The sequence below is a fragment of the Eretmochelys imbricata genome, chromosome 4 (assembly GCF_965152235.1).
Source record: "Eretmochelys imbricata isolate rEreImb1 chromosome 4, rEreImb1.hap1, whole genome shotgun sequence".
NCBI lineage: Eukaryota > Metazoa > Chordata > Testudines > Cheloniidae > Eretmochelys > Eretmochelys imbricata.
The window spans coordinates 78,327,057-78,471,235 of NC_135575.1; the positions used below are offsets into that span (position 1 = coordinate 78,327,057).

The window sequence follows — 144,179 nt, forward strand, 5'->3', positions numbered from 1 at the left end:
ATCATCACCCTAACCTCTTCCACTTACTGCTACTACAACAACAAAATATCAAGCCTGTGGCAATTGAATAAATGATTCCCTAATGAGCCTTCATGGGAAAAAATGACAATGTGCCTATTGTGAGAATTTCAGTAATGGCACAGCTACTACAATATTTCCAGAGTAACTACATCAATCTTAAACAGATTCACAGCTCAGATTATATTCACTAGGGTGGTTTGTATTTGCATGGCATATAAAATTTCCAGTATACAAACATGAAGCTAAAAAGATATAGTATTTTATTTTAGGTTTTGCTTCCAATACTGCACACAGAGGCAGTTAAAATGTTTATCTACTCTCAGTGCAAACTAATGATAAAAGGGCAATAGTGCAGAACATTTTGCACTAGTCTATAGACACAGCAGTAATGAAAACATTGCTAAAGCAGTAAAGTTTCTCAACTCCTGATGAGACTCAGGAGAGATTTGTTAACAGATGTTTCCCTGAGCAAATATATACTTTGCCTACTCTGATTATGATGATCGTGAGAATTAATTAATTGATTCAGCACTCAGCACTTCAATGGTCACATAAAAAACAAGTTCTTGCAACAGATAAATTCTGAGGTTTTCCTTTACAAACAACAGCTAACGTAACAAATTTATGGCCTTGACTCCTTTATGGTGAAGTTGTATTACAGCATCCCTGTGCTAAATGACAAAATTAAAGTTGTCTTCAGTCAAACTGATCAATGAAAGTCATTTTTTTTCTCTTACTTAAAGCTGCCACCTTGCAGTGACCAGTGGCTACTATAAGATGACCTGATCACACATTTACGTCTCATTGAAAATGTCAGCTGCTGCGCCTATGCTGATTTAGCAATATTTAACAAAGTACTGAGACAAGTTTCCTTTGACAGGCTAAGCATCAAACATCATTTCTGTTAGATAATTTACTCCTTCAGATTCTTGTTTCAATGTTAAAAGCGTCGCTGAAGCATTTTTTTTTTTTTAGAAAGGAGTAGATAGGAGGTACTAAATTCATCCCTGGAGCAATCAGAGCTACAACTATTTACACCAGAGCTGTGTTGGCCCAGGAGAGTAGAGAAAGTAGTTTAAGAAGTTGGGAGCTGAAACAGGGCACAATTTCAAGATTGGATAGATTTTTTAAACATAATACCCACATTTTTTTCTGTCAAATTTGTTCAGGATTCTTGAAATCCAGGACTGTGCCACTTGTAGGTAATGTTCCTAACATACCACTAAGAGTATTCACAAAGCATACAGTGTACATGTAGTACTAGTGAAGTACAGCCACTTCTCATATGGATGGCTGTAACCAGCTAGTACACAGCACACTGCACGAACACCGAGGAGAGAAAGCTTTGGCCATTAATTTTGGAGAATCATGGGATCTTTAGAGTTAGATTATGCCTCTCTGCACAAGGCTAGAAAGGAGGGGGGATGGAGGTGCACCAACTGAAGCATATGTAAGGAAAGACTGTGCCTCTTCTGGGCACTGGGGACTGGAGTGCACGTGCTACCCCCCCTTTGAAAATGAGCACTCTTCTAGCAATTCTCTGCTAGTGCTGTCTTGAGTGGAGAGCAGGAGACAGGACTTCGGACTAAGGCTTGCATCACCTATATTTGATCTCTTTCCAATTTCAAGTGCTCCAACTGATACTAACCAGCATACATATACCTTTAAGCACCTTGATAAGGGCAGCCAGATTATATCTGCTACCTGCTTAATTGTACTAGGTGAGAGGAGGCTTTCTTCCTGGCTTACTCATACAGGCAGTCACGATTTATTCCTTAATGTTGAAGCACAGCAAGCAAGTTCTTTTATGCTACCCCTTGTGCAAGGAACACCCTTCCAGACCCAATCCATATTTTTAAAAAAGCCACCACGTACTTCTTTTCATTTAAATCGCTCTGAACAACCAAAATAACTTAACTGAGGCTCCAATCCTGCGGGGACTGTTTTCCTCGATATTTTGAAATCACATTACTTGTTTAGAGTACTACCTACCGCAATCTAAATACATAGTAACAGCAAGAGCAACTATGTCCTTATCCCCACCTAACTTTAGTTTATTTTGATTATGAAATAATCATTCCTCTTTTCCACAGTTCAATTCAAGCCAGCCTTTGCTTCCTAACACAGACAGTACTGAGACAAAGGAATCACTGAACTTCTAAGGAAAAAAAAATCTGTAGTTCTGGGCTGATTTTCCTTTTGCATCATCATATCCAGCTTGCTTGCTAATTAGAATTCAACATCAGCTGGAAAGAAACCCTTTAAAATCAGAATTATTTGTGTATTACTTGATACTGTGAAAGAAATCCAGTAAAACTTTATTGCTCATAATGATTTCCTTTAGTGTTTCTTAAAGTAGCATAGAAATATTGATGCAATTATTCTGTTTAAGGTTTTTCATACATATACAGGATCTATAATAGAGTGTTTTAGTATGCTGGCTTTTCAGGTCTAATGAGCAGAGTCCAAATCCTCACGTGTTTAGTGGTCAGATTTAATGACCTTTTTAAACAATTACATGCTTTGTCATGAATGGCAATTTTTCCTTGAAGAGGCTCAATACGGAAATAACTAGGGGGTTGTGAGGCAGATGAGAGGAGCAGTAGCAAAGTTGTGTGAACTAGAATCTTACAAAGAAATGACCCCATACCAAGCTTGGCTCAAATCATTGCTAGGAATCCCTCCGAAGTAAGGGGTTTTTTTAAAAGTATATTAGCAATAGATAGTTTGGACCTGATTCTCCTACACGAGGATAAATCAAGAGCAACCTCGCTGAAGGCAATAGAGCAGCACCTGTCTGGAACTGTCATGAGATGGGAAGCATACTTTGTTTTTGATTTTACTGTGTTGACAATAGTAAGTTATCCCCTTTAGCTTGTAATCACAACATTAGACAAGTAGCAAATCTTTTAACTAGAAAACTCCAGTAACATTCTTTATAACTATTGTATTGATGCTCCGCATCAGAGAACTTGAACATCTGAGCTTATTCTGGGAGTTTAATACACACACAAAAAGAGACAGTCACATTGCCTACTTCATACCCATAAATCACAATGTGCCATCTTGTCTTGCAGTCCTTGCCTTCTCAATGGGTAAAAACTGCTAGCATCATTAACTCACTTTATATTATGCTATTTCTCTTTCTGCCCAGACTGTCACCTTCTTGTTTTCTCCAGCTTTTTCCTGTTTGACAGATGCACTTGCAGAAATCTCTGTATTTAGCTTGCTCAGACTCTGCTATAATTCCAACTTCCTCCTGAGAGCGCTGCTGTATCATGAGCCTGTTTTCTATATTCAGGAGGAGAGCCACTGTATATTTTCAAGCACCACAAAAACAGAAAATTATGTGCTACAGATACATTCTTTACTGTTAAAATCAACACACTCTGGGGTGAGTTATCTTTGATTCACAAAGACAACTGGTTTCTGAGTGAAATGCCTACAATGCATACTATAACTAGGGGTATACACAACTCAGTGCCTACCTGATTTTTGAAGAGAACACATTTGATTTGTATTAAGCCCTTCACACTGTCAGTCTTTACATAGCAGTCACACATTTCATGTATTTGTGGCTTCTGAGGAGTCAGGAAGCTTTGTATTCTATGATTTTTGAGACCATGGGCTTGGTTTTCAGAGCTGCTGAGCAGACATACCTCAAATTGAAGTGGGAACCACACATGCTCAGCACCACTGAAAAATCCCTTTGCTCTTCATAGAACAGTCAACATTGTACAAAATGAAAATTGTTGACTAGGCATTTAACAAGCACTTTTTAAAAAAAAAAAAAATAATAATGTTGTGTCCATATTTTAAAAGGGTAAATGGGATGACCTGCGTAACTATACTCCAGGTAGCTTGATATTGATCCTGGGCAAAATCATTGAACTGGTGATACAGGACTTATTCAGTTACTAAATTTAGCAAAATTAATGCTAATAAACATTTTATAAAAAATGATCTTGTTCAGTTGTGTTTTTTTTTTTTTTTAAAGTTACACATTTGGTTTCAGAGTCATGTTAACTATGTTGACATAATATACTTAAATCACATGACATTTTGATTAAAATCTTAGTGTACATTTAAAAAAAACAATATAGTGCATATTAAATTATTAGAAACTTTGTAGTTGAGAGATTTCAAATAGTAATTGTAAAAGGCAAATTATCAAATTGGGGTGTTTCTAGTGGTTTCCCATAGGGATCTGCTCTTGGTCCACTGCTATTCAATGTCTTGAGCAACAAGCTGGAAAAAATATCGGATCATTGCAGGTAAAGTTTGCAGATGATACAAAAATTGATAGAGTGGCAAACAGTGACGGCGACAGGTCAGTTATATAGCATGATCTGAATCACTTGGTAAGCTGGTCTCAGTCACACAACATGCATTTTAATAGAGCCAACTGCAAGGTTGTACATCTCAGAACAATTAATTTAGTTCATATTTACAGGATGGGGACCTGTATCCAAAAAGCAGTGATTTTGAAGAGGAGTTGCTAGACGTGTAGGATAATCAACTTAATATTAGTTGCCAGTGTCATGCTGTGGCTAAGATGGCTAATGTGACCTTTGGAGACATAAACCTGAGAATATTGAGTAGAAGTACAGAAGTGAAACTACCTCTGTATATGGTATTGGTGAGACCCTTGTGGGAATACTATGTCCAGTTCTGGTGTCCTTACTTCAAAGAGGATGTTCTGAGCTCTTTTCATTCTTTCAAGAGAGCCACACAAATGCTCTGGGGTCTGAAAAAACCTGATTAATGGTGAGACACTTAAGAAGCTCACACTATTCAGCTTCTCAAAGGAAAGATTAAGATGTGACTAGATTATGATTTAAGAATAGCTGCATGGGAGAAGATGACAGTAGAGAGCTCTCTAATTTAGCAAAGAGCTAACAAGATCCATTGCCCGGAAGTTGAAGAGAGACAAAAATCAAACTAAACCAAGGATAATTAACCACTGAAACAACTTACCAAAGAAAGAAGTGAGGTATTCACCATCACTTGAAGTCCTTAAATAAACTTTGGTAGTCTTCTTAAAATGATATGCTTTAACTTAACTAGAAGTTATGCAGTTGATGGAGGCTCTCTTTCCCATCTGGGCTGAAAATACAAACCGGATTACTGAAAAGATTGTAGAGGAGCAACTTTGGCTCCATTTAGAGATCTCAAATTTTCTTAATCACTTTCAATCAGTCTTTCAGAATGGGTAAATCATGGAGACTACATTCGTTTTGTTAGTTAATGATGGGGAGGATGACAGAAGTCAATGCTTCTACTTTTAGATCTATCACCATCCATCATACGGTTGGCAACAAAGGGTTGCTGAGACTCCTGTGGACTTCATCTAGGGTGGATGAGCTCTTCAGTGTTTCTATTCTTTCCTTTTGTGCCATTCCACCTGACCTGATTAGCCTACATGTGAGGCAGCTACTGGACAAAGTGAGATTTCTTGGGCTGTGGTTTAGTCCATTTTGAGGATAAGAGAAAGCCTTAAAACACTTTCATTTCAAGTTAATTAAAGATTGTAAAATACTCAAATATTATGGTAATGGGGGGATGTCATTGGGTCTACTCACCCCAGCAACACCTCCTGCTGGCTGTCCTGGGGATTAGCTCTGCCAGCTTGGGCTCTCCCTCCGTTGTGGTCTTCTCCAGTCTCGTCTCGCTCTACTGCCTCACTCGCTCCTAGGTCTGCAGCTTCCTCTCTGTGGCTTAGCCCACCAGCCAGGTCACAAAGTCCTCCCCTTTCAGGGAATTCACAGTCTTTCCAGACCTGCTATCTGACTGGTGCCTCCAACACTCTTGCCACTTCCCACTGGCTGGTAGGGAAACCCAGGCCTGCCTTCTACAGTGGGTTCCAACCCAGGGACCCTATAACAAGAGGTCACAGTCCCTGTACAGTCCTACCTCTTGCAGCTCTTTCCCTAGGCTTTCCTCCTCTCTGTGTTTGCTAGCCTCCAACTCCCTCCACTCAGGAAGTGATTACAACCTACTTCCCTGCAGTCTTTCCCAAAAGCAGCCCCTCTCTACTGCCAGCTACCTAGATTAATACAGGCCCTGCTTGCAGCCTAATTAGCTGATTGCGGGGCTAGTGTGGGGTGTCCATCCCATCACAGGGGCATATAAAAATATATGATTAAATTTAATCAATCTTTGAAAGTACAGATTTTTTATTTTCCCACTGCCAGCAGGGACTTTGAAGTTGATCTGGCTCAAGCTAGATTCAGGGGATAGTGAGGTGACACAGATTGGCTAAGAAAGTATCTAAAGCAGTAATTCTGCATCTGAGAGTCATGGATCATCGGTGGATAATACGTCCTTAGAGCTTCCAGTTGGTCTGTGGAACATCTGCAGTGATTTTTCCTGATAGTTGTACCCTAGGTCACGTCACTTTTAGGGTTTCCAGAGGCTTTTTTGAACAAATAACTCCCCTCAAAAGCAAGAAACCTTCTTACCCCATTATCCCTCAATACCCAAAACAAGCACTTTTCTTGTATCCTGTGTGGCTGCTGCTTCTCTTTTGTCATTAATGTTTGTTATAAATGCAACAGTGTTCAAACATACTGGATATACAAATTGGAAAGGGTGGCAAACCCACAGGAAAACAGATCCAAATAACAAAGTGACTCAGAGATAGCTGCAGGCAATGAGATTACATTTTCCCCAAACTGAATTGTGTTTTGTTAATATCTGTTCACGTTTGTAATCTATCGAGGACCCTTGGAATTACTTCTGTGTAACATCTGCCAATTTAATTAATGTGCTCCTTAATCCCTCTTCCAGATCATTAATGAAGATGTTAAATAAAACCAATCCTAACACTAGTCCCCATGGTATCTCAGACACCTCCCTCCCAACTCAATTTATCACAACCCTTTGTTTTTTGGATTGCTTGGAAGATACAGCTGATACAAAATGAGGCTGCCCACCTGCTTAGCTGTGTTAACCACAGGGAGCATATTACACCAATTATTTAAAAACTTCACTGCCTTTTTATTTGCTTCTGGCAGCAATTCTGAGTGTTGATGACATTGATCTATAAAGTTGGCCTGGCCACCTGAGAGACTGCAACTGTTTCAACAATTAAGATCAGTGTAGATACTCTTGCTAGCAATCCACAGAGCCAGATTCTCAGCTGCTGTAAATCAGCATCCTTCCACTCTCTTCCTTGGAGAGGCACAGATTTACACCAGTTGGCAATCTGGCCCATAGAGCTGAACTTCTGGAAGATGAAGGTAGGTGGCTCGTAGTGGAGAGCAACAGATGTGGAATTTACATTTCTCACTGGTCAAAACCAAGATATGTTAATTTCATGGGTGTAGTTTCAAATCTATCTATTCTCATGGCTTTCTGTTAGGAGGGAGGAGGGGCTGACTGGTTTTATATGGTTTATTGTGCATCTGAGATCATTGCTAACATTGGTTAATAAACTGGTAGAAAATTTGAGGTAGAAACAGACCATCAATACACAGAATTCTGAGTATCCCTAGAAATACAACAGAGCCAGTTTAACACAAGCCAGATACCAGACAAGTTCTTACGTGTGGCAAAAACTCATTTATCAGAATCTGACAGAAGCATGGAATGTAGAGAAGTATAGCACACATGCTTTGTGAAAACGTACTAGTCTCAGCTGATAAAACAGTAGTGGATACAACAATTAGAACACTATACTAAAAGTATACATCAGGATAATACATAGGGGCTAGTAGAGGCAAAGAGCAAGATTTCAGCACTTGAGTATTAGCATGGGTTTATTCATCATTAGCAAATGGTCATTGGTAACGTAGATCTAAGTTTTCAAAAGTGAATTTTAATTTTCAGTGCCCAACTTGACACCTCAGAGGAGCCCAATTTTCAGTGGGGAAGGTGCTTGGCACTTTTTGAAACTCAGACTACTTTATGGTGTCTTATATTGGGTACCAGAAGTCACTACTCACTTTTGAAAGTTTTGGCTGGAATCATTAAGCGAGATAATATTCTAATGGTCATGAAAAAAGTGCTTTCATAAAGGACACCTGGTACAGAATTGTGCCAGAGAAGAGACAGAAATCTTTAACTAGTTTAGTATGAATATACAGCTTTCAAAATAATAAGCCAGATCCACCAATATTCTCTGTCTGTTTTGCACAACTCTTATAATCTGGGTTTACAACTGCTCTGCATCACCCTAGTGCAGGGGTTCCCAAACTTGGTTCGCGACTTATTCAGGGTACCCTGGCGGGCCGCGAGACACCTGAGCATTTGCAGGTACAGCCGCTCGCAGCTTCCAGTGGCCGCGGTTCGCGGTTCCCAGCCAATGGGAGCTGCGAGCGGCCGTACCTACGGATGCTCAGGTAACCAAAGCATCTCACGGCCTGCCAGGGGCTTACCCTGAACAAGCTGCAAACCAAGTTTGGAAACCCCTGCCCTAGAGGCACAAGACAACCAGAACATATTGATAACTCTAACTCATTCTTTTAAGATGTTCTATGCCACAAATAGCCAACACAAAAGCCTAAAGAACAATTACATACTCAGTAAGTATCAAGAGCACCTTAGAAAAATGTATACATTATTTTCTTTTATTTTGAGGGCAAAGTCTATTTACCTTCAGTTGAGTCATATTCAAGTTAGCTTGGATTGAGTCATCTATAGATATCGCAAGTGAAACAGAAATTATCAGACATTTAGTTAATCAGAGATCAGAGACTCCCTGGTGTATAAATCTCTCTCCCGGTTACAGGGTTGGCACTTCCAGTGTGCCCCCTTATGGCCAGGGGTGGACTCTGTAGCAGTCCTGCCTCAGTTTCCCCTCTTAGACTTAACCCTTCAGCCATTCCATTAACAAGAAGTCCATCCCTTCCAGTCCTTACAAATCCAAAAACAAGCACAAGACACAGAGTCTTTGCCCCAGTCTCAAACTGGGCCCAGCCCCTTCTTACCAAGGGCTTTGTCGTCCCTTCTCCAATTCACGCACTCTTCTGCCCAGTCACTGGGCTCCACTTTCAACCTTCCCAGGCTCCTCTTCCTCTCTCCCCGGCTCCTCTGGGTTGCTCCCCGCTCCTTCCCAAGCCTGGAATCTTCCATGAGCCACTAGCTCCTCGCTTCCTTCTCCAGCCAGCACTCTATTTCTGGACTTCCTTCCTCTTATGGCCAACTCTGCACTGGTGTAGTAGGGCAGGAGCTAATAGACCAGTGCTCACTGGCCTGAGGCCTCTGGCCCTTAAAAGGGGCAGGCCACCCTATTACATTCCCTAATATCCTTCTATAGCGCAGCCCTAGGCCTCCTCTCTGGTCTTTCCTGGCTTCTTGCAATGGGCCCTTCCTAGGCTTCTTCACTAGCTCCCTCTCAGAGAAAACCACCGTTGGTCCTTCTGCAGTTTCTGGAAAGCATCCAAACACAGTGCCAGTCCTTGTGCCAGCTCCCCTTCCTACTAACAGCAGCCTGCCTCTCAGTCACTTGCTCTCTCAGTCACACAATCCAAGCAGGGAGGGAGATGGGTCATGGGTCAGGGCTGGGCCTAGGACCCTTAGAAAAACATGCTCAACCTGTGACAATCCACAATATATACCAGTACAAAATGTAAAGATTTTACAAATCACACAAGGGGAGCATGGGGCACAATACACAGAGTCAAAAATATATAAAGTTAAAAGGACAAGCACAGCAAACTGTTCAAGCTGTAAATATATTCTCAAGGAAAACAAAATAAAAACAAAACAAAAAACATACAAAAGTGCCCAAACGTGAATATGCCTAACCCAAGTAATCATGTGATCCTATTACTGTAACCCTCATCCCATCTCCACGGCTGACAACCCCAAACATTCAAAAATCACGAGATTGGCCCAGAAACCATGATATATATAAATATATATATATTTTAAAAAAAGACATCACAGGGTGTTTTGGCAGCTGCCATTTGATTTTTGAACTCCCCATTTGCCCATCCCCAACGGATGTGACATTTAGTGTCTCCCACTCTCCCAAATGTATAGAGCAAGGTGATTTTGGTCCCCAAATCTGCAGGAGCTCTCCCTGCCTGCCTGAGCCTGCCAGATGGTAAGGAGCTCCAAGCTCCTCCACAAACCCCCAAATTCTAATTAATTAATTTTTCCCCTCAGCCCTCCAATTAATAATTTACCCTCCAGTCCCCACTTTAATTAAGCACCCCTCAGACCCAAAATCTGCACTTCCCCTAGCCTCACCTCTGCTCTCTTACTCCCCCAGGCCTCGGGGCGGAAACTCCTGGGGTTCTTCACTCCCCTCTTCTCCTCTCCATGCCGGTTGTTGCCAGGACAGACAGAGCACAGGGGAAGAAGCAGAGGAGCCATCTTAGTGCTTTTAGAGGGGAATGGAGAGGAACAAATAGTAGATTGATCTATTGTTCACATGAGGGGAATGCAGAGGAGGGAGCAGAGCCACTCAGAGTCGCTAGATTCTTTCTGCTTCCTCCTAACCACCACCATGAGAATGGTGTGGGCTTCTCCCTTCTCCTAACCCAAAACTTCCTTTGGCTCCTGAGGTGATGGGGAAAGCTCAGCCTGCCTGCTGCAGCAGCCCTGATTGGCTGCTATGCCCCAGGTGTGAACAGGTATGGAAGGCAGCCAATCAGAAGGATCTTTTCCCCCCAGGCAGGGTTGAAACTTCTAGTGTCACTGTGAGACTGGCTCCAACTGGCTCCACATGATGTCATTGTGAGACTGGCCAAATTCAGCAACACTGTATCCCATCCCTCATATCTGTCATCCTTGATTGCTGTGTCAAGTACAAAATGTTTTTTGCTTGGGTGGTTGCGCTCTCGCAGCTTGGGGCAGCAAATTTTTTGCTTTGGGCGGCAAAAAACCTAGAGCTGGCCCTGTGTCTTCCTATGGCTTCTTTGAGTGACCATCACACTTCTGGGCACTGTAAAATAATGAAGGATCTGAAAAAAAGAAAACCAAAATTAAACTGATGAAAGGAAATTCCATCATTGCTTCATCTACTGAATTCAAGTTCTGCTACCATGCTCTTGTATAACTTGCTTATGGAGGTGAAAGTGAAAGTAATAAATAAATAACAACATTTACCTATGGAAGGCAGCCAGTTCTGTTTAATTTACAGACAGTGTATAAGGAGCTATGAATCATGTCAGAGATTTAAAAGGATTACTGACAGAGAAGAGTGCAACCTTTCTTCTGATACAACAGCTGCACTGAGAAATTTCCATAATAATAGTTGCTTTTAATTACATAAAGAATTGCAAAGCCCTTTTAGCTTCATATCAATAATGCAGCTTTGATTCTAAAGTTGCTAAAGAGATAATCCTGGGCCCTTTTGTCAAGGCCATCTTGTGAATAGCATTATTTAAATCCTAATGTCTTAAATCTCTTGAAATGGAAAAAGAAATAGTAGGTTCCCCTCCCCCCCATGTGGAGGGCATAATTATAAATAAGGGCTAGGAGGTATATTTCTTGTATATGAGATCTCCAAGAAATACTATGGATACCTAAATAAATACAATAAAAATAAAAAACCAAAGACACTCCATAGGTACCAAGTTTAATCTAAACCACCTATTCCAAATCCTCTGACAAGAAATATGTGCATGTCTAAAATTGCCGCAATTTGTTAATAAAAATGAGTGGTGGTTTTTTTAGGGAGGTCTTTTGTTTGTTTGTTTGGGGTTTTTTTGTTTTTGTTTTTAGTAATTTGAGATCCAAAAAGTCAGTGAAAAACCTGCTTGCTTATCTTCCATTCTTCTAGCTCCTCTCTGTGTTTGAACAGTGGCCTCTGACTGCCTATTACCTTATTCATTCCTCATTTTCTGGGCAGATCACTAGTTCGTGAAGATAATTAGGGACCCCTGCTATTCCATCTAAGCCTTGAATCTTGAGGCTAATTAAAATGGAGTGCTGTACACATGCAGGCAGCTGATAAAGGCTTGTAGCGAGAACCAGAGTATTCTGGTAACAGAGAGGGAAAAAGAAGGTGTATATGCTAACCAGAAATTGCTATGGACCTCATGGGCAGCGGGTATAATAGGCCAAGGGAGACGCTTGGGCTGTGGTGGCTCCGCCTCTTCTCCTCCCTGCTCCTCCCCTTCCCCAGGTTCCCCACCGGCTACCGCTGCTTCTCTCTCATCCACTCTCCAGAGGTTCCTGCCGCCCCTTGCTAGGGGAGGGACACACATAGTGAGCGCGAGGGACCAGGGGAGGGGCCTGGGCATGGGCGTGGGGCAGAGCATGTGGGGAGTGTGAGTGGGGCCATGGGCAGAAAAGGCGGGATGGGGAGCTAGCCTCCCCCAAGGGAAGCTTCACTCAGCACCCTTGATGGACCTCCATGTTTATATTTTGCAATACAATCCCCAGTTGAATATCAATAAAGCTCTGTTATTAAAGTTTGTTGGATCTTATGATATATGAGATATGTGTGCTGTTACTTTAAATATATGCTTTTCCCCATGGTTTTTCTGGTGAGTCTGAAAGCTCCACCTTTCTACTCCAAGTCGAAACAGCAGATTCTTCATCCAAAGTTCTTCTTCTCCCATCCTTTTGTATTTTCTCTAGAGGATGTTAACCCTCTGATATAGAACATTCAATATAAGTGAACCCAACTCAGAACAGCACTATCATTCACCTGGAATGGTTTGAATATTATGCAAGTATGCTGCATAGAGTGGTTGCTCCCTGTTTCCGCATCTCTCCAGCTAGCAAAGACTCATTTTTCTATATACTGTCTCTTTCAGCATGCAGATAGCCTGGAGGAGCTGCTTGTTTCTTAAATGGCTTAATATTTTATCCTCTGAATTAAATTATTCCTTTGTTGATTTTATGTGATGGGCTTTTTTCCAAACACAGGGTATAACTCTTAGTTAATTTGGGTGGCACTATTGTATGTCAACAAATCAGGGATGCAGCCAGCACTGGATTGGGCCTCAGGATGCAGCAGAAAGTCAGGACGCTACTCACAAAGCTATTCTGTGTGCTTTGTCCATATGTATCCTGTGGACCCTCAGTTTCAATAATTCTGTTGATTGCACCCCAAGGCACTTGCTCATCACTGTTAGCTTTCCTTCTCCAAATGAATTTACATTGTGACCCTGAATTAGACTATGGCACTGTGAACAATAGGTGGAGGGATCTGTGCTAATGGGCCTGTGGTGAGTCAGATCCCCATCCCAGTCAGAAAGGAGTTAATGAGCTCCTCTGGGCACAGTGAGCACCAACCTCCAGGCAGCTGTGAGGCCTGTCAAGTCTGGAGGAGGCCAGGCCCTTAAAAGGGAGGATCCCTGCTCAATTGTGGGTGGTACTCTAAAGGAGCAGGACTATAACTCAGAGCTTCCGGGCCTCTAGAACATGAGACTGTAGATTAGGGAAATGGCTGAAGGGCTTTGGCCCTCTCAGAAAGGAGAAGAGCTCGTATTCCCCTCACCCCCGCCCCCCTTTAGCTTCTGAAGTCCAAGGACTCTGCTTTTTTGTGGGCCATGTGTAAGGGAACAGATGCCCTGACCATCACAGCTGGAGGTCTGTGCCCTTTGAGACTGGAGCAGTGCCCACCCTCTCCCCAAAGGTGTGTTAGAGAGGTATAGCCTACTACAGGATCCAAGTATCTAAATGCAGGATTGGGAATTTATTTGGGAGGGGAACACGGGGCCTTTGTCACTATTTTTTTTTTAATCTTATCTATGTTTGTTCTGAATTTCAAATTATTTTATTTCTAAATCTAATTCAGCTCATGACCACCCATTTTAAAAATTCATTTATAATATTAGAACAAAAGAAACAGTCCTTTGAGGCCTAACACATTTCCAAGAATAATTTTGGAAGCACACATGATCTTGTCTAATATGACGATGCAATTTAAGAAGATCTCTGTCCCCATAAATGAACATTTTAGGACATTCCTCAGGGAATTGATTATGTGTTGAGATATTTCCTTTCTTCGGCTCTGCTTTCTAATCCTAGGGAAACTACCTTTAGAATAACATATGGTACGATTCCATTTATAATGAGCTGAGATGCTTGGATCCAGTCAAAGATTAAGAATTAGGAATATTAATATATATCTATTAAAATTTTGTCCAGAAACAGCATTTGTTGTTCTTACCTGACAATTCTCCCAGATTGATTCTCATGCTGCTCTTTCTAATCAGAAAATGTAACAGTTTAGGAGTACTCCTTAATAAAAGTAAAATATGATTTTAAAAAGACAAAAGTTACCACAGAAGCAACTGAAACAATCAGAAAAGGCTGGGAGGGTGGAAGGGGAATACTTTCTTTTGATCTCAGGATTACAACCCTGTGTTGAAAGAAAATTAATATCCAAATGCCTCTAGCAACAAGTGGTAGTGCTGTACAATGTTTATTTTTAGAATTTCCCAGGTAATATAGGAACACTCATTTTGTTTATACTAGAGAAATAACACATTATGTAGTCTGGATAAAAGTGGGATTAACCAGGTCAACTGACCTATTCCAATAAAGCTCCTGGAAGGCCCCGGCGCCAGACCATTTAACTACTGAAAGAGCTATATTGAGAATTACAACCCTGGTATAGAGAGACTCTTCAAGTGTGGTTTAAATAGGGAAGTGTCAATATCCTGATTCAAATAAAATTAAGTTGACATAAGATTTGATCATATTTATGAAAGGTGGCTTATGAGGCCCTTACTTATACCCAAGCAAGTTTTAAGTTTATATCTGAACGAGCAAGTCTTGTCAATTATCAGTTTCAAACAAGATGGATACAGATATTCTGTCTGAGTGTTTTCCTAATGAAATCTAAAATGGTAAGGATACAATCAAGCCAGGTTTCAGATCTAATATCTAAAAAGCACTCAGTCTCTTGGGGTTCACACATAACCAAAGTGTGCCAGACTGAATGAACATCAGTTCAGATATCCTAGTTCAGCAAGGGGACAAAGGAGGTTTACATAGCACAGAGGTCCTTTAGGAAATAAGTACGATTCTCAGTGTTTGAAAGATAATTCACTGCTAATTATGCCAGTTTTATATGCTAAGGTTACCATACTGAGAACTAACTTGTGAAACAAGAATTGATAAGGATTGCCAGGAATGTTTATTGATTTAGTAAAGAAAAGACAGAAGCTGAGGTAGAAACATGACTTATACCTATAAATATGATTAACCCTTTACTTAATATAATAAATTAACATTCCATTACTGACATGTCAATATTTAGGGGTCTGAACAATGTACTCACTACTGGTGAATAAGAAGATCTTTCCATGCAAGTGCGGTAGCTCTATCCCTGCAAAATTTCTGCAAAATTTAAGATTACACTTTTTAAAAAAAGTCCCTGGTTCTCATAATTGGCTCATCCATTGGGCCCTACCAAATTCACGGCCATGAAAAACGCATCACGGACTGTGAAATCTGGTGTCCCCCGATGAAATCTGGTCTTTTGTGTCCTTTTACCCTATACTATACCAATTTCCCAGGCAAGACCAGCATTTCTCAAATTGGGGGTCCTGACCCAAAAAGGAGTTGCAGGGTGGGTCGCAAGGTTATTTTAGGGGGATCGTGGTATTGCCACCCTTACTTCTGCACTGCTACCTTCAGAGTTGGGCGGCCAGAGAGCGGCGGCTGCTGACTGAGGGCCCAGCTCTTCAGGCAGTAGTGCAGAAGTACAGTGGCAATACCATAACATGCCATCCTTATTTCTGCATTGCTGCTGGCAGCGACTTTGCCTTCAGAGCTGAACTCCCGGCCAGCAGTCACCACTCTCCAGCTGCCCTGCTTTGAAGGTAGCACCGTCACCAGCAAAGTGCAGAAGTAAGGGTAACAGTACCACAACCCGACCCCTCCAATAACCTTGTAACCCCCAAAAAACTCCTTTTTGGGTCAGAACTCCTACAATTACAACACTGTGAAATTTCTAATTTAAATAGCTGAAATCATGGAATTTGATTTTTTAAATCCTATGGCCATGAAATGGACAGTGAATTTGGTAGGGCCGTACTCATCCGCATCTCTTCTTCTCCTGCATTTCTTCCTAAAATCGTATATGTCACTATAAAAGACAATACACACAATTTTTATAAATAAATCTTTTCAAAGTGCTTTAGTGGACACATTAGATTTTGGTGTTATTTAACATGTAAAGTTTGATATGTTGCAATCAACCTTTTTTAAAAGATGGAAGAATATAGTTAGTAAGAATTTTTTTAAAACTTTCATTTTTAAGCATAAAAATAATTTGAATAATATTTGCTCGGAGGGTTCAAAAAACTAAAAATTCTTCTGTACTATAATAAATGTGTTCAGAAAATATTTTGGTTAAAAACATTTTTTTAGTGCAGCTATCAGGGGTATGAAGACAGAGTCTGTCATAAAACTGGAGCTGCAATATGAACAATGGAGCCGTTACTGAGTGGTTCCATAATCAGGGTAATTTTTGGTCACCTGTAATTCAGCAACAGTTTGACCAGTTTTCTATATATATAAAGAAACAGTAGGTGCCTTTCTGTAATTAATCTAGTGCTAAAAATTAAAAGAAAAACAGCACCATTGCTATATAAACCATACTGCCCTGTACAGTTGTGATTAGAATCTTGAGCTGCTGGCTTCAAAACAAGACATTAAGATATGAGCTATTGTTTATTATTTCTTTTACCATAGTGCCCATGAATACCAGCCGTGGACCAGGATCCCATTGTGCTATCATCATCAGGGACGTAACTTCCTTGCAGTTCAAGCACCATCCAGTTTGATCTTTATCTGTATATCTATCATTGGCAATCTTATTGTGTCACCAAACCTGTGTGATCGCCGACCATTTGGGGACATTCCTTCGTAAATGCTCTTTCATAATTAGTTGGTCTTCCATCCTAATAATATATTCAAACCAAGAAAGCCACTGAAACCAAACCACTGCTGATGGAGGTTGCTGGTGAGTTCATCTACAAATATCCTCATTGCTGATATTATCCTGGTACTTAATATGAAGAAGCTGATGAAGATGACAAGCATTGAAAAGGTCAGTCCAGTGCTTTTTAGCCTTCCTCAGTGTCCACATTTTACTGCCATACAATAGAGCTGTTGTAACTGTAATCTAGCTTTGTAGTAAGCTTGATGTCCTGATGCATTCACAGAGCCTGCTGAAGGGCCCAGAACATGGTTCTGGCTGCTGCTAAAACAGCGTCCACATCTTTTGAATATTGTGCTAGGCACTGTGCAAATGAGGTATCCTATCAGTTATAGCAGGACCAAAAGTAGGTTTTGTTAAAACTCTTTGAATGAAACCCTGGCTTCACTGAATTCAATAACAAAACTCATATAGACTTCAATGGAGCCAGGATTTCACCCTAGATATTTAGTAATAATATCAAACCCTTACATATACTGTTTTACTTCTTCAAAGAACTGTACAAACATAAACTAATTAATACTCTTTAAGGAAGGTAAACAAATATTATCCCCATGTTACACATGGGGACTTCAACAGGGAAAAGATTTTACGTAAAGAGCAATAATGACTTGACAAGGCCACACAAGGAATCACTAGCAGCTGGGATTAGTCCTGCACTGCATCTCAAGTGTTATATTGTTAATCATGAGCCCATAGCTCAAGGAGGTGGTTATGACAACCACAAAATAGGAATAACTTTGTATTACATAACTGAATGCATATTTATGTTGTATGGGTTTCCCTGTGGGCCCTTGATCAGGGTGGATATATAAACCATGACTTTTAAAATTAAAAAAGAAAGCTCTTGTCTTTACTATATCAATTAGAATCCTAAAATTATGTTAATCTGGGCCCAGATATTCAACAGGTGTAAATCATAGAATATCAGGGTTGGAAGGGACCTCAGGAGGTCATCTAGTCCAACCCCCTGCTCAAAGCAGGACCAATTCCCAATTTTTGCCCCAAATCCCTAAATGGCCCCCTCAAGGATTGAGCTCACAACCCTGGGTTTAGCAGGCCAGTGCTCAAACCACTGAGCTATCCCTCCCCCCCAAATTGTGATAACTCCAGTGACTTTAGATTATTGCTGTTGTTTATAATCCATTGATGCAAATGAGTTTTATTACTATCAGTGTAAAGTCATATTGAATATCAGATGATGATATCATGTCAGTTACAGTTACGTTTTGTCTTGACTGCAACATTTAAAAAATACAGACTAGCCCACACTCAACTTGAAAATCACAACAGAGTTAAACTCTCTATTTCAGCCATAAAGATTTTACTGTAGTTTACTAGGAACCTCCTATCTCCACTTTTTAAAAAATTTATTTTACAATAACAACTGTATTAGCCTTCAACAACAGAGTAAGTCAGAATAGTATAGTTTCTGTAATAGAATTAAAATGGCTTTCCATGAACACGGGTTCATACCATACATGCTGTCATTTATATTATGGGCTAATAACCAAAGAGTGATTTAACTTTGCATCTCTGTGGACTGTACATAACCTTCAGCCAAGCAGGGCAGGTTCATGGCTCCATGAGCAGGGTAAACTGCTTTAACACCACAACTTTGGATTAATTGCATTAACAGACTTCATTTAGAAGGATTTGGGAATGTTTTTACAAGGTTTAGAAAGGATTTCAGTAGGATTACATGGTATGAAATGTTGTGTGTGTTTCACCCCTCTCATAAGCTCCCTAGGCAACCATGTAATGGATCATGTCAGCCTTGCTTATGCATTCTTATCCAACATTTTTTTTTCACCCACATGAATGCCTGGTTTCACTATATACTTTCACCATCCCAGAAGAAAAAAGTTATGGCCATATGAAGGATCTCACTGTTAAAATTGCCTTTATGACTGTTAGGTTTGGAAAAGTCAGTTCTGTGTGTGTTGTTTTCAGAGAAATAGAAGAGATTATAAATTATTTTTAAATTATATTAATTTAGATTTGTTTGTTTCAACACATGTCCCTTTGCTTCTCACTACTTCTTTTTAAACTTTTGATAAATTGTACTTTTTATGGATTTTTAATTGTTTTGTTCTTAGGACATTGATGAACTCGAGAGATTCAAAGTAAGACAGTGGAAATTATTCCAAGGTTAGAGGAATTATCTGGCTTTATTCTCCACTGTTACATGAGTTTTATGCCCGTGCTACATCAACATAAAACTTGTACAACAGAGTGGAGAATCAGGCCTCATATATAAATCTTGGGAAACAGACAACAAAAAGGGATACATACATTTTCTATATAAGCCTGGGAAACATGATTTTAAAAAAGAAAAATTGTGTTTTTTTCCCCAGTGAGCTCATAAATGGGATAACATACTCAAGGTTTGTTTTCAAAAACCACATGTATGCAATTGTGTGTACAAAAATGTTTGTGCAGTGTATGCCTAATTTCTGCATGCAATTATTACAAATGCCTACACAAATTAGGTAAGTGCATCCAATTTCCTGTTAGATACATAAATGAGTATTTGCACAGTTGCACAATTTTCACACACAGTTACAATAATTGTGTGGAATTGTATGCACATTTGTGGAATTCCTCACTTGCAGATTTAAAAAAGTAAGTCCTAAATGTTTGCTGAAATAGTAAATATTTAGATTTGCCACCAGTTTCCACATCTGTTATCACAGTACCTCTGAATGATGTGGTCCTGCTGATATAAGAGCAGAAAGGAAGGATAGCGTTATGTGAAATGGCCAAACAATTAAACTTGTTATTTAAATTCTGCAAGTAGACTTACCCTTGGGAAGGGCTTTTTCTTTTTTCCACTGGATTTTGCAGAGCCAAAATACAGTGCCCTGTCTCTATTCACAACAATATTCTACATTTTAACAATGGACCACAGAAAAAGTTGTCAAAGATGTTTTATTTGTATGTTGTTCAACTGTGTTCTGATAATACTAACAATCTGGGGAAAAAAATACCCCCCTCTGTAGCCCAAGTAAATGGCAAGTACATGGTTAACACTTGAGGACCACAATTCTGAATTTCCTAATGTTCAAAAGTATTGCAGTTATCACAGCAGCTAGGATGATTCTACTTCTCACCCTGTAAAACACAATTTTACATGTTTGATCTTCACTACACCTCCAACGTAATTAAAAAACTGTATGACTAGTATTTTTGCTCAGCTGCTGTTTATAAAACTGCTGTCATTGATGGACTTGTACTTTTCACCGTGGAACAAAAACACAGAGATTTACAAAGTTCAATATTTAGCATTTGTTTTAAACCCAGCGTCTGTTGCAGTGCTTTTTATTACATCCCTTTCATTTAAGGTATTTGTATCCGTAAATGTTTCTCTTAATGAGAACAAACTCCAGACTGTTTACAAAGTATCACCAAATAATATAATACTCACTAATAATGGTTTGGATACATCTAGAGTTCAGTTAGAAAGGGAATTAAAGTATATGTGAAGGGAGGGTCACTACAGATCACCTTGTTAAAATAAAATTAATTAGTGTATGTGAGAAGAGTAAGAAAGTAAAGATATCCTTATTAAATGGTTTTTATTGAAGCCCTGGGTACACCTACTTCCCCTGTAATTGGATGTGACAGTTAAAACCTGATCTGTTGTAACATGTCACAACAGGATAGTTAGTGCCATTTATAAAATGTCCAATTATAAACTATTTTTTCAGGGTGGGGGGAATTACATTTTGATTAGCAAGTAAATGGGAGCTGCTGGTCTCAATACTTTTTAAGATGCTTAAATATGAATTTAGGAGCCTAACTTTTTTTTTTGGTAAATCTTGGCTGGAGCCCCAAAGTAGGGTGCAGGGAAAGCAGAGGTGGGGGGGTGGGGGTGGGAGGGAGGAAGGGGCCTGAGATTCACACATTGAACATTGGTGGTTGCTTCCTCTGGCTAGTGAGTTTAATTCTTTGGCCAATAATTGTCAGTTCGTCAAGCCTTGTTTTTCAATTAGTAATTAATCTCAATAACTTCTGAATTAGCATGTTTATTAAACAACCAACTATAGATGTACATAGCTATGCATACCACATCATACACTTTTTAATTTTCTGGGCAACATGTTGTATGATTTATTTATAGGGGATATTTTTTATATTTAGTTGGGCTTTGTATAATATCTGACTATGATATAATGCTGCCTACAATGGCTACATAACTTTGAAGTAAAAGAAAACAGACAGCATAACAAAGTTATCCATATGCTATCTTTTCTGACCTGCTTCTTTTGGAAAGTACTGTACTTAGCAATTTATTCAAGCATCCTTAGAAAATTATAGGTATATGCATGGGTGTGGAGAGGGTCAGCAAGTCTCCTAAGGTATGCACAAATGCATGAGCAGTGTTGCCTCGTGTTTAGCATAGAGGACTAGAAATCAGAATTCTTTAGTTCTGTTCCCAGTTCTTGTGCCAGGTCACATACAGTCCAAATCATGTTAATAGTTTCTAAAGTATATTTTCCCTTAGTGATTATTAAAACATATGTGGGATGCTCCTGAGATTGCCAGGGATTTTTTTTTTTAAAATACACATTTAAAGTTTGCCTGTCAACACTCTTGATTTGGCTATGAAATTCGCTTTTCCATGCAGGTGTCTCATCTTCTTTTCAGAGGTCCCGGAGATTGTGTGGATAAATATGTGCAATAGCAGTGCTTATGTAACCATTCAGGGATTTGTGTGATAATATCCGGGAATCATTATTTAGGATACACCATTACAATGAAAATAGGAAAGAATTCATGAGAGAGCCACAGGATTGGGGGGAGAGGGGGAAGAAATGATGTGTTAGGTCAGTAGCTCCAGTCCTTTTTTCTGGAAGCTTTCATTGTGACAGATCAGCAAATGGCTGAATGAATGTGCCTTCCTCACCATGTCCCACTACAGTTTCCACCTTTTCTCATACTGATGGGGGCCAAGACCCAAAAGCTGGATGCTGGCTGACATGGAGTTCTGGTGATGGGAGATTCAGATCCTGCATTTTGGTTTGTACCTTTACAGAGACAGGGAGCATTTAAGACATTTGGACGCTGGCCTAGATTCCAGCTGGGGCTGAGGGTGTGCAGACTGGGTTAGGCGCAGGTTTGGGGTTGAAGCCTATTAGGCCCCTTCATGGGTGATAGGGATGGAGGGATAGGGATCCCATTTGGTCCCTGTGCTCAGATCCAGGGTAGGAAGCCATTTTTGACCATTGCACAAAGATTAGGGTTGCCAGGTGTCCGGTTTTAGACTGGCATGCCCATTCAAAAAGGGACCCTGGTGGCTCCAATCAGCACCACTGACCGGGCGGTTAAAAGTCCGGTCAGCGGTGCAGCAGGGTGAAAGAAGGCTCCCTGCCTGCCATTGCTCCACGTGGCTCCCGGAAGCAGCAGCATGTCGCCCCTCCAGCTCCTATGCATAGTAGTAACCAAAGGGCTCTGCACGCTGCCGCTCCCCAAGCACCGGCTCTGCAGTTCCCATTGGCTGGGAACCATGGCCAATGGGAGCTGCGGGGGTGGTGTCTGTGGATGGGGCAGCACGCAGAGCCACCTGACTATGCCTTCACGTAGGAGCCAGAAGGGGACATGTCGCTGCTTCCAGTAATCGCCACCTGTAGCCTGCACCCCTGATCCCCTCCCCATGCCCAACCCGCGCTACCCCAGCTCTGATCCCCCTCCCACCCTCTGAGCCCCTCAGTCCCAGCCAGGAGCATCCTTCTGAACCCCAAACCGCTCATCCTCAGCCCCACCCCAGAGTGTGCACACCCAGCTGGAGCCCTCACCCCCCTGCCCCAGACCTGATCCCCCTCCTGCCATCTGAACCCCTCAGCTCTAGACTGGAGCCCCCTCATCCCCAGCCCCACCCCAGAACCCACATCCCCAGCTGGAGCCCTCACCCCCCTGCACCCCAACCCCCTCCTACACCCAAACGCCTCATCCTCAGCTCCACCCTAGAGTCCACACCCCAAGCTAGAGCCCTCACCTACCCTAGCACCCCAATACCCTGCCCCATGAAAATCAGTATTGGGTTTACCATGGTGCCAGAAGGGGCCACGGCCAGCCCAATCCCCCGGCAGGAAAGCTGCCCCTGCCCCTGTGCCGCCCCCTGCCCCTCGTTCCCACCCCTGCTCTCCAAGCCTGGGGAGGAGGTGGAGCAGTGGGGAAGGGGCATGTGATGGGGAAGAGAGGGGGGAAGCAGGGACAGGGGGGAAGCTGGAGCCCAGCATGTAGCATCCCCTTGGCAGAAGCTGGGGCTCCCGTTAAGCAGGCCCATCGAACCCTCACTCTGACAAGCCCCACCTCCCCTGCATCTGTACCACCCCGATGAGCCCCCCCAGACACTCTCTCCACTGAGCCCCAACCACCTACACCCCACCACCCAAATGAACCCCACCTCCCCTGCACTGTCCTAGACCCCTCCTGCTGAGCCCAAAACACCTTCACCTGGATCCCTTGCAGAGTCCCATTGCCCCTGCACCTGAAACCTCTGCAATGAGCTTCTGTGCATCCAGATCTCCCACTGAGCCACCTGCATCCAGATTGCCCCACAGAGAACTCTCTTACCCCGACCTGGATCCCCCCACACTAAGTCCCTCTGTACTTGGATCTTGCTGCCAGCCTGAACCTGCTCACCCACACCTGGTGCACCTGGCACAGGGGGACAGGGCCCCAGGGTGTTTCTGGGGCAGGCCTGGCCCTTGCACTGTGTCAGGGGCAGGTGTAGCCTCACTGCCAAATCCCTGTCCCAGGGTGGGGTGGGGGGAGGCTGCAGGGTAATCTCCCACCTCCATGCAACCAGTAGCCTGTGCTCCCCACTGCTATGTTGCAGCCTCCACATTTATTTATTGACAAATAAAATTTGCAGAATTTTAAAATATTGTGCACAGAATTTTTAATTTTTTGGTGCAGAGCCCCCCTCAGGAATATGGGGTGCTGCGCGGCTGTGATGGTGGGACTGTGAGGAAGGTGGTGGGCGGTGGGGGGGGATCTATGGGTGGGGGTGCTAGGCGAGCGGTGTGGTGTGCAGGGTGCTGTGCAGTTGTGGTGGGAGGCCAGTGTCGGGGAGGTCTCTGGGAGGGGTGTGGGCTGGGCATAGAGCTCTGTGGTGGAAGTCTCTGTGCCAGGGGGCGCTGGGCATAAGGATGGGGCACTGGGCGGGGGAGCAGTGTGGGTGCTTGCCCGTCCTCAAGGGGAAGGGGCCTGCTGGCAGCACAGGGATGGGCAGGCCAGTGGGTGTCTGGCAGCTGCTGGTTTGTAAACAGTGCCCTCCTGCTGGGCTGCCCACAGCAGGGCTGTTCCTGCCATGCCCTTGCCTCTTTGCCCCCCAGCCCGCACTCCACGCTGGAGACTGACCATCCTACCCCTTGGGGGCCCACAGATATGTTTAATGCTAGGTCCACAAAAAGTTAACCCTGCCCTGATGAAAATGAGTGAGGGGCAGGGAGGGGTGAGAGCAGGTGGGGGGGGGGGCATGGAGTGAGCAGGGGGTGGCGACTCGGAGGAGGGGCGGGGCAAGGGTGTTTGGCCTGGGGCAAGTAGAAAGTTGGGAAATTCCCTAACAGAGATAGGGGATGCGGCTGCGTGTGTCCCATCTAGAGGGATCAGGCGGGCGTCCAGCTTGGCCCCACCCCAGTTCTAGGCCGCGGCCCCCCCCCTCCTCCTCCTCCTCCTGCAGGGCGCTGCGGAGACAGGGGCGGGGCAGCCACTGAGCGGGAGATTTGAGCGGCTCCGGGATGGTGGAAGGTCCTGGCTGCGCCCTGCACGGGGAGAGGATCCGGGCCCGGGTGCGCCGGGGCCAAGCAGTGCGGGGCGTGCGGGGCAGCGCGCTGCTGCCAGCCCGGCCTGCGGCCCTGGGCCCCGCCGCCTGCACCGGGGTGAGCAGCGGCTGTGGCGGGAGCAGCTCGGGCGGCGTGCGCCAGACGGTAACAGCTGCCCCAGAGGGGGGGGGGGGCGCGGCACAGCACAGCTGCTCGGCCCCCCAGGAGGGAGGCGGCAGCCACACGCCAGGTTGCAAAGGGGGCTGGTGGGGGCGACCCCCGGCTGAACCCCGCATTGTGGGAGCAACTAAAAGGGGGAGCAACGCGATGTTTATAGACGCGGGGGGAGCTCCTGCCAATCCCTCTGGCCCCCTATGTAAATAAAGTACAGCGGGAGAGGCTGTCCCTTGCTGCACTTGTGCGTGGCTCTGGCGCTTTTCAGTGTCCTCATTGACTTCCTTTGACTCTTTCAAGGGCCGAGCCCAAGCGCTGGGCATTTTACGACACCAAACATACACAACCTTACACAAGTTTGTGAATGTTTTCATGGAATGCTGAGCCTTGTTCCAAGGTCTCAGGACGTGCTGCTCCCTGGCACTTGAGGAGAATCTATGGTGCTTATGCAAGAAAGCCTGATTTCATCCCCCAAGTGTAAATCTTCTCTATGGCTCCTCCAAACAGGCATTGTTTTAATAGCGCCCTCCATCTGTCTTTGGGCACAGAAAAGAAAAAGCATTGCAGCATTGTAATCTTTCAAGTAGGCTGATACAAGGACTAATGCTTTCACTGCTTCCCCACTAAATACAGTCAGGGTAAAAAGAAAAGGAGTACTTGTGGCACCTTAGAGACTAACCAATTTATTTGAGCATAAGCTTTCGTGAGCTACAGCTCACTTCATTGGATGCATACTGTGGAAAATACAGAAGATGTTTTTATACACGCAGACCATGAAAAAAATGGGTATTTATCGCCTCAAAAGGTTTTTTCTCCCCCCACCCCACTCTCCTGCTGGTAATAGCTTATCTAAAGTGATCACTCTCCTTATTAGTCTCTAAGGTGCCACAAGTACTCCTTTTCTTTTTGCGAATACAGACTAACATGGCTGTTACTCTGAAACTAGTCAGGGTAAAGTTTTCAAAAGTACATGTTCATTTTCAAAAGAGATTTAGGCACTTAAAGGGCCAGATTCTTAAAAGAATTTGGGCACCTGAAGATGCAGAGAGGTATCTAGTAGGGTTTTTAAAAGTGTCTGTACCCCTGATGGACCATTAAAATTATTTCAGTGGGAATTTGTACATTCCTAGGTGTTTTTTGAAAATTCCACTGGGTGCCTATCTGCATCTTTAGGTACCTAAATACTTTTCAAAATCTTGCCCTATGTGCCTAAATCCTTTAAAAATGAAGGTCAGGCTCCTAAGCCACTTAGTCACTTTTGAAAACTTTACCTTCTCTGTTTAATGCTAGGAAACCAGATTAAGTGGACTTAATTTTAAATAAATGTTGAGAAGGCATTTGTTGCAATACTGTGCTGTATCTGATATAAAGGTTTTACACCAATACAAGTGATGCAGATGACATTCCTTTTAAGCTTTGAAAGAATGCAAGAGAGCTTTACTAGATTTGTAAAAATTCTCTTATAGTTTTGGGGATGATAAAATGTGCCTGACTGATCTGAACTTCAAGCAAGATCATTAGTGTAGCTGACATATTTGCTTCTGCAAAAATCATTGCAGAGTTAACTACAGCAGAGGTTTCTGGCAGTTGTTTGAGATTTTTCACTTTTTTTTTTTTTAAATCAGTGTACCATAATATATTCTTGTCATCGATATAATAAATCAGCTACAGCAAATCTGATGAATTTGAAGAGAGAGAGCAGGAGAAACATGAACCCGTGTAGGAAATAATGAAGGAAATCTTTTCAAGTCACTTTTTTGTCTAATCAAAAAGATGGCAATTGTTTTAATATCATTTGCGTTCAGGAAACCTACAAGGAAAATTGTAGAAGTTGTTGCTGACCATTGGTTGCTTTTTAATTATATAGGGTTCAGAAGTGTACAATAAAAAGCCTAAAAGGAGAATGATACGCATTAGCCCACAGAAAAGGAATTTTTACTTAGTTTTTTAAAAAACACATTAACTAGACAAATATATATATACATACTCGTTCATTAGTCTGTTCGTTTATAAGCCGACCCCCCACGATAGTTAGGTAAAAATAGCAAAAACTGTATGACCCTTTCACAAGCCGACCCTATATTTCAGGGGTTGGCAAACTTTGGCTCCTGGCCCGTTAGGGTAAGTTACTGGTGGGTCGGGACATTATGAAGTGGTGCACTTCCCACAGTTCCCATTGGCTGGGAATGGTGAACCGCGGCCACAGGGAGCGGAGGGGCTCCATGCCTGAAGACGCTCCAGGTAAACAAAATGACAGTGTATTAGATATTAGTTTAAAATGATTAAATTTTGGTGTAGATCTGTTTATAAGCCAACCCCTGCTCTTTGATGCATCATTTTTTACCAAAAATATTCGGCTTATGAATGAGCATATACGGTATTTAACCAAATAAAGAATGGGGTATCTGCTTTCCACGTACTCAGTATGTAATATCTCTGCTAATTTTTACCCATTTTTGTTGCCAATATAAAACTATTCAATGGCATACAAGTTGTGGGGTGTTTGGGATCTTTTGGAGAAAACCCCACAAGTTGTATGCTGTTGAATCTTTTTATAGAAAAAGATGTTAAAATATACATGAGCAGGTCTGGTTACTGAGATGTGAAGATTCAGTACTCCATTCCTGATTGCTGAGTTGGCTTTTTTTTTGTCAGTTTCTGCACAAGTGTGGGAAACTTGGTGCTTCCCTTATGTTCTGAGCAATGGTAAAGTCACAGAAGGATTTTTTTCATATGTTTGATATGTAAGCCTACACACAGATTAATGTTCTGTATTAAGGTTCCACAGCAGTGCTCTTGCCCACAACTTTAAAAAGAATGTAGTGCAGGAGATCATGTAATCAATTAATTCTGATAACCTTCTGGTTTCAGGACTTAAATAGTATTTTCACTTTTTCAATAAATTATGCTCTCATGAGTTTAGCAAAGGGGAAAAATAGTAACAGTTATATTCTCAGCTGGTGAAATTCATCTCAGGGTGAATTTTCTGTCTGGGCAGAGGACCATCACAAGGTCTGTTCTCCACTTAGTCCTTGTGATGGTCCTCTGCTTCATGGCCCATGCAAGGACTTAAGTGGGGCATAAAGGGCCTCTGCTTTGGGAAGAATGGAAGGCCTTATCTAAACACAGAAGTTGAAATAGTTTAATTTAAATCCTTTAAAAAACCCATTTAATTGAACCTCTTTTGTGAGTGGAAACTCTTGTTCTGGTTAAACTGATTGCTAATTGACTTAAGATAAACTATAATGAACTTTGCATATCTCTAAATAAGTGTCTATACAGGGATTTGCATAGGCTTAAATATATTGTTTTAAAAATTACACCTTGAGACTGATTCAACAGTCTCATAGGCAAAGGCTCATACATTTTCTTTTTTACTTTTCCCTTTGTCAACAGGCAAAGTGATATTGAATACAATAAACAATGGGCTATCCAACTTATTTTGATTGAATAGGTACTTTTATAATTATCGTTAGGAATACTAAGTTAAAGTTATTTATTTCACAAAGCTATTTAAAAAGAAAACATAGAGTGAGAAATAACAGTCTTGGTCCTGTTAATAACTCATAATTTTGACACTTCTGTACATATCTCAAAAATAGAGAAATGATTTTAAAATAGTATGGCAAATGAATTGACTAAAAATGTCAGCATGGAATTGCTTTAACAGAATAGTTTTTTTGTTAATAAGGAGCAATTGTACCAGACTGACAAAATAGCTGGTCATCTAAGGCAGCAAAATGTAGGTCTAATTGTGTATTCTTTATACAGACTTGAAGTTTTGCCTCAGACCTGCGTCATAACTGTTCACTTGGGCTTCTGTCTGTTAGGAGTGGAAAAATGTTAATTTTCTCATAGTAGCACTGGCTTTAGAGATTTTGCAACAATGATGATAGAAGACCTGGATACTTGTGAATTACAAATATGGCTTTGAAACTAGTCTGATTATGGTAATGCTTGATCCATACACCAAAACATAAACTCTGGAATGCTGTCACTAAAAAGTAGTTCCCTGGGCCAAATTAATCGTTAGTGTAAGTACTTATGACTCCATTTGAATAAATGGAGTAACAGCCATGTTAATTTTTTACTCAGATCTTTAAAATGATCCATTCCCTTCATTCCTTCACCAGTGTCCCCTTCCCAACACCCTTTTTTCTTAGCTGTTGAAAACCTGATCTTTGAAAAGAAACGTACTCCTGTGGGGCTATATGCAGATTTTTGCTGGACAACAAGAAGTCTCATCTAGTACACAGAACATATATCAGCACTGTCAGTGGCTCCAGTCAGAGGCATTTTGAAAAGGTTTTTGCATTTAAAATACCAAAAAATGGTATCACACACTTTCTCCAACAAAATACCCTTCTCAGAACTCCTGAATGGTATTGGTGATCTGGCAGGACACTCTGTAAGTGTCTGTTAGAGATTTAAGGTGACATCTGTCAAATTATGTTTTTATACAAATAATGAATTACTTATCTTTTTTCTAGGATAATATTTTCTGGAAACCAACAGGTCAGAGTAAAATGGGCCAGTGTTTGATGGCCTTGGTTACACTGAATAGCAGCTTACTTTGCAAGTAGTTCCACTGATTTCAGTTGGATGGTTGGAGGAATAAGGTTGTACTCAGTATGATTAAGGGTGGCAGATTTTGTCTGTATAGTTGGGTGTTAACTGATGACTGCAAAATTTTGATATTGACTTTAGGACTGTTTCTTTCCTAAACATGTTTTGTGTGTGTGTATGTGTGAATTTATTTTCAGAATGCTGTGACTGGGAATAAAACCTCCTGTCAGGATTTCCTGAGATTGCTGAAAGGATGTGTGTACACTGGTGTAGAAACTCTGGGGAAGGAGCTTTTTATGTATTTTGGACAGAAAGCATTGAGGTAAGAGAAATTACAGTATTCCCTCTATCTGTATTCTCTAACCATGTACGTTTTCAGGGGTTTTTTTCTCAGTACTATCATTTTCAATTATGTGAAAGTTAATTAGTATTGTAGAGAAACTTCTCTACGCAGTTTGTATCTAGGTGCTGGATATACTAGACAGTGTGATTCTGCTTTTCCGTCGTGAAAGGAGGTGATAATGATAACATCACAACCTACTGCTTTATTCTCCTGAAAGCAGAGGGTAAGTGCCACTTTATTTCATGAATTGTGTTAGGTATTTCTTAAATAAAATATTCTTAATGAAACTGCAGTTTGTTGTAGGCAGAGCGGTAGCAGTGCCTAGAGTTACAGCTGCCTAACACTTTCATTATTAGCCCCATTTTCAGTTGCTTATAACACCCAAACTTTAACTGTTTGGGCTGCAATTGTGCATTCTAGGTGTCTGTCTCAGGCTGATGTTTTTCTGGAAAGTTTAAGTGAAAACAATTCAGTCATTTCTGAGAATGAGGTTAGGGAGAAATAGGTAGCTTCACTAATGTTAAAGACACTTTTTTAAAGAGCTCTAACATTTCCTTGTTGTGGTGTTAGGACTTGAACTTTGGCAGGGGAGGTCTTGTGGTCAGAAAAGTGTCTTGCTGTTCTCATAAAAATCCATCCTGATTTGGCTGAGTTATACTGCTCTAAAAAAATGACCATTTGTAGACCCTCAGTTGAGCTTGTTAGAGGCTTGCTGATAAAATCTTAGAACATTCCATGTGCAGTGCTGATGCTCTGCCGCACAGAGCTCTCTTCAAGCCAATTGTACTGAGCAGGCCCCACGCCTTCTACATGGTAGGCTCAGAGCTAGAACTGTGGATGGGAACAGGCATTCAATAACAATGCCACTGTTCAGTCTAGGGGAAATTACTAGAAGGAGATCATTAGCTCTAGGCTCAGCTCTTCCGCTGACTGGAATGTTTAATTCTGTGCACTTCACAACCCTTATTACTGAGCCAGACCTCAGGCAGGCAAGTATTGTTTCCTAATTTTATAAATGAAGGAACTGAGAGGTTGTACAAGGTCACTTCTGGCAGTGCTAGGAATAGAACCCAGGGCTCATCCACTTAGCCATACTTTCTTTAAGAATGAATGCATCAAATATATGTGCCTGCCTGTGATATCTAAGCATTAGACCATACTCCCTGCCAGCCACAAGACTGGAATTAGGATTTCCGATTCATAAGAAAATAAGAACGACCATATTGCTTCATCTACCCAATATCCTGTCTTCCAGCAGTGGCCAATGCCAGGTGCCTCAGAGGGAATGAACAGAACAGGTAATCATCAAATGATCCATTCCCTGTCACCCATTCCCAGCTTCTGGCAAACAGAGGCTCGAGACACCATCCCTGCCTATCCTGGCTATTAGCCATTGATGGTTGGACCTATCCTCCATGAACTTACCTAGTTTTCTTTTTTTTAACCCTATTATAGTCTTGGCCTTTACAACATCCTCTGGCAAGGAGTTTCACAGGTTGACTGTGCGTTGTGTGAAGAAATACTTCCTTTTGTTTGTTTTAAACCTGCTGCCTATTAATATCATTTCTCCACACCAGTCATGATTTGATTGATCTCTATCATATCTCTCCTTCGTCATTTCTTTTCTAAGCTGAAAAGTCCCAGTTTTATTAATCTCTCCTTGTACAGAAGCCATTCCATACCCCTAATCATTTTTGTTGCCCTCTTCTGAACCTTTTCCAATTCCAGTATATCTTTTTTGAGATGGGGCGACCACATCTGCATACAGTATTCAAGATGTGGGCATACCATGGATTTATGTAGAGGCAATATGATATTTTCTATTTTATTATCCATCTCTTTCTTAATGATTACCAACATTCTGTTAGCTTTTTGAACTGCTATGCACATTGAGTGGATGCTTTCAAAGAACTATCCCCAATGACTCCAATATCTATTCCTTGAGAGTTGTAACAGCTAATTTAGTCCCCATCAATTTATATGTATAGTTGGGATTATGTTTTCCAATGTGCATTATTTTGCATTTATCAACATTGAATTTCTTCTGCCATTTTGTTGTCCAGTCATCCAGTTTTGTGAGATCCTTTTGTAGCTCTTTGCAGTCTGCTTGGGACTTAACTATCTTGAGTAGTTTTGTATCATGTGCAAATTTTGCCACCTCCACTGTTTACCCCTTTTTCCAGATAATCTATGAATATGTTGAATAGGACTGGTCCCAGTACAGACCCCTGGGAGACACCACTATTTACCTCTCTCCATTCTGAAAACTGACCATTTATTCCTATTCTCTGTTCCCTATGTTTAACCAGTTACCAGTCCATGAGAGGACCTTTGCTTTTATCCCATGACAGCTTAGCTTGCTTAAGAGTCTTTGGTGAGAGACCTTGTCAAAGGCTTTCTGATAATCTAAGTACGCTATATCCAATGGACATTGTCCACATGCTTGTTGACTCCCTCAAAGAATTCTAGTAGATTGGTGAGGCATGATTTCCTTTTACAAAAACCATGTTGACTCTTCCCCAACAAATTATGTTCATGTATGTGTCTGACAATTTTGTTCTTTGCTATAGTTTCAACTAGTTTGCGCGGTACTGAAGGCAGGCTTACCAGCCTGTAATTGCTGGGATCACCTCTGGAGCCCTTTTTAAAAATTGCTGTCACATTAGCTATCCAACACTTCTAGTCATTGGCAAAGCATGTCACATTCCCTTCTAGTGGCTGGCCCACATACAAGGGAACAGCATACTGTTGCTCCAACTTCTCTTTTAGCTCAAGTGGTTGAGTTCTGTGCTGTGAATCTAAAGGTCTTGGGTTCCACCCATACTGATCACTGATAGAATTTCTGTTGATTCAGTTTGCTTTTAAAAAAAAAAAAATCACACACCTAGAAAATGACATACAAAAACATTAAAAGAATATTAAGGTGGTAGAGTAAAGCACTCAAAAGTTAGGAAATAAATGACAGAATTGTGATTGTCCATATAAACTGGACAGTGATGAGGCAGAGGGTTGTAAGAAGAGAGAGAATATTTTCTTGTGGCAAAGTCTGAGAGTTGGCAGAGCTGGATTCTAGTCCTTGCTTTGCTCCAGACTTTCTATTTGATGTTAGGCAAGACTGGATGATATTACACATGCACAAGGAGGTCAAATCAAGCTCTCATAATCAATATTAATTCTGGTACTTCTTAAATGATAAGTGTTTGGCTTTGCATGCTTAACATTCATTTTGTGTGTAATAAACAAATACACTATGGTATTCCCATGGATGGTAACCAAAATGAGCCCACCCAATTTTTTAAAAAAAGTCTTCCACAGACTTCACAGCACAAAAGTAAAACTTCTAAAATTGGTAACACTTACATGACATTTGTTGTAATTTTCTAAACTTTAATGGTTTGCTCATAATCAATATACTAAAGAGTCTAAAAATACTTTATGTAGGTAACTCCCAATGATTTCCATTCAAATAGTGGCTACTCAGCACCTCTGAAAATTGGGCTCATACTGTCTAAGGATCTAATTATAGTTCTCCCTGTTTCCAGTGTGGCATGCGATATGTGTATTGCAAATGTCTACTGCAATGCACGTGAAATGTGTCAAACCTAAACTAAAACGTTTGGGGTGACTCTTTTGAAAAACAAGCATAAAACCTAGTTTATATGGTCTGTAGTGTAATATAAACAACTGGAGTTCTCAGATATTTAACATGAATATGAAACATGCATTAACTAAAACTTTCTTTATCAACAATACCATTTTGCAAAAGTTATTTTCATTGTATGTCCATTTAAAAAAAGAGAGAGTATGTGCCCCCATTGTAGTATAAGAAGACAAGCCTATGGCACTGCAGGGTTGTAAGTAATCTTAATTTTTAAACTACCTTTTAAAATTAGTTACTGAAAGTATGTGATCAAAGCTTTAAGTATAACAACAATTAAAATTATGTAGATGCTTCATTTAACCCTAGCTGTTACTTTTGAATCCTGGTCTGAAAATTAAAGGATGTCTAACACTGGAAACTGATGTCCCTTGTTGTTTTTTTTTTTTTAAATGTTGGTCCACTCAATCACATCACTAACTGCTCTGGACTGCCTTTATAAATTGCACCTATGAAATTCATCCTGAAGCTAGCGGGCAGACATTCTTTATTACCATGAAAAAATGACCTTAAATTGTTCTCTTAAAGCTGGACTATGTACAGCTCTAACACAGGTGAGTGTGCAAGGGAGGAGCTGGGAAGGGCCCAAGGAAACACTTGCTCTTTGGCCAAGAGCCAAACACTGTAGATTTGTCTCCTTCACTTCAGGGAAAAGGAAGATCTGGCCATGAAATCCTCTGTCGATTGAATGACTTATAGATAAACAAGGTACATCATGGATAACAATTAGCACATGAGGGAAATTCATGTTTTGTTGAATTTATGATCCACCTATTACTGATAAATGGGACAGTACAATCCACTTCCTGATTGATGAACAATAATGTCAGGGAATAAGTCTTTTGAGGAATTTCTTTAGTCTGAGAACAAGCATCCAACAGTAGTAGTAATAGAACAGGTGCAGTGAATTCACCAAAGGCCACAGTGTAAGCAGAATTTGAACTTATCTCCTATGTTTTCCCTGATTTTGTTTTTCCTCTCAGTTGATTTTGGAGGATTACCATTAGATATTTTTGTGTTTATGGTAGTGTCTTTTAAAAGTAAGAAATAAATTAATCAGTTAAAATCTGAAGAGGTGAGTGGTGGGGAATCTTGTAAATTAGCACAGTTTGTAGATGCATTTTACCAGTGACTAGAGACTAATTTGCTCTAGAGTAAAGAAAATGGCAGTTAGGGTTGTGAGAGATACTATACAAAAGATGTTCCAACAATCTGTTTTCTTCAGAATAACCCTTGGACCTCACCTGAATAAGTCCATCTGGAAATCTTCAAGAACCTATAAAAATACAGATATTTTTATTTTCTTTAGAAAAGGCAAAACCTAGACACACTCCCATATGGAAAGGATTCTGATTTGTAGAGCCCAAATAAAATGCCATTAAAAGCAGTGGAAAGATTCCCATTGATTTCATTGGGAGTTAGATCCAGGACTTTAATGCACCCTTCTAATAAAATTCTGTTACCAGTTTTTTCTTGTGCCTATAACATAGTTTGTGCTGTTACTGAGCAACTATTTTCTAGGAACTAATGAGAGCTTTGCAATTAAAAAACAAACAAACAAAACCTCCAAGAACTTAAGTCTTGCACACAACTGAACAGTTACAACAGCTCAGTTTTTTTCTATTAAAAAAATATTGAGCTTTTTAACACTAGCTGTCATCAGACAGCAGAACCAAGATTTCAATTAAAGTAGGTCCATCCTACTTTCTCCTTAATTAAAATGACAAAAATGCTATTTTTCATGGTTTCAGCACATCAGGGATAATGAGGCACACTGGGGTGGAATTTGTAAAGTTCTTAAGGCTTTTAATAGAAAAGAAATTTATGCATAGAAGTGATTGTGAAATATTTTATTACTGTAGCTATAACTGAGAAGTAGTTATGACAGCTAATCGTTGTGACAGTAGTGTACCTTTAAACAGGGCACTGGGCCTCGATAAGTGAGACACTTAATTACAAACATGCACATTATTTTTTTTCTTATCAAGAACTTTTGGGAAATGTTAAATGCATTTATGATTGATAACACAACACAGAGTTTAAAGCCTACATTTAAAAAAATCCCCAAAACTGCTTAATCTTGTGTAATGCTATAATATCTCCCCGGAGAACTGGAAGCATATAGCAGTAACAACTACTTCCAAAATAGTTATATTTATTAACTTAACTCAACTGAACGGTAAGAAAAAGCTTCTGAAAGGCACAATATACTTCTTGAGAATCAGTTTACAGTACTGCTCTTCTTTTAGATTTGTAATCAATTACTAACAACATAGTTTGTCAATATTTATTAATTGATACACTGTCACCTTTAAGTTAACTGTAAATATTTTTTTAAAACCATCCTTCCAATACTTATGGAAAAATAAGAGTAAACAGATGTGTGGCATTACAGGGGACGGATTAAAAACAAATAGATGTTTGAGATGTTGTCTTTGTTCCAGGCCTCTCCTTCTCTTTCCCCCCGCCCCCCCCCCCGGTCTGTTGTTCACCTCCTTTTAAACCATAAAATAATTAACCTTCCTCTGGAAAAAAAAAATGTTGTTTTTAAAGGAGAAGCTTAGAAATAAGACTTTCCTTTTGAGGTCATGGGGTATATACGATATGTTTGGATTAACTTGTGAAGGACTACTTTAATCAGGGCTGCAAATCAGATTTACTTGTCCTTTGCTCAATACACTGATACCAAGTAGAATATTGCATCAAATTCAAGATCTCTGTCCTCATTTTAAAAGCATTGAATGATCTGCACTTGTGGTACCTAAAAGATACTAAACTCCACTCCTTTGGCATGTTGCCTCAAGAGTAAAACTCATCAGTGAAGGAGGCAGATCTTTCTGTGTGCTGGCTCAAGACTGGAATTTCTGCAGTGTCTAACAACCACCTCAAACGTCTTCACTTCATATTTTTTGTGCCTTCAGTCTTCAACCTCACCTTAACTAATAAACACCAGCACTTATTTTTAAATAATAATTTTTAAGAATTTTAAAAACCTAAACAATCTTTGCCCTGGCGAGAGGTGGGAAAAAGAAAGAACCACCTACGCACAGGACAGATGCTAGTCATATTGTTTTGAGAACAACTGGAAGGTGCTCGATATGGTGAAAGTTGTGGTAGTGAAATAGCTGGCAATTTTGTCTTCTATATTGGATCATTATACTTGGCAGAAGAAGAGCTGATAGAATATTCTTTGAGAAGAACACTGTTCTTGTTTTAGTGAGTCTTAATTTTAAAATGAGTCAGCAAGAAAGAAAACAAGTGTATTTTTTCCCATTGTCCCTGGAGGAGCCTGCCAGGGGCTGTAAGAGTGCAGAAGTACAGGTGAAGAAACTCCCAGGATGCTGCACTGTATTATGGTTGCACAAACGTGTTTCAAATTTAAATCATTAACTGAATGATTGGTTATATAAAGATCTAATAAAGTCACTATATACTTGAGTTAACTTGGATTTAAACTTGGAGAGTGGCCAGTTTGGATGAGCTATTACCAGCAGGAGAGTGAGTTTGTGTGTGTATGGGGGTGGGTTTTTGGAGGGGGGTGAGGGAGTGAGAGAACCTGGATTTGTGCAGGAAATGGCCTAACTTCATTATCATGCACATTGTGTAAAGAGTTGTCACTTTGGATGGGCTATCACCAGCAGGAGAGTGAATTTGTGTGTGGGGGGGTGGAGGGTGAGAAAACCTGGATTTGTGCTGGAAATGGCTTTTAGATAAGCTATTACCAGCAGGACAGTGGGGTGGGAGGAGGTATTGTTTCATATTCTCTGTGAATATATAGAGTCTGCTGCAGTTTCCACGGTATGCATCTGATGAAGTGAGCTGTAGCTCACGAAAGCTCATGCTCAAATAAATTCGTTAGTCTCTAAGGTGCCACAAGTACTCCTTTTCTTTTTGTATATACTTGAGTGCTTCTTAGTTGCTAGTAAACACAGTCCTTTGTGGGAGGAAAGAGAGACCATGTAAACAAGCACTTCATGTCACCCTATTGCTGCTAATGATCAGAATTATTTTATATACTTAGTGAATTTAATTGCCAAGCTAGAAAATAGACTACTAACATGCCTGAGAGTGTTGTTAAGATGCAGATTTTTTCTTCCAGAAATGTGTTTGTCGCCTAGGGTTCACTTTGGCATGAACGGTTCCATGTGTATTAATCCAACTGCAAGCAAAGACCGAAATGGAGCACCACCAATTCTGGAAATACAGCTTACTGATGATATGGTTTGTTTCTTTGATGCAACAGTAGAGCTTAGGTAAAGTAAAAATTAAAGCATTTCTTCAGTGTTCAATCTGTGTTCTTTTTATAAAAATAAGGTTTTCACCATATAGTTGAGAAAAGATTATTTTGCATTTATATAGTGGTTTTCATCTGAGAATTTCAAAGCACTTCATAAAAATTAATTAAATATGCCTCCCAGCTTTAAGGAAGGTAAGTATACCTCATTAAAGCTCCCAATGTCCTTACTGGGTATGTAAGTAATTTTAATTACTTTGTGAATAAATAACTGAGGTACAGAAAGTGACTTGCTTAAAGCCATCTAGGGAGTCAACAGCAGATTGGGATTCAAACCCATGACTCCTGATTCTGCTCCCTGCTCTAACAACTGAATGTGCCACCTGTATTTTGCCCTTTAAACTCTCGCTTCTGCAATCGGATTTAGACAGGTGGACTTTTGCTTCTGCATGGATCTGATTACAAGGTGAGGGTCTGGGCCTTTAATGGTTACTGTATATTTCCTATACTTGGTATGTTTTATCTTGTGCTTCAATATTTCAGAATCTATCTATCCCAAAAAAATGTAGGCAGGTATTTTTTAGCAGTGCTTGTGACACATGTTTTGGGGCATATTCCCAGCCATTGGCGCTGTTCTTCTCACCTGTGTGGAAGCTGTAGAGGAATAGCATCTTTGTGAGGTTTTTCTGTAAAGCACTGTGAAGCTTTCAGATGAAAGGCGCTGTATAAATTCAAGGTGATTTTAATATATATATTTTCTATTCTAGAATAGGCCTTAAATATAAATATGTGTAAATCTGGGCTTTCTTGCATCTGTTACTAAGTTTGTGGGGGTTTTTCCTTTAATTTATGGATAAACTTTATTTTAACATGTAAATGTTTATCACAATAAGGTGCTGGTCTCCTTCTGAGCATTCACAGTGTAATGTGGTGTTGATATCTTAATCCAATAGCTTTCACTTCTGGACACTGAATTCTTTTATTGTTTTATTTATTAATTCTATTCAGTATCAGCTGCCCTCTTTGTAAGTAAAACTTTAAAAAGGTATTTTTATTTTTATTTTTTTACACTTTGGCTAGAATGAAAAACAAAAATCCTGTCTCAGAACATCAGGAATATGTGCATTTGGAATGACACACACAGTTTTTAAATGGTGCCATACAGATATGTTTGTTCATAAGAATGGTGGGCATTCAAATCTGATTTAGGTCATGAATGAAATGAATCTGATGGTTCCTCTATATCCCAAAACTGTTTTGGAGAACCTGTTCATGAAACAAATTGCACTTCAACGAACTGTGTTTTGTGCTGGAGCTGCATGTTTCCATGAGAGATTTGGGGCAAATTTCCCTAATGCAGATATCTAATCTATCATTCATATTTCTCCCCTGTCACCACAGTATCTGAGCATAGAAACTCAGTCTTTAATTTATTTATCCTCACAACACCCTGTGATGTGGGGCAGCACTAGTATCCCTGTTCTACAAGGGGGGAACTCAGACACCCAGAAAATAAGGGCTAGACTCACAAAGGGAGTTGAGCATTGTGACGCTGAGTGTTGCAGTCCCTAACTTTTAGGTGCCTAGCAAATCACAGGAATAACACTGCCATTCACAAAGCCTGAGTTAATTGCTTGGGCTCTTTATACAATGAACGGGGAGAGATAGGCATCTTAGACTGCCATTGACAAAAAACAGCACTCTAAGCGACTTCCTGCCTAAGCTAGTGAATGGGAGATGCCAGTGACATGGGTGTGTCCGAAGTTTTGCCCTTCTCACAGAGACAGTGCTCTTCTCTAGATTGTATTTAGGTGCCTATCTCTGCTTGTGATTCTCAGTTATGAAACCTCTTCTAGAGTTAGGTGCCTAAGACATTTCCTGCAAGAAGCTGGGGGAGGAAGAGCTCCCTCATAACCAGAGGTTAAGGTACTCACCTGTGATGTGGGCGATCCTCAGTTCAAGTCTCCCCTGTGCCTAATGAGAAGACGGGATTTGAACAGGGATCTGCCACTCTCAGAGGAGTGTCCTAAACACTTAGCTGTAGGATATTCTGATGTGTGTCTCCCTCAGTCTTGCCTGGAGGTGCTGTTCCACTTGTAAATAAATAAATATTAATTGGGCCAGAGAGAGAATGAGAATGACTCTGTTGCCTGGTGCTTAGGAAACTCACCTAGGAGGTGAGAGAGACAGGGTCCAGTCCTCTTACTCCAGTGGCTCTTTCTTTTATGATTTATCCACAATGGAACAGCTTCACTGGGAAAGACTGAGGGAGCCCTATCTCAGAATATCCCATGCACAATGCCCCTGAGAGGTGGCAGATCCCTGTTCCAATCCTCTTCAGGCAGAGGAGGGACTTGAACTGGTGTCTCCCACAACCCAGTGGTGAGTCAGTTAGGTGAGCACTCTAATCACTGGGCTAAAAGTTATGAGAGAGCACCTCCTCTTTTTCTTCTCTCCACCCTCCGCCCCCTGTGTTTTGTGAGGAGTTAAGTGGCCTCTGAACATGCCTACTGGATCGGGGCCCACATGTCAGTTAGGTAAATGAACAACTGTCTTCCCCTGGTTTGTGAATCATTTGGGGTTCAGGCAGGAGATAGGTGCCAGGATGCTTAGAGGCAGCAGTACATATGCTCAGAGGCAAAAGCTTAGGCACCTAGGGAACTTTTTACTGTAAATGCTTAGGTACAGAGCGAGTTCAGGCTTCCCCAGGATTAGGCTGCGACTGAGAAAGAGTATCTTTATGAATCTTGCTTAAAGGGTTTTGCCACACAGGAAGTTTGTGGTATAGAAAGGGATTGAAACCAAGTCCCAGGCTTGTGCCCTACCCACTGGACCATCCTCCCCTATAGTTAGTTACAACTGAGAGTCTCTGCTTAGGAAATGCATTTAACACTGTAAATGCTCGGCATGGACTGATAATTATTCTTAGAGCTGACTTGAACAAGGATGGGATGCTTGCCTATGCACATGGCCTGGCACTAGTGTATTCTATGTATGTGTTATTAAACCACCATATTTTTGAAAAAGGGTAAGACTTCTGTGTTTTTCTATGCATGTCACGAGTATCTGCGTGGCTTTTTGATCTCTGTGTAATGTGCTAGGGCACTCATAAATACTACACATTGTGTAAGTACTGTCTAGTTACAATGAAAGATAGATTATTTTGTATTTTGTCTTGTCTTGCAGGAATGCTGCTGAAAGTGAACAGAAAGTAAGAATGATGGAAGACTTAGATGTATGCTCTCCAAAATTTAGTTTCTTAAGAGCAGAAAGTGAGATTAAGCAGCAGAAAGGTCGCATGTTATGTGATGTGTTATTGGATCAGGCAGTGTTACCTGGAGTGGGAAATATCATAAAAAATGAAGCACTCTTTGACAGTGGTCTCCATCCAGCTGTTAAAGTAGGTGAAATATTTTCATGGATTCCCTTCTGTACCAATTGCAAGCAGCTATTAAGACCATAAACATGTATCTACAAGATATTTTGGTCTAGTTTAGATTTTTGTAGGGAGGAGCTTGTAAGGTTTTAACAATCTTCTACACCCTCCATTTCCCCTAATTAATGCCACCCTGGATTCCAGTGATCTCCCAGACTCTACTGTCATGCTTGACCATCCTGCCCTAGGAGGGTTAGTGTGGCACTCTCTGGAGCCTGTCAACACTGCTCATGGGTTGGATGGGAGAGTTGCTGCAGCAGACATGCTATCTCTTTAACTCACATCCCTTCTTGACCAGAAATTAATTTAATTTTCAAACTTTGACATGCTGTCTTGAATCATGTTGTGCTACCATGAAATTGCCATGCCAGTCCATTATAAAATAGATAAATTCAAACACAAAAATCTCTGTGGACTCTAGATAGTTTAAATTACAACATTTTCTTCATCATATTCAGTTACTTTAGTCCCTCAGACTCTGCTCTCAAGCTTTTCCCATGCAGTGCATTCACCATACCTCATGAGACTCTATATGATTTGAGGCTCCAGACCTTCCTCAGATTGTGTAGGCCTTGTCTTTCATGACAGGTATGAATAAATATCCTCAAAACAATCTAAGACCACCTGGATTCTTAGCTAAAACAAGGTTGATCAGAGTGTTTGAGAGAAAATCATGATAACTCAGTGGAATGAAAACATATCTAGCCTTAGGCTGTATGAAATTTAAAAGGTGAGTTACAAATTTAGGCCTTGATCCTACAAAATGAACTCCTGAAGCTAGTGAGGGGATCTCTCGTTCTCTTCGCAGGACTTGGGCCTTTTTGGTTAAAGACTTAAGTATTCCTGTAGGAATGGGCTTTAGGCCTTGTCCTCACTGTGAAACATTACCCCAGAATTCCCACTGGTTCTGTCACTGGCTTATCTCAACCAAGGTTAAAACCAGTGGGAACAAGTCTCCAGAAGTTGGAATCAATTTTACCACTGTTTCAGTTAGAGCAAATTTAACTAAAATGGTGGTTAAAAACTGTTTAGCTACCAGAGCCTTGTCTACACTCCAGTTCCTGTTGGTTTTAACACTGGTTCAACTGAACTGGTGGGGGGAATCTTTTCATATGCTTCCCCGGTGTAGGCACAGTTCTAGAGTTCAGGTATTCCTGTCCATTTCTCAGGTACTTTTGTTCACTCCATTGTTACTTGTGCTCAGGGTTTGAGCCTTGGTGCCCCATGCAGCTTCCACATGATAACTCTGTTCACCAGCTAATGACAATCACATTCAGAATTGGAAACCCTTTGCCCCTCTCTTCACTTGCTCCCTATGGGTACATCTATACAGGGATAAAAAACCTGTGGCATGGCCATGGCTGGCCTGGATCAGCTGACCGAGGCTAGCGGGGCTCCAGCTCCAGGGCTGAAAAATCGCTATGTAGACTGTCTGGCTTGGGCTGGAGCCTGAGTTCTGAGACCCTTCACGCTCACAAGGTCCAGCTCAAGCCAGACAGTCTACATAGCGATTTTTCAGCCCTGGAGCCGGAGCCCCGCTAGCCTCAGTCAGCTGACCCAGGCCTCCCACGTGTGGGTTTTTTTTTTTTTTTTTTTTTTATCTCTCTCTAGTCCCACCCTAAGTTACCCCACAGCACTTCTGTTTCCCCTGTATGTCCTGGGAGTTAATAAATCCGGGCTCTGGGGGAGAAGTGCATTTCAAAATTCAGCGACCCATAACAGAAAATGTGTGGCTCTAGGCACTCTCCTGATTAAACTGAGGAGCCTTTAACTCAAGTGTGTCCGTAGAGATATGCACTGTTGTAGCTGCGTTGGTCCTGGGATATTAGAGAGACAAACTGGGTGAGATAATATCTTTTATGGGACCAACTTCTGTTGGTGAGAGAGAAATTTTCAAGCTTACACAGAGCTCTTCTTCAGGTCTTGGAAATGTACTCCGTGTCACAGTGGAGTACAAGGTAAACAGATTGTTTAGCATGAGTAGTTAACATGCAGTTCAAGGCACCTTTCAAAGTGAAGGGCCTGATTACACTTCTCCTAGCCATAGAAGGGGGGAAAAAAAAAGCTTATGGGGGAAGGGGAAGGTTTAAATGGATTACAGATTGTTGTAATAAGCCATAAATCCAGTGTCTCGATTCAGTCCATGATTTTTAGTATCTAGCAAGTTATGAATTTAAGGTGCCAGGCTTGTCTTTTGAAGTTGTCTTGCGGGATTCCTTTGAGGATGAGGACCGAGAGGACATACGTAGAGTAATCGCCTTGTCAAAAGTGTTCACCCACAGGTGATACGATGTTTTTGTCTTTTATCATTTTTCTGTGTGAGTTCATTTGAGAGCATAGTGATTGTCTCACCACATAGCTGTTATTGGTGTTATTGGTTATTGGTGGCATTTAGTGTACTGGATGAGGTACACCACGTGTAGTGATAGGCACAAGTAGCACCCATGGATCTTGAAGTGTGTGTTGTGGGGGTGCTGATCATCATAGCAGTGGAGATAGATCTACAGGTTTTGCATCTGTTGTTCTGGCAGCATCTGGTGCCACTTTGGTTGGCGTGTCCTGGTCTGTAGGGAGCTTGCTTCTAATTAGGAGGCTGGAGAGATTGGGGGGTTGTTTGAAGGCAGAAGTGGGAGTTCAGAAAATATTTCTTTGAAAATGGGGTCCCCATCAAGTATGGCTTGTAATTGTTTGATGATACCCCATAGGGGTTCTAGTGTGGGGTGGTAGGTGATAACTAAGGCTACGATTTAGTCACAGGTATTTTTAGTAAAAGCCATGGACAGGTCATGGGCAATAAACAAAAATTCATGGCTGTGACATATACATGACTTTAGTACAAATACCCGACTAAATCTTGGGGGCTGCTGCTGCGGGGGTCGGGGGGGCGTGCATTGGGGGGCTGCTGCTGCGGGGGTGGGGGGGGCGTGCATTGGGGGACCGCTGCTGTGGTCTGCCTGCTGCTGGGGGGGGCCGGGGCCAGTGGCTGCTCCGGCCGCCCCGGGGACCGCTGCCCACCCGAGCAGTGGCCAGTGCGGCTGGCTGCGGGGCCACTCCAACAGCAGCCGGTGTGGCTGTTCCCAGGGCCACCTGAACAGCTGGCCGTAGAGCCAGCTGCTTGGGCAGCCCTGGGGTCAGCCACACTGGCTGCTGCAGAAGTCATGGAGGTCACCAAAAGTCACGGAATCCGTGATTTCCACGACCTCTGTGACAGACCCGGAGCCCTAGTGATAACTAGAGGTATGCAGTTGGAAGGGGTTTTATTTCCATATTGAAGCAGGTGGCGGAGATGTCACACACGAGAATTAAATTCTCTAATACAGGATTCTAAATCACTGAGGTGTTGGTGTTAACCTATAAACTCCAGCAAGAAACCAAGAGGCAGCAAGTGCAGATTACTACATGAAACTGAAACCCATACTGGGGACCATTAGGTCAACACTGAAGTAAAACACTGACAATTTGTAGCTGTTTTGGGGGCAGCAGCACAAAGTCAGACACTGTAGAATAGTAAATAAGCATATTTGTGTATGTAAATATACAGCAGAGGAGGCAAAAAAGTATGAGAATATATGAGACCAAGTAGCTGTGTAATACCATGTTTGTTGGGGGTATCCATAGAGACACTCTCTAATTATAAATCTCTTTACTGTAGTTGTTCCAGTGTATTGTAGTTGTATAAATCTATTTTTTTTAAACATTTTTGCCTTTTTCACAGGCTTGTCAATTGACAGATGAACAGACACATCGCTTGGTGAAAATGACCCTTGATTTTACTCTTCTCTTTTATAAGGTGAGGGCGATAACTTCTAAGAGAGAAAATGCACTGAAACTTTGCACCAAAATGTGTAAGCTGTATGTAGCCATCTAGTGGAAACAGTAAAAAGATGCAATAAGTCATCATGCTGAAAGTGGGAAGGACTTTTTGGTTCAGCCACTATTAACTGTTTGAGAAAAAGCAAGCAAATAATGTGAGATATTTGAGAGTAATTGGATCCTCACTGCTTTGTTCATAAAGTTTGAAATAAGATGTGTGGTATTATTTAAATACAAAGAGTAGATTTGACCTAGCTTTTTAGATTTTAACTTACATTTTGTAGAAATTCACCAAGGCAGTCTTCTCATTCACCCAGGGATGAGTGGGGCTTTAAAACCCTGAATCCATTGAAACCAGCAAGAGAGAGGTAGTCTTGTGGTTAAGACACAGAACTGGGAGCTAGGAGATGTGGATTCTGTTCCTAGCTGTGCCAGTGATTTTTTGCATGACATTGGCCAAGTATCTTACCCTTTCTGTGGCTTGGTTTCTCAATCTTTAAAATGGGTGTAATATTCTGCATTTATACAGCATTTGCTGTTGAAGGACCTCAAAGAGCTTTTAAAGAATGAAGTAAGCCCCTAAATCCTCTCTAAGATAGGTCCTGAGCTAACCCATTTTGCAGTGTTATTAGTAAGAGTAGTAACATTTTATCATTGTTTCTAAAATGGTAAATACTGTGGTGTATACAAATTCCAGTTAAACTTTACATGATGCAAATATTTTGGGTCTTGTTTTGTGAACACAAACATTATTGGGCATTCTTAAAACCATACTGAAATAGGAAGAAATGCAAGTATTTAAACAAATGTTACAAATTACAGAAAGAACTGGCTGGTAATGAGAACATAACTCTAAATGCGGAACAGAAATCCAAGAAGAATTGAATTATGAATATTTGAATGAAGTGGTATTCATATTTGAATCTGATGCAAAGACAATCGAAGAGTATTATCTGTGTAATTTTTTTAGCTGCAAAGTTGTCAGTTCGTGTGTGTGCGCTCTCTCTCTTTATATTGGAAGATACAGAAGTCTTGCATTGGATCAAATCTCTTTCTAATCGCATTATAAAAATGTTCTATTTCAGTGCCGCAAAACAGGATCAGCCCTCTACAAACATTACAAGGTGTACAAACGCCCTAACTGTGGTCAGTGCAGTGGAAAGATCACGGTTTGTCGTTTAGGAGAGAATAACAGGATGACATACTTCTGTCCTCAGTGTCAAAAGGATAAACCTCAGCTTGTTGATGTTAGGTATGGCATTTGCTTTATAACTCTTTAAAGCGTGGCCCTACTCTGAAAAGTGCTGAATAGAACTGCTCCCTGTGTGTATTCAAAACTCTGTATGCTGCCTTTACTGACAAAAAGGGGCTTTTATTGTTTTTTTTTTTTTTCTTGTGAGCACAGCAGCACTAGTTCAGCTCAGAGAGTGAGCTAAATTCAATTCCTATTTGTACATCAGCATAGTTGTTGACTAAATTCCACACCTTTTCAATTATTGGCTAAATTCCGATTCGAAATACCTTATTCAAACCTTTTTAAATTATTTGAACCATCAATTGTTAGCCTACATAATGTGAATTTACATAACTATGTGAATATATAAGTTATCGTTGCTCTTGCTCAAGATGACACAAATGAGTAAAAGATGATTGACTGACAACTAATCTTAAATTAGATCCAGATCCTACAAATACATAAGCAGGTGCTTAACTTTATACCTATAAGTCCTGTTGATCCCGCTGGGGTTACTTGTGTAAAGCTAAGCACTTCTGTAAGTCTTTGTCGATCAGGATCTTAGATCATAAAATCTTCAGGACAGGGACCATGCCTTTCTATATACAATGCCTAGTACGCTGGGGCCCTGGTCCTGACTGAGTCCTTTGGACACTACCACAGCATAAATAACTAATAATCCATTGAAGGCAATGGGACTTCCCAAATGTCACTAAGAACAGATTTTGAAGTCAGTAAGATTTCACGGTTTGGCTTACAAAATCCTTAACTAATGCTGATGTATATGAAAGAAAGAACCCTACTTGACTCTGACCCCAGGTGTATCTACTGGGGTCACAGTTAAGGGGAAAATAGTTTTACTTCTAAACTAAGCCATTTGATATAGAAGCTGTTAAAAGATAATAGTATAATTCTACAATAATGGTGGAAGCTCACAGTGCTTTTCAGAACAGAATCTCACTTCAGCATTTGAGGAATTTTTAATACATTATTTTATTTAAATAAACTCATTAACCTTTTCGTGTCTTTTTAAATAGATGTTTTTATAACTTACGGTTGAAAGATTTGGGTATAGTAATTTTTTTTTATTTTCAAAAATGTGAGTATAACTGACATACTATACAAATGTACAGTAAAAGTATTTAACAAAGAATTTTATGTAAGATTCAGGTTTCACAGCTGAAATATATTTGAAGTGAGGAAATGGAAAACGTTAGAGAAGATGCCTACAGAAAGTTCCCCCTGCCACAATGTACATATGTAGTGTTTTCTCTTCCTGTTTTTCTTAAAGAGCAAATATTGCTGTCCTTACTCAGATGAGTTGTTGCATTGAAGTAAATAGTTGGTTACATGAGTAAGGTGAGCAAGACCTGGCTTAACTGTTCCTTAATATATTATTGTTTGAGCCCAATCCTGTTCCCATTGATATTAAGGGGGAGCAGTGCCGAGCCCACTGTTTAAACAGATTTCACAAAGTACCCAAGATATGTAATGTGGCTGAGTCAATGTGGTGGTAGAAATCTTAACTTCTGTGCTTTCATACCTTTTTATTAACTGTGCAGCCTCTCTTACTATGACATAGGTTTTACATTAAATTTCCTTTGTTTTGTTCCTTTGTTTGTTTGCCAAACTTGACATTTTACAGAGGCTAGATTTCTAGGAAATGCGGAGCATCTACCCTCTGCAATTTGGGCCCTTTTTAAAGTGAATCAAGTTGGGCACCCAAAGCTCATCTTAACTAATTCGCCTCTCACAGTTTGTATGGTAACTTCCAACTTGTGTATGTGTATATCTTACTATATGTTCCATTCTATGCATCCAATGAAGTGAGCTGTAGCTCACGAAAGCTTATGCTCAAATAGATTTGTTACTCTCTAAGGTGCCACAAGTACTCCTGTTCTTTTTGCGGATAAAAACGAACACGGCTGCTACTCTGAAATCCTCAATTTTGAAAATCTTGGTCCGTCTTCTTACTGTTACCAGCTAAATGTTCCTAGTTAGCCTTTGCCATTTACACGCTGTTGAGTTGAACAGGATAGGGAGGGAATGAATTCACATCGTTGATGTTCCTATTGGTTGGCTGTGATATATATAAAAGTGAATGAACTGGGCAGCAGTATGTTATGTAATTTGTTTCGGCTTTATAGTTATAATGAATAAAATTATAGAAACTTATTTTTTAAATGAAAACTTTGAATGTACAACATTATAATGGAGCAAAATTTTGCAGTCCTTGTCAAATCATGGGAATCTACGACTCTTTATTTTAATCATGCTTGTGATTTTCTCCTCATGAGTCTTGGGAGAATTTTACTCTGTGTGTGCCATTGAGACATTTTCAGGCTTAGACAATTGTGATAGCAGCAGTCTTTCTACTTGGAAAGGTGGGAAGGGAGAAAATACATTGATATCAAGAGGAGCAAGGGATACAATTTTCAAGTGCCTCATTTTCACTAAGCTTTCAGTTCCTTATAGTGCCTTTGAAAATTTTACCCAAGACTTCATTCAAATAAAAATTTTAGCTAAGATTAGAGAACATTTAAATCCCCACCACCATCACCTTCTTCTCAGGCAATTATAACTCAAATAGCTGAAGGGATTTTGCTAAAGGTATGTTTGGGTTTTTTTAAACCTTTGAGCACAGATCAAACAAAGAAAATTTCAGCCTATAAGATAAATATTTCACATGCTGATAACTTTCTGAAAATATGGGGGAAAAGAGTTATAATGAGAAGTGACTAGCAGCAGGTTGGGGTGAGAGTTGTGTTCTGTGGTGTCAGGTAAACAGAGAATGATACAGAAAAAAATCTGCTTTTTTTCTCACCGCCCTCCTAGAACAGACTGATATGCTAGGACTCACAGACAACAATAAAAGTAAAGCTGTGCAATATTTTGCTTTTAAGGAAACAGTAAAAGAAAAGAAAGCAACAATACAATTTGTCATTTGAAAAAGCTATCTGGTAAAGGTAGCCATAGACCAAAATAATCTCCCTTTTCTCCCAACGCTATTGTTATTCAAGTGTCAGAGCACACTATATTCCATTGCTTTGTTTTCTCTATTAGACTTTCCCAGAATGAAAACACACTTATTTCAAGTGTCAAGGATTTTATGAAAAGGCTGATTTACTGCTCCAAGATGCTCTGATTTTTAAAGCCAGAAGGGAGCATTGTGCCTTGTTACAGGTGACAGTCTGATTAAAGTATCCTAAAGACTTAAAGGAATTCTTTTAAATGTTCTTTACCTTATCAAATCCAAGCAAGTCTTCAGTCTTTAAGATAATGAAATGACAAAATTCCAGTGAACTAAGAATAAAAATATTTTAGATTACTAAGCAGTCTTCACACCTAGAGCTGTCACAGATCCAGTTAAACACACGTCTTGGCCACTCACCAGACTGCTATTAGGAAATCCAGCCGCTGAATCCCTGGGTGTTTTAAGCTTCAAGAGTCTGAAGAGAGTCCAGGCACTGCTCTTGTCTTGGGGTCCTTAGACATACTCTTGGGGTGCAGATCCTATGTCTAGTACCCACTTATGAGAGCCACAATCATACAGCCAGCTGCCCACTCCTGGAAGGGTGCTGACACTTCAGGCTTCCTCCTGTAGCTTAAACACATCTTCTTCCAGAGCTCCAACACCACATGGGTGTTCTGGGCCCACAGTTTACCTCTTCAAGGGACACATGAATAGTGTAACATGTAACATTGCTCTTTACCTAATTGTACAAGAAATACACAGGTCCGTGCAAAAATAATAAGCCATCACCACTACCAGAATTGTTTTTTGTGAGAAAGCAATTAGGTAACTCCAGGAGAAGGTTCATGGCTGTAAATCCCATGAAGAGATAGGGACCTCCCTCCAGCCCAGACATAAGTGCATAAGACTCTTTTGAGGGGTGGGACTTAATACCTGCCCCTCTCCTTGGCATTTCCTGTTGGCTAGGTTAGGCAGCTCCACACTCATCTGGCTGGTTTTTTTGGATGCCATTCTTAGGCGCATGACTTTCTCAATGCATTGTACAGGGAGCATGTCTGCCTCGAGGCCGTGGATTCCACTAGTCAGTAGGGTGCCTAAATGTTAAATATTGCAATGTCAAATCTAAATCCCCTTTTTGGATCTAGCCCTCTGAGACTTCTCTTCCTAGCTTGCCCTCTCTGATTCATCCACTCCCTCTCACCTGGCCACACTTCCTGGAGGGGTCTCTGTCATCCGCCTATGAGTCCTTTTTAAAGTGAGCTGTAGCTCACGAAAGCTTATGCTCAAATAAATTTGTAGTCTCTAAGGTGCCACAAGTACTCCTTTTCTTAACACCACCTTGGTGTCTTTGTTCTGCAGCTGGTAATTTTTCAATCTCCAAATCCCTAGTCCCCAGTTGAGGGAAGTTATAGAAAACTGATTTCCCTAGGATGCAGTTACTCTTCTGGTCTCCCCAGAAGGAGAGGTGCTGATCATCCTTAACAATTGGCTATAGTCCCTGGGCTGGGAGGGACAGTTTTAAAGGCTTATCAGCAATGGTGGATACATAAATCTAGATGCATTCCATGACACAGCAGTTTTCATCGTAACAACTTCATAATATCAACTAGAATTCAGATTTTGTACAGACACATTCCTCAGATTGTCACTAGAGCTGTTCTTTTTTCCCTACAGACGATTTCAATTTTTGGTGAAACTTCAAAAACCAAAATTCTTCATCCAAAATCAAAAATAGTTTGATTTGGACATGCTGCCATGGTAACTTACAGGAGTCATAGTTAGGGTGCCTCATGCTTTCATTTTCCTCTATGAACCAGGCTCCCTGGTCTGACTACATGTCCCATGATGCAATATGGTCTCTCCTCTTGGAGAGGAGAGGTGATATACCAGGGAAGTCCCTGGCCATGGTGCATCATGGAAAATATAGTCTGGCCAGGGAACTGGACTAATGCAGTGGAAAGTGGCATGAAGCAGCTAACTAAAACTTCCACGAGGCATCTCAGTAGCATTTCCAAATTAAAAAATTTCTAATTTTAGATGAAATATTTGTTTTCTGATGAACCTATATTTCTGGTGGAAAGACACTTTTGCAAAAAACTTTTAATCAAAAACCCAATTTTTTGTCAGTTTTAATGGATTTTTTTTTTTTACCAGCATTAATAAAACCTTTTAAAAAAATTAGTACCTATTGTATTATTATCTGCTGCTGAAGTGGCTTCCCAGAATCCACAAGGTAATATCAGGGGAAGAAAGAGAGGGTGAAGCTTTTTAAAAGTAAATAATTCTTACCTCTCACAAAATTGATAAATTTATAAAATACAATCCTAGGCATGCTTAATATGGTAGCAGAGCTCAGCGGGGCTTGCTGCTTGTCACTAGCAAAGCATTGTGAGAGACAGCCCAGGTTGGACACTTAAGGGGACACAGCAGTCTCACAGTCCTGGGCTGCACCCCAGGGATCCCGTCACAGATACCAATCCTTGAAATCCTGTTACTGTTTCACATCCACCACTATAGTACTGAAGTGTACCAACAAAAGAGGGAAGAGTATTGTATCATGAAAACAGTTGCATGTCAGATTTCTGGAGATGAATTAAGATCTATGTACAACTTGGCACATCAATCAGGAGTCAGGAATGTGGTATCTGGATTTACAGCTATGACAAAAAAATAGTGGATTTGATTGTTTAATGCTCTGATTCTGAACAGGTTCCTAAATACTAAACCTATTTCAGCCGTATGCATAAAACTGATATTGTACAAGACTGATTTTTATATTTAATATTTTTGTTTCATTTTCAGTGAAAGGTAAGTAGATGCTTATGCTGCTTATTTGTAAGTGTTAGATTCCCATTTCAGTTTGCTGTTTTGAAAGTAGTGTGGTCTAGTGGCTACCCCAGGATAATGGAGTAAAGAAATCAAGGTTGTATTCCCTACGCTAGTAAGGATTCACTGTATGATCTTGTTCAAGTCTGCTGCTTTAATTTCCCCATTTGGTTAATTGTTGATGAATACTGTGGCGGGGGAAGGAGAACAAGAATTGGACTACTGGATACTGCCTCCCTACATGCTCTTTCTTATTGCTGCTGGTTGCAAGAGGCTATAGCATGATGATATAGTACATAGTGTATAATAATTAACGGCTGTTAAAGCACTTTGAGATCCTCTGAGATGCCATTTTAGTTTGACCTATTTTTTTTTTTTATTGGCCTATTCAGCATTGAGCAGGATTTGTCCTTTGGGTAAAGGAGTTGTCTGTCTAATCCAAGCTATGATATGCAGCTGGAGCCCTGGGTACCACTTGTTCTCCAGCCCCACATCTCTCAATACATGCTGGATGCAATCAATTTGTGGAATAAACTTCACAAAAGGTTAACTCTGTTTTGTTTTGTTTCACAGCAAATTGCCAACTAGAAAAAGCTTAATTTGCTGGGCATATGGCAGGGGGTCATGTTCTAATGAACATGTAGCTCAGAAACCTGAAGAAGAGTGGACATGTACTCTCTGCACTCTAATAAACAAACCTTCTGCTAAGATCTGTGATGTTTGTTTGACTTCAAGGCCTGAAGGTAATGATGGCTTTTGTGTGCTGGTTTTGTATTCTGTTTACAGTATTATCATGTTGTAGAAAGTGGTATTTTACCAGTACATTGAGAATGTTTGTTGCAAACTCCAGTCTTAATTTTTAAACCAAACTTTAAGGCTAGATTTTTCAGTGAATTTCAAACCAGAATATAACCTTGCAGGTTATTTTTACATGAGTAACTGCATATCTGATTATTACCTTGTTTGCATGGGTGTAGATTTTGCACAAGAACACAGAGGGGCAACTTATTTGACCCTTTGAATCCTGTAATATTTGCCCACTAATAGCCTAATTTTATGAAGTGCTGTGTATGCTTAACTCCACTCTGTTCAGAGTAGGGATGACTCTTGGCTCTGCTAACTCCCTCTTGTAGGCAGGGTGGCTCCTACTACAGCCATGCTGCTTTTGACTAGCTCTCCCTGAAACTGCTCAGTAGCAGTTGTGGATGAGACCAGACAGTGTGGGGAAAAGAGCTCTGAAGTATATTACCTCCTGCCTGGATTAGTCTGGAAATCTGTGTACCAGGCAGGGATGGTGAGGTGGAGAGCAGATATCCCTGGGCTCCATCGCTTCCCAGGTCCAACTCTACTGCATAGGCCTGCATAGAGACATTATGTGGGACAGGGGAGCCCTTCCCAATTCTTCCATGTGAAAAGGAGATCTGTGTACAAAGGGAACTCTGAAAAACAGCCTACGTTAAGAACCCAACTCAAAAATCCTTGGATTGCTACATGTATTCTAAGAAGCTACATCATAAGACAAAATGTGTTTTTAAGGAAGACTGCTTACACCACAGTCGCATGTGCCTCTTTACCTCAAAAACGCTTGCATCTGTTACTCTACACTATGCTTAAGCTTCCTATTTATATGTGCAAGAAATGTAAAGGGTAAAGAATCATATAGATTGTGGGACTTGTGTGTTAAAGTCCCCTAGTTGGTTTTGACAATGTGTTTAAATTCCATAGTTGATTTGAAAATCTTAATCATAGTGCTGATGTTTGTTTCTACAATACTTTTTTTTTTTTAACTGAGGCTATTAATTCATTCTGGGTGTCTTTTTGTAGTGGGGAGTAAGATGCTTTGACTCCTATGTCATGTTTAGCTGGCACAGATGTCTTTCCCCAGGCCAGGAATGAAGAAAAGTGTTTATCTCTGCAGCTAGCACAGATTTCTGTTGCCAGCAGAGGCTGAGCTTGCTGGTTCTTTTCCTCCAGAATCCCAGTGTGAGAAACCTGAAACCTGTCCGCAAACTCAGATTTGCCAATTAACTTTTTTTTTAATTTATACACCCAGTTGATTTTCTAAAACTTACAGCAGTCTCTCTACAACAAAGGCAGTGTAGCCTAAGGCTTTAGAACAAAATCCTGATTATTCTGTTTCTTTTCCTCCACCTCTTCCCCATTCCAATCATGTAGCACTTACGATATTATCAAAGGCTGAGGTCTGGAACTTGAGGATTTGGTTAATTCAGTGAAACATCTTTATCTACAAAATTTCAATTACATATTTTCTGTTTAAATCAAATTTTCCTCATGTTGCAGAAAGTAGTATGTAAAGTGGTTTTTTTTTCCAATGTAGGGCTTTATCATTTACCTGTCTTTATAGACATTAAGATTCTTGGTCCCTATTTTTTTAATTTGTTCAATTTTATATAATTAATTTCTCCCTGGAGTTCCAGTTGTGAACAGTATTCTACACTTGCGTAGTACTGTTACCTGCTGTTAAACAGCTATCATGTTCGACTCCAAAAGTGGCTGAACTTCTGTGATGGAGGAAAATTAATCCTGTGTATATCTAATCTGTGAAGTAGTCTATATAAATGTATGGCGGATGTTAATACATGCAGTTTATATATGACCTATAGACATACTTTCACACAAATGGCTAACCAAGAATTTTTTTCTCCAAGTTTCAAAGGTAGAGAATGATAAAGATTCTACAGCCTCTAATAGCAGCTTAGTCAAGTACCCTTGTAACTGCTTTGGAAAGCCAAACACAGAAATAAAGGTCAATCGGAAAACCACATTTGGAATGACAACTCTAGTTTTGACAGATCTCAGCAGTAAATTCACTCCGTTAAAAAATGACAGAAGTGATAGTCAAACGCCAGATGGGAATTCTCACTGTGACTCTCCAAGAAACTACAACTATTGCCAGAATAACACCTGCCAGAGGAGTGGAAAAAAGTATGAATTTCATTCAGCAAATTCACTCACTGCAGTAAATACAGCATCACCCTCCCACCACCAGTCTGATTCTTCTAATCCAGTGCAGAAGAAACAGAAGATTGATCATTCAGCCTCAGATTTCAAAAGTAACGTGAGTTTGTCAAATAGGTATGTTATTTTCCAAAACTTAAACAAGCTTTTCATATAAAGTACATCAGTCTTGTATAAAAATAAACTTGCAAACTGGAAATTAATGTAAGTCTGTGTTTGGGGGAAAATTTGGTTTTGGCCTTTGATGTTTTACTTTAAGAACCTAAGCCAATTCACTTATTTCTCTTGTGCTGATGTGATTGAGCAACACCAAAAGTACTTGCTGTAACTTCAGAAGGCTCCGAGGCAGAAGGGAGGAAAGCCCGGGGGGAAACATTGGCCTGGAGAGCACTGGAGATGGGGTAATGTATTCAGTGGAAATGAGGCAAGTCAGAGAGTTGAGTGAGAGTTCGGGGATTGGAGAGGGAGAGAACAAAGCCAAAATGGAAAAATTCACAGAAAAGGAATAAAATAAGAACAGATTAAAAAAAACAAAAGGAGACAGCAAAAGGAGATTAGGGTATGATGATGAAAGTGTACCCATCTATTACCACTAAAGGCTGGAAACCACTGATTTGGCGGATTCTGATACATTGATGTCAAAGCCTGACACAAACATGTTTCACTGTCTGCAACCCTGTCTCCAAAGAGCCAGGAATTAGTGGCAAGCATTGCAGGAACAATGTGATTGGATGCTTTGCTGGATGAACCAGTGCTTTCCACATCCAAGAGCCCAGTATGTGATCACACTGTAATGAGAGAACTTTGAACAGTATTTATTTAAGTATTGCTTCCATTCCATTGACATTTCCAGAAATGATAGTGATAGTAATTAAAAGAGATGGGATGAAATATCTTCAAATTTTTGGGGATTGAACTATGGGATACTATGATGTGGGTCTCTCTCGTTAGAGCCATTCCAGAACAATTAAATAATTAAACATTAACTGGGCCAGAAAGAAAAGCAATCACTATATAGTCCAGTAAAATGAGGAGATTCTTCCCAGTAAAATTGGGAAGAAATCTCCCTATCTCACAAGGGTGTTTCTGGCACTTGGATATTATATAAAAGGACCCACACAGGTAAAAATGAATGTAGCTTACAAACATTGTGACTTTTTTAAAAAAAAAAAAAACATATTCTTTTTCTAATTTTCAGGTTAGGTACACTACATAGCGCTGCTAGATTTTGAGGTTAAGGAACATCTCTTCAATGCAGCCCCATTCTGATTAGCATGAGCATTCTACTGGGCACAATCAGAACACATGCATCCAATACAATAGATACTTCCAGTGACACTTCCATTCAAGTGAATTGTATAAATTTCAAATTCCTTTGGTTTGGTTTGTTTCATTTTCCTTTGACTAGTCACAGTAATGTATCCTGAACAGCAACTGAAAATGGTCTACTCTAGAAACACTGGAACCAGTCATAAAACTAGCCACCAGTGCTCTCTTTCCCTGGTAATCTCTGGTCTCTGTGGTTAATTGGTCTCTGTAATTATATTATTCAGTGCAAACATCCACTGGGCCTTGGACCCTGACTTTTGCCTTAAATGAAAATATCCTTAATTGCCTTGGGGTGCAGGAATTCATTCGTTCTTGATTATTAAAGTATAACGGTACCAGTATTACTTAGATTAAAAAAAAACTAAAATGATCATTTAGGCAATGTTTTGTTTTAAAACGAGAATTAATTTTATTGCGAAGATTAACAGGCCACTGCAAAAAGAAAAGGAGTACTTGTGGCACCTTAGAGACTAACCAATTTATTTGAGCATAAGCTTTCGTGAGCTACAGCTCACTTATTTTATTATATTTTGCACATTTAAAAGCCAGATTCTCAGTTCTAACTGGTTAGAGAAATCCATCCAGTGATGGGCATGGAGGGGCCTCTTGAGCGCCTTTGTAAAAATTCACTGCCAAATTTAAGAGAAGGTTGGAGTGATAGTTCTGCTTCCCATGGAGTTATTCCATCTTTGGATCCCTGCCGGAGGTGTAAAAACAAAAAACACTACTTCTGAAAACCTCTTTTTTAATTTTATTTTTTGGCTGCTGTTGCTGCTGCCACTACCTTGGGAATGGACAAAATTATACTATATTGCATTCACTTGCCAAAAAAAAAAATGAATAAATAAAAATGGTTCTACAAGGTCATAAACCCTGCTTCAAATTGCACAAGTTAAACATTGGCCTGTTCTGTCACACATATTCAGTTTAATTTTTCCTGGACAGCATAAAATAAATATCTTTCAGTACAGCTTCAAGGGATGCAGTCAATTTGAAAATCACACTTGTTTGAAAATTTGTGACCTACTCTAGTTAAGAGAAATATCTAAGATTACTAAAATGGAAATGAGTGAATGGGGAAAATATTTCTCTTCCTATTTTTTACTTTGTGCATTTGACAGCACTTATGTCCAGACTTCAGAGGTGCTGAGCAACCCAGATTCCCATTGAGAAAAAATCAAGCTTTTAGCATCTGGTCAGTTTCATTGTAGCTTGATGATTATCTGAACTCAGCTGTGGTAAATCAGCATAGATGAGTCAGTGGAGCTATGCTGATTTACCCCAGCTGAGGATCAGTCCCATGATCTTCTGCACTAGCAATTTACTTCATTCACTTCACCTTGCTGAAAGATCTATAACACATCATCAGGAGGCAGAAAATTCATTACGAAAAGTCAAGTTGATAGAGTGCCTTTTAACTTGTTTGCCAGGTGGTGGTTCCTCCTTCCTTGGTTATCTTTGAGTATTTTTTTTAAATGGGAAAACAAGTTAATGAAATAGACTCCTCCTATTTGCAAGTACATGTACACTTAGTACATGGGGCTCATCACCCCCTAAAGGGAGGGGGAAGACATTTTTCATGGAACCTCATTAAAAAAATGACCAAATGACACTGAGTTATAGACCAAACACCAAAGGTAACTTCTGCCTTTTGCTTAAATATGTATATTCCCATTACCTTAATATTGCAAAATAATTGGCCAACAATCATATTTTAAATAGGATTAGGTCAGAGGTTCTTCTGTACTAATGTGATTGTATCCAAAGAGACCATTATGCTCCTCAGTGATTTTCACCAGTCTTCCAAACCAGAGGTTCCAACATGAACCTCTGTTGGAAAATGAATGTTTGTAGATGTTCCCCACATGTACCCATTTAAAAATAAACATTGTGGGCTGAGCTCTGAACAAACACAGATAAGACAAAATGCAACAGGTTGGAAGCAACTGAGGTGGTCAAGGCAGAGAAGGGAGACATGGTAATGGGAACACAAGGTTACTCAGATAACTTGTGTTGCGCATAATATGCCTGAAATTTCCTGGTCAGATTTTTGCTCTTTAAGATAGAGATGAATGAATCTCTTACATTTTCACCCCAGTTTACATCACTAGTGGAAGGCTGTTCCACTCCGTAAACATGACGTGTAACCTGTATCTGTTAAAACAGATTCCTTTTTTCTCTAAAATACTTTTAAAGAAAACTCACCTTATTTAAACTGTAGGTAACTAAGAAATATGCCCTTGTGTGTTGAATTCAGATATAATCTCCAACTATTCTTAATAATAACAGTAAGGGAGAACAAAGCTTCCCTACCAGCTTTACAAGAAAAGTTTCCGCTCAGTCAGCTAGACAGTTCCTTATTGGAATATGATTGGGATAATTACAGTAGTTTTTATCAAAGAGCGTGGAAAATTTGTCTCTAAAGTGGACAAGTAGGTAAAGACCCTAATGGCCTTGTCTAAGCTATTTGTGATGGTTTTCCATTGCATGAGAGACTGAGAGAAGATTGTAAATGTAAACATTCTTGCTGTTAAGACATCCTGAATTTCAAACTAGATAAAATCCCGTCCATAGTGGAAAACTGGTATATATGTAAAAGCCCTGAGGTAAGACAGCTTCTAGATATAGATTGGAATTTTTCATTTTTTTAGAAGGTTAAATTTAGCATTCAACGTCAGGGAAATCCATCCATTTTATATATAAAGAACCAAAGGGGTGGATTAGAAAAATTCTATCCAGCTGTCACTCTGTGCAAAGATACATTATTGACAATCCTGTTTTACAAGCCAGTGTGTGTGTGTGGGGAGGGGAGGGGGGGTTTGGTGGTGCTAATCCCTTTAAATTATTTAATATTGTAATCTGTCATTACAGTGAACATCGAGTTAACATGACAGATGGTATTTGTACATTAAATGCGGGCAGTCCTCGCTGCAGTAAACACAACCGCCCCTGCAGTCTCAGAGTTGTGAGAAAGGAGGGAGAAAACAAGGGCAGACAATTTTATACTTGTCCTCTACCCAGAGGGACTCAGTGTGACTATTTTGAAGTAAGTACAAGACCTCGAGCCTTAGTTTTAAGCTTTCCAATGAAACAAATAAAACTATTATTCATCAGTCAAAACCCCCTTTTTTGCTTTAACTAAATCCTTTTTTTCCTCAAATATTTTTAAACATTTTAGAAAATATTAATTATCAGCTTAATATCTAATGTACACAAGTTAATATAATTTCCTATTTATTAAATAGAAAAAAGTACCATGGAAAATGGATGAGATTCTGGCTAACAATTGTTTTGTTTTGTACCTGAGGAAGGTTGGATTGTTGTAGGTTTTAAAATTACTGTTATTCAAAAGTAATGTCTGAGGGAGATCCCACTTTGGCTACATCTATGCTATCTGCTAGGTGCGTGACTTCTCCTGCTTGCAAACATACTCATGCTGGCTCTCATCAAGTTAGTGCAAGTATAAATAGCAGTGTAGCCACAGTGGCAGCAGAGGGCATGTGCCTGGTCTGGTTAAGCCATACCTCCGCAGCCACCACCCATACCATCACAGCTACATTGCTATTTATACTTGTGATGGCTCAATGAGAGCAGGGGAATCACACCCTTAGCTCAGAGTGTAAACCTTGCCTGTACACAGTTCAGTAGTAATTGAAAAATTAAAAAAAAATTCCATTGTAGTAGCTTTGAAGAATCAGAGTATGACTGTATGCATATTTGCAATCTTCTATATCTGAGCACTATAGAAAAATGAAATTTTATCTTAGATACAATTTCAAAAGTACCCAAGTCCCACTAACTTTCAGTGCGACTTAGGCTACTAAGGGCCAGAATTTCAAAAGCATTTAGGTGAGGTGCAGGTAGTTACCTAATGGGATTTTCAAAAGTGTCTTAGCAGGGTAGGCATATAACTCCCAGTTCACATGCTTGGTTACTTGAGGCTATCACTTGGGTAAAGCAAATTTGTGTACCACCTCCAGAGTGCGGTCAATTTAGACACATTGTTCTACTGCAGTTTGTACATGGGGTTGGGGGGGAGTGGTGCATTCAAGTCAGTGGCTTTAGGACCATGTGATCAAGAAAGATCCCTCTCAAATGTCCCATTAGTCTACTTAGTAACAGCACTTGCTTCCCTTCATCATTCTTAGTAAAATGAGGAAATTGCAACTTAGACCTATTGGTCTATGCATGCGACTATCAGACCACTGAGAAGAACTTATAACACAATAATTCATTTGAAACACTCATCATTCAGAAGAAAGGTGCATTTTAATACCAAGTTGAAGTTTTATGTGCATATAATTTATTTACTGTAAATTCAGTTATAGCTATGGAAGTCAAACTACCAGACTCTTAAGAAATTAAATAAGCGGTTTTAAGGGGAGCTTTTTTTTTTTTTTGATTGCCACTTGCATGGCGGAATCAAGTGGGAGGGCTTATCCTGTACATCTGAATTTTTGTCATTGGTCCATAAAAAGGAATTTGACCATTAGACACAGTAACACCCATGGTAAATTAATAATTTCTCTTTACAGTGGGCAGACTCACAGTTTCCATTCTGCCATCATGGGAAACGCTGCATTATGAGGACAGTGTTGAAGATTGGGGCTAATAATGGAAAGAATTTTTTTGTGTGTCCTTTTGGGAAGGATAAACAGTGTGATTTCTTTAAGTGGGCAGAAAATGGACCAGGAATGAAGATTATTCCAGGATGTTGAGATTTTCATCTATAGTGACATTGGTCTTTTCATACTGTGTGTACTATAGTTCTCTGCTCCAAAGGATATTATTTTAGGAGATTCATTCTCAGGTGACATTTCACAATAAAAAAATGTGCCTAGATTCTGTTTGGAAAGGAAAACTGTGAGGTGGGGTTAGAGAAAATTTTATTTTCTGTTCATTCCTTGTAGCTGTAGCTGTTTTATCTAACTGTAGGATCTTTCAGAATTAGCAATTAACATATCTGGCATTCTGAAAATTAAACAATGGTAACATATCATTAGCATGCTAGTTTCCTGGGAGAAGACCTAGTCTGAAGGGGGGGGGGGGGGGGGGAAATAATGTATCTGTCATTAAGGTGTAGCTGTCGCAGTTCATGATGTATTGTAATATTCTGTCAGTGCAATATTTCTGGTTTTGATTGGAGTCTGTCTGTTCCTTATGTAGGCGTGGCGTTAATTTCTCAGCATTTCAGATGTTCAAATATTTGTTATATATGATTTCTGAAAAATGTAACTCCTCTCAATATATTTTAAATAATTTGGTTTTAATATAACTTCTCATATAATGGAAGGTGAACATTTTGTGTTCAATAAAATTTAAGAAAAAAAATCACTATTTAATTTTATTTATACAGATCCATGTTTAATGGTTTGTTATGAGGATCAATGTATATGTACACTCAAATCTAATCATACTTAATGAGTTCACTATTGTTGGCTAGACTTGTAGTAGAAGACACTAACATTTGTTTTATAATTTTACAAATCTCTCTAATGCATATTTTAATCTGTTTTAATGACTCGAGTGCCACTTAATAGATCCCCGAAAGGATGTTACTAGTGTGCTATTGTATAACAATACTAAGGACCATAATTCTGTTGTGATTCACAATCAGTATAAATCTGTTAAGCAACAGTGCTATTTATTCTTAACAGCTTCTGGAAATTTATGTTTGCATATGATATGTCTTTGTGGCTGCTGTCCAGGATCATGGAAAAAAGAAGAAATCAAGAGGGGGAGGAGTGGTAATCAAAAAACCTTACATTTCCTTACTAAAATATGATCTGCTGAAAATAGTAAGCAAACTAAAAGCTAACTAAAGGCTCAATTATAAAACCTTGTGACCCCATCCCATGAAGCACTAATGCATCTTTATAACAAAATTAAAATATCGAAATTACATAGAAAATAAGAACACGAGTACAAGGTTTATTTAGATGACAGACTACTAAAGGGATAATCTCTTCATTTTACAGAGTCTCCTTTACCCCTTACAACACTTCAGATTGTAAAACCTAAAGCCTTTACATGTTTTTCAAGCTTTGTTATCAATTTTACTTTGTGCAACCTGACTGAAGTGCAAAATGAAAACAAGTCATTTGTCACTTTCTTGGTTCTCCTGCACAGTCATAATTCTGCAATGTTTGAGTTGTAAACACTTCAAGGAAATGACTAAATTCAAAATAAACATTTTTCAGATTTTTTTAAATAGTTGCTTAAACTAGCTTATATTAAATTCCTTTAAAAACCCCAAAACACTACTTTTTGGCACTGTCCATCTTGCTAACAGGGTTGGCCTTGAAACTAGAGTATTCAAAAATTTTAAAAAATGATGAAATGAATTTTGACAAAAGGGCAAAATTTGGAAACTCTTGAATTCTTTTTAGCCAGTTGTTAAAGCCAAACAAGTTGTTAAATGCTAAGCTATACAAACTGAAACAAATGCATCTCACCGTTTTTAGGTTACAGGATTATAGCTGTTTGTGCCTTTATTGCAGAGGTTTTTTTGTGCCCTATTCCAGCAATTTGGGAATCCATAGAGAAAAATATATCAGATTGAAAGGCTAACAATCTGATCAAAGAGCAGTGAGCTATATAAGACAATCAAATATTAAATTACTTTTTAATCAGAATTCCCCATTGAAACAAGTGGTCAGTCCTGCGTAACCTCAGGGCATGATATGCAGCAGGCATAACATCAGCAGATCAGAAAAGGAGCTTCTACTCTTTAAAACGTCTGATTTTTAGGATATGATCCAACACCCAGTGAAGTCAATGAATGGACTCCTAATGATTTCAGTAGATTTTGGATTAGGCATTTAATACACATTCACTGTTACTGCTATTTGGGCAACATTTGGAAAAAGTCTCTCGCTATAAATTGCAGAAAGCAATTTAGAAATCAGAGCAAGAAATACGTTAAACTAAATAGTTTTCATGGTTATTGGCTCATCTCTTTAATAATGAATTTTCACAAAGCCTGAATAATTTAAATGTATTAGAAATAAGTTACTGCATTAAAAAACTGCATTCTTTTAAAATGGTAAATGGTACATTTTGTATCAAAGCTTGCAGTTAATTTTTTTTATTATCATAAAAAAGCAAGCTCTGCTGAAAGCATATTTCCAGGACTTTCCTATTAGTAGGAAGCAGTGAGTATAACAATTAAACATATTAGCACATGAAAGCCTCATGCATAGACTCAAATGTAGCATCAAAGGGATGTCCTAGGATGGCCTACTAAGTAATCAGAAGTGACTGCAGATAAGTAGCTTGTGAACAGCTGCAGAAAATCAAGTTTTGTTTTAAATCTGAGACTTCACAACGACCAACTCTATGTTTCTACTGAGGGACTTCAACACTTATGTACATAGGGGAACAATGGAGATACCTGGAGGGGAGTGATTGGGTGGTATGGCCTCCCTGGCTTGGACCCGAGAGGTGAGTTGTTATTGGATTTCTGTGCTAGTCGTGGATTGTCCATAACGAATACCATGTTAGAACACACAGTTGCTCATAAATGTACTTGGTACCAGCGCATCTTGGGCCAAAGATTGATGATCTTGTCAGACCTAAGGCCATATGTTCTGGACACTCGAATGAAGGGAGGCAGAGCTGGCAACTGATCTCCACTTGGTGGTGAGTTGGATTCAACTCATGGGACACCGGCTGGTTAGACACGGGAGGCCCAAACGATCAGTATGGGTCACCTGGGAATGTCTGGTGGAAGACCTTATGCGGAAAGACTTCAGTTCCCACTTCCAGAAGAACTTCTGCATTCCGGGGGAGGTCTTGCACATAGCGTCCGAGTGGACCATGTTCAGGGCCTCAATTGTTGAGGCAGCCATGAAAAGGTGTGACCTGAAGGCCGTTGGTGCCTGTCATGGTGGCAACCCTAGAACCTGCTAGTGGACTCTATAGGTGAGGAAAGCTCTCAAGTCAAAGGAGGCCTTCCGAGCAGTGCTTGTGAACTGGACTCCTGATACGGTTGAGAGGTACCGGCTGACTAAGAGGGCTGCAGCTGTGGCAGTTGTTGAAGTGAAAGCCCAGGCTTGGGAGGCATTTGGAGAGACCCTGGAGACTGACTATCGGATGGCCTCAAAGGTGTTCTAGCAAGCCATTTGTCACTTTAGGAGAGGTCGGCGGGATGTTTGACAGGTTGTACTCAGTAAGGGAGGTGAAATGCTCTTGACTGAGGAGATCGTCAAGAGGTAGAAGGAGCACTTTGAGGAACTCAACCCGATGGACATGCTCCCCTTCTAGGAGGCAGCACTGGAAACCTCCAGTGAGATCAGATCTATTTCTGATGCTGAGGTTGATATAGCAGAAAAGTGTCTTCATAATGGTAAAGCAGCAGGGGTGGACAAGATTCGCCCGGTGATGTTGAAAACCCTGGACAATGTTGGGGTGTCATGGTTAACGCACTTTCATTGGTGCGTGGAAGGCAGGTGCAGTATCTCTGGACTGGCAAACTGGGGTGGTGGTCCCAATCTTTAAGAAAGGAGACCCTATTCCAACTATAGGGGGATCACACGCAGCCTCCCCAGCAAAATCTATTCCAGGTTGCTGAAGAGAAGGTTATGCCCATTAGTTGAACCTCTGTTCCTCCTGAATCTATGTGGATTGTCACAGCTGTGGAACAAAGGACCAGCTCTTTGCTCTCTCGCAGATACTTGAGGGATCATGGGAGTTTGCTAATCCAGTCTACCTTTGTTTTGTAGACCTGGAGAACGCATATGACCGCATTCCCAGAGATGTCTTGTGGGAAATGCTGCAGGAGTTTGAGGTACTGGTGCTGCTTTTGCATACTATCCGGTCCCTCTAGTCTCTGAATGAGAGTTGCGTTCATATTCTTGGTGTTGTCAAGTTCATTCCAGGTGCGCCAAGTGCATGTCTTGTCCCCACTCCTGTTCATGATTTTCATGGACAGGATATCAAGGTGCACATGAGCTGTGGAATACATTCAGTGTGGGAACTTGGAGGTGGCATCTCTGCTGTTTGCAGACGATGTCCTTGCTTTTTCAGACTGTGATCTCCGATGGGCACTCAAACATTTCACTGTTCAGTGTGAAGCGGCTGAGATGAGAATCAGCACCTCCAAATCAGAGGTTGTGGTCCTTTCCCGGAAGAAAGTGGACTGCTCTTCTTCGAGTGATTTGCTCATATTGATTCCAATTAGGTGTGTGCATGCCACGTGTATGGCCGTCAGAAAGTTTTTCCGTAGCAGCATCTGTCGGGCCAGCAGTTGAACCCCCTGGAGTGGCACCTCCATGGCGCTCAATATACGACGCTGCTGACCCAGGGTCCTCCAGTTCCTTCTTACCGTCCATGACTGTCATTGGAACTGTGGCGTCTTGCTCAGCAAATTCTCCAAGTTTCCCTACCTTTAGTTAGATAGTAGTAGTTCTGGTTTTGTTGATAGTTCTTTCTTGTAGTTAGTGGAAGTTGGGTTGGGGGCAGGGGTTACCCTGCACCCCAACTGTCTTTCTTTGGGGCTCTCATAGAATATCAGGGTTGGAAGGGACCTCAGGACGTCATCTAGTCCAACCCCCTGCTCAAAGCAGGACCAATCTCCAATTTTTGCCCCTGTCAAGTTCCTTCCCCACTCTGAACTCTAGGGTACAGATGTGGGGACCTGCATGAAAACCTCCTAGGCTTTCTTTTACCAACTTAGGTTAAAACTTCCCCAAGGTACAAACTATTTTACCTTTTGCCCTTGGACTTCCGCTGCCACCACCAAACGTCTTATCGGGTTTATTATTGGGAAAGAGCCGTTTGGAAATGTCTTTCCCCCCCAAAATATTCACCAAAACCTTGCACCCCCCTCTTCCTGAGAAAGATTTGATAAAAATCCTCACCAATTTGCATAGGTGAACACAGACCCAATCCCTTGGATCTTAAAAACAATGAAAAGAAGCATTCAGTTTCTTACAAGAAGAATTTTAATAGAAGAAAAAGTAAAAAAGAATCACCTCTGTAAAATCAGGATGGTAACTACCTTACAGGGTAATTAGATTCAAAACATAGAGAATTCCTCTAGGCAAAACCTTAAGTTACAAAAAGACACAAAAACAGGACTATCCATACCATTCAGCACATCTTATTTCCTCAGCCATTTAAAGAAATCATAATTAATGCATATCTAGCTAGATTACTTACTAAGTTCTAAGACTCCATTCCTGTTCTGTCCCCAGCAAAAGCATCACACACACAGACAGACAGGCTTTGTTTCTCCCTCCCCCTAGCTTTTGAAAGTATCTTGTCTCCTCATTGGGCATTTTGGTCAGGTGCCAGCGAGGTTATCCGAGCTTCTTAACCTTTTACAGGTAAAAGGATTTTTCCTCTGGCCAGGAGGGATTTTAAAGGTGTTTACCCTTCCCTTTGTATTTATGACAGCCCCGATCCCTAAATGCCCTCCTCCAGAATTGAACACTCAACCTTGGGTTTAGCAGGCCAATGCGCAAACCACTGAGCTATCCCCAAAGTCCCATGCCCAGGTCTCCGGGATTTAAGCCCTACAAGTCCTGCTCCAAGCCCATGCCAACAGGTGACCCCCAATACTCTTCTCTGAAGTGTCCAGGGGAGGCTCACCGAGCCGAGAAGTGCAGGATCTGCAAGGGATTTTGTCTTCTGACTAAGAAGGAGCGGAACTTTCACCTGAAGCAGCTCCTTATGGAGGCAGCTTTTAGACCCCAGCCTCCTTCGGCGCGGCAGAACCTGGCACCAAGCTCTCTGGTGTGCAGCGTCCCAGTGACGGTGGTGGAAGTGGCACCGCAAATGGACTCTGGCCGAGACCCGCAGCACCGAAGCTGGCAACATCAACCCGGCACCGCTCCCACTCCCTGGCACCGAAGTGACACTGGCAGCCAGAGAAGGGTGGGGTCTCCTTTGCAGAGACCCACCCCCCTGGAGCTGGCCTCTGTAGTGTGTCCAGGGAAGGAGCGCCCAAGAGAGAAGGTCGTGGTTGCGGCACTGTTGTCTTTGGCCCTGCTGGGGGAGCCATTGAGTACAGGGCCATTGGACTCCCCACTTCGTGGCATTGTGGTAGTTCAGCTGCCGTCCACCCCAGACACCTTGGTTCTTCATCACCATGCAAGGTTCTTCATCACCATGACGGCACTAAGGTCTCCTCTGCTCCATGCCAAGTCTCCGGTGGCTCAGCAGATGGCACCGTCTTGAGGAAAGCTGGCGTTGATCCATCTGTTGGCTCCATTGGGCGAGCCTAGGTACCACCTCGAGGTCCCAGCACTGCTCCCCATCGCGGTGCAGGTTGTACTCGCGGCACCGTTCCGGATCACGTCAGCGCTCCCAATCATGGCACCGCTCCGCTTGCCAGTTGCCTTTGCGGAGCAGGTCCCAGACCTGGCACCGATCTAGGTCCTGGTGCTGATCCAGGTCTTGGCACCGCTCCCCAGCCTTGCGGCACCGCTCATTGGTGGATATTACCTTGGTGCCGCCCTGGCCCTCGCAGTCCCGATCTCGTTCCTTGGGTTCGGAGACAGTCACGCTTTTCAGGTTGGGACTGCCACCAGTTGGACCGTAGCCACCCTGATGTGGGGGCAGGACCATAGCTGGTGCACGGACAGGGCCCCACCCAGTGGCCCTTCTGGACCCCGTGGGTGTACCACCAGGCCCAGGGTGCACAGTCTGGAGCTTCCTGGTTGGCCACCTCTGAAACAAGGGTGCCGGAAGCCTTGGCCAGTCGGCCTGCTCCTTGGGGTGTGGAGGAGATGTCGTGCCCCCTCCCCACCTTGGAACCCCTTCCAACTCTGGAAAGCCCCCTTGGAACAGGGAGATCGGGATGACCCTCTCCCCCACTTGGCCTCTTTGTCCTCCTCCCCTGACTAGGCCATCGCAGGCACCTCTATTTCCGGGCTGCCCCACATAGACATCCGCATCCACCAAGAGTACTGCGCAGTATACTGCGCAGTATCCCAGTGGAAACACTTCAAGCCCCAGCAGCCGCAGCAGTGCTTCTACCCTCCCCGGCCGAGGCAGGACTTTTACAGGCGATGGGGGCGGAATGGCAGAAGGAAGCCCTCCAACCCCTCACCTGGACAAGGCCAGGGCCTGACCAAACAGTCATTGGGTTCCAAGCAGGCCTTTTGAAGAGACGCCCAAGGACGGCGTACCAGACTTACCCCAGCCTCCGGCCCATTCTGGACAATTCAACAAATTCATGGTAAAGTTTAAGTTGCGCATGGTCTCCCTTGGCACCATTATCCCTTCCTTGGATCCTGGAGACTGGTATGCTGCCCTTGACATGAAGAACAAATACTTCCACAGAGCAATTCATCTGGTGCATAGGCGCTTACTGCACTTCATGGTCAACCGCGAACATTACCAGTTTACAGTCCTTCCGTTCGGCCTTTTTAACAGCCCCCCGAGTGTTTACCATGCATGTTGGTCGTGGCTGCCTTCCTCTGTCAATGGCAGGTGCAATTGTATCCCTTCCTTAACGACTTGTTACTTTGGGGCTGCATCAGAGAACATGTGCAGTCCCAACTCCACCTGTTCAGGTGTACGTTTGAATGGCTGGGTCTCCTTCTCAATATGGAGAAATTGACCCTGGAACCGACCCAGAGGATAGAATTCATCGGGGTGGTGCTGGACTCTATTCAGCCACAGGTCCTCCTACCGGACTTCTGCTTCCAGGCTATCACGGGCATCATTCAAGGCCTTCAGCAATTCCTGACCTCAACAGCATGAGGATGCATGAGTCTCCTCAGCCACATGGTTTCATGCACGTATGTGACCCGACACACCAGGCTCCGGCTCAGGCCGTTGCAGGCCTGGCTTGCCTCAGTCTACCGCCTGGAGTGCAACAGCTTAAATTCAGTGGTCACTGTAGTGGGGCAGGTCCTCGCCTCCCTCTGTTGGTGGCTTGAATCCCAAGTGGTGTGAGGGGGGATCCCCTTCCACTGCCCCCAGCCTTCCTTGTACCGGGTAACAGATGCGTCAGCTCTAGGGTGTTGCTCATATCCATTCCAAACCTGCCCCCACTTCCTTTCTGTCGGAGTAGCTGGCAAGAAGGAACTGAAGGGGCGCTGGGTCGGCAGGGTCATATATTGAGTGCTATGGAGGCGCCACTCCAGGGGCCTCCAATGCCAGCCCGACAGATCCTGCTCGGGGAAAAACTTTCCGACGGCCGTGCACACAGCGTGCGTGCACCTAATTGGAATGGATATGAGCAACACATCTCAAAGAACAAATTACAAAAGATGAATAACTGCTTTTTCCCTCCAGTTAATGGGGGAGTAGCTGCCCTTAGTGGATGAGTTCAAGTATCTAGGGGTCTTGTTCACAAGTGATGGCAAGCGGGAGTGTAAGATCAACTGGCGGATTGGTATGGCGGCAGCAGTGATGCGGCTGCTGTACCGATTCGTGGTGCTGAAGCGGGAGCTGAATTCAGACAAAGCTTTCTATTTACAGGTCACTCTCCATCCCTATCCTCACCTATGGTCATGAGCTTAGGGTAATGACCGAAAGGAAGAGATCGTGGGTACAAGTGGCAGAAATGAGGTTTCTCCTTAGGGTTACTGGGCTTACTCTTTGAGATGAGGTGAGGGGCTCAGGTATTTGGGAGAGTCTTGGAGTAGAGCTGCTAGTCCTCCAGATCGAGAGGAGACAGTTGAGGTGGTTTGGGCACCTGATAAGGATGCGCCCTAGGAAGCTTCCATTGGAATTATACCAGGTATGTCCCACTGAGTGGCAGCCCCGAGACCAAACCAGGACACTTTGGAGGGATTATATTTCCCAGCTGGCCTGGGAATACTGGGGAATCCCCCAGGAAGTGCTGGAACCTGTTGCAGAGGAAAAGGAGGTCTGGTCCTCCCTACTTTACATGCTGCCACTGCAACCCTCACCAGGAAAAGCAGCATAAGGGAAAAAGAAGAGGATGACTTCACATAAAAGGGAGATTTTATATAATATTTGATTTTTACTAGAAAAGGCTCAATAAAACAGGTAATTCCAAGCAAGTTAGCAAGAAATTTCAGAAGTCTTATGAACTAAAGTGATTTTTGATACAACACTGTTATTTGAGCCAAAGAGTTATCTGATAGAAAATGGAAATTTAGTTCAAGTAAAGCCAATCAAAAAGAAAAAAATGGGCTGGTAAAATGTATTATAGGTACTGTGAAGAGCAAATAGCCAAAGGCATAAAATAAGCTGTTTAGCTCAGAAGCAGAAAACCTGTGAGAAATGGGAGCAACTGAAGAAAATAGGCTATTAGAGATGCAAACTAAATGTATTTAGTCTTCAGTAAAAAGGATGCTACTGAGAGACCTATTTTTCATTAATTCCTTATACAAAAGCTTCACTTAGAAATGACTTCCCCACTGCCTCCATAGACCGTTGAAAGTAATTAAATAAGGTGTGAGACACCCACCTCTTGACCCTATTCTAATGTTGACACAGCACGTTCCTACTTACAATTCTCTATCATCACAAGGAACTTCCTACTGTTCCCCTCATTGATAAGGAAACGTTACGCACAACACATTAATCTCTCTAAGTAGAACCCCAGTCCTTAATTACAACCTCATGCTTGCCTCATAAAAATACCACACACTTAAGCTGTTTATACTTTGACTAGTTGAAGTTTATAACTAAAGTTTCCAGAGCCTGTACTTGTTAGTGGAAATAGTGTTTTGGGGATTTGGGTAGTTATTTCTTTGCCTTTTAGGGGGTGTGTGGTGGGGGTGAGGTGTATCTTGGTGTAAATCACCTGAATCTCTTTTAATCAAAGTTTTGGTTCATGGAATTTCCTGGGTTTTTAAAATGGCAAGCACAGGAAGGTTTGAGGGGGTAATGGGGCAGGGATGTTGTCCTCCCCAACACCCTCCCAAGTATGTATTATGGCAAGTGGAGGGATTGAAGATGTTTGCAGTGTGAGGAAGGGGAAACTAGTACTAGGGCATGAATTCTAATCCCACCTACTCTTTTTCCAGTGCTGTTCATCCTTGTGTGTTTCACAGCCCTTATTACTCAACAATACTTAAAAGCCCCACCTTAGGAGGCAGTCAAGTATGGTGCACCCCTTTTTAACAAACAGGATATCTACCAGATTGCAGTCATTTTTAGCAGAGCTAGGAATTAAATGTAGGTGCATAATATAGTACACCCCAATTTCAGCCTCTCAGAAAACATTTTACATGCTTGACAATGCTCTCTGACACCACTAAAGTGAGGTCTTCTAGGGTTCATACCCTGCTGACAGCTCGTTTGGGGGATTTTTATGTTTGCATTAGTGTGTTTCTGGTATTTAACCTGGTTTATTTTATTTCTTAAACAGGTTTTCACTATGAAACCTATTACTATGTCAGTCATGGCAAAACATGAAACAAAACAGTTTTTTTTAGATTTTAGTACTTTATCAGAAATTTTGATTGCTTATGTTACGTGCTGGTTTGAAGGTTGCAGAATATCATAGCAAAGCCTTGCGTGAAAGGGGAGCCATCTTTCCCAAGGGTAGCTTGTGACTTCAGTCCCACTGAAAACAATAAGAAAGGATAGCCATCTTTACTAGGAGTCCCTGAGGAATCTGTTTCAACCTGTATCTGTATACAGATAGGAAAAATGGGATATGCTGAAAATGGTGTATCAAGTTGTTATAACTATTAGCCCATTATATAAGATCCTCTAAATAAACACTTCCTTTTCAATGGATGTGATCTTCTATTGCAGTAATGCTGTAAACAGAAGTGTAACTAATTTTTTCAAATGATTTGACTGGCGGTGTCACTCTTAAAGGCCAGTCATTCAGCCTTGTGCAGGAAATATTACTTTTTCACATTTTAATAGCCACACAGATTTCCTTGTAAAGCAGTGTGAACTTTGCTAAGATGCTGGGTAAAATTGTTTGAGGATAAGAGCTAGGTCACATTGGAAATGAGAAGTAGAATGTTTAAACCCAGAAAATGCTAATGTCATACCCAATCCCTGTTTTATTTTAGCATGTTCTCTATTATTTCATGTTGAATTTACAGGGAAGTAAATCTTTGGCTTTGAAAGGAATACTTGTTTCCAGTGTATGACATACTGGACACATTTTATACTTTAGTCTCAGGCCTTTATCCTCTTATTTGGATAGAAAATAAATGGTAATAAAATCAAAGGGCCATGTACTGTTTCAGTCCATACACATAACTCCCATTTGATGTTAATAGGTATTCCACAACTGGATTGAGGGTACTGAATGGCCTTTAAATTCATAATTCATTAGAGGTAAGAGAGGCAACTCATAAGATACTCACAGTATATATTCAAAATTTAAGAAACTATTAAGGCATAATTGTGACAAAAGGTTTTTATTCTCCATTCTACTGCAGAGAGATTAAAGTTTGAGCTATATATTTTAAAAAATGACTTTGCATGCAAAATGCAAGTAGCTCAATGTTTTTCTGTATCTAAAAAACGTACATGAGAACTCAGCATGTAAACCCAAGGATGAGAAAATTTGTGGGTGCAGTTTCAAGGCTTAAGACCCTTGAAAGAGGGCATGCTTTTATCTGTTAGCTGCCCATCCCCATAGTATCCAAGCACCTTTCAATTAAAATCAAAAGCGGGAGCGAAGTCCCTGTTTCACTTCATGGAGTCTCTGGCCCACCTCCCTTTTCCCAATTTTGATTTTATGTCTGTCACTTGCCTTACAATTAGAGGTGTTTTAAATAAAACCTTTGTGTAACTTGTTCTGTAGGAAGCAAGAGATAAAAACCATAAACCCAACAACACTACATCAAAAGCAATTTTAATATTTTCTACTGTTGGAAATATACTTACTTTGCTCTAAAAAAACAAAAGCAATTGACTGCTGCCATATTGTTGCTGATGACCTCTCCTATAACTTCCAAAACACTATCCCAAACAAGAATTACTGTGGCACCTTAGAGACTAACAAATTTATTTAGGCATAAGCTTTCGTGGGTGAAAACCCACTTCATCAGATGCATGCACTGGAAAATACAGTAGGAAGATATATATAGACACAGAACATGAAAAAATGGGTGCTGCCATATCAACTGTAATGAGACTAATCAATTAAGGTGGGCTATTATCAGCAGGAGAAAAAAAATCTTTTGTAGTGATAATCAGGATGGCCCATTTCAAACAGTTGACAAAAAGGTGTGAGTAACAGTGGGGGAAAAATTAGCATGGGGAAATAGTTTTTACTATCCATCCACTCCCAGCCTTTATTCAAGCCTACTTTAATGGTGTCCAGTTTGCAAATTAATTCCAATTCTGCAGTTTGTTTGTTGGAGTCTGTTTCTGAAGCTTTTTTGTTGGAGAATTTCAACTTTTAGGTCTGAAATTGAGTGACCAGGGAGGTTGAAGTGTTCTCCAACTGGTTTTTGAATGTTATAATTCTTGACGTCTGATTTGTATCCATTTATTCTTTTGCATAGAGTGTCCAGTTTGGCCAATATACATGGCAGAGGGGTATTGTTGGCACATGATGGCATAGATCACATCGGTAGATGTGCAGGTGAATGAGCCTCTTATGGTGTGGCTGATGTGATTAGGTCCTATGATGGTGTCCCTTGAATAGAAATGTGGACAGAGTTGGCAACGGGCTTTGTTGCAAGGATAGGTTCCTGGGTTACTGTTTTTGTTGTGTGGTTGCTGGAGAGTATTTGCTTCAGGTTGAGGGGGCTGTCTGTGAGGACTGGCCTGTCTCCCAAGATCTGTGAGAGTGAGGGATCATCCTTCAGGATAGTTGTAGATCCTTGATGATGCGCCGGAGAGGTTTTAGTTGGGGGCTGAAAGTGACGGCTAGTGGTGTTCTGTTACTTTGTTGGGCCTGTCCTGGAGTAGGTGACTTCTGGGTATTCTTCTGGATCTGTCAATCTGTTTCTTCACTTCAGCAGGTGGGTATTGTAGTTTTAAGAACGCTTGATAGAGATCTTGTAGGTGTTTGTCTCTGTCTGAGGGATTGGAGCAAATGTGGTTGTATCTTAGAGCTTGGCTGTAGACAATGGATCGTGTGATGTGGTCTCAATGAAACACTAACCCAGGAACCTATCCTTGCAACAAAGCCCGTTGCCAACTCTGTCCACATATCTATTCAAGGGACACTCATTATCTGGACAATGAAATGGAGGGACTTCTATGCTCAGTGGTAAGAGGAGGGTAGGAGGAAGCTGTGTGTGAAGAAAAGAACCCAAGGCTGTAATACCTCATGGAAGGTTTGCTTTAACACAGCCTAAGGTAAAGAACTGGGAGGAAGGAGGCAGACTGCAAGTTATACACCATCTATGACTGATATATCTTTGCCTCCTACTCCCTAATAGATGGTGCTGTATTTCCTGCATAGGAAGTTGCCAGGTACAACTAGAGAAAAGGGATGAACAACAAAACAAACTTGCATATACAGTAATTCATTTCACTGTACTGTGTACATAATGAGTACTTTTCCACCATCAAATAATGTCATTAAGTTATTTTAAAAGAACAATTAGGAAAACTATGATGTAAATTCAAACACAGTTTTTTGAATGAGACAGGAGTAAATCTTTTGCTCTTGCATATTAAAACTTACTTTTACATTATATCACACATATAAATGGAAATGATTGCTCACTGTGCTTTACAAGCAACATAAGCTGTAAAATACAACCTTACATTTTAAGTGACTTATTACTTTAACATTATGCATTAGTCATTGTATAGACAGTGAAAAGCTAATTATTTCAAGTGGAATTTTGAAGGTAAAGGTGGTAGATTTCAACTTCTTACAGTACTTCCAGCTGAAACAGTCTTGAATGCAAAAGTATAATTTACTCTGATCAAAACCATAAAAAACTCCTTATGCATGTTCTGTGCTTAATCTATGAACAGTATAAAAGTGATTTTTAAAATGCTGTACGCTTATTGCGTACAACAAGACTGTTTTGAAGTCATGTTCATGTTACTTGAGATACTTCAAAAGAAAGTATAGAGTTTAGAGAGAGAACTGAAGCTTACTGGAAATAGGATGGAACACAGCCATACTTTTAAAACGTTTAGTATTTTTGTAGGATTCAGAAAAATATAATGCACATCTTGTATTTTTCTCATCATTGTTCATTACAGTATATTCATGTGTAAACAGTATCTTTTCCCTTCTATTCTCCACCTGCTTACATTTTCCTCTTCTCTTTTTTCAAATTACTTGGTGAAGATCCAGTGTTTTGACACTGCAGCTCTTCACCATAGAAGCACTTGTATCAAGCACTGCACTTTTGTTTGACTAGGATGGGGTAGAACATAACCTCAAGGAGGGTTTTGTTTTGTTTTTTAATACTGTTACTTAATATGACTTTGCCATCAGAATAGACAGGAATAAGTTATGTTTAAGATCATGGTTGTGTGCTACCACAACTTAATTTTCTAGTGAAAAGAATCATGCAGGAAGATAAAAGTAGCTAATCCAAAAAAAAAAAAAATTGTTTACTTCTATGTTTTGTGGATAAACAGCAGTGGGAAACATAGCAAGTCCAGAATAGCTCATTCAGGTTGTAGGAAAATGTCATTTTTAAAAGTTTATCCATGTGTGATGTTTTAAACACAATTACCACAAGTTAAAAAGAAACTAAAACTGTAAAACCTAGAAGGTTATGAGGTGCTCAGATAGTATGGTGTAGATAAGCACATAGGAAGAACATGGAACTTTTAAAATTAGTATGACATGTTTGTGTTTTCATTGTTCTGCTTATGTCAGTGTACCCTGAGTTTAGAAGACTGTCGTTCCTTTGGCCTAGTACAGCTCTAAAAGACATGTAATAAGCAACTTTTCTTTTCAAATTCTTCACTGAAAGTCTTTTGACCTTTATATACATATTAATCCAATGTAAAGCCTGTGATGCATTGCATGGGGTAGATTACCTTATTTTTAATTGATTTTGTGAGATTCTTCGCTTATTTTTATATTCAGTTGGTATTTATTACACATACTACTTTAAATCAATTAAAAGGCATATTTTACATACATCCATTTTCGCTGTAACTACCTTCAGTGAAACTCTAATAATGGAGAATGCAGCGCTGACAGCTTTTCAGATAGAGATTTGTCATCAGAGATCAGTCCCTGTGAGAGCACTATTAATCCAGCAAAACTAAGTTGCTTTGACCAAAATAATAGTCACAGGGTTCATGGCAATGTTTCAGTGACTACCCTTAAGCAGGCTCTGATAGGGAAGAATCTTTGAATGACAATTTGAGTGAGTATAATCCCTGTTTACTGACAGTGTAAACCACCTGACTGAAGAATTTTTGATGAGGAATGTCAAGGTTTCTTCCCCACTCTGAACTCTAGGGTACAGATGTGGGGACCTGCATGGAAGACCCTGTAAGCTTTTTTTTTACCAGCTTAGGTTAAAAAATTCCCCAAGGTACAAACTTTGCCTTGTCCTTGAACCATATGCTGCCACCACCAAGCATTTTAAACAAAGAACAGGGAAAGAGCCCACTTGGAGATGTCGTTCCCCAAAATATCCCCCCAAGCCCTACACCCCCTTTCCTGGGGAAGGCTTGATAAGAATTCTTACCAATTTGTACAGGTGACACAGACAGACTAACCCTCTGTTTCTCCCCCCCACCCCCTTCAGACTTGAAAGTATCTTGTCCTCTTATTGGTCATTTTGGTCAGGTGCCAGCTAGGTTACCTTAGCTTTTTAACCCTTTACAGGTGAAAGGGTTTTGCCTCTGGCCAGGAGGGATTTTATAGCACTGTATACAGAAAGGTGGTTACCCTTCCCTTTATATTTATTTCAAGGAATTTTCAGTTAAAGGTGAGATTCTTCACTGGGAATGGTAATGCCAATGGCCTCAAATAGCTCACTGCCCTCAGGGTTCCCATCCCTCTGCTACCTGTTTTTTAGTGTGCTAGAGCCTTAGCAACCAATGGAAACTCATTGTGAGCACACTTGTATTTAGTGAGTTAGGCAGAGCCTGACCATACTCAGTGTTCAGGTGCCTAAATGGTAGGTTTAGCTGCACCTCTTTTGAAAATCCCATTTGCTGCATAAACCCTTGGCCACAGCTGCAACACGTAAAAAATTGTGTATCCAGAAATCTCCAGTTACACCTAGAGCCCTTGCCCTGTTTTTGAAAATAGCATAGATGCTGACTCCGTGGATGCTCCAGGACAAGAGCACTCATGGAAAAAAAAAGTTAGGGGTTGCTTAGAACTCACCAGCAGCCAGCTCCTCCCCATCACTCCCCCTGTCCCGAGCTCCCTGCCCACCACCATCAGCTGTTCCATGGTGTGCTGCTGGTGTTGGGGAGAGGGAGAGAAGGTGGGTTGGGCTCCAGAGAGGACGTGGAACTGAGTGGGAAGAAGTGGGACAGAGCAGGGACCTTGGAGGAAGGGGTGGCGTGGAGGCCTGGAACAGAGCAGGGGTTGAGCACCCCTGGGGAAAGGAAGAAGCTGGCGCCGGTGGTATAAAGTCACATTAAAACACATTACGATGGGCTTGATCTCACAATTAGTGGAAAATCCAGCTCTGGACAGCAGGCTTATTCTCCTTCCCCAACCCTGCAGGAAATATGAGAATTATATGCATGTAAAATATACCATTCTTAAGGGAAATATTTCTATCTCATTGGGGTAGTTTATATATAGTTTATGTAGAAGTGATTAAAGGGAGAGAATACAGCTTAGTTGAAAGGATGAACCTGCTTGTGGCCTTTTAGACCCCAACATTTGCCAACCTTGTTCCAGGACAATTTCATGGGGGTGGGAGGGAGAGAAAACTACCAGCTGGTCCTAAAGCCCTGCTCTGACAAAGGAGCAATTAAGTCAAGCTATTTTTCCTCTATCTTCTTCCTGAACTGGAGATATGAAAGGCCTTTTTTACTTAATACATTTTATTGAGTGTCCCCCAGTACTAGTGAGATTTGTGGTGTTCTTAGCTCACCAGATTTAAATCACATTAACAATGCAAAGACAGTATTTATTCAAAGATTATAAAAGAGGAAGTAAATAGGTAAAAACATTTAAAGGACATTTGTTCCCTATGATAGAGGTTAGTGAATCTACCTCTGCTAGGGGAAAAAAATACATCAGGACATCTACAAATCTCCCACTCCCTCTAGCCCCTCACCACTTTCCTCCAGCCCACAGCCGATGCAGTCTCTGACCCGCAGCAAATATTGTCTTTACTGTAGTTTAGAGATGTCTGATTTGACAGCTACTTGTATTTCCCTTTCATCTACAATACTTCAAAAAACAGTGATTCTGGCTCAGAGTAGACAGCAATGGCGAATTCTGGATCAGACACACAATAGGTCCACTAACAACACTAGTTCTTTGAAATGTGTAGTTACACTTCAACTGAAATGCCACCACCAATATGGGCTAGACACATCACCTAAAATAAAGACTGTAGCCCAGATCCTCAAAAAGGTACTTAGGTTCTTAAGTTCCATTGATTTTAATGGAATTTAGTAAGCTAAATACCTTTGAGAATCTGGGCCTCTGTACCTGCCAACCTCCTCCCTGTGGAAAGGGTGGCCCTCTGCTCTGGTACTCCATCTACCCAGGGATGAGCATTCAAATAGTTTGTGTCTTATACCAGACTTAGACTTGAAATAGTTGCTTAATTTTCCACCACTTCTTACAAGCACTGCAGGAGTCTTCATACATTGTAATTGCAGTTATCTTATTTGGAACTCCATATGATTTTGCCAGTTTTCATTGGCTTCATGAAGGCATTTGATTTCAGTTTGGACGAAAGCATTATGGAAACAGCCAACATCTTTATTCTCCATTCTGGTTTTCTCTCGCCCACTACCCCCCACCCCCAAATCAACCATCAGAGTGTAAATATCTGACCAATGCAACTTCAGCTTGCTCTAAAGCTGCACTGTTCCTTGCCTACTACTTCCTTTAAAACTGGCCTTAATCTGTTACTTACTTTCATCATGATTTTTCCCAATACTGACAAAAAGCTTATGCCTCTAATTATTTAGATCAGCAGGATTTCCTTTCAAGATTGGTACAACTATTGCCTTTAGACAGTCATCTGGTACCTCCTCTTGCTCCCATACCTTCTTATATAAATTTTTATAATACTTTGATAGTGGTTGGCTCCTGGTGTTTAGCAGCTCAGCTGTTACACTCTGTTCCTGCAGCTTTCCTATTTTTTTAAACTGCTTCACTGCTCTTTCAGTCTCTTTTGATGGTGGTTCAGTGCTGATACCCATTCTGCTTTGCAAGGTGCCTTATTTATCTACCATGTCTAAAATGCTTGCATTTGGACAAATACAGGGTTCAACACCTTGTCAACATGCTCTTTCCATACTTCTGACACCTCTTCTTCATTTGTTGTCAGTTTACCAATAGCATCTCTTTCCAGTTGCATCATTGACCTGATATTAAGTTGTGTGGAAACAATCTTTTGGTATATAATTCTGACCTTTTTTTTAAAAAGGTGTTGAGCCTTTCCTTTTCAAAACTTTTGCTCAGCTAGTGTTTGTGATTTCTTCATACCTTTACATAATGCTTTTACTTCTTCAGCTATCCCAGCAATCTTAGTTTTACACTTTTTCTATAGTGTTGTTTGCCCTGCTTTTCCTTGGTTGCTTATGCTTCCCACTAATTTCCTCCACTATGTTTTATATCACTTCCTTGAATATTTCCTTTCTGGTCTTTAGTGATATTTCTTCATCACCACAAATTAAAGGCCTGAAACACTTTCCAAGTGTCACCTTGCATACCTCCCTCACACAGCTATTCTTGAATTTATCAAGATCTAATCTGACTCCAATTGCACCCATCTTTTTCATGGACTTTAAGTTAATCTTTTCTATTAATAGTTCACGATCACTGTCCCATTAAGCAATTCTGTAGATTTGAACATCTATGCACCTAGGATTTTTATACAAGATCAAAGTTTAACTTTGTCTCAGTTTTGAAAATGATTTCATTCTTACAAGTATGAAACACTACAACAACCTAACAGAAAAGCAATGAGTGCTATAAACTATTGAAATAATAAAAATTGTCACAAGACTTGTTTGGAACTGAAAATGTAAGACCTTCCATGCTGACAAGTTCATATTAATTGCAAATAATTAAATTCAAATAGCATTATAGTTCATTGACAGCACTGTGTATTAACAAATCCCAGACTTCACTTCATGCACCTAAGAATTACTCCAAACTTTCATAATTACAAATGCTGAATTCTATTGTAACATTATTTTCATGAATAGAGCAGATATCACCCAGTTATAGTTATACCAGTGTGTTGCTCGGTATTGACTTTTAATACTTAAATTTCATTGTGTTCTTTATTGTGAACCTTTATTACAAGTATTTCTTTAGAGACTGGTCATCCAGCCATTACACGAGGAAAACTTCTAACAGCATATAGAGAAAGGATTGTCTTATTTTCACACCATTCTGCTAAAACAAAAGATTAATCATTTTCTTTAGAAAGTGTCAGATTGTACAATTCTTTGGTGATCACAAAGACTGACATTTTACTGTTGTTTAATGAGATAGGTATTTGTTTTCTGTATAGCTGACCTCTGATTGTTCCCTAGTCTGTATATTTTTTATTGCATCACTGCAGGATTGTCTACTTAATTGTAATAATGGCTGGCAGAGCAGTAGGAAACTCTGCTAGAGACAAAGCATTCTTGGCAGAAAATGCGTGACAAAAAAACTTGTCAATTCTATATTGCTTCTCAGTGTTACAAAAATGACTGTTGCAGATAGAAGTGTTTAGATAGGGAAAGTTTTTGTTTGTTCAAGCTACAGTATATATCCACCTGCCAAGCTGAGATGCATTTCTCAGAGGCCATCTATGATAATTTGCTTTGGAATTTTTCCCATTAGAGTGGAATAGCCAGGAACAAGACTAAGCCAGCTGTGTACTGTTGTAGTTTAAAATAGCACATCAAACAAAGGGAAGGGTAACCACCTTTCTGTCCACAGTGCTGTCCTGGCCAGAGGCAAAACCCTTTCACCTGTAAAGGATTAAGCAGCTAAGAACCTCGCTGGCACCTGACCCAAATGACCAATGAAGAGACAAGATACTTTCAAAGCTGGGGGCGGGGAAAGAGACGGGTCGACAAAGGGTCTCTGTCTGTGTGATGCTTTTGCCGGGAACGGATCAGGAATGCAGCTCAAAACTCCTGTAAAAAGTTAGTAAGTAATCTAGCTAGAAATGCATTAGATTTTTGTTTAATGGCTGGTAAAATAGCTGTGCTGAATGGAATGTATATTCCTGTTTTTGTGTCTTTTTGTAACTTAAGGTTTTGCCTAGAGGGATTCTCTATGTTTTGAATCTGATTACCCTGTAAGGTATTTACCATCCTGATTTTACAGAGGTGATTCTTTTACCTTTTCTTTAAATTAAAATTTTTAAGAACCTGATTGTCTTAAGATCCAAGGGTTTGGGTTTGTGTTCACCTGTACAAATTGGTAAGGATTTTTATCAAGCCCCCCAGGAAAGGGGGTGTAGGGCTTGGGGGGATATTTTGGGGGAAGACGTCTCCAAGTGGGCTCTTTCCCTGTTCTTTGTTTAACACGCTTGGTGGTGGCAGCATAGGGTTCAAGGACAAGGCAATGTTTGTACCTTGAGGAAGTTTAACCTAAGCTGGTAAGAATAAGATGGGGGGGGGGTCTTTCATTCAGGTCCCCACATCTGTACCCTAGAGTTCAGAGTGGGGAAGGAACCTTGACATAGCACCTTCTTGTCAGTCTTTTTTGGGATGACAGCACAATTAGAAACTAGAACAGCAGTTTTGTTTTCAAGTAGTGTACCACACACTAACCACCACCATACAAACAAAACATATGTTATAAACAGTACGCATGACATTGCCAAGTTAAAGTAAATCTATATAGGCAAGTGGAGTATTGCTTCTAACAAGTCAAAATATACACCAGAACAATGTAGCTGTATGACCAATTGCACCCCATATTCATGCGCTACACATGGTTGTAATAATCTTTGTACAAAATACGTGATATAAGGTGTCACTTGAAAACAAATAACTTGCTGGTCAATAATATCATGGTGAAATGTGTAGCAAGATTATATGTAAATGTATGAATATAAGCTGAAATCATGACTAATGTGTTCACCAGGCAAGTCTGGGAAGTGAGGAAGCCTGTCTCTCAAAGACAAAAGGACAAGCTGATGCCTCTAGCTAACTTTCAAAGTTGATGGGCTATCATCTATCAAGTGGCTGTTCTTTGGAAAGGAACTTAGCAAACGAGCGTGGCCTCTTTCACCACCAAACTCCTTGTCTCTATCCTCACAGTGGGCATGAAGGTTATCTAGGGGTAATCCTCGGGGGAAAAAAATGCATTTCAAAAGATGACAACTATAAAAATGAGGGAAAACATCCTAAGTTCTCTCTCCTTATCGAAGATTACTCCTGGGGGAATTCTGCACCAAAAATTTAAAAATTCTACAAAAATTTTGCATCTTTTATTTGTTAAAATAATGCAATATAATCACACTGGTTTCAATTATTTTGGTAATTTATTTAAACTACAATACAATGGATGGAGAGACATCTGTCTAATAGCAATGAAGCTAGTATTGACCCTTTACTTCTAGTTATTAATCAACGAATATATGCAGCCATATGCCCAATGTTACATCATAGGCAACTGCAGAGCAAGCAAGGGCTGGGAATTCAAACTCCCAGTTTATATTGACCACCTACTAACCACCTCCAGAAAGGTCAGCAGCAAACAGCTCACAGAGCACATTTTGATTTTTTTCAGTCCAAAAATTTACACCAGTTCTAATCAGTAAAGCACCATAAGACCACACTGTCCTTTACAATAAGACTCCTTTACAGCACTTTGGCAATGCATAGGAGCCTTAAAATTCTTACACCTGTTTTATACTCCTGGGGGAATTCACTAAGAACAATGGGAACAATTCACTAAGCAGGCACAAGCTGCTACATTCTGCTCTGCCTGAAGGGACAGATCCTGCCTCACGCATACCTCCACAGAATTCCGCCCCCTTGCCCTTCCATGCCGAGCATGCTGCAGTAGCGAGCGAGAGGGACAGTGTGTGTCTCTCGCACACTCAACTGCCCAACCCACCCCTCCATGGGTGATTTGTCTCTACCGACTGCTCTGGGTGCCCAAACCAACCTGCCTGCACAGCTGGGGAGAGGTGCATGACTGCTCTTGTCGCTTCCCCATCAGAAGTCATTTTTCTGTGTGGAAACAAAAATCTGCAGGGGCCATGAATTCTGCACACATGCAGTGGCATACAATTCCCCCAGGAGTAAAAGATAAAAGAAACAGCTGTTGGACTTTAGGAGTGGATCCTGACCTGATAATTTGGTCAGCAGTGTTACTGGGACCATGAGGTAAGGGACTTCACCTAGAACCAAGGTAATGTTTGTAAAGTTTTAGTACTGGGAAACAGTTTCTTTATTTCTCTTGTAACTATTTCTGACTTTAAATGTCAGAGATTGTAAAGGAGTACAATTATATCTCCTTGTTGCTAAACAGACTTTAGTCTTTAATCAAAAACTAATTCAGTATTGTAAACTGCGTGGGTAACTTAATTTATGGTAGCAAACTGTTGTATACTGATCCCCTTCAAGGGGCAATGGACCGAATACATCTGGACTGTCCAGGAGAGGGCTGAACACAAGTTGTGGGTGGAAATTGGGGACTGGGAGTGGTTTGGGGTCACCCTGCAAGTGGTAGCCAAGGCTTGTGGAAGCTACAGTGTGACTGATGTATAGCTAGCAGGCTACAGCTATACCCTCAGGTGTTACTTGCATGCTGGAAGGCTCTTTGTGAGTGTTAGAGGGCTTATTCCTTCACCCACTTACTTCCCTGGTCCTTCTCGCATGAACAGAGAGCAACAATACCCGAAGTCCAAAGGTGCAAACAATTCGATGTTTATTGGGGTGAACTTCCAGCAAGCATGATTCCTGTTTCCTTCCTTAGTATCCTCCTTCCCAGCTCTGACACCACAGAGCCTTACACCTGTGTCCCTGTTCCCATTCCTACCCTTAGCCAAACATGATTCCAGCTTCCTTACTCCCATTTCCCCCTTTAGCAAAACATGATTCCAATTTTCTTACCCCCATTCCCTGTTCCCATCACACACACCCACATGCCCACCCCCACTCACTTCCTCATTGACTACAGATTATATAGTAAAACTTGAGTTCTGCTTAGCTATACCTTAACTAATCATTTTCCTGAAATTTAACTAACCAATCCTAACATATTGTAATATGATTATGTAACCAATTATATCCTACTACCTTAATTAGTTTACACCCAGCAAAATTAATTATACAGCAGACAGGAACAATCACAGAACCAGACAGAGATTATACAGACAAACAATAGCAAAGTGGGAACTATAATGACAAAACAATACAGAAGTGAGGATTTCACATCCCAGCTATTGATAAGTGAGTTCTTGCCAGACAGGATGCTATCAAACTAAGTTTCCTTTTACATTTTCTAGGCACTTCCCTTTCTCTGGAGGTGATAGGAACTATCAGGACAGGATTGTATTCCTAACAGCCGAACAGCACCTTATTTCAGTGTGACTAGTTTGGAATGTGAGGATGTGACCGTTCGCTTCCCAGCTTATGGCTGCCTCTGCTGCTTAACCAAAGGCTTGAGCCTAAGCACAGGGCCACAAACTGTCACAGTAAGAGAAGGCCCTTACACCGGCAGACAGTGATTTCTTTCTTTTATACCTCTAGAACTAGCCAAGCGATAAGAATACACCTAAATTCTTAGAGTATAGGCCTTTACAGACAGGCCTGAATATCTATATCCTAACAGTGAGCAGTCCAGGTCGGAGCTACAGCAGCAAAGCATCATGCGGCACCCAAGTTCGGAGGGCAGGGATGACACAGCCCCTCTTGTCTGGATTGCACCCCAGAAATGTTAAACTGCTAGAGCCAACTGGTTTTAAATTATCATAACTTGTAATATTATATATCAGATGTCCATTCTACATATTTGGAAACAAATTACTGGAGAACAAGGTGGGAAGCATGTTTCAGTGGCATACAGTTAACACCCCAAAAGCAAAATGACATAGCTCACTTTGTATTAGCTAGAATCCTAACATGGAGAAAATCATGTTTAGGACACTCTGAAGAATGTGCAAAGGTAGAATTAAAGGCAACAGTATGTGACGGAATTTTAGAATGGGGAAGGTTTGACATATTTGTTTTTGCCCTATGAAACTATCATTCATGTCCAAATTTAGTACTAAGTAATGTACAGGCAGTCTGCTGTACCCACAGAAATTCCCACCGACTTCAGTGGGGCTCTAGCTAGGTACAGCAGTCTGCTCGCATGTTACACAATGCCATATCTGGGCCTTAGCTTATGCAGATATTGTACAACTAGCAGACATGTTTAATGATGCTATGTTTTGATACCTTAAAAAAATAAGTGTAGATGACTTGGACTTATAGTAAATGTCAAGAAGATGAAGTGGTTACATCTTGGAAAAGGAACAACAGATAAAGTTTTGAAATACAGCAGCCGTGAAATTGTAGAACAAGTAAAATATTGTACCTTGGAAGCTTGATCAGTGCTGACTATTCCATCAACAAGGGAATAATAAAAGTTATCTATGTCACAGAGTTTGTGAGATTAAATTCCTAAATGCTTGTAGAGGTCTGATATCTTCAGATAGAAGGTGATAGGTAAATGCAAAGTGTAACCATAAAATACAATAACACTTTCAAACTACATTAAAGCGGCCATTTATAATTCCATTTTTTATGCTTTACCTATGCACTCTGACCAATCAAAATCTATTTTTCAAAGAAGCTTCTTCAATAATATAATTGAACAAAATGCAAACACTCAATGAAATGTAATTTGCTGCCAACCTGGAAAAGAACACTGTTCAAGCGTCAAAAAGAAAAACTTCCAGTTCAATTCATGCAGTATATTACATGGATCATTTCTAACAAACGAAACTTGACATTTCACAGTAATGTATTTGCAAAAGTCTACCTGGAGAGGAATTTTTTTTTTTTCAAAAGCTTTCTCCCTATGTTGTTTCAAACAACCCATTAAGAATCAACACCTCACAGGAATTACCTGAACAAGTGCAATACTTACAAGTTGCCATAGCTTTTATTTCACATACCACCACCTGTCATTGTAAACATAATAGCTATACACTACAAGAGAGTGTTGCAGTAGCAGGTGTAGTTAGCTACGTCGATGCCATCTGTCTGGGGGGGGGGCGATGAAAACCCAGCAAATACTCTTAAATGCACAAACATCTAAAATGTTTACCACCTGACTCAGCATCACAAACAATAATGACAAAACTAGGTCATAAAAATCAGGGATTCTGCCACATCTGCTGCATGGACGTTTCCGTAATGTTCTTTCGCTGTAAATTTAATGGGAGTTACATGGAGGAGAGAACAGACCTCCTAGTGAGGACATTTGTGATGCAGTGCTTAATTTACAAACATACCCTCGTACACTCTAGTTAGTCAGAGTAAAATTAACCATGTCACTGACATTTCTGTCCCACTAGCTCCAATTGTTAGTAATTAAATCCAGTGCAGTGCCTACTCCTTGCTTGCATCTTGTTTTGAGTTGGAGGTAAATAACTATGTACACATAATCACTAGTATCAGATAGATTAAGTGTTTATAGATAATCCAGAAATTTGGGCTTTTCAGGCAGCAGCACAGATTTTGCTATTTAAAAGAATCAGATTTAAACACAATTACTCAATTTCTGTCTTACAGAGTAACCTTCCAACCTTCAGAAGATCTGAACTGATTCTCCCTAATGCAGTGTCATTGAGGGATAGGGTGACCAGATGTTCCAATTTTATAGGGACAGTCCTGATATTTGGGATTTTGTCTTATAAAGGTGCCTATTACCCTCCCACCCCCGACACACACTCCACCTAGATTTTTCACACTTGCTATCCGGTCACCCCACTGATGGAAGATACCCAGCTAAATACAGTGATGTGATGCATCATAACACCATGGCTACCTATCCTAACATCGCTCTACCGCTGATACGCTGAACTGCTGCAACATTCCGCGAAGCTCAGCGAATCCAGGAAAAACAGATGTCTTCCTATTCACCAAGACCTTGACAACGCCGCCCCCCCGAACAATATCTTAAGTCCCGCAAGCCTTTCTGGAAACATTCGTTTGGCTTCATGCAATCAGGCTATGATCTTGGATTTGACCTCCCACCGTCATCTTGGTCCACTCTGAACCAAACCATGGTAGATGTGGATATCTATTGCACAAACGGAAAAATCAAGGTCTCCCAGGTGTGCGAATGTGGCTCCCGACAACATATCACTACCTACTGCCCAATTTATAAATATGAATGAGGCATTACTGCAATAAATTCTGCTACTTCCTTCTGAGGTAGTCATTTGGATCATACAACTTCAGGTGAAATTGTAGTTGTTGCTCTACACCAGCCCTACAAAAGAAGGCAACGACTGATGGATGAAAAATGTCTTAAAGATACATAGGCAGCCAAAATGAAGCACAGTTAAATATTTCCAAGGACTAACAGAACTAACAAAATAGCAGTTCAATGCCACGTAAAAGCAAGCTGCACCATATTTTTCCATCAGTTAGACCCAGACAGCTGAAGTATGCAATTTGTGTCTGTATAAATCTGGCAAATCACTAATTCAGTAAAGAAATACTCGGGAACCAAGATGCAAAAATAGGTAGAGTTCTAAATTCAAAAGCTAATTTACAAAGTAGGACTAAAAGGATATATCTACAGAGTGATAAAAGACTTGCAGCACAGCTGACATGGGCTTATGAGGCTGGAACTCAGGAGCTACACCAAGGTTCCTTCCCCACTCTGAACTCTAGGGTACAGATGTAGGGACCTCCATAAAAAAACCCCCTAAGCTTATTTTTACCAGCTTATGTTAAAACTTCCCCAAGGTACAAACTATTTTACCTTTTGTCCCTGGACCTTATTGCTGCCACCACCAAGCATCTAACAAAAACAACAGGGAAAGAGCCCACTTGGAAACGTCTTTCCCCCCAAAATCCCCCACAAGTCCTACACCCCCTTTCCTGGGGAAGGCTTGATAAAAATCCTCACCAATTTGCATAGGTGAACACAGACCCAAACCCTCGGATCTTAAGAACAATGAAAAAGCACTCAGGTTCTTAAAAGGAAGAATTTTAATTAAAGAAAAAGTAAAAGAATTACCCTGTAAGGTATTTATCATCCTGATTTTACAGAGGTGATCAGATTCAATCCCTCTAGGCAAAACCTTAAGTTACAAAAAGACACAAAAACAGGAATATACATTCCAGTCAGCACAAATTATTTTTATCAGCCATTTAAACAAAACAGAATCTAACGCATATCTAACTAGATTGCTTATTAGCCCTTTAGAGGAGTTCTGACCTGCATTCCTGCTCTGGTCCCAGCAAAAGCAACACACAGACCGAGAGAGCCTTTGTTTCTCCCCCCTCCAGCTTTGAAAGTATCTTGTCTCCTCATTGGTCATTTTGGTCAGGTGCCAGCGAGGTTATCCTAGCTTCTTAACCCTTTACAGGTGAAAGGGTTTTTCCTCCGGCCAGGAGGGATTTAAAGGTATTTACCCTTCCCTTTATATTTATGACAGGCTATAAAACTGCAGTGTAAAGGTTCATGCTTGGGCTGGAGCCCAGGCTCTGAGACCCTGCAAAGGGGGAGGGTCCCAGAGCCCAGGCTTGGAACATCTGCACTGAAATTTTATAGCCCTGCACCTTGAGCCCAAGTCAGCTAACCCAGGCCTTTTATTGCAGAGTAGATGCACCCAAAGGATCAGGGATTTCCTTACTCCCCCTGTGAATTTTCCCACCCCAACCCCCAGTTTTATGAACTAGTTACATACGGTGTTGCCACTTTACAGATTGTTTGGAAATCTGAGTTGAAACTGAAAAATTAATACTCTTTAAAAGCATATACAGTGTGTCAAGTTTCCTTCCCCACTCTGAACTCTATGGTGGAAGTGTGGGGACCTGCATGAAGACCTCCTAAGCTTACTTTTACCAGCTTAGGTTAAAACTTCCCCAAGGTACAAACTATTTTACCTTTTGCCCTTGGACTTTCGCTGCCACCACCAAAGGTTTAACTGGTTACTGGGAAAGAGTTGTTTGGAAACGTCTCCCCCCTCCTCCCCCCCAAAAATCCTCCCAACCCTTGCACCCCACTTCCTGGGGAAGGTTTGGTAAAAATCCTCACCAGTTTGCATAGGTGAACACACAGACCCAAACTCTTGGATCTCAAGGGCAATGAAAAAGCATTCAGTTTCTGAAAAGAAGTAAAAAGAATCACCTCTGTAAAATCAGGATGGTAAATACCTTACAGGGTAATCAGATTCAAAACATAGAGAATCCCTCTAGGCAAAACCTTAAGTTACAAAAAGACACAAAGACCAGAATATCCATTCCTTTCAGCACATCTTATTTCCTCAGCCATTTAAAGGAATCATAATTGAACACATATCTAGCTAGATTATTTACTAAGTTCTAAGACTCCATTCCTGTTCTGTCTCCGGCAAAAGCATCACCCAGACAGACCGAGACCCTTTGTCTCCCCCCCCCCCTCCAGATTTGAACGTATCATCTTGTCTCCTCATTGGCCATTTTGGTCAGGTGCCAGCGAGGTTATCCTAGCTTCTTAACCTTTTACAGGTGAAAGGGTTTTTCCTCTGGCCAGGAGGGATTTTAAAGGTGTTTACCCTTCCCTTTATATTTATGACAGTGTATGATACATGCATCTGAAAAAATAATAGACTTGAAAAGTATGAACATAGACTAGCTTCCTTATACAGCTGTTTATGACAGTGTCACTGCATTCATTTTGAGGATATTTGCCAACCTAATAATTTCAAACGATGATTTGTAAACAAATCTAAATGAGCTCTCCCTGCCAACTAGTGATGAGCTGGGGGGAAAGGCTTCAGGACCAGATTGTATTTACATTCACACCTAATCTACCCAGATATCGAGCAAATAGAGCAGTGTTGCCCAAGTGAGGATTTTGGCTGGGGTTGGGTTACAAATCACTTGAATGTAGGGGGGTAATTAAATGTTGTTATTCTTATTGTATGAGTAAAAGGGCAGTAGAACTGTACTTAGCCTGTGCTGATTGAGGGCATCGAAAGAGAGTGGGGACAGGTATTTTGCTTGATGGTCTGCCTGAATCACAAATACTAGTTGACCTGCCCCTCTCCCCTGTTTAAAGACAGAGCTGATTAGGCTCCATAGATAGTCTTTTGTTTTGTTAAGTGACCACTGCAACTGAAATCACTGATAATCAGGTCTAAGCACTTAGACCTGCTATGGGACAGTGTTTCTGTGGAAGAGATGGCCCAGCCTGCGCTAGCAGTGAAGTTCCGCCTCCGAGAGCTTAGCTGAAATCACTGAGAGCTGGGTGGAACCTCGGGGACCGACTCACAGAAGTCACAGTGGCATATGGCAGCAACAGGAGACAGTTCAGAGCCATTGGGACAGAGCAACAGAGTGAACGGTGGCACGACAAACAACAGCGGCCAGAGCATTGGACTATGTTTTAGTGACTTTGCTCCAGAATGCTAGATTTGTGACTGGGAAACTTATACAAATATACATTTCCTAGTAGGCCAAGGTTTTTAAAATGCATTATTTGCCAAGGTCATTATCTCACATCATTGCTATCTCAAGAGGTCATTATCTTGGGGAGTTTCTGTGCTAAACATTTATTTTTTATGTAAGAATGGCCATACTGGGACAGACCAATGGTCCATCTATCCCAGTATCATGTCTTCCAACAGTGACTATTCCAGGTGCTTCAGAGGGAATGAACAGAACAGGGAATTATCGAGTGATCCATCCCCTGTCGTCCACTCCCAGCTTCTGGCGAACAGAGGCTAGGAACACTCAGAGCATGGTGTCATATCCTTGACCATCCTGGCTAATAGTCATTGATAGACCTAACCTCCATGAACTTATCTAGTTCTTTTTTGAACCTTGTTATAATTTTGGCCTTCACAACATCCCTAGCAAAAAGTTCCACAGGTGACTGTGCATTCTGTGAAGAAATACTTTGTTTTAAACTTGCTGCCTATTAATTTCATTGGGTGACCCCTGGTTCTTGTGTTGAATAAGGAAGTGTTATTTACTCCTTCACTTATTTTCTCCATACCAGTCAAGATGTTATAAGCCTCTATCGTATCCCCTCTTAGTCATTTCTTTTCCAAGCAGAAAAGTCCCAGTCGTCTTTTTAATCTCTCCTCATAGGGAATCCATTTCATACCCCTAAGAATTGTTGCCCTTTTCTGAACCTTTTCCAATTCCATTATATCTTTTTTGAGATGGGGTGACCATGAACACATCATGAAGGACTGGAAGTACCGGACACACAAGATGACACAACAGGAGTGCAAAATTACAACAATAAACCAAGGAGTCTGTAGATATAGTGCTTCATGGTAGGCTTGAGTAGCCAACTTTAATTTTTGTGATTTTAAAACATGAGTTAAAACTAATAAAATGCTCATGAAACATTTTTCAGTTTTTACTCTGGTGCCATACAGCCCACCCTCACAGTTTCAACCCTCATCGGCCTTCACCCCCCCTGAATATTCCAACACCCCCCTAATTTCAATTCCTAGGGAAAACACTACAAAGGATTCAGCAAGCAGGACACAAACAGGTGCCCCAATTGACCCAATACACTTACTACGCCTGAAGGATCCCAGTGTTGAATGTACATTTACCTGTTTTGTGCATACTATTTTTTAAGTTTTGTCTTTCTAGATCATAAACCCTTCAGTGTGCTAAATAAGTGAATTAAACTATTAAATGCAATACTGATACAACTTTTAAGCAGTGATCAAGGTTACGAGACATCTCTTATTAGTTCCATGGTGCGTACATATACATATAGCACACAACATTTTCAATATTACTGTAATAGAACATGTTTATTTACAACTGATGAGTAACAAGTTATTGAACTATGACATCACATCATGCCAATTACCATCTCGCTGTCCCCCTTCATTCCCCTTTAAATAGCTCTGTAATTTTTAGCAGTTATTTTAAGAACTGGTAACGCAATGAAACAAATGGTTTCTGTGACCTATATGTGGATTCCCAGCTTTGAGTGGAATGAAGCTGTCTAGCAAGCTTTCCAATTAGTGGATGCAAAAACCCTGTTGCAGCCACAGCGATAAACAGAAAGTCAGAATGTCATTTTAAGGTTCACTAGCTGGTGAACTGCCAAGGTTGGAAACATTGTGGCAGACCAGTACAAAAGTTTTTGTGACAAATTTTTTCTAGTCTTGAAACAGTAATAAAATAAATTCAATTCTGGTCTTTTGCCTCTATTAATATCCTTTGTTTTAATATTTTAACATTCTTCCCAGGAAAACACATTAACAGTGAGCTATAACAGTTCTTGATTTGATGACCCTCAATTCCATATGGAAGAGTGATCCCCGTTCATTTGGGAAATGGTTTTATGAATATATGTTCTTCTTTTAATCAAACTATGATTGGATTATCTCAGGAGTTATTTTGCCAACAGATAATTCATCACCAAATGTCATACCCTCACTCTCTCATGACAGTTTCAGAAATAGCTCATTCTTGTTATGGAGGCATTATTAGGAGCTCCACAGATAAGATTACAAACACTTAACACCCTTCCCGCCCCCCCCGAGGGCTAAGTTCTTGTATACTCACAATAACTTGTTCCTAAATGGTATAAATGTTATTATGTTTAGGTTACAGGTTTAATTTAAATGGAAGCAATATTATTCAGGCCCTAAAGTGCAAACAATCCCACATAACTGGTATCCATGTCTCACTGAGAGGCAGCCAAATTCTGCCAAGGAGGGCCAGACCCAAGGTGCTCAGCAGAATATGCTCCCTGGCATATTCAAGCCTCCTCAAAAGGGAAGAAATTGGAAGAGTTCCCATTGCATTGCTCCCCTTTTCCCCCAACCCAATTTTATATCCTTTATATACATATATATACACACATATACATATACACACACACACCTTTGTTCTCTACTATGTCGAGCTCAAACCTCAATAGCTCAGTCCTGCTTCTTGGGAGCTATACATTCACTCTCCCCTCAGCAGTTCTAACTGGAGAATATCCCAAAGTCTAGTGTGTAGGTCATTCACATGGGATATAGGAGACCTAAGTTGAAGTCCCTGCTCCAAATCAACCAGAGTGGGGATCTGAGGACAAGTTTCTCACATCACAGCTGAGCTGTCACATATTCTGGACATTCTCCACCCAAATTTAGCTGCCTTTTGTGCGGGTTAGGAAAGCTCTGAGCATGCCCACTGGATCACACAAGACAGATGGGGGAACACCTTGTCTGAGAATTCCACTGAGACTTAGACTTGAGCTAGAACTCCAAGCAGCTCAGTATCATCAGACCTGAGGGTTTTATGCATGCCCACTAGTGGCAACTTAGGCGCTTTCAGAGTTAAGCAGCAGCTGAGCAAGAATCTTCAGGATCTAAGTTGTGCTTAAATGTTGGCCTTACTTGCTTAAGTCCTATTGTTTATCTAGCCCTTTGACTACTTGTTTGCATAAAAATTAACAAGATGTACAGAGAATTGACACTTTTACAGAGGAAAAGCATTCTGAATAGTTAATTCAAACCCATGAAAACCTTCCACAAGTGTTCTTAAAGCACCTTTTTATCCACATTCAACAGCTAGTGAAGGAAATGAATCCTCCAAATTGAACTTCATCAACAGAACAGTTAATAGCAGGTCATTAAAAACAACAGCCAGTCTTGTCTGGAAGCTTTTCCAGCTTTTAAAAACAGACACTAAGAACATAAGGCAACGACCATTTTAATGCAGAGTTTTCAAGGACACCAAAAAATTAAGATACATTAAAGTAAGCTTGCATTACCCAGTGGTTTTGTTCAAGTAGACAGAGCTAATTTAAAATGACCATATCATACCATAAGTATTTTACTTTTTTCCCCTTTTAAATTTCCTTATCAATCTCAAGCTCTTGATTTAATCAATTGATCAGCAAGCCTGCTAAGTTAGAAGAAAGATCAAAGATTCTTTAAAACAGATCTTCAAAAATCTATGGCAGTACATTATAAATAAAACTTGGTATCTGCAAATGAGATGTAGTAGGAGATGAAATGAGAAATAGCACTTTCTCAGGGTCCTAGGTACTCAAATAATTTTGTTCTCTAAAGATAAAATTCCATTGTATACATGCAATTGCTCCTTTAGAGGTGTAACCTACAAAGCGTGTGTGTGTGGAGGGGGGCAGGGGACAGGGCACTCACAGAGCAGAACAAGGACAAAGAAGCATTTCCATTTACTAAGCATCCTACAAAGAGAACTGACAACCTCATAATTCAATTTTCAATACAAGTGGCAGGCTGGGGATAGGAAAATTCTAATTAAATGGAGAAAACTGATGCTACAAGAATCAATATTTAAAACCTTGGGCAAATGGGAGTAATTGAGCACCATCTATGGGTAAAGGTATTATCACAACCTGAGAAACCAGGGAGAAGAAACTAATTTAAAAAAAAAAAAAAAATTGAAGCCACCACAAGAACAGTAACAAGTTACTAAAGGAGTGACATATTTGAAGTGGCAGCTTGCTTGCGGCTAGGAAAAGTTTACAGAAAACAGTACAGTTTATTACACTACCAAACAAATAAATAGCAGCCAAAAAACCCCAAGCTAAATTTTGCCAGTAAAAAGAGAAGTATTTTTATAAGTTGCGTTATTGTAGTGCATCCTGACTTGCGACAGATTACTGATTAGTAATTTAAAGAAAGAAAACAAATCTATACCTCTCAAGCAGTAATGTCTATATCCAAAGACCACAGACAAGAGATCTATCAGTGTAAGTTTTTATATAATGACTAGTGAGGAAACATGGGAGAAAGTACTGTATTTCCACACTTAGGCATCAGAAGGACAGTTCCCAGAATTTCATAGAATCATAGAACTGGAAGGGACCTCGAGAGATTATCTAGTCTAGTCCCGTGCACTCAAAGCAGGACTAAGTATTATCTAGAAAGTCCCTGACAGGTGTTTGTCCAACCTGCTCTTGAAAATCCCCAATGATGGAGATTCCACAACTTCCCTTGGCAATTTAGTTCAGTGCTTAACTACCCTGACAGTTAGGGAGTTTTTCCCTAATGTCCAGCCTAAACCACCCTTGCTGCAATTTAAGCCTATTGCTTCTTGTCCTCTCCTCAGAGGTTAAGATCAATTTTTCTCCCTCCTCCTTGTAACAACTCCTTTCTAAGTGGAGTACTTTGCATTTGTCCTTATTGAATTTCATCTATTTACTTCAGACCATTTTTCCAGTCTGTCCAGATCATTTTAAATTTTAATCCTATCCTCCAAAGCACTTACAACCCCTCCCACCTTGGTATCGTCTTTATAAGTTTACTCTCTGTGCCATTACCTAAATAATTGATGAAGATATTGAACAGAACCAGACCCAGAACCGATCCCTGCATGACCCCATTTGTTATGCCCTTCAGCATGACTGAACTACTGATAACTACTCTCTGGGAACGATTTTCCAACCAGTTATGCACTCACCTTATAGTAGCTCCATCTAGGTTGTATTTCCCTAGTTTGCTTACGAGACAGTATCAAAAGCCTTAGTAAAGTCAAGCTATACCATATCTACCACTTCCCCCCTATACACAAGGCTTGTTACCCTGTCAAAGAAAACTATCAGGTTGCTTTGACACGATTTGTTCTTGACAAATCCATGCTGACTGTTACTTATCACCTCTAATTTATTAATCTGGGGTTCAGTTGCCAAAAAGGACTGTTAAAATTAAGAGATTTACAAAAATGAATTATGGCCAGTGAAACACTTAATACAGAAAAATCAGTCTTATTCCACCCACAGTTCTTCTAGAACTGACCTGTGGGCTCGGAATCTGTACATCTGATGGGTGCTTTACCTGAGCTTAGGCAGCAATGGAACGCTGATCACAGAAGCACTGCTCACGCTGACAGAACACAACATGGGAAGTGAAAAGGAGAGCACAGTATGGAAGCCATCTTCTGAAAATGAGTCAGTTGCTGGGATCCTACCCAACACTTTGGGATTGGAAGGTAATAAGAAACATCTTCATTTGTTCCCAGAAATAAAGGAAGAAAGGAGGGAGTGTACCTGAGTCACAAAAAGACACAAAATAGAGTAACTTCCTGACACTGCAGGATAACATTTGCAATGTAATACTGCATCACTGTGACTGAACATCATGGAACGATGAAGCATCACCACAAAAGCAGAAGCTTACTTTGCTGCTCTCCATTCAGACATGAAATTGTTCTCCAGTTCTTCTTGGTACAACAGTCGTGCAAACTTTCATCTGTATTTGAGACTGGTTCCAAAAGGCATTTCCCATTTTAAACTATAGTCATCCACATACACCAGCTGAGTATTTTGAAATACCACTTTATCATCAGTAGATATTTTGGATCTCTATACAGTATCCTGGAATCTAAAAAAAAAAAATCAAATTTGTTCATCCTGTAGATGAAGCCAACTTGCCCACCAGAATTTAGAAATAACCCGCCAGATTAACAGATTCGTTTGCTAGATTGAGAAACTACAGATGAAGTTTACTGACATACTGGTGACATGGTAATAAAACAAAATACATTAAAAAAAGTGAGAGTATATGTGCTATCTCCATATACATTACTCTTCCTCAAATATCTGTGCAAAAGGAAACTGCAAACACTTTGTAAAATGGCAGTCAGTGAGCCTTTTCAGCCTTCTTTTCCTCCTTGGTCTTTAAGTGTAAATGCAGTTGGTACACAAAAAATTAAATGCAGTCTACTACTTGCTCAGATGGCTGATTTAGCAAAGGACTATAAACCATGAAGTGAAACTGAGTGAATCCTGGAACTTTATTGCAGGCAGCACCTGGGAAAGGAAAAAAAAGAAACAAAAGTGACCTGCCTATTCCCTATAGGATTAGTATGTCTGTCATATTTCATCTTCTAAAGATCCAATTATTAATTCTGGTACAATGGTGTAATTTCCTTTTACAATCTGTTTAACCCAACATTGAGATTTCTCAAAAGCATTTTACTTTTCATGTGGAAACAGCATGCTCATTACCAGTGTAGTGCACTTAATAAACTTAGTAATGTAAATTAGAAAAAATATATCTTAATAGTGATGAGTGTAATGCGTTCCTACAACTATAATCGCTCAAATACAGAACTGTGGGAAGAGAGATCAAAGATCTACAACAAGCAGTCTACCCAATAAGCCATATTGATCAGCAAATTTTACTTTCTACTGATCTAAGAGTTTACTAATGAGATGCCCAGCATAATGACTGATCTTGGATTGCTTTGAAGCTGTGTTACAGTCACATTCAGACTGCCTTATGCCATATCCTAAAGACGTTTGGGATTTTTAATTTTTTTTATAAACCTTCAAATTAATCATACCTATAAAAATATGAGAAATTTAGGTTATAAATAGTTTCGAGTATTTACTAACTCCTCCAGGAAAGTTCTGTACAAATCTTAAGGTATTAGGCTGAAGAGGGCCAACCTGGATTTACGGGGTGTTTGGCAGGATACCATTTAATTATGTACTTCCAGACCTAATAAAATATCTGGTATTTGATAGTAAGAGTGGAAAATCCCCTTGCTCCCCCTACTCCCCAATATTGGTTAAAGTTGCAGCCTGCTGCTTTAAAATACATCTCTATGTTTCACTCGTCTGTGTCAAAGTTCTCTGTGTTGAACAAAATATAACAGTAATATATACCAAAACTTCCAGTTGTGTTGGCACAGATAACAGCACCAAAGAAGTATGGAGCATACTTCTGGATCCTGGAAATAACTTTCTGGCAAGCTGCAGCTGGATCTGTTCCTGTCCTCATATACTCCACTGCTTGATAGCTGATTTAGGAAACAAATCAGAAGTTACACTCATTATGACTGAATATAATCAAAATAGACATTCTAAAATACGATAGCTCAGAACTCAATCAATTACTGGAGTACAGGGGAAAAAAAATAAAAAACAAACTACTGGCCAAATCTCCATGTTGAAGATATTACGGTATTCAGTTAGTGATACAAAAATATGGCAATTCATGTCCACTTCATATGAACAAAGTAAATTATTTTGCTTTGTTCATATGAACACAAATACAAAACTGGAGATTAAGCTACTGATCAACTCCTTTCCTGCTTGGAGTTTGCAAGAACTGCTGAATTGCTGTTTTTCCTCATTAATGAAGTGTTTTGGGGTTTTTTTGTTTTGTTTTTTTATAAAAGTTGTCTCAGATTTGCCATGAAGCTTCAAAAGGTGTTTTCTTTTTTTAAAAGGTGTTTTATTTTAAATGCAAAACCGAACTAAATACCTTCATATCTATAGTAACACCACATAATAATATCATTAGACTAACGATACTGCTAACCAGTTCTACATTTCCACAATGCACAATCTCAAAAGTCAACAATTTTGAGTAACAGCACAACATGGGCCTAAAAGGAGTAGTCTGTTCTGATTTCAGAAAACATAAATACTGTGTATCAAGCCACTATGTCTTGTTACAATAAGAGAAACTCAAGTAAGGAGGGAATGAGCTTCAAATCTGGCACTTTGGAGGAGGACTATCATCACATTTTGGGAAGTTCCTTATCTCTGGACTCAATATCTTCTGTCACAGAAATACAAGTTACCAAAAAAAAAAACCCTATCTATTCACCTGAGCCGGATAAAAATTTGAATGTAGAGCTATCGTCCATAGTTTGTTTCCTCATAAGTCAATTATTTTGAGATATTAACTTATATCATACATCAACATTTCAGAAGCAAAAAATCAAGGGGCAAAATAATTACTGTTTTCTGGACGTTTGACAATTCAGAGCTATTCTGCTTTAGATTACACACCCTATTCTGCACAAGACAAGCATACTGACAAACAGAAAGGACACAGACAGTGTCTTCTAGTCCAGTCATTTCCCAAAACCGGAATGCATAAAGCACTGGTATTCCAAGCTTTTGCAAACAGTTCTTCAAGCTGCTTAAAAGAGGACTTAGCATCTTAACTATTATCTTGTGAGCTGAAATCTATTGTAAATATCAATGTCTCTGTAACCTCCAGAATGGAGTACTGCAATATATTCTATTTGAGGCTACCCATGAAGACCATTTGCAAAATTCAGGCACCCAGATTTTAAACAGATACACCATTTTTTGGAAATGAAAAGGAGCAGGCACAAAGTAAGATGCTGACTATATACAATTCCACTGGTGAAGAAAATAGCCACCTCTGAGACCACTTTCTCTTCTTCCTAACACTTAAGAAGTGTTTGTTCCCACAACTGAAACTTGAGTGTAGGACACAAAGCATTTTTGGTGGAGTACATTTAGATCTGAAATCCACTCATTTCTTCTGTCAAAGCCCAGGTTTGGCAACTTTTGCAGGATTTTCAATGAGGTAGCAGAAAACATGTTAAAGAATTGGTAAGTGATTTGTTGTCTGTAAGAGGATGTGGGGCTAGTCTGGTATTTTTGGCCATGTTGATTGGTATGAATAAAAAAGGAAGCAATGGCCAAATATGTTAAGCAGCCAACAAAACCAACGATTTTATTAATTCATCACTTTATTTGTTGATTTGTTTCACAGGAATTCTCTGGCAAAAATGTAAGCAATCTTCCCCAAAGGGACAAACCTGGGCAAAAAGCGCATCATGATATCACCATCTCCAGTGGCTGACGCTCCTCCAATTGTACTATCAGCATAGGCTCCAGCTCCAGCTATTGGAGAGTCCCCTACACGACTATATAGAGGAAGGAAAAGAAACATCAAGTTAAAATGAAGACAGTTATAATGGGCCAAATACTGGTCCCAGTTACACTATTGTGCAACCTGGCTGAAGCCAGTGGGGTTGTATCAGTGTACCAGAGCAGAACTAGACCCAATATTTAAAAGGCAAATTCTTAGACTGGGTTCTTGTTTAAACAAAACAGAACAGAACATAACATAAATAGCAGCAATGAGAATACACCAGGATTTTACAGTTTCATATTCCAGGAACTCCTAATCTTACACCACGTTAATGAGAGCTCTCTACTCTCAGTAATAAGGACTGACACTTGGACACTTAAATACACTGCCAAGAAAAAAGCAAAATCACTCGGTGAAATAGTGACTGTTCCACAGTTTCAGCTTTCCAGAGTAGTCTTCCTTCAAGATACAGAAGGTTTCTGTTTCAGTTTAGTCCACTTTGACGGTGGATTAAGCAAATCTGGAAAAAGGCGCTCATTCTTGAATAAGAGAGTTCATACAGAGTTATTCAGGAATAGGTCCTGAATAGGTCCATGTGTAAACAAGCCCTCATTCCTTGATCCTGTTGTGACTCCTAAAGTTCTGGAGATATTTATTGAGTCACTCCAAATCAAATTTATCATCGACATGAGTTTTTTAAAGTTTCTTTAACTTTCAAGAGTGAAAACATGGGTCATATGTCTTTTTTTTTTTTTTTTTTTTTTTTAAAAAGCTTTTAAAGGGGCCACCAGGCTATTACAAGCATAAAGCAACAAACTCAATTCAACATCAAATATGCAAGGGGTAACCCTATATCTACACATTCTTTAGACAATGCTCATAAAGAACCTATTCTTGCTCCCATTTAAAAATGAAAAAAAAAAAAAAAAAAAAAGCAGGCCTAAAGTAACTTCTACTATATTTATACACAAAGTTGAAAAAACAAGCCCACTAAAAATTGTAATTGCAGCAGCACCTTAAAGACCCACCAGAAAATGGGGCCCTGTTGTGCTAGTCCCTGTATAAACACGATCATTTAAATAAGCAAAATATCACCTCACCTACACAGATAATTACATGAAATCAAGGATTACAAATACCATATGTATTTTTCTCAAACTACAAGTACTAACCCCTGGATTTTGTGGACTGCACCATTTGTAGATGTCCCAACTGCAACTTTTCCGGAACCACCAATTACAATCATGCCTATAGATTTAAACAATGGTGAAGCTTAACAAGAATAATTTCTCATCTATTTGTTAAAACAATCGGTTACAATTCAGCAGCATAAAAACTGATCATATATTTATAGCCCTTGTAAGGGCTCTATTTTTAAAATGAAGTTTTACACCTGAGCTGTGATTTTCAGAGGGACCTAAATATTGGTATTTTAAAACATTTGAAAATTGGGCCATGTATAATCATTCTTGGTAAAACAATAATAAGTATAATTTAAATTCTCCAGTGAATTTTTTTATCCAAATTTTAAAGAGTCCAAAAAAGCCACTAGTATAAACACACACTTGAAAATACATTAAAAAGCTTAACTACCTTAACCAAGTACAAATGAAGAGGTGACATATTCAACACATGACCCACCAATCTTGGCACCCCCTTACTTCCAGCAATTATAGAATTCAGACCTCAATTCAGAAAGATTCTTAAAGCAGTAAGTAGTCCCACTGAAGTCAATTAGGCACGTTCTTAAGTACTTTGATGAGTGTGTGTGTGTGTGTGTGTCTCAGCACTGAAAATTTTAAGTGGTAATTCTTTGGTAATGAAAATTTTGAAGATTTTTTGCATGACAAAGATCCAGTCCAAAATGCAGAAGATAAAATTTAACTGACAAAATATAGATAAATAATCTGTACTGAGGTGTCTGGAAAGGTCTCTCCAAAGTCTGCAGTTCTGGAACGTCTGCTATGCCGACAACGTGAAAAATCAATCATGAAATACAAGAAAATGTTATAAACATACAAAATTGCCTACGATGCAACAACCAAAAATGCTTTACCAGTAAAGTCTGAAAGTCTTTACAAGAATATTACTCCTAACCTATTTTAAACATACAAATATGCAAACAATGCTGTTGCTCAAATCAAAAAGTTAAAAAGAAGAGGAAACATTAAAATAGATTCTAGATTTACAAACCCTAAATTGACTAAAGAGTTGCAACCAACTCCTTTATAACACGTGCATAAATAGTACACACACTTGAAAATGGTGCTGTATATCTGGTATACTACCAGTCTGAAATAATTTATTTGAACTCAGTAAGACTGAGTTGATCATGAAGCAAAAAAGTGAATACATCTTTTAGCATAAAAGAACCAAAGAGTGTTACCAATTGTATCATGATTATGAATATTTATTCTTTTCTGTGAGTTGATCCATTCTTCACTATTTAATTGTTTAGCCTGTTTGTATGGTCCACAGGATTTTGAGGCATCTGGTATTACATTCTGTAATCAATATTTTATTCATATGAGTCTTTAATATTTCAGTAAAGATGCATTTTAAACAAACTACTGCAACAAAAATCTAAATTCCACCGTTGTACAATATTTTAAGATATCTAATGCACAGTTGTACTGAAGTTACAAAAGAGATGGATATTCTTATTAAGAGATGAATTGACTGACTTTCCATAATGTGTGGTACAGGATCTGTTAATCTGATAGTGCCTATTAGAGAAAAGCAGCAGAACAATCACAAGACTCATTCTTTGGTCAAAACAAGTTTGCATTCTTCAGCAAGATAAAGAAACCACAGAAACAAAGTTGCTGTTAGTACCACACTAAGAGATAAAGTAATCCTCTTGTACTTAAGATGACTAAACTTGGTTACAAGTAATACTTTAGGCAGGACACCTTTTCAAGTAAATGAATAGGCAAGAGAGTATGTACCAAATTAAACTGTCTCAATTCCACTGTATTTCAGATACAAAAAAAGACAATCTACAGAGGAGTGGGCTCTGCAAGCATGTAACAGTCTGTGCACAGGGACAAACATGCTAACTTATGACTGTCATCATCTACAGCAGGGATCTCAAACTCATGGCCCGCAGGCCATCTGCGGCCGCAAACCTCCCCAATGTGGCCTGTGGGGCTCCAGCAGTTTTGGGGCCAGGTCCCCCCTTGAACCCACCTGCCGCCCCCAGGCACTCCCCGCCAGGCGATTTACAATGGCCCAGGGCCCCAGCAGCGCAGCAGAACTGAGTTGCAGCTGCCTGCTCGCTCCACATGTCTGCTGGCCCCTCCCTGTGGCTGCGGGGTGGGGGGTGCTGCGCCTATGCGCTGTCCCTGCCTTGAGCGCTCCTGTGGCCAATGGGAAGCTGCGGGGGTGGTGCCTGGGGCAGAAGTGCATGGAGGCCCCCCAGCCCACCCCCCCTTGGAGCCCCAGGTAAGCGGCAGACCCCCCTCTCCGAGCCACCCCCTCCCCACATACCCCCTCCTGCCTCCAAACTCCCTGCCAGAGCCTGCACCCCCCCTTCCCACACCCACCCTCCTGACCCTAAACTCCCTCCCAGAGCCTGCACTCCAGACCTCCTCTCCCACCCAAACTACCTCCCAGAGCCTGCACCCTAATCCCCTACCCCATACTTCCTCCCCAACCCAAACTCCCTCCCAGAGCCTTAGGCAGGTGGGGTCGGAGTTTTGGGGGGCAGGTTCTGGGCAGCATGAGTGACATTATTGGCCCGCTGGGAGGATTTGACGACTGGTACTGGCCCTAAAGTAATTTGAGTTTGAGACCCCTGATCTATAACTACCAATTTAGGCTTCAATTTTGGAAAGACTTAAGCCTATGAGTAGTCCCTATGATTGTAATGGGACTACTTCCATGTGTAAAAGTCACTCATGTTTAAATACCTGCAAGATGAAGGCCTTAATTCCCACTAAGGGATTTCATTTAGAAACTCAATTTTAAGTTTCTGCACTCATGCCTCACTGAGAAATCATCCTCTGTTTTTGAGGGTTAGCATTTTCTTCCAAATTCAATGAAAAACCACTGTACTAACATCAATATTAACAGAATTCTACAAATCAGGCAGCAAACAGGCTTTCCAATCCCCAAGTATATCAAGTTAGCAAGAATTCCAGGATTTTTAAAAAATATTTAATGGAACATTCTTTGTTCCTTTAATATGAAGTATTTCTTTCTTTAATAAGTCCAGAGTAACAAGCAATGTTGGTCAAATTTCTAAAATAAAACAATTATACTGTACCTTCCAGTAGTTTGGCTGACAGCTTTGATTAAGCCACTTTAAATATATTGAAAGAGAATTCTGAGTGGTTAAATCTTCACAAGGAAATCCCATGCTTTCTGCAAACAGTGAGGCTTTAACAGGCAAAAAAAAAATTCAGCAATATTGTAGCATGAGTACATTAGGTTTATCATACACTATATGTTATGATCAAGATAAAATATTAGTTTATATATAGCTCATCCCCCTGAAACTATAGAATATACTTCTTCAGACAAACAGCATGTCAGTGTAATCTCTGATATACCATCGCATCCAATTCCTCCTTTACTGAGGGCACTATATCCCACACTTCTAGGAGGAGAGATGCTATCTACTATGTCTTTTTGTTTCTTCATTTAAATATGTTCTCTCTGACTATGACGAGAGAGCTTTCTCTTCAGACATGTTGCTTTACAAAAGGAGCAAAACTTTTCAAAAAGGACAAATACCATCCAAAATCAAGACTGTGCTATGTGTAACAGGGAAATTTTAAACAAACAATCAAAAATTTGTAAGTAGCAAATTAATTACAAAAACACTATCAATTTGATATCTAGACATTTTTAAAGTATGAGGTAAGCAGAGAAAGACTCAGATATCAATACCTGCCCCTGAGTACCTCTGACAATTTCTGTGGCTTTACTATCACACTTTCCTAAAATTTAAATTTGATTATGTATTTCTTAATTTTTTTTTTTATAATTGTCACAGTATGAAAAACAAATCAATAGTTGGGTAAACTGACTGTCTATACAGGAGAAAGAATGAAAGCAATTGCCACAAAGCACAGCCAAATGCAAAGTAAATGAACAGAAAAAAATAGAAAAATGCTATTAATTCATCTTTTAGTTACAATAATCTTTGGAATTATCAATCTGGAAGAAATCAAATTCAGATAGAATTGTTTACAGACTTGTAAATTACCAATCCCTTCCATGTTTGAGTCCTCTGACATTTATGTGAACATAATACGTAGATTTACAAGATTCTTAGGAGTTTCCGCTTATCCAAATATTACAAAAAAAACTTTCCATTGATTTAGAAGTTAATTTTGTATTGCTTTTCTAAAGCTACGTATGTATTGGGAGTTTCATGAGCAAAAGTTACTGATATTTACTGACATTTCAGTATCTAGAACAAACAAGCAAGAGAGCACATGAGCTAAGAAAAGTCTGCTTGCTCATGTTTATTGATCCTCCTTTTATGACTTCTGTAGTGGAGCTGTTGGGTAATGTGCACTAAGGTAGCATGGTTTCATTAAAAAAAAGCATCTATCATACTCCCTATCTGATATAATTTGGAATCACTTAAACTGAAAAGGACTCAGAGTACTGTTTAGGAAGTCAGAAATATAAGACTCAATTATTTTCAATACTGAAAACCAAACAGAACGAATTTCCATTAACATTTTAGTACCAGGAATAATACTGTACTTTCCACACATTACAATACTATCAATTACAGTATATTCTATATAATGCTGAACAGTTAAGGGCACAGTTGTGTTCTTTTTTCTGTCAATCACTCAAAGAAACTTCTGTGTGGACAGAAAAATTAAGGAGACTATCCTAGTTTCAAATATTTTTTCTTTTACTCTCCAAACAAGAGCTGAAATATGTAGAATACGGGTATCGGACGATGTAGCTTGATAAAAGCAGAAACAATCTTGTAGAAAAACTCTTACAAGAAGTCATTCTAGTTTGTTCTAAGTACATTTTAAGGACAATTTTTTTTAAATTGTTTCTAATACTTTGTGTGGAACAGAAATGTGCCTTCCTCTCCTCCACTGATATTAAAGTTCAACTCCACACACTAGTGAGTCTGCTGTCCTCTCCAGTCAGCGTTTGCCTTACCACTTCCCAGTGTCATGCCTCATATTGGCTTCCAACATCCCTGCTCTCATCCTGCTGAGCACTTCCAGAGAAAATTGTATGACTCAACTTCCTTCACAAAGAATTTGTTTTTCCCCCCTTCCACCTTCTTACCCTTTTGACACACGGTGCTGAAGCTTGTCACCCCTCTGACTCTCTGTTCAAACCTACCTCCATTATTCTTAGTCATTCTCAGACTTCATTCCTGGTATTCCAGGTTGCTCTGCTATTCCCACACATCTTTTAGTTTACCCCATCCCAAACCCCTTTCACCTTGAAGCACAGAGTCTACTGTGACTTTCTTTACTTCCCACTCTACTCATTCCCTCCTGAATCCCTTGTATGCTACCGATACTCCTCTTACCACAGTCACTAGAGACTGCCTCCTGGTCAAATCAAAAAGGTCTGTAAAGCATCTCAAACTCCAGCCCTCCCTTTCCAGACCTAAAGGAGACCTCGCATCAACTACAGCAACTATCTCCTCTGTCTTGTCTCATTTTCTTCATTCCATCCAAAATGCTACTGCCAAATTCATCTTCCTTTCTTGTCACTGACCACATCACCTCTTTTTAAATTTCATCTTTGCCTTCATGACTTCCTCCATGCAGCCCCCTACACTTAAAAAGCCCTTAAGTCAACCAAAGTCTTCATAGTAACATTTCTTCCATAAAGTCACAAGATATTAATCCACCAATAAAGTATTAAGTTACCTTAAAAAGATGAAACCTCCACTGTTTATAGAATTTATCAATACGTGGTGTGTTGTGCCAAGCTGTACAGTACCTGATTTATTTACAAGCTCTGAGGCAGAAAGTCTTCATGTATGTTTTTAAACTGCAAAGTACAATGACTGTGCTCAATAAATAGGAAAATGAACTTTGAAATAAAATTAAGTACCAGTTCTGCCATTCATTTTTTTTTAGCAAAGCTTCCCTTGTATTTTAAGATGAAATATTGGCATATGCCAGCTTCCATTTATATAGTGTCTTATGTCAAAACATCTTTACTTATGTGCATTTTCAGTGATATGCAAACAGCTCTGGCATTCAAAGTTAATAGTTGCAGCTGAGTCTGTAGAGGGAACATAAAACCCTTTGTTTTAGTTCAAGCAGAAATAGCAGAATAAAAAACCCTGGTAATTTGTAGATATTTAATAAACTTAAAGAAGGATAAATGCTTTTCAACTACTTAACAGCATTCATTTGAATATATATGTGGGGGATTCCTCCACTATCAAGATTTATCTATTGTAAGTCTCCTTATTGTACAGTGATAATTAAGACAAGGATAAGAATTGGAAATAACTGAATAAAGCACATAATTACCTGACTCCCCCACTAATAATGTGTGTTTAGTGTGCTGAATCACTTTCCGTGCTACACCAATAGCATTTTTTATACGTCTGAGATCTGCTACTGCCCCAACTTCCATGGTGTTGCTGAAACAAGAAAATGGAAGTGAGAAATATTTAAGGCATGCATATATTAAACAGTAACAGAGGATAATAAAACAATGATATATCTTTTCCTATAGATACTTTGTGCTTGTCTACACTAAGGAGCTGTGCCATTTTATCTATCCCTGAACGCAGTTATATCAAGATAAAGGTGCGTTATACTGTACTGGTGGAAATCATCTTTGTACTGATATAAATGCATACATATTTAAGTTTTACTAGTTAAGTATTTCAGGTATAAATAATTGCACCACTAAGCAAACCAGTTGCTCTAGTAAGACTTTCAAAGCGTAGGTCAGACCTAAACAATGAATAAGGTCTAAAATACATAACACAGAATTGCCAAGAAAGTAAAATTTGTATGGAAATTAAAGAGCAAATGGTTCTCTATTAAGCTTATGCTTAAACCTCCACATATCCCAATCCTGCAAAAGTAAGCTTTTCTCTGCCTCTTTAGACAGTCATATAGGTACTGTACATTATGTTTAATTTTCAAGGAGAATCTCTACTCTTCAATATCCAGGAACTCCATATGCATCCCTTAGCTCCCCTATCTGGCAATCAGGCTATTTGAAATGAATGTCAGGGATTGCAAGAAAAATGCTTAGCTAGCTTCCAAACATCCTGGTGCCATGGCGATTTATTCCCTGTTTGATTGGATATTTCCTCCTTTCTACTGTACCCCTGAACACATCAGTTAATATCAGAGTTTGAGTGCAGTGTAATGTCTATAGAACACATGAACATGATGGCATAGTACATATAACAATGTTTACATCATACTGAACTGTACTAAAAATCCTTAGTATTATTCCCTTCTCCAAGTAACTTTCTTACCCATCCATAATCATGGCATCTAATGTTGTTTCTCCATGTTCATCTGGACTTCCTCCAAACCCCACACTTCCATCACACTGATCAGTCTCACACTGACCGCAACCTCTCTCTACTGCATCCAGCTCAGAGCCTCCTGACTGTAAGGTATACCATGCTGTATTCAACACAAACACCTGGTAAGTGAAAATAATTACTGCCTAATATTTCATTTAAAATTATAAAAACAAAACACACATGAAACTACACCAAGTATGGCAGGTAAAAGTAAATTGTATTATGTGTTGTTATTCTTAGGTGAAACTAGAGAAAGTGTTATTCGGGATATAAAAAGTCAACATTTTTTGCATAATTGGCTAACGTTTCTGAATGGGAAGCGATGGAATATTTTTGTGAGTGGAGAGTTGTTGCAACAGTGTCCACAATTATAGTATATGATATACACCATAATTGTGGACACTAAGTAAAAAAAACACAATCATTTACTGTTGTGTAATTAAAGCACTCCTTCTCTCCAAGGCGTGAATAGCACTAAAGCCACACATACATACAAACTCTTTCACACAGGTATATCCAAGCCCACATGGAGTCTGTGTACCTATGCAGGATCATGGCATATTTAAAGATCTTTTTAAATATACAACAGGAAAATGTTATATTAAAAGCATTTCTTAAGAGCCATTTCAGACACAATTAACCATAGTTAAAACGTGCCAGGTATAAAATTAAACCTAACAGTGTTTAAAGTATATAAATAAACAGAAACTAAAAACAGTATTTATGCAGCACTAAAAATAACTATCTTTTTCCCTGCTCCCTCTCTGTCATCTATCCTTTGAGATCTAGTTTATGGCTCAAAAAAAAGCCTTTTATGTGAGTCAACACAAATGGCCCTGCTGAACTTGGCCCACAGACCTTGAGCATTCAAACTGCTTCATGGGATCAGAGCCCTGAGTGTATGCGAAGCCACAATAAAATTAATGGAGTCCCCCATGGGTGCAGAGATCCACCCCTCTGGAACAAATAGCAGGATTAGGACACAGGCCCAGATCCTGCAAATATTTATGTGCGTATGTGATGCTGTATAATGGGGAAAGCAACCGACTACACTAATATGGTCACCACCACTTGCAAAACTGTGATAAATCTTGCACAAAATATACCTTGTATGGTATCACTGAAAAAGTTATAATCGGCTGTGTATAGTTGTCTTGTAATAATGTGTGTATCAATATCGTGTATGGAGTTATGACATTTTGCTATGTGTCTGTAACTTGAACTTGTTGTGAGTCTCCGAAGCACCCACAGGTTAACCCTTCAGGAGTAACAAAAGGAGCTGTGAAGACACCCTAGCAATAGCATCCAAAATGTGCAAGCAAAATTCGCAATTCATATGAAGAACTGCTGAGTCTACACCTAGGAAATAGCCAGGATTTTTCCAGAAGAGAGGTCAAGATATAAAAGGCAAGAACAAAAAGCACTTTTTACCTCTTTCTTTCCTACCACATCTTTGGACTATTGAATTTTGACAAAGAAAATTTTGAACAAAGGACTGAGGTTCCCATTACTACTTGGGAAAATCAGAGAGACTTATTAAAAACCATCCAATATAACATCACTGCTAGCATTTTGGATTTACACGCTTTAATTCACGTGCAATGTAACTTACCTGCTTTAAACCTCTGCATAACTCATTTCTTTTCTTAGTTAAAGAATCTTTAGTTAGTTTACTAAAGGATTAGCTGCAGCATTGTATTTGGTGAGATCTGAAGTGGACCTTCACCTGGTGGTAAGTGACTGGTTTGGGGGCTGTAAGAACTCAGCATGTGGTGAATTTTGGTTTTAATAACCTGTCAACACAATAGTCCAGTTTGTCTCGGTGGTAAATGTGGCAGCACTAAGACGACTAGCTAAAGCAGGGGTGGGCAAACTACGGCCCGCAGGCCGCATCCGGCTCATCAGACCTTTTAATCCGTCCCTCGAGCTTTAGCCAGGGAGCAGGATCGGATGCTTGCCCCACTCCGCACGTGCCATGGCTCCGTGCAGCTGCTGGAAAGAGCAGCAAGTCCTCTCTCCGGCTCCTACATGTAGGGGCAACCAGGGGTCTCCGCATGCTACCCAAACCTCAAGCACAGGCTCTGCAGCTCCCATTGGCCAGGAGCTGCATGGGCAGCACCTATGGACGGCGCAGTGTACGGAGCTGCTGAGCCGCGCCTCTGCGTAGTAGCCGGAGCGGGGACATGCTGCTGCTTCCGGGAGCTACTTGATGTAAGTGCCACCCAGAGCCTGCACCCCGACCTTCTCTCATGCCCCAACTCTGATCCCCCTCCTGCTCTCCCAGCCCTGAATACCTTCCTGCACCCCAAATCCCTCAGCCCCACCCTGAGCCCTCAAGCACCCCCCCCATCCAGAGCCCCCTCCCACACTCCAAACCCCTCAGCCCCAGCTCAGAGCCCCCTCCCCCACACTTCCTGCCTCAGCCCGGAGCCCCTCCCATACTCCCAGCCCTTCCTATACCCCTCATTTCTAGCTCCACCCCAGAGCCCACACCCCCAGACAGAGCCCGCACCCCAACCAGAAATGTTGTGAGCATTCATGGCCCACCATACAATTTCTATACTCAGATGTGGCCCTCAGGCCAAAAAGTTTGCCCACCCCTGAGCTAGACTGTCAGTGGTTTTATGGCGAGCTAATAAAGTGACCCAGGACCACATATACCTTGCTGCTTTGGCTAAATCTAACTATAGGATATATCACCAATTTCGGAGCGTTCGCCAAATTTGGACAGCCTGACTTAATACTGGCACCCTACATTATGACCTCCACTAGACATGGGTGATAGCATACCTAAACTTGACTATTCCGAGTAATTCCCCCATTGTTTCAGTGAGACTATGCAAAAGTAGTCAATTTAAGCATGTGGATAAGTGTTGGCAGAAACAGAGCCTTACATTGCAAGTGAGATCTTTCACTGCTGACAAAATTAGGTTTTAACTGAGTTAACAAGAAAGAATTCATATCAAAACTACAGTAGTCTAGCTTGGGTGCGTTTTCTAAATCTGTCTATACAACCTATATCTGTCTTTGTGGTCGACAGTAAGAGTCAGAAATACACATCTTATCTGTAAGTTACAATATACACCTCCTAACAGAGGTAAAACAGAGCAACAAAAAATCTAATAATGGTCAGAACTGCTGCTGTCTAAAGTATTATGTTGGACGGATTCTGAAGAAACACTGAATTTTTTTTAAAAAAAAATATATATTTTAAGCACACTTTTAAATACCTATGTTACTGATATCCATTCAGATTATTAGAAGTGAAAGTAATGTAAAAACTCAAGTTTGTCCTAATTTATGGTGTTTCATGGTCCAAACTGAGAAAACGCAAAAAGGAAAACAAACAAATTACCTTTATGTGTAGGTTCCTAATGGTATGCTATTTGGATTTCAAACATTGGTGGGGAATGGTGGTGGTTTTTTAAACTATAGTTACAGACAGCAACATAGAAACACTCCTGTTACGCTTTGGTTTGCAAAGCTTTTAATAAAATTTAAATGTTGGGGCAGATGCCCAAGTTAGGAAATATCCCATCCCCCCATGTTTAACTGACATTTTTATAGTTCCACTTCCTATTGCTTGAACACTTCCATTACTAGTTTGACCCCCAAAGTGTAGAGAGAAAAGGAGTCCTTGCAGCACCTTAGAGACTCACCGATTTATTTGAGCGTAAGCTTTCGTGAGCTACAGCTCACTTCATCGGATCCCGAAAGCTTATGCACAAATAAATTGGTGAGTCTCTACGGTGCCACAAGTCCTCCCCTTCTTTTTGCAAATACAGACTAACACGGCTGCTACTCTGAAAAGCGTAGAGAGGTTGGCTGAGGAACTTCTTTGGGGTCGTCTATCCACAGGAATTGTAGCCGTTTAGCTAAATCAGCATTTCTGAATAGCTACACCAGCAATACCCCCGAGAACAGCAGCTCTCCCTGCTTCCCAGCCTCCCCCACGCGATCAAGGAGGGCAGTGCAAGACCTGAGTCACAGCCACCCCACCCCACTGCAATCCAGGCGCTGCGGGGAGTGCCCTGGGCGGCACCGCTCCCTGCGCTGGGCACAGGTGCGAAGGAGAACACGCGCGCCCCCGCCCCCAACAGCAACCCCAGCCCCCCGCCCGCAGGAGCCGGCCAGCCCAGCGGGGCAGCACGAGGCAAAGCCCGGAGCCAGAGACACCTGTTTCCGTTGCTTTCCTAAACGCCCAGGTGTTGACGACTAGCGGCAGCGACGCTGGACTCACGCCCGCCACCCCGGACACGGACACAGGCGGCGGCGGCAGCAGCCAGAGGAGGAGGAGGAGGCGAAAGACGTGAGGCGCGCCGCACCCCATCGCCGCGCGCCGGCTGCACTCATACATCATCCGGGACGCGCGCGCCCGAGCTCGTGACTAATCACGCGGCCACAATTTCACAATCCCACCCGGAAGACGCTCCCGACCGTGAGGGAGGGGAAGCAGCTGTTTGGCTAAGCGAATGGCCCCGCCCCCTCGCCGTTCCAAGCTCCCTCCCTCCTCTCTCCAGTGCAGTCAGTGCTGTTACCGCCACCAGCCCCCACTCCCCCCGGCAGAGCCCATGTGCTGCTAGGCTGTGGGCGGGGCTCAGCTGCCGCCCGCTCAGTCCAGGCGGCTGGCTGCCCCCCTCCACCCCCCCGACTTGCACCAGGCTGAGGTGTGAGCTGGACCCCCCCTTGTTCTGTGCCCGGGTGCCAGTTCTGACCCACCCTGGGGTGGGGCTGCCTCGGGTCTCTCACCCAAGTTCTGTGAGTTAGAGCTGGTGCCCTGGCACAGGAGAGGGGGAGCCGGCGTCGAGGTGATGCCTAATGTCTCAGGCATGGGGACTCCTGCTCTGCGGCCAGGACAAGGTGTAGGCACTCACCCTAACTCAGGACAGGCACCGTTGCTAGCCAGGAAAGCACCCGTGCCACTTGGATGACTCTTAGCAATGCACAGAGTAGGCCACCCCCATCTGAGATGTGAATGTGTGTTGTATATTTCATTATGTTTCAATGATTATTTGTATTGAGGTACTGCTGTTGTTGCCACCTCTCATAATAGTGGATGTTTGTCTGAAAACTGCAACACCAGGAGTTGTGGTTACCAGGAGAATATCAGGTGTCATTGAAAAAAAAAATAGGACTTTAGCCTTCATGGTTGCAGAGAAAAGCTTGAAAGGGGGAACCCTAAAGGCTCACAAACCAGAAGGCAAATAAAAAGAACCCACAAGTTATTTTTAAAATCTTATGATTTTTAAGCTAGTGTCATACTTTTGGGAGGCCTGACAATTAAACTAGAGTTTGTCAGTGGTTAAGACTGAACACAATAAATCAGGCTCCAATGCTCTTTGAAAAAAGTATGCTCTTTCTATGTATGATCATAAGATTCATGCAGCAGCTTCTAAGTGTCATTCTGCTCTTGTATGAGTGTATCTTCTAGCAGAGGGGGAGTGTCTCTGTGATGGGCTTTAACTAGTTTCTATGATCTTCTGCTATTCTGGCAAATCATTTATTGAAGCTGACTTTATAAAGTTTATCTTTTTTAAAAGAAAAACAACCACAATGTATATCACATATTTTCATAATCCCGCCAACTGTGCTCAAAATGTACTGCTTAAAAAACACCTGCAACAAATAGTTTAAAAGTGTTATGTTACTATAGCAGCTTGAATTATTTTAAAGCCCCAGGCTCACCTGACGTTAGCACCTCAGACACAGTCAATACAAGACACTGATTGTGTTCTGAATAATTGCATACAAGCAACCAGTTATTACTTATGAACAACAAGAGAAACCAACTGTTGCTCTCAGAACTGGGGTGTTATAAAGGTATTGCAGAAATACTTTTCCACCCAATATCATTGGTCTTCTGGAATACATCATGGGTCAAATTCAATGAAATTGTACCAGGAATGTATTTGGCCTCATATAGCTAGACAATTCATCAGAAAGAAGGAAGATGAGATGTCTGGGTCTTACATATGGCAAGGTCAAGTGTGTAGGCATGCATAAATTGTGAGTACACCCAAGCTGGTTTAAAAAGCCTGCAGCTATATTATTATTATTATGACAAAATAATCCACAAACTTTGGAAGGCTGCTGTAGTCACCAAGCAACAGTATTATCCTTTATTACAAAAGTCAACAACATAATAAAACACGCTTAAAATATTGGGTCTGACCACAAGAATAACTCGACTTTAGCTTCCAAGATTTCCCAAGAGTAAAATTGCAAGAAACCTTATTCAGGTAAATACCCTGTTAGCTAATTCATTTCTGATATTAAAGTTCTTATTTCTGCTATATATCTCTTTATAAGGCTTGCAGGGAAAAGATAAGGGCAAAAAAAAGTATGAGTTACTGCTTGCTTAAGAGAATAAGGAGAAAGAATTACTAACAAGAAAGTAGGCCTGTTAATAAATGAAAAGGAAGACAAAATTAACCACTATTCTAAATTGGCTATGTTACTGAACAGCTTGTATAGTTCATCTTTTTACAAGATAAATAAAAAAGGAGTAGGGATCGTTATGAAGTAATGAAGAACTTGCCTACATAGTTTTTGTGCACTGGAAAATACTGATCATGATGAATGCATTTGCATCATGCAAGCCTCGAGGACAGGACATTTAAGGAACTTGAATGTTTGGTAGGACACATGACAGCGTGGCATTGGGTCATGATGCTTGTTTAAATGTAGATTTGGTTGGTTTTGTTTCTATGACAGTTCTTTGCAAGTAGTAGTCAAAATTTAGTAACACAAATTATTAAGTATCAGAGGGGTAGCCGTGTTAGTCTGTATCCACAAAAACAATGAGTAGTTCAGTGGCACCTTAAAGATTAACAGATTTATTTGGGCATAAGCTTTCATGGGTAAAAAACCCACTTGTTCAGATGTATGGAGTCAAATTATTAATCTATCTCATATAGAAGAATATTATTATTATTTGTATTGCGGAGCTTCTGTCTGCTAGGCACTGTACAAACACATAGGGTCAAATTCTGGCCTCACTAATACCGGTGTAAAACTAATAGTAAAGTCAGTAGAGTTACTCTGGATTTATACCAGTAAAACTGAAAGCAGCATTTGGTTAGCATCACTCAAGGCCAACTATTGGTGCTATATCCATCTACTGTAAGTTATTTGAACACTTGATTTTAATTCTGCCTCTGTTGTAAACTGTTTTAAACAATATTGTTGCCTTTGAAAGTTGTTTGTACCTCCACAGATGTTGACTGTATTCTGATTCTGATTTCTTTTCTGGATTAATGGAACCTCACTGCAGTCTCCCACTATCTTGAGTGTTAATTGCACTCTACAGACCATAGCTAAATTAGAATACTGGTAGAGGTAAGAGATGCCACATCTAGTGAACAAAGTGATGATTCCATAGATTGTACCCTGTTAGTAAATTAAGAAGAGACAGTATTCTAGAGAAAGACTTTCTTTGCAAAAATCCACAATTCACAATAAGATGTGCACCAGTCAGCTCCCTGGTTGATTGGTACTGAGTAAATAATAAAACCAGGGAGAAACTCACCTCTCCTACTAAGAGCATCTCTTTCAACAGTGGCCAGATTCTGCCATAAGTTACAACTGTTCAGTCTCATTTGGGACCATCTGATCAAAAACTGCATGCCTAGCCTTTCTTTGTTTGTCTAATGTTTCACATTCTGATGCCATGAAATCCAATTGATTTCTGTATTTGTAGTTTGTAACTTGTTGACATTTTTAACCTTGATTAGGCTCTATGGCGATCTCAAATTAACACACCCATACATAGACAAAAACATCAAACTAGAGAATATTTTCCGTGAGTGAACCAAAAGAGGTACAATAATTATTATTCGATTAACATTTGTGGTTGAAATTCGCATAGCTGTACATTTTTGCTAACACTAAAGATTTGTGAATACATAAGCCATTTTAAATTAAATCTTACTTCTAATTGAATAGATTTTTATTACCTTATTATATTATCTTGATCTATGCAGAGTAGTTTTGTGGAAGTAGATGTCCTCCATTAGTCTGTAATAAAAACTAAATTGGAGGAAATCATGTTTTCCTTCTTTCCTGTTACTGTTTCTGTTTCATTTTTTAAAAAATAAAAAGTTGTACCAGATTCCCAGATTATGATGGCTCGCTTTCTTTTTTTTTGTAACTGTTCAAAGTAATTATTGTGTCTTATATGTTCTTACAGTAATATGTTGGCCTGTTGTGCTCTTTTGTCTCAAAAGAAGCTACAGTATGTGTAATATATATCCCATTTGTAATTGCAATACTGGTCCACTGCAGTAATAAAGTTGTCATACTGAACATATAATGGACCACTTTACATTGTTAGCACTGCCTTTTTTATTACAACTGTTTGTAACTTTATGTCTTCATTAATGTGATCCATTGCAATAATAAAGTTGTCGGACATCTCCTGCAACTTACTGTTTTCTACCCCCTGAAAGTTACTTTGGCTTTGGCAGTTGAGTTTACTTACTATTTCAATGTCGATATTGAGGTAACCAGAAATGTGGCTACCATAATCGTATTATTGAACAAACGTGGCAGTTTATGAGATCTGCATCCATTTTATATAAATTTGTTATGATTTGGTGGTAGTATCAGTAAATTTAAATGGGGACTTTGTAAGGACAGGATTTTATAATTGTACTATAAAAATTGATGTAAACTTTGAATTAATTCTGCCAGCCACCCTTTTTGAATAACAGAAAGGAATGACCGTCTGAGACTGGGATCTTGTTTCCTATATGCATTATAAACTTCCCTCTAGTCATATCTTTGGTTTAAGGTTTAGTGAGTAAAAGACAGGATCTTATATTGTGTCTGTGTTAATTAGATTAAGGGAATGTTAAAGGCCTGAGCCATAATATAAACTGTTTTGACCACAAGATGTAGTGAAGTTTAATTTCTGTCTTCTCTGTGAGAGACTGTGTGAATGAGGAATGCATGCATCAGGAAAATACAAGGTGTGAAGGCCATTGTTAACCAGATGGTCAAAAAAGGAGGGGCAAAGATGCCTAAGGAGACTTATCGATGCCAGAGAACCATCAATGCCCATCCATGACTGAGGGAAGGCAAATTGACAACCCTGAGGTAAAGGCTGGCACCCTAAAGACAAGTGATTAAATACAGGATGACCCTCTCTGAGGTGTTTTGGAATGTTTACATCAAAAGATACACCAATTAAGGAGTAACCTGTCACAAACTGACACAGCAAAATCCATAGACTTGAACAGAGAAAAAGAACTATAAGAACAGGGTGCTTTGCCATGGGACTTTGGGTTCGTCTTGCCACTACTCCAGAAGCACTGGATCACAACCGACAAAGCCCAGCTCCCCTCTGCGACCAATCTGGCTGGCCACTAGATTGATCCAGACTCTGGACTGGTAACTATAAACATCAACTGGCAGGACTGTGTGCATGATGTGTATGTGTGTGTGACTGAAAAGCATATGCTAACTGTTGTATTTTCAATAAATATGGCGTATTTGCCTTCTCTCATAAAAGATCCTGTGTGCTTTGTATAGCATAACAACTTCACTGAATTAGGAATGCATTCAACACTGGAAAACAAACATACATCAGATGATATGCTCCATTGACGTTTTTGTGGACCTGGTATCCAAATGCAATATACAGTTACTCTGGGGGTTAACATACAACATTTAGGCCCCAATCTTGGAAATCTAAGTGTGTGGGTGGACTCCTGAGCAGAAACACATTGAAATCAATGGGTTCTGCCCACATGGTTTTCTTTGCAGGATAAGGGCCTTAGCAACTCTTTGTTCTTATGCAGACTGGTGCCTTTTAGTATTTTGGAAAAAAATGCTACTTTTGAACAAGTGCTTTTTAAATTAATTAGCCCCCCCCAAAAAAAAAACAACAAAAAACTGTTCTGTGTGGGCTATTTGATTGAGGAAAAGGAAAACAATGCTATTTTCTCAGGATTCATTTCTCATGAATAGTAATAAAAATATATTTTTAGAGTAAATTAGTTGTCTATTAACTAATGAGTTTTAGCTTATTTGGAAATGCTTTTGTAGCTGCCAAGAGATTTAGGCCCAGATTTTAGCCCCATGGGCTGGCGAGCTGCAAAAGAGCCAATTGCAGCTCCCTGATTCTGGAGCTGGTTCTGTGCCAGCCCCAGGATAATTTAGAGCAGCTGGGGTGTACTCTAAATGAACTCCCATTGGCTATAGCCTTCAAAACCCATTATGCAAGCTCAGTACAACTGGAATGAAGTAGTGCTCTAGGTGTGCCTGCTCATGCCCACAAAATAGAATACTGCAGGAAGTCATAGCAAAGAAATCAGCTATGCGGTCTACACTCTGGTTGAATTTATCCCTGGCTGGGGATATCTGGCAGTGGGCAAGCTCCTTTGCACCATCAACAGTCTATAGGTGTCAGATCCAAGTATCTAATTCAGTAGTAATTTTCCATTCTGATTATTGCCCTGTGGAAGCTATGGAGAACTCCAGGGCTAAGCAGCTGCTGAGGTTACCCTGATTCCAAATAGGGAAAAATATGTCCTTTTCTTTGGCTGCAGAATGGCAATTAGGCATTCTGTGCTCCTTCTTCCAAACCAGAGTATCTGATTCCATCTAGACAGGTGTGGCAAGATATATTTTAAATTGAGATGACAAACACGGAATATGGCAATCCTACTTTAAGGCTGCCATTACATCTTTAATTACACTCTTGAACACACATATTGCCCACAAGTAAAACAATTAGAAAAAGTTTACAATGCCTGGACTAAATGAGGTAAATTAAGGATTAAATAGCAGCTGCAGATCTGAATTCCTTGCTTTGTGAGGATTTAATCTGAGTCTTTGAACACATTAAGCAACATTCTGCTCAGTCACATCTGTGCAGCTTCACTGAAGTCAATGGGAATTGCCTGGGTGTAACAAAGCAGAATTCTGCTCAGTATTTTGTGTGTTTTAATAATGTCTAATTTCCTCTGAAGCTTTGGCAGCATTCACACTATAAATTTTACACATTTGCTGATTATCTTTGATATTTATCCTATGAAATAATTTGTTGAATTAAAATCATCATTAATCTCAGACAGAATATTTTCCTCACCACCCGGCTTTGATTTTAGAGTGCAACAACAGTGGGAGTCATGTAGCTTTCAGTATCAGACATATGAATTCAGATTGCAAATGAATAATAATGGACCTGATTCAGCAAGCCCTTACTCCTGCCGATGGTCTCATTGGCTTCATTTAGATTGTTCACAGAAATCTGTTACTCCCATCGGTAGGAGTTAGGAGGATTAGGCACAACTTCTGAACACTTTCAGAATCCTACTTGTCTGGAAATCATTTTTAGTTGTTAGTCTTCCATATATCAATATTTGTCCACATTTTCAGAAAAGAATTCTACAAAATTAACAAAAATGTCACTTTGCCAAAGATACCTGTTTGGCATACAGAATACCTATTTTTTCTCTTATTTGTCCAATAACCTATTTTCTCTTTGTTTAGAAAGAAATCCTGAACCTGAATGCAGTAACTTTGTCAATTCCTTTTGAAATGTGGGATCGGTGTGCCTATTAAAAGCACACTGTGATGGCTTTTTCACTTATTTTTTATTTAGAAGGGTTGCCTCTCATTCTTGATATTTCCTGTTTATTTTTTTTGTTTATAATCTAAGTGTATTTTTATTATATACTTGCTACCCTAATTATTATCTGTATGTTTTACATTGATTCTTGTTTCCTCCACATAGTTTGATTCTTCATTCTGTTACCCCAGCTTTACACCATCTTAACTTCACTAATTAAGGTGATTTATACTGGTGTAAAACTGGTGCAATGGACTGGAGAATCAGACCTTTGTTCTCTAGTTTTCATGTGCTTGGCAATTAAAAAGAGGTTTTCCTGGATAGGCTTAGAGAATTTGCACATAATTGCTGAGAGTTTGTTTATCAGGTTTGAGAAGCTTCATAAAAATTTGTGAATAGAAAATGCACTGCTATTTACTATTTTACTAGTTGTAACGCTGCACACAACACAATTAACCATCTGCTATTAGAAATATGGCAAATGTTTTATTTGTGTCTGTAGGAAAATACAAACAGATTTTGCCTTTTAGAAATTGCCTTTTATATGTTTTTTGAGATCATATTACAGAAAAGCCAGGAATCTGTTAAACACTTTGTTTTATTCAGCATAACAGTTGGAATATTCTGAGACTTGATGAAAAAATGAATAATATCACATCGGAACTGCTGAAGTTACTATACATGCCTCCTTCCAAATGACTCTTAATTTCCTGCTGGTCTGGTAGAAAAATCTATTCATTATGACTCATTTTTAACATGATCCAGCTTCAAAATAGAAACTTTATTGTTCTTATTCTTATATAAGGAAAACCTACCGTGATGATTACCCAAAGCAACCATTAGAAACAGGAAGATGTACAACGTGACTGATGCTGGATATGGTCCATATGTTAACCTACATTTTCCAGCCAAAGCCAATAAACACAAATATTAGTAATTGGAATCAGTAGCTTATACTACATATTTATTATTGAGAGGGACTATATAATTCAGTCTTCACCACCCTGAATGTCCAACCACATTTTCTATATTACATATTTTTATCATTTAAATATTGTCATTCAAATATGGAACAGCAGCTGTGCAGCTCGGGGCACATATGTTGGATGATAGTGAAGATACACATCTGGTGCCTGGTTCTCGTTGATTGAATTCCAGCTGGAGATTTAAATTCATATACAGCAGTGACAACAGAAATTGAGGGGTGCATATTATTCCACAGGAATTATTCCATTCCTTACTTGCGCTGTGTCTTATGGTGGGTCTTTGCCTGATCTATATTAGACTATAAGATCTTCAAGTCAGGAAGTGTTGTCTAACTCCATGTTTCATAAACTGCCATGTATATTTATAATGCTACACAAATTATAATAGTAATAATCAGTAATATCATATTGAATGAAATGTCAAAACCCCATAACAAGTACCTTTTTGAGATAAAATTTCATACGATAGAATTCAGGAGATTAGAATCAAGATGGATGTTATGACATTGTTTAGAAGGAAATTGTATTGCCTAGAGATCTTGTGTAACCACTGCTAGTCATGTCTAATCAACCTTAACTTGGAGGCCGTAGGATGCTCATGGTAATATTGAGAACTGAATAGTACCTACATAAAGTGGTAAAACTCCTTAGAGAACATATACAGTTGCCAAGATTTCAAATATTACCTGACAATAGATTAAAGCCCAACTAAGTGTCAAATTTAAGTCAAATTTACAGCACTGAAAATGTGCTAATATTCCCTGTTGATTTTGAAAGAAAGGAAAAACAAAACTGTAGCCAAGACTTGAGTCTCTAGGTGTTCTGAAACAGTGCTTGATTTTTTTCTTCTAGATGATCAGCTACACTATGAGGTTTTATGAAATGCTCAGCATCCTCCGAGGGATTTCCCCCTCTTAACTTGCTAAAATATACATGTCGATAAATCTTGACACAAGATCCCCACCCCCACCCCCGCCCAGGTGTTAGAATTAGGCCCTGCACATGTGGCAATTTTATACAGTGCTTCTGACTGAATTGGGCATGGATTTTAACCATCCCGTTAGCCACCTAATCTGGCACATCATTCAGTTTCTGTAAGTAGTTAGGTGCACCATTATTTTGTTTTGTGGACAGGCACCTCAGCTGTTCTGCTGTAACTTTCATTGTGGCAGTTCATGGATACAAAGTTAAACCTCACTATTTGCCTTTTTTTTTTTCCCCTTCAGGCACCTCCTTTTGTGTGCTGTAACATTTCTGCTCTGTTTATAATCTGCAGTTTCCAGAAGCTGGAGGATGAATGTTTCTGCAGCAACAAGCTGTTAACAAATAGCCACAATTGTAAGCACCTTTGGACTGCCTTTTTCTTAATGTGTGTACAGCACTTAATACCATGGAACCCATGACTGGGACTGAAGTTATGTGAAATTTTCTGAATTTTGATGTTTACAACAAAAAAGGAGTAATCTTTTGCAAAAATATTTTCAATTCCCTTGCCTCCCCCTCAATTTTCCAACCAATTCTAACTGGAGAGTCTCAGTGCTACAATACAATAATAATAATAATTAAAGGGACATTTATTATTCTACACATAAAAATAATATATGAATAGATGTGCAGGGTTTTTCTCACCCATATTTTAGACAATGGGGAAAAAAGGCAACTAAAGTTTTCTTCTTGTATTAACCCACATATTGTGTGATTCCCACCATCATTTTAGGGGTGGACATATTTTGTGGTATAATTAAAGGAGATTACGATGGCAATTCTTTCCAAAAAGAAAAATTGTAAAATATGTTACTGTACATTTAAGAAACAGAGATCTTGCCTAAGTTACATAATGCGCATGGAAATCTGAGCTATATATTCCATGAAAGTGATTCAGGAGTGAAATCTTCATGTTCAATTTGTATCATTGTTTTTAGATGACATTTGGTAACAACAGATGTTAGGTTTTACTTTGACTCTAAAGACAGAAATTCTACTGAAGTAAGTTAGAGAATGGGTATTTAGCATACATAACAGAAGGCAAATAAAATGCAAAATCCAAATCATGGCAGGGAAAATTATACTCCCCTATCTGGAATATAACATAGTAGTGTTTCAGTAAAGTAGGAAGTTTTGTACACAGTGTAAAAATGGAAACTATTTTGATTGTGCTAGAAAAGTCATTATATTTTAAATAAGTTAAAGAATAGTTTTTAAAGTTTGGTATGTTCATTTTTTTATCTATTTTTTTCTGTAGCAAAAGAGTTATTCCAACAAAGGTATCTTCTGTGATAGGGTTATAACCCTAGAAATATACAGGGACTTCTGCTTATGTCAATGAACTTGAATTCATTAACTTTGCATATTTTTGTTTATTTTTGGAGTAGCAGTACAGAGTCTGTCCAGGCTATTAAAATGATCAAATTATGAATCCATCTACAGTATGTAAGAACTGTCAAATGAAATAGCATATGTTTCAGTGTGTAAGTCACTAAAATAGGTTCAAGTAGGGGAAATATGAGGTTACAACTTAATCCATGCAATAAACATAATCTTCAGAAGCTGAAAAAAAGGCAGCTAAGAGAAGTAATCAAATTCACTTGAAAATCAGATGGGACATGGAACTTTCTTCACATTTCACATTAGAAGGTGTGTGTAGATTCTTAAGTAGAGTTTGTCATTATTTGAACTCGTGGAACATAAGGAGCAGCTGGTGCAATACACCATATACATTCAATTGTAGTGCTTCTCTGAAAATTTCAGACAAATAAGAATCTACTCAACCATGGAATTACACCATTTCTTTTTGCGAATACAGACTAACACGGCTGTTACTCTGAAACCTGTCACCATTCAGAATGATTACTGATCAACAGATAACTTAGTAACAATACACCCAACTGAAAGACCTGGCTTTGGCCCTGCTGTCCACTACTGTTCTTGAGATTTAAACTATACATAGATTCCATAAACTAAAACTTAATTTAAAAGAGATTAAGGTTGGTGAAGTGGTGTTTCCCAATTCTAAACTCTAAAGAACAAGAAAATAAGTTATGTGACACCTCTTAACAATATCCTGCTGTATATAAAGTATGTTTCCGCCAACAGTGACATACTCCACACCATCACAGGGAACTTTTCCCTCACAGTATAATGCACAATTCTAATGATAACCTCAGCAACTGTGGAACTGAAAGTATATCATACAACGGCAGCAAGTTGTACTTGAGAACAAACTGAAGGCTAGCTTGTGGCTGGCTTTCACGTGACTATGTGAGGAGTGGAAAGGAGCAAGGGGGTATAGAGGGGTGTGCCCGAGGAGACTCCTTCTGAGCAGTCCCCTGCACTTACCTGAGTGCCGGTACTGCAACTGAGAGTGGCCTTTGTGCCAAGGGCAGGAAAAGACAGAGGTCAGGGCCATCTAGGGGAGCAGGCAGCAACATCTTTGTGGATGGTGCTCTCACAAACTACCCCTAGATACCAGGTCACTTGTGGAGGAATTCTGCCCTGGGGAGGCACAGTCCCATCTACAGGTCCTCCTGAGATGATGGAGCTCTGCCCCACTCCCAATGGCTAAATGCAACAGTTGGGCTTTAAGTAAGGATTTCAGCATCTGGGACACAGTAATTAACATTATTTTTCAACCCTTACCACTTTAGTGGGACTACTTGCTTGTGTGAATATCACTCCTGTAATAGTTGCAGAATTGGGTCAATATAAATTTTACTGGCATATGTAGATAAATAGATAGATATAGTATAGCCATGGAGCTTGGAAACCTTTTGCTTATATGTCTCATTCTTAAAATATAGCTGCACAGCCTCTAATTTTATCTTCCACGTTTGGTCAGAAGGTGGCACAAAGCCATATAATTTGTAGTGGGAAAGTTCTGGTTAGACTCAGTGCACAGAGAATTCTGTAATTGCCACATTTAAATAAATATATTTTACATACTTTCTGCGCCAGTGTTGGTGGATAAAGAGGAAACCAGTCTCTTTCAGTCCTCTGTCTTTTTTACTGGGTTGCTAGCCTGGTTCCATTTCTATAACCAGTGACGGGTTTTTACAAGGGTAGGGGCTAACCTTGTGCTCAACCTTACCCATGTTATTTGGGTTTGGGACAGGCAGCCACATCAAGATACTGCATTGTAAGGAAGAAATGCTGATTAATCCATCATCATATTCTTTGCATTGAAACCCACTTGGTCAAACACCACAACAGGGACTCATGTATTTAAATGCTGACCTCAAAAAGGAAAGCTTAATTTTTTCCCATGAAGAGAAAAAGGTACATAGGGTAAATTTCCATTCTCATCCTAAGGTTTATAAACTGACAAATGGTTGCTCTGTAATGGGTGGAGGAAACCTCAACAATAACTGTTCCTTATATAATTTGATCATTTGAATATTAAACCCTTCTTTAATAAATATCACATTTTTACAGAGTGGAAAGATGGCTATCACATTTTATATAGCCAAACTGTCTTTTTTTAATTTGCTTTGTATACAAGTGAAATGTTCTGGATCAGATAGATGCAATATTCCTGCTTTATTTAGAGTGCTCTAATGTGAGGCTAAATGCCTGTTCATTTCTTTGTGAGCAGCCCTCTGCTTTCTTAAATTTCACTATATACATTTCATTGGTTAATTTGCTGTGTTTTAAATGGTTCATTCTATTACTCTCAGACAATATACAATGTTTATGTTTAGAAGCCAGTGCAGCCATGATGCTTCATATAATATTGGTGTTTTATTCTGCCTGACCTCGTGTCAGCTTGGACTGAGCACATTCTGTCAAATTGCCTCCATTATTCCTCTATTACTTTGGTGGATTGTGCCTCTGCTGTAATTGTCAGATGGATTCCTAATTCCTTAGTGACCCTAATATATCAGGTACATTAATTATGGGAAGACTCAGACTGTAGCACACGTTCAAGTTTTCACTGTTTGTTATTTGCTTTGTGTTGGCTTGCAACTACCTATAGATAATCCTTAAAATGTATATTATAATTTAGCAGAATTTGCTGCGTATTTTGTGCTTTCATTCTCTTTAGGTTTTACTGTTATATACTAAAAGTAAAAAAAATCACTTTGAAAGATTCTTACAACACATACAAAGCAGTGTTTTGACATTCTTATGTGAGTCCTTGTTAATATGACACATCCTATCCAAATCTCTTGAAAGGGGTTGAGCTACTGACACAGAAGAGGGCACATTGTAATAAAATGCCATCTTTCTTGCAATATGCCAGTTAGTATGATAACATCTCAAATCATGCCAGTATTTTGTGCAAAATTGTCCTGGCCTTAGCTTTGGTGTAAATTAGCTGAGAGTTTCTATGAGTTGCCCAATAAAATAATTACAAAATAATTAGTGCATATGGTCAAACTAAAAGTAGTTTGTCATGTAACTATTCTTGGTAGTCTTTTATGCTCACTATCGCATCAAATTTCAATCACATAATCAAAACTAGTTCATTTGGAAAACTGATTAAGTCTTAACTATTAATCTGGGTGATTATGTTGCTAACATTTCATAGTCTGAATCTTTTGGGTGAATTTATAATTATATATTAATTTATTATTATTAATCGAAAGGAGCCCCCAGTGGGTACAAACTGCTCTGCTTACAGAACTACCAAGTGTGCGACCCTATAATAATATCCAAAAAGTAGATTTGTGATGTGTTATAACTACTTTACTAGTACATCAAAATTTTGAAAATTAAAATACAGATGAGTTGAGAGTTGCATATCCTTTAGGATGCCTGCAATCCCCTATTTTTATCTAATGCCTACATGTGCCATATCTGAGATCTACTGTCTATTAACATCTTTTCTTTACATGACTGTGATGGGTACTAAGAAACGTGAGTCCACATATATCAAATGAACCAACTATGGCCCCAACCCTTCAAAAATACATGCATGTGCTTATTTTTTTCACAGTTTTGCCAGCTGTCATGATTTTATCATAAGGATCAGGATATTTTGTGGTGTTCCCAAAGCTCCATCTTATGGAGTCATGTGATCATGACATAATCTCTGCTTTCACTTCAAGAAAAATGTAACTTTTTAGCCCTCATGGTTATAGAGAAAAAGCTTGAAATTGTGACTTGAGTATAACCTAACAGTTCAAAAGCCCAACAGTAAGTAAAAACAACCCCAAATCTATTATTTTTAAAGCTTCATGATTTTTAAGCTAGTCTAATGATTTTTTGGGCTGGCTGATTTATGAATTTGGAATGCTTGGAGTTGACAATGTTGTTCATGAGTAGTTCTACTGAAGTCAGTCGTTTTTCTTTAGCGTGTGCATACGTGTTTGCAGGATTGGGACTTTGTTCTTGTGTGAAAGATACAAGATGATAAAAGCAGCTAAAAATTAGCAGTTTTTAATATATTTTACAAAGGTGCAATGGTGTTTGAATAAGGAATAATTCAGGGTGTTTTAAGTTTTTTTTTTAACCTCATAAGTGTTCCTAAATATGCAACATGCCCACATTAAGGTTATCTGGATATATTAAATTGAAAAAATTACAGTATATGATAAACCAAAAGCAAAAATGTATAAAGATTAAGAGAAATGAGAAGTGGCATCTGGTCATTTTTAGCTATGCTCTGAGGTGTGGTGACTCATGGGGACTATAGTTCTAAATATTTGTACTGACCCTTGTGATAGGGTATACAAACTCCATGCTGGCCAGGAAAAGGTCAATAAGCCACTCTGGGGTCAATCAGCACCACCCTGATACACCCACAATAGGTGTCAGGCTTGGAGGGAGGTGTTAAGGGAAAAAGCCCACAATAGGTGTCAGGCTTGGAGGGAGGTGTTAAGGGGAAAAGCCCAGGACTGACTGGAAAGGAAAGCAGACCTCTACCTTGCATTCCATAACAGAAGCTTTACTGGGGAGGTGATCAGGATCTCTTGGAGAGGCTGCTGCTTGTCATAGCCTCTCTGAGGGAAGATAGGCTGGATGTGAAAGTACTGTTTGCTAATTGTGCCTTGCTTGTTGCTTCTGGGTAAGACTAGTGTGTGGTGCCCTACCTGAAGGGAGTGACAGCCAAATAAAACTTCTTTTGGTTTTGTTACATCTAATCAAGGAGTTGGTTGTGGTTTGCCCTGAGCCTAGGAGTAATCTGGGTCACAGTACTGTACCTCACGCATTTTTCTTAGCAAAGCATGTACATTATATAGTGAAAAAATGCATTATGGGACTAGCAATGTTAGAAATGGCAATTTAGGTTTGTCACGGTGTCTGGTATGGGCCACAGTTGAGAGGGCCAATCTCAGGTCAGACTGTTAAAAAACTGGGCAGACACTCCCACACTGGTGATAAATTCTATAATTAGATTCATCCAGACCAGCAACAAATGTGTGCTACCGGATCACTATATTAGCTTACTTTGGAGCCACAGACTGTCACCTGAGATGCTCCAGCCTATATTACCACTCAGACAACTTGACTTCTCTGACGAAAGGTTATTAAAACCAAAAGTCACCACACATTAGGTTCTTCCAGCACCAAAGGGCCAGTCATTTACTCACAGGTAAATGGATGCTAAGGATCTCACACCAAAGACAATGCTGTCAGCTAGTCTCTTTGGAAAACTAACTAAAGATTTATTACCTAGGAAAAAGAAATGAGAGTTTTTTACAGGATAAAGCAGGTAAAACATATTACAAGTGAATTAGAGTTTAAGTCCAAAATGCTAGCAGGGATGTTAAATCTGCTAGTTTTCTACACATCTCTCTGGGTTGCCCAAATACTTTTTGGGACCCTGGTCCTTTTGTTCAAAATTTCCCCTGTTAGAATTCACCAGACCAGAGATGGGGTAGGAAAGAGGTGGCTAGGGGCCTTTGTTCTCTCTTTTTATATCTTGACCCTTTTTACTGAAAAAATCCTTGCTGTGTCATGCGGCTAAGCAATTCCATGGCGTATGTGCTTTGCCATCAGTTCTTTATATGAACTGCAAATTTTTGCTTGCACTTTCTGTGTACCTGCTATTTGAGGTGTCTTCAGTAATGACATGCAGAGGCTCTTGGTTACAGTTCCTTTGTTATTTCTGAAGAGCTAACCTGTGGGTGTTTCTCAGACTCAGAACATTTGAGTTACAAACATAGCAAAATTTCATAACTCTACACATAGTGAGGATACATACATTATAACTTTTCAAATGATACCTCACAAATAGGGCTGTCGATTAATCGCAGTTAACTCACGCGATTAACTCAACAAGTTAATCGCAATTTAAAAAATTAATCACAATTAATCTCAGTTTTAATTGCACTATTAAACAATAGAATACCAATTGCAATTTATTAAATATTTTGGATGTTTTTCTACATTTTCATATATGTTGTATTCTTTGTTGTAATTGAAATCTAAGTGCATATTATTTTTGATTATAAATATTTGCACTGTAAAAATGATAAACAGAAGAAATAGTACTTTTCAGTTCATCTCATACAAGTACTGTAGTGCAATCTCTTTGTTGTGAAAGTGCAACTAATAAATATAGAATTTTTTTGCACATAACCGCACTCAAAAACAAAATAATTAAAACTTTAGAGCCTACTTTCCTGGAGGAGCCACAAGCGCTCCCCACCTGCCCAGAGGAGCCCCGATCCCTGCCACTTGCCTGGATGAGCCCCAAGCCAGCTGCAGCTGTGCCTCCCTTCCCCAGATCCCAAGCCACCCGGGAAAAGCCACAGCATCTCTTTCTGAAGACAAACCTGAACTTTTGATATATCCTATGCAGGTTCCAGGGTGGCTGAGGAGGCAGTATCTGCTACTCAGCTTCCTGGATGCACCAGTAATCTCTCTGGAGTCCAGGGAGATTACTGATGAACCTGGGAAACTGAATAGTACATACTGCTTCCTCAGCCACCCAGGAACCTGCATGGAGCATAATAAAGCAAAAACTTCCCCCGCCAAACCCGCAACCAGGTGTTCGGCGGCAGTGGAGGCAGAGCCTCCCCTGGCCTATCATATCTGCCACCCATAAACTTTTCCCTTCCCTGCAAGTCCTAATAAAATAACCTTTTTCTTAGCCATGTGTCTGAGTTGTTATGGGGACCTACCATGGCCATAACCTACAAGGTCTAGCTGCTGAAGCACCAACAGTGCTTGCCTCCAGCTTGCGGTACACCTGGCACACTCTGGTACCTTATGGGTTTGTGCTACTCTAGCAACGAGGAGCCCCAATAATATCAGGCCCTCTCCTAGCCACAAGACTACTGTTTTCGAGAAACTCTTGAAAGTCAAAGCACCTCAAATTCAACCATGACATAAGTGCCATGCCTTTCTTCCACACTGATGAGCAAACTATATGGGTAGCAAAAGAAAGCATCTGCCTCAGAGGTGATTGAGTAGGCCTGGTTTTCTACCTAGCATGCTGTGGAGCTCTCTGAGGTGACTGCAAGCCTCTGTCTTAATGACACCATTTAGCCCCAAATTAGAAAGTGGTAAACCCCCATCTCCTAAGGGCAATAATGAGTCAGATTTTTCAAAAGAGTTCAGTAAACTGGCAGGCGGTTTCATTTAAAATCTGGCCATAAGTGTCTCAGTCAGATACAGAGTTTTTGCCTGGAAGACTGGAGTAATGACTTCAGGATTTGGCCTGCAGACATTACCCATCCAGATCACAGTCTAGCCTTTCTTATGTAACATAGCTGTCACTCATTCCTGTTGTAAAAATGCATAGGTGATGATGCCATCTTTTTGGAAAGGTTTTAGCAGATTAAATTGCATGTCTCTAAGCACTAAGGACAGAACAGATAAGATCCAGGGAAAGATAAGGACAGTAGAACTGAGAAGTTGGCACAACTATTAGATAGGATGTTTGGATTATTCCACTACAAACTCAACAGGCGCTTCTGGTCCCTTTTTCGTGTGCAGTCTAGCTATGGATGCCTCAAAATTGCCTAAAACATAAAGATGAGACCACTGTGCTTAATAATGGTGTTAACACTGTGCCTGAAAATTTGTTCCTTCCGCGTACCTCACATAAATTCTGTTTGGTCTCCATCTGTGCAAAATGTAGAGGTGAACTTTAATTGAGGGCTTTTCTTGGGAGATCATGTGCCTTCTGGGGACACACGATTCCTATTATCAGCTTAAAAATATAGCAAGTTTGAGAGTGTTGTTACATAGAGATACTGAAATGTTAATTCATGCTTTTGTGACATCCAAGCTGGATTGCTATAATTCCTTGCTTGCCCTTCTTTCACAAAACAATAACTTGTACAATAATTCAACCACTGAGATTTTAAACATGCACAGTAGCTGGGCATCATATGTCTTTGTTCTGAGATCTCAGCACTGGCTGCCATTTAGGTACTGGATCGATTTTTAAGATCCTGGTGATTGTGTTTTAAAACACCGCATGTATCCAGATGAGTTTTTGGTTCCCTATTGTCCAGGCCCAATTTTACTCAAGTGTAAAAATGTTGGGCTTCCATTTGTTCAGAGCTATGATTATAAATCACAGTGTCCCATCGCTTTTTTTCACACAGCTATGAAATACACTTTGCCAGCAGAAATACAGAATGTCAGTCCTATCATTGACTTGAGGTCAAGACTAAAGTAGGTTGTTTAACTTTGCATTCTCTCAACCACAGCTCTTTGTCTCTGTCAGGACATATTTAATGAAATGTTCTAAGGGTTTTTTTTAACCTTTTCAGTATTATAGCATCCCAATACTTAAAAAGGGACTTTCAGTGCTAGCAATAAGGCTATGTGAACTCTTTACTTGGCATCCCAGGGTATCTAAGAGTCCCAGGGTAATAAGACTACATGGTATACAAACGGGCATTTTAAAGAGAGCCAAATATTATATACCAGTTTCTTAATATGTCAAAGGTGTGTAGGAGGAAGATGTGTCCAATTTGCATGTGCAGTTGCATATTATTAAGGAAGCTTACAGTGATTCAGGGGAGTTTGTAACTTGTGCTCCCATGCAGTGCTGGGTGCGCTCTGACTCTCACTTGTGCAAGTGGTGCACTCTTTGTCAATAGTTGTATAATTTTCAGTGCAAATGTAATTGGACATCTGCTAAGTTAACATATGTAATTAAACTTTTTTTTTTGCAAAATTAAAACTCATGAAACTCTTTACTCTTTCATGATTACAGTTGAAGACCTGATTCAGTCCCAGGTTTTTGTGGCAGTCTCTTTCCCCATACCTTTTGGATTTCAATATTCCTCGCTACATACAGTTCTTGATTCAACACTTTGCAAATTAATGGAGATACTTGTGAATGCATTCCTTAGTGACCTGAAGTACTTGGTGTATCACCATAATGGTAACCCATAGCAGTTTTATTTCAGAATGGTATCTCAGAAATCTAGGTTCTATTAATAGGTTTTGAAAACATGAAATCCAAATGCATATGACATGCACTTGTGTTGGTTTTTATCCTGATTAGGGACACTATATTTCTTTGTTGCTATTTCTGCCATTTTACTTCAGATATACAGCTGTTGACATGTGACAACAGTTGATATTCAATTAAACATATATAATGACTTTTTCCAGGCAGAGATTATGCCATGTATCTGTCATTTAACCCACTTTCTAGTTATTTCTGGGCAGTTGCAATTCTGGAGTATTATTTGCAATAGAGAAAAATTTTCATTCTGTCATTTGACTTCAGTTCCTGTATTTGATGAATGATAGAAGATAAACACAGGTATATACACAGGTACTGGTTTAATACTGTTATTAACAGAGCTGAAGCAACATGCTACTTGTGCACTGTAACTACTAGAACTACCAGTGCTGAGCTTCTCAAAACTGCAGATTGGTCTTAAGGGAGCCTACCAATATATCCCTTCCCTAATGTCTTACAAGTGTACTAAAGGCTAAGAAACCTAGTTCTGTAGACCGCTTCTCATAAAAAAATCATTGTCACCTTTAGCTTTGTCGACTTTCTTCAACATCTCACCGCTTCTTGTCCTCTTATCTGCACTTGTGTTAAGAAGGTCTGTGTTTCAAAGGTTTTTAGTGGCTTGCTGTGATTTGGAGGCACTTTATCATCAACAGTCCTACTGGATTTCTTCCATAAACAGCTTAATGTTTTTTTCTGATATAGTGTGGCCCTGAATGCAAGGTAGGATGGATTATTTTCTTGGTTCTGCCTCTTCTCTTTTTTGTACTGTCAATACATATCCAGAGTTCTTCCACTTTGTCCTCTACTGACTTTGTATTGGCTCTATGGTCTGATACATAAGGTGTTACAACCAATTCCACTAACTTAGAGCCCAGTACACTGTCCCCACCCCCCTTACACTCAGACTCTGCTAGATCCACTTAGACTATCTCTATTAATGTGTAAGAGAGTCTATCGATGTAACTTACATACCAAGGAACAGTCAGAAGGTGTAAGTTAAGAAACCCTATGTTATTTTTAGTTTACACCTTTCCACAGCTCCTGATATGTAAGTGACACCAATGCAGACTCCCTTATGCTTTGATGAACATAGGGCAGATACTTCCAAAGGAAGATGAAAATAGTGTCCCACTTTAGTCTTGGCAAGATTTAGTATGAGTCTGGAATGAAGCAGGTGCTGATCACTAGGACAAATAGAACTTCTAGTTGTGGTTTTGAAGCTGTGATTTTAGGGGAAAGGGATATCTTTGTTTCCTTGGCTATGATGGCGTTGCTCCAGAGGAAGTCTTTATGTGGTGTGAGGATAGAGTGGATTTTGTGCCATCTCTATTTCATTCTTCTGCCTGTCTGATGTAGCTCATTGACTCTGAAGATCTCTATGATTCCTAATGTGAGGGAAGCAGAAGGCTTGGGGTCAAGGTGTCAGCGTATGTGAAAACAAGTGTTACAGTGCTGAGCCAGCTTGAGGCTTGTAGCTGGAGAATTTGCTGTTTTCGAGTTTGCTGAAAGCTAGATGGATTAAAAAGTCTCTGCATGTGAACCAGCCTTTTTTCTAATTTTTGGAATAGAGGAAAGTCCATGATCACTTAAATAAGGTAGAGGCTGGGTCAGAGGAGTGAAGCATATGTTACATTCCTAATGTCCACTTCTAAGCTAAAGATAGGATCCAGCATGGACCCACGAGTTTGGCTGGACAGTGTTAGTCCTTGTAAAAGCTCAATGGCTTCCATGTGGGATGGGAGATGAGGTGCTCTGATTTCTCTGGCATTGTGAACATAGATGTTGAAATTCCCAAGAAAGATTAACTTACAGGATTCTATCAGCATGCTGAGCAACAGATTTGTTCGTTTGTCTAAGCCTTTTTGGTCCTCGATGAGATTCCTGTAGACCAATAGGAGTCCTATGTTCTTTCTGTTCTTCATCTCACAGAACATGTGGATTTGTTCAAATCACTTCCTTCTGTGGTAAGACACCTTTTTCCACTGGAGATAGGAGAGGAATACGATTTCTACCTATTTCCCTCTTTTTTTTATTTTTGACTAGTTCCTGGATCCTTCTCAGCTTGTATTGTATGGAGTAGCCTCTGGAGATCAGGTCTAGAATGGCTTTGGAAATTGCAGACATCTAGTAAAATTAAAATCTGACCATAAGTGGTGCTGGTTTTATTAATGGCTGACTGCTTCTTCAGCAAGAATTTACCTCAAATTGTTATGTTGCACCACTCTTTGTTGTCCTGGGAGTGGACTTTTATAGTAGCACAGACAATACATATGGCTATGAGTATGGGGAAGACTTCTCTTCCATGTTATGACAAATCAGTGATGACTTAGGTTCCTCTCATTTTCCTGGATACATTTCATCAAGACCTAAAATTATTTCCTAGTTGTTACTGTTGTGCTGTCCGGAGTGGCTCGTGACCATGAATGCCAACCTCAGAGCAGACTGTTAAGAAACAGGGCAAAAACCCCAAATTGGGTTGTATGTTTTGTAGTTAGATTTCATCAACACAGTAACAAGTGTGAACTCCTAAAGTACTATGACAGTCTTACCATGGAGTCACTGACAATCCCGTGGGGTATTCCAGTCTATCTTGCTACTCAGGCAAGCTTGAATTTGTGATATATGGTTGCTTTACACCAAAAATAACAATATTCAGGTTACTTCCAATCCCAAAGGACCAGTCTCCTACCCCAGGTCACTTGTACTCAGATCTCAAACCAAAGACAATGCTTGTAGCCAATCCTGTAACAAACTAACTAAATGTTTATTAACTAGGAAAAGGAAATGAATTATTTACAATATTAAAGCAGGTAAGTAAACATACACAAATGCGTTAGTTAGTTTATAGAAACGTCTATAGTAAGAAGACTGTATATCCACGAGAGCTAACCCAGGAAAAGCAGTGGGGGATGCCTTGCTTATGCTTGGAAATCCTCGCCCCTCAGAGTTTAAGCAGCCTATAAATAATTTCTCCTTAGCAGGCATTTTTATTCCCTTTTTATTCCCTTTCTTCAGCATTCAAGCTGTGATGGGACAAGAGTTTGGGCTATTACCCTCTTCAGGGCTGTGTGGGAAGCAATCAACAAAGTATTTTGTTCACAAAGGCTTGTGGTATATATGGACCTTCTCTTGTTGGGGAGGAGATAACACCTCTTGTGGTGAACTAGTATGTCATACTTGATCATGCTCCCCCACCACTGTGGGGGATTTACAGTCTTAGCAAACATGTTTATAATTACAGAGCAAACATTTAAACATTACCTTATAACACTGGATACAGATATTATAAGTAGGATGAATACATGCAACATCCTCGAAGCATTCAAGCCTAAACACATTCTTTTAACTCTAATATCTATTGTAACTGTACTAACACACAGGCATGCCAGACTGGTTTCCAGCTATGCATTTTTCATGGTTCAGGGAGGCCTGGGGGCCCGGCATGTGCTGGCATCTGGTCTGCCAGCATCACAGTTACTCTAGGGAAAGTAATTTCTTCTCTATGAAACTTGAGAATTCCGTGCAGACCCACAGCTGGGTCCTGGGAGAGGCAGGACTATGATTGGGTTAAAAAGTTCTAGGGCTCCAGACCAGGGTTCTCTGTGGGGATGTATAGTTAATCAGTGAGGCCATGAAACAGGCAGCGCCCATTAGCCTCCCTGGATGCTGGCCTGAAGCACATAAATGGAAGTGCCAGCTAACAGCAAAGGGCTAGGAATGGCTGACTCCATCGTTGATAGGGCTGTCTGGAAAACATTTCTGTTCCACAAAATATGTTGAGGCTTCAGAAATGGCTTTGTTCTGATGCAGAATGAAAATGGGATCTTTGGAAATTCAAAAGTGTTTCAAAAGTGTTTCAAAAGTGGTCCATTCCGGAATAGCCGCTATCCTAGCACTTGCCAGTCACTTGCCTGGGATGTGGGAGACAAGTTCAAGTCACTGTTCTGACTAGACTCTGAGGAGAAATTAAAAAGACTGGGACTATTCAGCTTGGAAAAGAGACAACTGAGGTCTAAAAATCATGAATCATGTGGCGAAAGTGAATAGGGAAGTGTTATTGATCCCCAATCAAATTAATGGGAAGCAGGTTTAAAACAAGCATAAGGAAGTACTTTTTCACACAATGCACAGTCAACCTGTGGAACCTGTTGCCAGGGATGTTGTGAAGGACAAAAGTAGAACTGGGTTAAAAAAATTAGACAAGTTCATGGAGGTAGGTCCATCAATGGCTATTAGCCAAGATGTTCAGAGAGGCAACCCTATGCTTTGGCTGTCCCTAAACCTCTGACCGCCAGAAGCTGGGACTGGGTGACAGGGGGTGGATCACTGGATAAATTGTCCTCTTCCATTTACTCTCTCTGAAACATCTGGCACTAGATACTGTTAGAAGACATGATACTGGGCTAGATGGACCATTGGTCTTGATTTTTGATAAAGTTTCATCAAATATTCTAACTTCAGTATAAGCCTGCTTTGTTTAAAGACTATTTTAAGACTTTTTTTTACCAGCTTGTTTAAAGGCTTGACTTTTTCTATTCTCTGAAAAGGAAAGGGATCCAAAACCTCTGCCTCCCAAGGAGCCTGGAAACATTTTAATATCTCCTTGATCAGAGGAGAAGAACTTTAAAGAACTTTTTTGCAGCCTATTTTAAGGCTTTTGTGCCTCCTTGTTCTGAAGTGGAAAAGGTTCCAGAAACTGTTTTTTAGTCTAATGGGTGTCTTCCACCTCTCCACCCCCACACATTGTCCTACCTCAAAGAGGTGGAAAGAAGAGGAGACATAGTTTTACCTGAATGGGAGGATGGAGTTTCCCTCTTCCCTGAGCACTGTTGGGAGACCACCCGGTGACACCAACCAACTCACCCACCCACCTTTGTGTTATGGTCTTCATCTTTCCTTCTGAGCAGAAACTAGTGAGCCTCCAGCTAAGCTTTTCCCAGTTCTCCTAGTTGTAATTAACATGTAAGTACAGTAGATTCTGCTTACTGGCAACTTCTGAGTGGACAGCAAAATGTTGCTATTACCTGACAGTTGCCAGTAAGGGCAATGGAGGTTTTGGGGGTGCAGCCAGGAATACAAGCTCTGGGACAGGCTGATCCTGGACCCTAAGGTAGGCTGCGGCCCCAAGCAGGGCAACAGCCACAAGGGAGGCTGTTGCCCAAGTGCTGGGGCTTTCAACGAGGACCATGGGCACTGGGGGTCTGTTGTGCTGCACAGTATCTCTCTCCAGGCTGTGTCCTGCCTTGGCACTGTTGGCTCGGGCTGGATATGTCCCAGCGGCCTGCTCCCCTTGGAAGGTATGGCCACAGGTAGGCTGCAGACCACAAAAGAGGTGCTGAGACATACCAAGCCTGGGCCCCAATGCCATGGCAGGATAACAGCCTGGAGAGTGCAGGGAGAGGTACTGTGCAGCCTGAGTGCTTTCTTCACTTGCTGCAGTCCTGCAAACCTGCCTGTGGAGCTTCCTTCTTGGTTGTAGCCCTGCATACCTGTCTTTGGCTGGGATTTTCAGTAAAAAAGTTGTGAATATCCAGAACAATTACAATGAAAATCAATAGGACATTATAGGTTCCAGGCAAAATGTTTCTATTAACCAAAAGTTATTATCCAGCATCTACAGTAATTATTTACTGGGCTAAATGAATAGGCTAGCACTGCAACAGCAGTTTTGCTGCAATTCTTAAACAATGAACCCTGTGAATTTATTAAATCCATATCATGTAAGAGAAACTGAAATTGTGAGTCCATCTCCTCTGCGTTATGTTGGTGTAAATCACCTATGTAAAAACTGGTTTGTGTGAAGTAAGCCCTCAATATCTTCCTAAGCGAGTCAGAGCCAAGTCCTTTGATGGGAGTTGAAAACAATCACCACCTCACAGGGTTTTGGACCCTTAATTTGTGGGAGTGGTTGGATGAGGTTCTGTGGCCTGAAATGTGCAGGAGGTCAGACTAGATGATCATGATGGACCCTTCTGACCTTAAAGTCTAGGAGTCTAATAAAAGAAAACATTTTACCACTGAAGAGACTAACAACAAAACTAAAAGGGATAAGCACGCCACGTCATTATTAGCACAAGAGTAGCTACAAGACACAGATCCACAGGCGTAAATACAGCAAAGGCCTTAGGTTTCATCACTAGCTTTCAAAACCAAAATCAAATTATCCATAAAAATCCATGAAAACGAATGTCAAACTAATCCACACAAGTAGCTCAGATTATCTGTTAGAAGAACACTAATGAACAGAACTATGTTTATATGGACAATTAGCAAATAAAGATTGCTCCCAATAATTAAGGGTTGGGGTTCTTAATGTATTTCTGGAACTAAACCTCTTAAGTAACTTTCTAATTTCCAGACCACTGAGTCCTTGAAAAGTTAATTTGTTATCTGTAAATACAGGAGGTTTAGCATAACAATGGCAGTTCAAAGCATCCGAAGTAAAGAGCCTTCAAAGTGTAATGTGTGATACAAATGCATGAAAGTCAACAATGCATGAAAGACTACTCAATTGCTTTTAAGATTTTCATCAAACCCATCACAGCAGTTGAAACTTACCACAGAAGCTTCCCAACTGATTTAAAATTGTAAAACTTTGATAATGCTATCTTTGTCTCACTGCCTGGAAGCTTACAGAGAAAGATAGCAACTAAACTGTGCAACAGCTTTATGTCCTCACATGTTTAAAACTGACTAAAAATAAGCATATCAATTATGTCTTTAGTTCCTAGAAATATTACTTATAACATATGATTCCAAATATACTATCTTCATTTGGATTGTTCAAAGAACGTATATATATATTTCTATATATAATTAGTCAAGTATGGGTATACTAAATAAACATGTTCCCAAGGTTTACTTTCTGGGATAATAAAGATACAATGGACTTTAAATATTCTGAGACCAAGAACATTTTTAGAAGGCTTTCAGCACTCATGCAGACTCCAGACTTCCTTACAAAGAAAAATGCCTCAGTAGTCAATGTGTCTGGTGTAATTTCTTGATAAATTGTGGCATACATTGACCAGTAAATGCTACAAAATTGCAGATTAGTTTTAATATGTGCTTTTTTTCTGGCTCAATTAGAAATTAACTATTAATATGGAAGTGACATTAACTAGTTTGTTGCTGGAATGCCTTGTGCATATCTGAAAGAAAGATGTATAAAACTGAGGTCCTTGAATTGAGATCCTTATTTGGTCATTAAAGATATAGGACTTCTCACAAGAAATTCTAGACCTGGCCCAAATTGCCCCACTTTTTTAAAAAAAAATAAGTTCCCTGTAATATCAGATTGATATTGTACTCATCACCATTCTGTAAACTGTTGTGTAATGTGTTTGTGTCCCAGCCTTAGGTGGCTGTATTTTAGTGTGTGCCTGAACAAGACTTCTAAAACTGGGATCATTTGGGATGAAAGGTGCTATAGAAACATTTATTATTACAATATATTCAATTACTGCTGTTTCAAACATACCAGTATTACACTGACCTCAGTAGGGTCCAATCTATTCTGTCTAGATTTTTATACTGTGCTTATCACTATACTATCTGAGTGTAGGAGCAGGATTTTATATTTGTACTATAAGAATTAATGTATGTCTTGATTTCATCCTGCTAGGCCTCCCCATTTGAATAGCAGAAAGGAATGAGCCGCTGGGACAATGAGATTCTATTTTCCCATATGCATTCCAATTAGGCCCTGTTATAAAATTTAGTTAATAAGAGACAGGATTTTGTATTGTGTCTATGTTAATTAGATTAAAGGAATGTTGAAGTCCTGAGCACAATGTAAACTGTTTTTGACCGCAAGATTTAGTGAAGGTTAATTTCTGTTTTCTCTGTGAGAGACTGTGTGAATGAGGAATGCATGCATCAGGAAGATATAAGGTGTGAAGGCCATTGTTATAGCCAGATGGTCAAGGAAGAAGGAGTGAAGAGACTTAACCACACCAGAAAATCATCAATGCACATCCATAATGAAGGAAGGGCAGATTGACAACCCTGAGGGGAAGGCTAAAGACAATTGATTAAATAGAAACCAGGACAGGATGACCTTCTCAAAGGTGTTTTGAAATGTTAACACCAATCAAGGAGTAACCAGTCAGAAACTGACACAGCAAAATCCATAGACTTCAACAGAGAAAAAAAGATTATAAGAACAGGGTGCTTGGCCATGAGACTTTTGGTTCGTCTTGCCACACTCCAAGAGCATCGGATTGTGACCAACAGAGCCCTGCTCTCCTCTCCTCTCCTCTGCAACCAATCTGGCTGGCCACTAGATTGATCCAGACTCTGGACTGGTAACTATAAACATCAACTGGCAGGATTGTGTGCATGGTGTGTGTGTGTGTGTGTGTGACTGAAAAGCATATGCTAACTGTTTTCAGAGTAACAGCCGTGTTAGTCTGTATTCGCAAAAAGAAAAGGAGTACTTGTGGCACCTTAGAGACTAACCAATTTATTTGAGCATGAGCTTTCGTGAGCTACAGCTCACTTCATCGGATGCATACCGTGGAAACTGCAGCAGATTTTATATATACACAGAGAATATGAAACAATACCTCCTCCCACCCCACTGTCCTGCTGGTAATAGCTTATCTAAAGTGATCATCAAGTTGGGCCATTTCCAGCACAAATCCAGGTTTTCTCACCCTCCACCCCCCCACACAAATTCACTCTCCTGCTGGTGATAGCCCATCCAAAGTGACAACTCTCTACACAATGTGCATGATAATCAAGTTGGGCCATTTCCTGCACAAATCCAGGTTCTCTCACCCCCTCACCCTCCTCCCAAAAACCACACACACAAACTCACTCTCCTGCTGGTAATAGCTCATCCAAAGTGACCACTCTCCCTACAATGTGCATGATAATCAAGATGGGCCATTTCCAGCACAAATCCAGGTTTTCTCACCCCCCAACCCCCATACACACACAAACTCACTCTCCTGCTGGTAATAGCTCATCCAAACTGACCACTCTCCAAGTTTAAATCCAAGTTAAACCAGAACATCTGGGGGGGGTTAGGAAAAAACAAGGGGAAATAGGCTACCTTGCATAATGACTTAGCCACTCCCAGTCTCTATTTAAGCCTAAATTAATAATATCCAATTTGCAAATGAATTCCAATTCAGCAGTTTCTCGCTGGAGCCTGGATTTGAAGTTTTTTTGTTTTAAGATAGCGACCTTCATGTCTGTGATTGCGTGACCAGAGAGATTGAAGTGTTCTCCGACTGGTTTATGAATGTTAGAATTCTTGACATCTGATTTGTGTCCATTTATTCTTTTACGTAGAGACTGTCCAGTTTGACCAATGTAAATGGCAGAGGGGCATTGCTGGCACATGATGGCATATATCACATTGGTGGATGTGCAGGTGAACGAGCCTCTGATAGTGTGGCTGATGTTATTAGGCCCTGTGATGGTGTCCCCTGAATAGATATGTGGGCACAGTTGGCAACGGGCTTTGTTGCAAGGATAAGTTCCTGGGTTAGTGGTTCTGTTGTGTGGTATGTGGTTGTTGGTGAGTGTTTGCTTCAGGTTGCGGGGCTGTCTGTAGGCAAGGACTGGCCTGTCTCCCAAGATTTGTGAGAGTATTGGGTCATCCTTTTAGGATAGGTTGTAGATCCTTAATAATGCGTTGGAGGGGTTTTAGTTGGGGGCTGAAGGTGACGGCTAGTGGCGTTCTGTTATTTTCTTTGTTAGGCCTGTCCTGTAGTAGGTAACTTCTGGGAACTCTTCTGGCTCTATCAATCTGTTTCTTTACTTCCGCAGGTGGGTATTGTAGTTGTAAGAAAGCTTGACAGAGATCTTGTAGGTGTTTGTCTCTGTCTGAGGGGTTGGAGCAAATGCGGTTGTATCGCAGAGCTTGGCTGTAGACGATGGATCGTGTGGTGTGGTCAGGGTGAAAGCTGGAGGCATGCAGGTAGGAATAGCGGTCAGTAGGTTTCCGGTATAGGGTGGTGTTTATGTGACCATTGTTTATTAGCACTGTAGTGTCCAGGAAGTGGATCTCTTGTGTGGACTGGACCAGGCTGAGGTTGATGGTGGGATGGAAATTGTTGAAATCATGGTGGAATTCCTCAAGGGCTTCTTTTCCATGGGTCCAGATGATGAAGATGTCATCAATATAGCGCAAGTAGAGTAGAGGCTTTAGGGGACGAGAGCTGAGGAAGCGTTGTTCTAAATCAGCCATAAAAATGTTGGCATACTGTGGGGCCATGCGGGTACCCATAGCAGTGCCGCTGATCTGAAGGTATACATTGTCTCCAAATGTAAAATAGTTATGGGTAAGGACAAAGTCACAAAGTTCAGCCGCCAGGTTAGCCGTGACATTATCGGGGATAGTGTTCTTGATGGCTTGTAGTCCATCTTTGTGTGGAATGTTGGTGTAGAGGGCTTCTACATCCATAGTGGCCAGGATGGTGTTATCAGGAAGATCACCGATGGATTGAAGTTTCCTCAGGAAGTCAGTGGTGTCTTGAAGGTAGCTGGGAGTGCTGGTAGCGTAGGGCCTGAGGAGGGAGTCTACATAGCCAGACAATCCTGCTGTCAGGATGCCAATGCCTGAGATGATGGGGCGCCCAGGATTTCCAGGTTTATGGATCTTGGGTAGTAGATAGAATATCCCAGGTCGGGGTTCCAGGGGTGTGTCTGTGCGGATTTGATCTTGTGCTTTTTCAGGAAGTTTCTTGAGCAAATGCTGTAGTTGCTTTTGGTAACTCTCAGTGGGTTCATAGGGTAATGGCTTGTAGAAACTCGTGTTGGAGAGCTGCCGAGCAGCTTCTTGTTCATATTCCGACCTATTCATGATGACAACAGCACCTCCTTTGTCAGCCTTTTTGATTATGATGTCAGAGTTGTTTCTGAGGCTGTGGATGGCATTGCGTTCTGCATGGCTGAGGTTATGGAGCAAGTGATGCTGCTTTTCCACAATTTCAGCCCGTGCACGTCGGCGGAAGTCCAGTCTGCTGTTTCGACCTTCAGGAGGAGTCCACCACGCATTATTAAGGATCTACAACCTATCCTAAAAGGATGACCCAACACTCTCACAAATCTTGGGAGACAGGCCAGTCCTTGCCTACAGACAGCCCCGCAACCTGAAGCAAATACTCACCAACAACCACATACCACACAACAGAACCACTAACCCAGGAACTTATCCTTGCAACAAAGCCCGTTGCCAACTGTGCCCACATATCTATTCAGGGGACACCATCACAGGGCCTAATAACATCAGCCACACTATCAGAGGCTCGTTCACCTGCACATCCACCAATGTGATATATGCCATCATGTGCCAGCAATGCCCCTCTGCCATTTACATTGGTCAAACTGGACAGTCTCTACGTAAAAGAATAAATGGACACAAATCAGATGTCAAGAATTCTAACATTCATAAACCAGTCGGAGAACACTTCAATCTCTCTGGTCACGCAATCACAGACATGAAGGTCGCTATCTTAAAACAAAAAAACTTCAAATCCAGGCTCCAGCGAGAAACTGCTGAATTGGAATTCATTTGCAAATTGGATATTATTAATTTAGGCTTAAATAGAGACTGGGAGTGGCTAAGTCATTATGCAAGGTAGCCTATTTCCCCTTGTTTTTTCCTACCCCCCCCCCAGATGTTCTGGTTTAACTTGGATTTAAACTTGGAGAGTGGTCAGTTTGGATGAGCTATTACCAGCAGGAGAGTGAGTTTGTGTGTGTATGGGGGTGGGGGGGTGAGAAAACCTGGATTTGTGCTGGAAAT

General features: G+C 40.3%; 2 protein-coding genes and 1 long non-coding RNA gene across 7 annotated transcripts; 1 reads left to right on the forward strand and 2 right to left on the reverse strand.

The window, feature by feature from the left end:
• The first annotated feature begins 24,627 nt into the window (after window positions 1–24,627).
• On the forward strand, window positions 24,628–61,229 carry NEIL3 (nei like DNA glycosylase 3). The gene is made up of 10 exons (XM_077815504.1): window positions 24,628–24,768; window positions 29,589–29,713; window positions 37,511–37,645; window positions 40,813–41,026; window positions 44,778–44,852; window positions 45,961–46,127; window positions 52,483–52,652; window positions 54,579–55,005; window positions 59,089–59,263; window positions 60,753–61,229. The coding sequence occupies exons 1-10, from the start codon at window positions 24,628–24,630 to the stop codon at window positions 60,933–60,935; spliced, it is 1,812 nt and encodes a 603-aa protein (XP_077671630.1). The 3' UTR covers window positions 60,936–61,229.
• LOC144264124 (uncharacterized) lies at window positions 26,659–50,402 on the reverse strand. Its single transcript, XR_013345956.1, has 3 exons — window positions 49,352–50,402; window positions 34,637–34,668; window positions 26,659–26,717 (listed from the first exon to the last, which is right to left on the reverse strand). It is a non-coding gene; the product is annotated as an uncharacterized LOC144264124 (long non-coding RNA).
• Window positions 61,230–71,399: 10,170 nt separating the features above from the next.
• Window positions 71,400–112,857, reverse strand: AGA (aspartylglucosaminidase). 5 transcript variants are annotated; one of them, XM_077815500.1, is made up of 12 exons: window positions 112,660–112,857; window positions 108,430–108,583; window positions 107,462–107,574; window positions 104,245–104,357; window positions 102,364–102,481; window positions 101,150–101,225; window positions 99,922–100,029; window positions 98,003–98,136; window positions 96,510–97,141; window positions 96,168–96,379; window positions 87,566–87,652; window positions 71,400–71,713 (listed from the first exon to the last, which is right to left on the reverse strand). In XM_077815500.1, the coding sequence occupies exons 1-9, from the start codon at window positions 112,841–112,843 to the stop codon at window positions 97,041–97,043; spliced, it is 1,101 nt and encodes a 366-aa protein (XP_077671626.1). In that variant the 5' UTR covers window positions 112,844–112,857; the 3' UTR covers window positions 71,400–71,713; window positions 87,566–87,652; window positions 96,168–96,379; window positions 96,510–97,040. The 5 variants fall into 5 exon arrangements, with proteins under 5 accessions (XP_077671626.1, XP_077671624.1, XP_077671627.1 ...); XM_077815498.1 differs by lacking the exon at window positions 87,566–87,652 and having other exon boundaries at window positions 71,402–71,713; XM_077815501.1 differs by lacking the exons at window positions 71,400–71,713; window positions 87,566–87,652 and adding an exon at window positions 76,817–77,734.
• Between the last annotated feature and the right edge of the window lie 31,322 nt (window positions 112,858–144,179).

Coding starts and splice junctions, on each gene's coding strand:
- NEIL3 (XM_077815504.1), top strand. CDS start 24,628: ATGGTGGAAGGTCCTGGCTGCGCCCTGCACGGGGAGAGGATCCGGGCC. Junction 44,853..45,960: donor TTACTCTTCTCTTTTATAAG/GTGAGGGCGATA, acceptor GTTCTATTTCAG/TGCCGCAAAACAGGATCAGC. Junction 52,653..54,578: donor TTTGACTTCAAGGCCTGAAG/GTAATGATGGCT, acceptor TTTTTCTCCAAG/TTTCAAAGGTAGAGAATGAT.
- AGA (XM_077815500.1), bottom strand. CDS start 112,843: ATGATGTATGAGTGCAGCCGGCGCGCGGCGATGGGGTGCGGCGCGCCT. Junction 108,584..112,659: donor TAGGAAAGCAACGGAAACAG/GTGTCTCTGGCT, acceptor TGTTGAATACAG/CATGGTATACCTTACAGTCA. Junction 98,137..99,921: donor ATGATGCGCTTTTTGCCCAG/GTTTGTCCCTTT, acceptor TTCCTAAATCAG/CTATCAAGCAGTGGAGTATA.